This window comes from Artibeus jamaicensis, unplaced genomic scaffold (assembly GCF_021234435.1).
Source record: "Artibeus jamaicensis isolate MK-2021 breed Jamaican fruit bat unplaced genomic scaffold, CSHL_Jam_final contig_415, whole genome shotgun sequence".
Lineage (NCBI taxonomy): Eukaryota > Metazoa > Chordata > Mammalia > Chiroptera > Phyllostomidae > Artibeus > Artibeus jamaicensis.
This window is the reverse complement of record NW_026521823.1, coordinates 5,277,104-5,421,282: the sequence shown is the minus strand read 5'-3', so window position 1 is coordinate 5,421,282 and position 144,179 is coordinate 5,277,104. Positions and strand designations below refer to the sequence as shown.

Below are 144,179 nucleotides of genomic sequence, written 5' to 3'. Positions count from 1 at the left end.
CAGCAATTTCACATTTCAGATTGAACATTCTGTTTAAGAATTATCCTCTTGACACTAGACTAGAGAGGAAACTAGGTAGAGAGCGTCTCCAAGGAACAGTTCTTTTTTAACATGAGACAAGCCAGAGACAATATATTATATGTGGATCTTTGTATTCGTACAAACTCTGTTCTACAAATGTAATTCTACCTGATGTGCCCCAAGATAAAAAATCAAGCAAACAAAACAAACACACACACATATGTACACAACCAATACATAAATACATAAAACAAAAATAAGAGCAAAAAGAGCCAAAGGACAACATATAATGAAATCCTTTATAATATGATCATTTTGGATGTTTTTTGTTTTCACTTACACCCTGGTGTTCTATTCAACTCTCCAGATAATTAAATAAGGTTTTTAAGTTCTTCTTTTGTAAAATATAGGTTCTGTTTCTATTGCTTCCATTTGTGTCTGTCTCCTGGGGCAGAGAGACAGAGAGCAGGACACAGATTTTCACTTTTATTTTCCTTGTCCCAAAGAAAGTGTATAACACATGAAAAGTGTAAGGTAAAAGCTCTGTTTGTATATTAACATTAAACAGTGATCTTCCATTAATTTATTGCAAATGTGTTGAAGTTTATATTATATAATTATGTAATATATGCATTTATATTTTGTATTTTTAAATGTTATTAGTGTAGTTGATAATTACTCACACATAGAAGATTGACCACATAAGGAATTATGAAACTAATATTTCTATGAGCACACACACCCAGATAAACAGCTACTGGTGTATTTGGAGCTTCAGTCACAAGTAAGTGGGTTGCCATTCCTTATGCCCATGCTTCCTGGCCTATATGTGATTGACTGAAAGGGAAACAGGCTTTCCCTAATTTTATTGTCATCTGTGACATCCTAATTGTTAAAGCAAAAAATTTGATAAATTCAATATTCTGCTTCTGATTTTTTGCCATTTTTTGCAATTTCATTGACTCAGTAATATAACCAAATAAAATAAAAGTCAGTGCTTATATAGCTACAACCTTAACCTACAAAATTGGAGAACTGTTATGCCAACAAATGTTCTTGGCTGATTTTCATTGAGCTGGTAATATGTGTCACTATGACAGTGTACCCCTTATTATACTGGCTTCTGTTCTTTGCTTATTACTGTAGGACCCTGACTTTCTGTCAAATTCTTCATATGATTTCCAGGATTCAACAGAGGCTTAAATTTTCTCATAAGAAAGTACATTAACCTCTCACTCACTCATGGAGTGCTCTCTCTGATTAGTACAAATGTATCCACATAGTTTCATTCTTCAGTTATTATGGTGAAGAGGGGAAACACGTGTGTGTGTGCTGGCCTCAACTTTCTCAGATCTTACTGAAGAATCAAACTCTGGGCTCAGAGACACTCTGAGTGTGAGATACACAGTGCTGTATTTACAATCACAGCCTTTGATGAGTGAATTATTTTCATTCAGCTAGCTTTTTGACATACTGCTGTCTCCTAGGAAGACTTTCCTTGCAGGTAATTGAAGAAGTTCTAGTCAACTTCTGGATGTCTGACTCCATAAATCTTCAAGACATGCATAGGCACTTTAGATTTGCATTGGTGGACACAGCTGGGATTGTCTACTACATATAGTTGAGGTGTTGGATTTACTAGATAAAAATTATGATCATTATTTTAAATAAATATATTGCAATGTATTCCTTTTCTCATATGTACGTTTTTCATTGGGAAATACAGTCTCTCTCCTGAGTGTAATCAGAACTGACTGGCTTCATCTTATGATTTTTACCTACACTTAGTTTTATTTTAGAATATCTCGCTTATATTTAATTAATGCTTCTCTTAACAGCATTTTATATAATATATAAGCATTTCAAATATCAACCCTTGCTAATAAACAAAAGAATGTCTGCACACATTTTAAATTAATTTAGATCATCACATAATAGCTTAATTTACACATAGGTAATATGTTGCTAACAGCAAGTGGATATATAATTAAAATATAATAGTATTGTTTGGGATTTAAACTTCATGATATTGTTAAGTTTTGCCAGTAATATGTCAGTAATAACATAGTGTATAAGGGTGTATAATAACTGGCATTTCAGGAAGTAAAAGCCAGATTTATAACATTTACCAGTTTCCATGGTATAAATGATCCCGCAGGAATTGATTTCAAGCTACCGATATGACGTCACTTAACACGCAGCTGGCAAGAAACGTACAAAATCAGCTCTCTCGCTAGGTGGTGCAAGGCTGTGCAACTCTGCTGCAAAGCACAATTGTTTATACATATATTGCAGTAAGTATTTGTGTAGTTTCCACTTCCAAACTAGTGGGTTTTAAAAAAATATTTTATGTATTCATTTTTAGAGAAAGGGGAAGGGAAGGAGAAAATGGGGGGGCATCAATGTGTGGTTGCCTGTCATGTGTCCACTACTGGGGACCTTGCACACAACCCAGGCATGTGCCCTGACTGGAAATTGAACTAGTAACTCTTTGCTTCACAGGCCCATGCTCAATCCTTTGAGCTACATCAGCCAGGGTGAAACTAGTGGGTTTTTTTTTAAGATTTTTAAATTTATTTTTAGAGAGAGGGGTAGGGAGAGAGAAAGAGAGGGAGAGAAACATCAAGTGGTTGCCTCTCATACACCTGCAGCTGGGCACCTGGTCCACAACCCAGGCATGTGACCTGACTGGAAATTGAACCAGGGACAGGACACTTGGGTTTGCAGGCCAGCACTCAATCACTGAGCTACACCAGCCAGGGCATAAACTAGTGTTGTTTTTTTTTTAAACTTGAAGTATAATTCAATATATTTTAAGGGCTAGTGTTATGTAATAGCCTTAAAATGTCAATCACTATGAGCCAGCAGTTACAGATAATAAGACTCCTGTATCCTGAATAGCAAAGATTAATATTTCTATGAGTATAATAAGCAAAAATAATGAGATGAAACCATGTAAGAACCCCATGGATGAGGTTATTCTTTAAAAGTCACCCCCAAGTATTTTCCTTAAGACAATTAAAAATGTCCTAGATTCAAATTACTTTTCTTAGAAGACAATTTAATATTCAACTCAGTTACCAGAGAGAAAAATTTAATTATGTTTAATAAAATCTTGAAAAGATCATAATTCATGAAACTCTGGCTTTGACTTTTGCAAAATATATTTATTTCAACTTTATTTTCAAGTGAAATTTTTCATATATTTCTGTTAGGTCAAAAATGAATGAGATAAAGCAACATACTAGAAAATATCACTTTGTATCCCTATCACACTCACTTCTTGCAATCAGTATGATAAGATATAATTGTTAAAGTATCAACAAAAGACATGTTGATATGCCACAATAATGTTGATACATAAATTTTGCGATAGGATCTTAATCTCCCAGTCTTAGAAAGGGTCTTTCATTTATTTCGCCTATTTATTTTGTTTTTTTAATTTACTTTTTTACTGATTATGCCATTACAATTGTTCTATTCCTTTCCTTCATTCCCCTACACCCTACCCCCTGTCCCCACCATTACCCCTCCTTTAGTTTATGACCATGTGTTGCAAGTTCTTTAGATTCTATATTTCCCATACTATTCTTGCCCCTCTCCATCTATTTTCTATCTACTGTCTATGCTATTTATTTTCCGTACCTTCTCCCCCCTTCTCCTCCTCCCACTCCCCTGTTGCTAACCCTCCTTGAGATCTTCATTTCTATGTTTCCACTCCTGATCTACCTGTCCTTTTAGTTTGCTTTTGTTTTAGGTGTGGTTGTTAATAACTGTGAGTTTGCTGTCCTTTCACTGTCCATGTTTTTTTAACTTCTTTTTCTTAGGTAAGTCCCTTTAACATTTCATATAATAAGGGCTTGGTGATGATGAACTCCTTGAATTTGATCTTATCTGAGAAGTACTTTATCTGTCCTTCCATTCTAAATGAAAGTTTTGCTGGATAGAGCAATCTTGGTTGTAGGTCTTTTGATTTCATGACTTGGAATACCTCTTTCCAGCCCCTTCTTGCCTGTAAGGTCTCTTTTGAGAAATCAGCTGATAGTCTGATGGGAACTCCTTTGTAGGTGACTGTCCTTTATCTCTTGCTGCTTCTAGGATTCTCTCCTTCATTTTAATCTTGGATAGTGTAATGATGATGTGCCTTGGTGTGTTTCTTCTTGGGTCCAACTTCTTTGGGACTCTCTGAGCTTCTTGGATTTCCTGGAAGTCTATTTCCTTTGCCAGATTGGAGAAATTCTCCTTTATTATTTGTTCAAATAAGTTTTCCACTGGTGGTTGTTCCTTTCCCCCTTCTGGTACCCCTTTAATTTGGATGTTGGAGCATTTAAAGATGTCCTGGAGGTTCCTAAGACTCTCCTCATTTTTTTTGAATTCTTGCTTCTTCACTCTTTTCTGTTTGGCCATTATTTGCTTTCTTCTGGTCCACTCCATTGATTTGAGTCCCAGTTTCCTTTTCATTGCTATTGGTTTCCTGTGCAATTCCATTCATTTCAATTAGTTTCACCTTCATATGTTTGTATAATTTGTGGCTATAATCAACCAGTTCTGTGAGGATCCTGATCACCAGTGTTTTAAACTGTGCATCTGAGAGTTTCGCTATTTCTTTATTGCTTAGATTTATAGGCTCTGGGGCTTTGAGATCTTCTTGAGCCATTTTTGTTCTGTTCGCGCACTTTAAGTATGAGGAGCGGAGCCTTGGACTCCCAGGTCTCTGGGTTGTAAGACTGTATGTGGGGGCGTGGTCAGAGAGGGGAAATGGCGACCCCCTCTGCTGTTTTGCACTGCTGGGTGAGGAGCAGAGCCCAAGGTGGTTCACCTGGGCTGGGCCACTTAGAGTCTCTGGGTTATGACGCTGGCGGGGTCAGAGTGGAAATGGCACTGCCCTCCTCTGCCGCTCGCAGTGGGGACCCCCTGGGTCCCGTCCAATTGCCCACTCTCTCGCTTCTCTATCCTCACACAAATGCATGACCACAGTCAACCCGCAGCCCAGGTCCCTCACTGTTTCCCCAAGGTCGCTGGCTGGGTCTCTCACTAGGTCCAACCCTGCACCTGGATTCCATGTGCCTGAGTTGTCTGACCGAGTTTTCCTGTGCAGCCCCACTCCGCCAGCTGCTGGTTTCATCCCTCTTACCAGTCAGGCTGAAGAATTTGTTGTTAACAGACTTCCGAAAAGTTCAATTTTCTGTGTTCTGGCTATGTTTTCTATTGCTAATATTTAGTTGTCTCTAAACTTGGTTGTGTGAGAATGCACAGCGTTTCCACCTATGCCTCCATCTTGGCGGAAGTCAAATAAATAAAATCTGAGCGGGGGAGGTAACAGAGGGGCTATTTCATTTTTTAAAAAGATTTTATTTATTTATCTTCAGAGAGGAAGGGAAGAAAAAAGGGAGAGAAATATCAATGTGTGGTTGCCTCTCATGTGTCCCCTGCTGTGAACTGGCCTGCAACCCAGGCATGTGCCCTGACTGGGAATCGAACCATGATCCTCTGGTTCACAGGCCCACACTCAATTTACTGAGCTACAGCAGCCAGGGCTTATTTCATATTTTAAAAAATCTAACAAAAATATCTTTAGTTTAAAACACATCATTTGACTGACGATTTTTATTCTTTGCGTAGTTCTGAATGTCATAGCTCTCACTACACATATGCAAAGACATAATAAACACGCATACCACATAGAAATTTATATTTTCATTTCTTATGTCTAGGGTAGCACACACACAGTGCACTAAAATAGGTGTTCATATGTTGCCTTTGCTTTGTTCTTCAGTTTATCCAATGGGGCAATATAGAACAATTTGGTCTTAATTTGAATCCTTCAAATACTAAAAACAGCTAAATGATATTATTTTCCCCTCACCTATCTAAACCCACTTTCTTCAGCTTTTAGTCACAAAAGAGAATTTTGTATTCTTTAATATCTTGATTACTGTCCTCTGAATGTTTTCAATTTTTGATATTATTTTTAATTATTTGTTTCCAGAACCGGAAATAATTCCCCAGAGGTTCTCTTGCCACAGGAGATTAGAAAAAGACTTATATGTTATATGTTATATGTTCGAGACAATTTCTAGCAATTCTGCTTAAGGAAACTAATGTATATTTTAAGGTCTTCAATGTATATTGAAGTCTAATGGTCTTCAATGTATATTTTAAGCCCTTATCACACAAAGACACACACAGACACACACAGCACATAAAAAGTTTATATTTGTATTTTTTATTTCTAGGTCAGTATGAACACCACACCCTTTTTCTTGTGGCAATTGGGACTTTTAAAAATAAAAATGCTCATAGAACATAACCAATGATAGTGAAGCTAGGTGCAACAAAATATTTTAAAAAACAAGAGTACAGTGTTTTTTTCCCTAGATCCCTCTGTTTTTTTTTCAATAATGCTCTCTCAAAAAGGGATCTTTCAAAATGCTTCCCAAAGAAGGCCAAGAATATTTTAAACTACTGCAACTATACTCAGCATTTTCATTATATATGAAAGTAAACAAATTGATGACTTCACCTCTCTTTAAACTGGCAATTTTATCACTGACTGCTTACTTCCATACAGGAAGCTCTTTTTAAATGGTTGTCTGTAATTTGGAAGAGATTACAAAACAGACCTACACAAAATACTGGTCATTGGTGTAACAGAATATAAATATATTTCAAAAGATCAGAATCATGTCTTCGTCCTCTTCTTTTTTCCCTTTTTCCACTTGGGTTGTACCGACGTATGATCAAAAAACAAGGTCCCTCTTTCCCACCTTTCTCCCTTGAGATTATTAACTCTACTATTACATGCCTGCTCTACTTTGTGTTCTACTCATCTTTCTCTATTTTGTATTCTATTTGGTCATGAATATCAATCTTTTACCTATCTAACTTTGACACTGTTGAAGTCATACAGGATACTATAATAATTCCCTTTGGTGTGGGTGTGAGTGTACATAAGAAAAAAACAATTTAAAACTAACTTCTTAGTAACGTTATATGGGAGATAATTCAAGTCGAAGAGCGTGTATAAAAGACCCACGGACAAAAACGATGACGGAGAGGATTGAATGGGGGGCGTGGGTAGGGCAGGAGAGAGTAATGGGGCAAAAATGAGAACAACTGTAATTGGACAACAATAAAAAATTTAAAAATAATATACGCTGAAGATATTAGGAAAAAATGAAAAAAGAACCTTTGAAGATAATGTTTGGAAACTTACTATATTCTTTTTTTATGTGAGGTTTTCTGTTTAATATATGAACAATATTAAGTGTGAGTTTTCCATTAGCTAAATCAATAATATGTATGCAAAATCAAAATAATAAGATTTACAAATTATTGCTAACAGTTTAAATTTGAAATAAAAATTTCAGTTGTTTTGATTACATTATTAATTTAGGATTTCCTGACTGAAAAAGTGACCCTCTGTCATTGACTATTACTTGAGCCTTAGAGAAAAAGTTCATCGAAAAAAACGTTTGTCTTCCACATGTTCTGCAAATGTGTACCTGCTTTCTGTCAGTACTCAGCCAATATCTAATTCAAATATGTCTGTATAATTTATACTGTACATTAAATCATACAAGAGGTGACGACAGTGTTATTTTGTTTACTACAGACACTCTATGTAAAGAGGAGAGTAAAAATGTAGTGATCAGAATATATTTGAAATTGAGCAACAATAAAATAATTTAAATTTAAAAAGAATATATTTTGATAAGTGTTTCTGACACAATTAAGTTATATTACGTTTTAAAATTTTTATTAGGAGTTTTTTCTTTATATTCTACTACTGTGTGTAACCAATTCTCTGCACAGACTCTGGATAGACATCCTTTGAAAACTATGAATTTCAAGAGGAAGCTTAAAGGCTTAAATTTTAAAAACACTCAGAGATATGGTGTGCTGATAATTATTCTTAAATCTCATGCCTGCATTTCTCCTGACTGTTTATTGCAGTTTTTACTCCTTGCCTGTCCATGCATTCTCCATTCTGTCTTCTCTACTGCCCTCTTCACTGCTATCCTGACATGTTGATTCCAAGAGTAAGTTTTGGTCCCTTCCTTTTCCAAATCCCTAGGTTGACATTTCTCACTGTGATCCACGTTAAGTGACCTATTGCTTATACCTTCTGCCACAACACCCATCTCTCCCTTTTGTCCATACACCAGCAATCTGCTCTGATTTAAGATGAACCTAAAGGGAGTATTTGAGAATGACTACAGAAAGGAGCAGGAAAATTACCCTGCCTATCCTGCTTGTGGGTGTAACACAGGGTCATAAATACTTGCCTTGCCAGTGTTTTCACTTTTTTCCATGTCTCAACTTTTGTACAAAATGTCATGATTGATTAAAAGCAATACAGACAAAGTGAGACCTTTAGGAAAAAGCATACATGAAAGTATTCTTACTAAAACTTTGAATTATTTCATGGGTAAATATTCAAAAAGTCATTAAAAGAATATCTAGAATGTAACTGAGTGTTTTGCCATATACAGGTTTGGGGCAAAAAGTAGGTTTATAGTTATGAGTATGTGAAACACAAAGTTTATTCTTATATTATTATTGCTTATTGTATTATTCTCCAGACAAACAATTTTATTTTATTTATTTATTTTTTAAGATGTTTATTATTTATTTATCTTTACAGGGGAAGAGAAGGAGAGAAACATCAATGTGTGGTTGCCTCTTGTGAGTCCCCTGCTGGGAACTGGCCTGCAACCCAGGCATGTGCCCTGACTGGGAATCGAACCATGATCCTCTGGTTCACTGGCCCACACTCAATCCACTGAGCTACACCAGCCAGGGCCAGATGAACAATTTTAAACCTACGTTGGCCCCACCCTCCACTGATGTTCTGGGATGTGATTCACTTTTTTAATAGATCTGAGACTAAAACAGCCTTTGGCTAAAAAAGAGAAAGTAAATTAAGTATAAATAATTGAATTTATAAACTGAAAAAAAGTCACTTCTCCCTTCTTTATTTGCAGGGGACCACTGGTAAAAATATGTACTAGAGATTTATCTTCTGCCTTAATTTTTTCCAACATGATCTTTTGGCCTCAGTTGTGTAATGTGTTAATTTTTACTAAGGCAATTCAATTGTTAGAATGTGCAATCTGGAGGTTTATTTGTTTTTCTTTCAACAGACTGAACAACCCTACATAGGCAATAGAATTACCTTTACCATCTCTTCACTAGTTTTCAAACTTAGAAAAATGTTTTAAGCCATAAATAGTACAATGTGGCAAAGAAATCAATGCAAAAAGTCAAATTAGTTCTAATATGTGCCAAAAATACCATATTCTTTTGAGCCAGCGCAACTGAAGCAGACTACAATAACCTGTTGGTGTTAGAAAAGTTCATGCCAAAAATGAATGATTTCCCTAGAGCCAATCAAAATGATGGAACATTGGTGCAAAATCACAGCTGAGCAGGTTTAGTCCTCTCTTCACTAACTACAGATGGCATGTAATTTAGGAATGCCCATTTGGTGAAATTTACCAGTTCCTCTAGAGATCACACATATGGGTTTGCATTTAAAAAGCAATTGTACCACCAATAGCTTTTTAAACAACAGATGTAAGTATTGACAGTAAAAGGATGTCCAAAAAGCAAAGTACGTCCACATAAGAGAAAAGAGGGCATGTGTTATGCTTTACAATACTTCAAGTGGCCTTTTAACTTTAAAAAAAGGACACAAAGTAATTATAAAATCAATGCATATAATGTTTGCCAACCCATAAATTAGATATGAGATTCTGTCTTCACACAATGTTACTTTCTGGCATATTACTCTTTTCTTCCCCTTTATGCATTGCAAACACACTCTTCAATTCCCCAAGAATACAGAAGTGCCGTAAGATGGGTTTGAGATCAGTGAGTGAACCTGAGCTCTCTGCTTTCCCTAGCACTTTTTGTTTTGTTTTGTTTTGTTTGTTTTTTACAGGAAATGCACAGTGGTTCTATGGTAACTCCATCATCATTTAAAAATTGATTTCACTGGCCTAAGCATACACAAAGAGGGTTATTTGTGTTTGCCGATGTGTGCACTAGTTAGTAAAGGATGTTAGTTATAAGTTGTGAGGCTTCCAATTGCCTGTCCTTTATTGCTTTCTTTAAAGAAGGAAATTAATTGTGTGAAATTGCCTTGCTAGTAAAGTGATTCCAGATTGAAATAGCAGCATTGACCTAATCTAGCAGTAAAACAGGCAATCACATTCTCAGTGAACACTCATAGAAATATTTGATTTCATGAGTGTGCCGGACCAAAGTTTCCCTGGAGAAACACACATGTAATTTCTATTCTTGTATTCAGAGAGAGTAGTTTTGTGGACTTCTCCTGTATAGTGCAGATTCTCTTTGTTTTTACTGAAGGATATGCCTTTGTACCTCACAGTACAATCACATATAGAAGGAAGCTCTACCACCAAGGTTAGATGTGGACATCGGGTTTTTGACACTGATTGTTTCTTGATTGAATAACATGTTGTTACCTTTTCTCATTTTCTGATGCAATAATGTACTGGAATACTAATAGCTATGCAAATGGTGACATTCACAGGAAGATTCCATTTTTTTCTGGCTTCTTACAACTAGCATCAGGTGAAAAATTGTGAGTGATTGGATTGCTTTTGTTTGAAGATGCAAAGATGGGCAAGATGCTATTCCAGGAAGCGAAAGAGAAAGAAATTGCTTGTATAAAGGGATGAACAGATTCAGACTAGTACTCAACTATTTATGATACCACTAAATGAGTGTAGTAAGAATGCAGAATACGGAATACCCATAAAGTAAATATTCAAATAAGAGAACTGTTGTTTTCATGCATCTTCTTCCATATTCAGCTTTATTTTGTACTGGATATTTACAAAGAAGCTACAGCATTGCTCAAGCTGTATTAAATTTGTGTATTAAATTAATTCAAGTGTTTTCTTATTTCACAGAACAGACTACTTTAGCAGTATAAATGCTTGTATATATTACATACATAACCATAAATGCAATTGATTATTGTATTGTACAGTGTGCTAACTGCTACTGTGCAGTTAGATAAAGGGCTCTGATTTTAGAAGTTTACAATGTGAGAAAACAAAGAAACTAAATAAGGATTTTGCTTTAGATGTAAAATTACCAATTGTTTGCATTAGATATGGAATAATTTATGAGTAATAGCTTACATACAAGAATGCACTTTAAAGCCTGTTTTGGAAGAAGAAAACATCTACAGAAAGTCAGACAAATTGATTATTCCAGGATACAAAAAGATGCCAAAGGTGAGACACAGAGATTAATTGCATGAACAGTTGAGGAGGAGACATGGTGAGAGTAGCTGTAATACCGTTGTTCCATTGTGCTCCATACACTGCAAGGTTTGGTGGAGCATTTGAAGATCTGATTTTTCCTATACTTTGATTATTCTGGGCTCTCTCTGTTGCTTAGAGGCAGGCTGTCAAAAAATACCCTAAAGTGAATACATCCATTTTTGTACTTTATACTTCAAAACTGGCATTTCAGGAATAGGCAGAACAAATATTTGCTACCAATCCCTTTTCTCTACCCTCCTCCCCCCACCACACACACACATTAGAAACACAGAGACTGTTTGGACATCATTTCAAACAGAGAGAATTGATGGGGAAAGTAAAATAATGTAGGTAGGTGCTGGTGTGTATCCATGAGAGACCCTGCACCCACCTACCATGGGGAATGGGTGACCGTGCCTCAGGAGAGCAGAGTATAAGGGAAGAATGTTACAGGGCAGCCTCGTGGAATCTGTCTGCTCCTTGATGGGACACAAAGAGAGTCCTCTCTTTTTTGTGTCCAAATATGTCCTTATTTTCTCATATCCTTTTAGCCAAGATAAGGAAACCATGAGGTGTTCAGCCATCTCCCACCAGGTCACATGAACACCTCAAAACCTAGCTGACTTTCTACAGGGAAGTTAGGAGGGTGCCATTGATCAAATTTATCCTTAAACAGCTAGGAAAATTCTCAGCCAATTGAATTTATGATATTAAGTATTTCATTGCCACATTAAATGGCTCATTAAAAGTTTTACTTAAACCCTGGCTGGTGTAGCTCAGTGAATTGAGCTCGGACCTCCTAACCAAAGGATTGCGGTTCAATTCCCAGTCAGGGCACACGCCTGGGTTGCAGGCCAGTTCCCAGCAGGGGACACACAGAGGCAACCATACACTGATATTTCTCTCCCTCTCTCCTTCCCTTCTCCTCTAAATATAAATAAATAAAATCTTTTTAAAAAGTCTTACTTAAGTTAGAGGAAGAAAACAAAGTTAGATTTTTGTATATCTAAGTGCGTGAATTGAGAATTTATGCTCCCTATATAAATTAATCAACAAACAGTATTTTGGAAAATAGCCATGATTTCTTTTTGAGATTTATTTGTGGAGATAAAACTGGTATACATAAGGCAATTAGTGAACAAAATCTCACTACACCATACTATGGAACACTATAATACTGTGTGAGATGTAGACCATTAGTACTGTGAACATTTGGAAAAGGTCACAGATGGAAGATATCACAGATGGCTTCTTGGTAGTTCTGGGGGGGAAATGGCTATATCCTGATTTTTTAAAATGTGTATTTGAAGATGGAAAGGGGACAGAAAAAGGATAGCAGAGGGAGTAAACTGTAATCAGCCTGAGGAAGAGTAGCATGCCTTCTATTGAACACTGTCTCAACACTCAGTCTAAGTCTGACATACAATAGACAATAAAATTGAATTATTGACTGATATTAAAATATGACCATTACACATTCTAAGTGCAATGGAGCAGCTCAAGGTTGCCCAAAATCTTCACTACTAGCATCTTGGACAAGATAATATTTGTGTGTAGGAAACTGTCTTGTGCATTATGGCAAACTTAGCATTATATCTAGCCTCCAACCACTAAGTGCAAGTAGCAATTAAATATCTCACTGAAGTCAGGATAACGCAGAATGACATTGCCAAATGGCCCTTGGGAGGCAAAACTGCCACCTCATTGAGAACTATTAAACTGGCCTGAATACAATTTAGAAAGGAAATGAGGAAGTGAAGTATGATAGGTAGAGTAGTTGAATACATTTTATGGATACAGGTTTACATGTTTTATTTAATGAGCCATGTCTTTATTTTCCTAAATGTGGCTCCATTTATTAAATTCATCGTCTGTCAGGTCATATTATTAAGTTCTTTATACTACACAATTAATTACACTTTGAGATAGGTATTACTATCTTTGTTTTGCAAACAATGAGATGCCAAAGTGAAACCGTTAAGATGTGAACCCAATCTCATCTGAATAAAAAGTCATTTTCAACATTAGGCTATATTGTTCTTCTGTAGTACTATAGTTTATGGTATAATAAGATTATTCAATAATATATTTACAGAGATATGTCCTGGCTGGTGTGACTCAGTGTATTGAACACCAGTCTGTGAACTAAAGGGTCACTTGTTTGATTTCTAGTCAAGACACATGCCTGGGTTGTGGGCCAGGGCCCCAGAAGAGGGTGTATGAAAGAAAACCACACACTGATGCTTCTCTCCCTCACTTTCTCCCTCCTATTCTCTAAAATTAAATAAATAAATATTTAATAATAATATATTTACACACATATGTATGCATATCTATGGAGAGATAGGTGATATATGGATGGATATATATGCACATATATACATCTATAGATAAACATAGTTCTTCCATGTTTTATGACAGAATACATTGATTACTTTGCAGATGAGTTTATCTAGAATGAGAGATGTATTTCAATTATTACCCGAGCCATATTAATCTTGCTTTATTCAATTTGAGTATAGTGTTGACTAACACTTCAATTAGTTCCAGTTTGCTTGATTTCACACCCCATAAAAGTTAATGCTGGCTGTGTCTACTCAGGCAAAATGGAGATGAAGTGATTATTGGAGTACCATAAGTCGCAAACACACATTCTGTTGTTGGAAAAAGGTATCCTGATAATCCTGAATTATTGATATTGGCTTTCTACCTTCAGTTCATAATATTAAAAGACAGAAAAATGTTAATTGGCCCTTGTGACTCTTACTTTGTATTATATTTATTTTAGCAAAAGAAAGGAGGGTAAAATTAAAGACTACTTTTGACCCTACTTTACAACTAATCTTCAAGTAACACAAGTCTAAAACTCCATTTAAAATGCAAAATAAAGTTGTGAGAACTAAAAATGTTTCGAAATCTTTCAAATTGTACACCGCTGTTCTACTCCCACTACTTAATTGAGCAAGATGGCTGCTGACCCCTTCAGTTACTTGAAAGAAAATACACTCAAGGTCCTCAGGCCTCCAAGGTCAGACAGGTTAGTCTTTTGTTGCAGAGTGACCATAATGTCTTTGTGTGTGTGTGTATATACATGACATGACAAAATTATTTTTCACATTAGAAAGTAGCAAAATGGTACTGGGAATTGCAGCTACCCAACTTGAGTTCAGTGGGCTCAGTTACGCTGTTCTTGAATTCCTTTACTTAATTCCCTAGCTTTGCTCATTCAAGCAGGAAATCCGATCAGGATCTGCTCAAACTCCCAAAATTTCCATCTTATTTATCATTCCTGATAACATTTGTCTATTAATCTAAACTGGCTATGATCATGGTAATGTTTTATCACCTCTTCTTCCATAGTGGTAGAGATATGGAGGGTTTTACCCTCATTATATTATGCCTTCAATTCAATGGTGGTTTTACCCTCATTATAAGTATATCTTTCAGCCAGCTATGGAAGTGCTGACCTTCAGCTTTACTCATCGATACAAATAAAGTAACAATAATTAAAAAACACGGCCCTGACTGGTGTAGCTCAGTGCATTGAGCACGGGCCTCCGAACCACACGATCTCGGTTTGATTCCTAGTCAGGGCACATGCCTGGGTTGCAGGCCAGTTCCCAGCAGGGAACTCATGAGAGGCAACCATACATTGATATTTCTCTCCTTCCCTTCCCCTCTAAAGATAAATAAATAAAATCTTTAAAAAAAAGGTAAGAATATTGTGAAGAATAAATAGCTGTGTAGTGACAAAATACTTAAAACAGTGCCTGGTATATAGTAAGCCTTTGATATTTTATATTATAATATTAGAGAAATAGAAGATGTGATTGTCCAAGCACTATGCTATGTATGTGAAACTAGTACAAAATGATATTGAATGTAAATGGTAATTTAAAAAAATTATTAAAAATCAAAATAACTCAAAGTAAATCTACGGCAGAGATATGTGAGGGCTAAAGAGGCAGAGAGCTAAAGGGCTGTGAGGAAAAACATTTTACATTATAAAATTACTAAGCTTCAAGCTATACAGTATTGCCTTTTCTCTCTATTTCAATAAATGTGTGTAAGCAAAACCATTTTATAAACTTTAAATGTTATTGAGACTCAAAAATGCCAATTATTTTTAATACCCTTTAAAGTGTTAACACCTAACATTCATTTTTTAAATAAACACTTTAGTGGCATAAAATACCTTTTTATATTCTCCCAAATGCTTGAAATGATGTATTTTTAGGTAAAGTGAATAATATATGTATTTTGAAACAAACAATTGGGCAAAATAGAACCAGAGACATGGAAATAAAAAACAAACAGACAGTGACCCAAGGGGAGGGTGGAGGGGGTAACAAGGAAAGAAGGGGAAGGGTCAATCAAGGACCCATGGGCAAGGACAACAGGTTTGGGGAGAATATTAAGTGTGGGAAGTGGAGGTGGGTAGGGCAGGGGAGAGGAATGGGAAAAAAATGAGAACCACTGTAACTGAACAATAATAACACAAATTAAAAAATAAACTGTTTTTTATTAACCAAGTTTCTTTTTTATTCAACTTGCAGTTTATCAAAAATCCATTTACAAAGCAAAAATTACAGTCTTTTTTATTTTTGTAGAAAATTTGCCATGGTTTTAATTTGTATTAAAAAAGGGGAAAACTTTCTAATTTATGAAATAAATACAAGAGATTTCATAGTACATAGAATTCAGGTACTAAGTAACTCCAACTCAATTCTTGATTATTGTTCAACCACCTTTTCTTCTCTTCCACAGCTTTTTCTCTGTCTACTCTTTCATTCTACTTTAAATTTAAAATAAATTTGAAACAGAAAAATTTAAATAACAGTGAATTAAATACACAGGTTTTTAGATTCAGTACTTAACATGTTTTCAATTTTTTACTGTTGTTCAAGTACAGTTGTCTCCATTTTTCCCCTATCACTCCACTCCACCCCACCCACCTCCACCTCCCACCCTCAGTCCTACCCTCCTTTGGCTTTGTCCATGTGTCCTTTATACATGTTACTGAAAAACTTTCCCCCTTTTCCCCCATTATCTTCTCCCTCCTCCCCTCTGGTTACTGTCAATTTGTTCTTAATTTCAATGTCTCTGGCTATATTTTGCTTTCTTGTTTGTTGTTTTGATTAGGTTCCACTTAACTATGTTTCTTTAAACTTTTAAAAATAAACTCTAGATATCTTAACATTTAACCCCCAATACACATTATATTCAAAACATAATTAAATTGAATTTAATTACACTCTCTCTAACCTCCTTGCGACAGAACAATTTCACTAATTTTTTGAAACCATATGTTGAATTTTATTATTATTGTTTTAATTGTATTTTCCAGGACCATTTACTCCCCCTTATACCCTGTTCAATACCCACCAACCCCCCAAAAAAACAAATCACCACATTCTTCTCCATAAGTCCTTTTTCTTTTTTGTTCAATATGTCCTCCCCTTAATCCCCACCTGTCCCAGCTGCCAACTTACGAGTCTGTCTCTGTTTTGCTTGTTAGTTCATTAGGTTCCACATACGAGTGAAATCACATGGTATTTGTCCTACTCTGAGTGGTTTATTTCACTTAGCATAACATTCTTCAGGTTCATCCATGCTGTCACAAAAGATAAAATTTTCTTATTTTTTATGGCCGAATAGTATTCCATGGTGTAAATATAGCAGAATGAATTCAGTAAAGTAGGAAGATACAAAGTTAAATCAGTTGCATTTTTGTATGCTAATAATGAACTATCAGAAAGAGAACTATTAAAATAATCCCATTCAAAATTGCTTCAAGAAGAGTAAAATACCTAGGAAAAAATTATCCAAAGATGTAAAAGACTTATACTTGGAAAATTATAAGACACTGAGAAAGAAAGTGAAGAAGATACAAATAAATGGAAGCACATATCACACTCATGGATAGGAAGAATTAACATCATTAATATGTCCATACTATCAAAAGCAATCTGTAGATTCAAAGCAAATCCTATCAAGATAGCAATGATAGATGTCTCAGAACTAGAAAAAATATTTCAAAAATTTATATGGGACCACCAAAGGTCCTGACTAACACCAACAATCTTCAGAAAAAGCAAAATTGGAAGAATCACACTGCTTAAATTCAGACTGTACTATAAGACCATAGTAATCAAAGCAACATATTTGGCATAAGAACAGACACGCAGATCAATAGAACAAAATAGAAAGCCCCCAAATAAACCCACACCTTTATAGTCAATTAATATTTGACAGAGTAAGCAAACAAATACAATGTTTATTCAATGAATGTTTATTCAATATGTGGTATTGGGAAAATTGGACAGATAGGTGCAGTAAAATGAAACTAGACTAACTTCTCATGCCACACAAGAATAAACTCAAAATTGATTAAAGACTGATAATTGATTAAATGTCAGACCTGAAGTCATAAAAATCCTAGGAGAATATATAGGCAGTAAAATTTCAGACATTGCTTATAGCAGTATTTGTTTCTGATATATCTCTTCAGGAAAGGGAAAAAATAAACAAATAAAACTGCATCAAACTAAGAAGTGTTTGCACAGCAAAGGAAATCATTGAGAAAATAAAAAGACAGCCCACTGAATGTGAGAACACATTCTCCACTACATCTGATAAGAGGTTAATATCCAAAATTTATAAAGAATTTATAAACTCAATACCAAAAAGACAAACAACCCAATTTAGAAAAATGGACAAAGGACCTGAAGAGATACTCCTCAAAAGAGGACATAAAGATGACCAATAGACATATGAAAAGTTAATTACCCCAAATAATCAGAGAAATGTAAATTAAAACCACAATGAGATGTCACCTCATACCAGTCAGAGTGGCCATCATCAGTAATTCAGCAAACAAGTACTGGTGGGGGTGTGGAGAAAGGGGAATCCTTTTGCATTTTTGTAGGGATTGCAGATTGATGCTGCCACTGTGAAAAGCAGCATGGAGTAACATCAAAAATTTTAAAATGGAACCGTCTTATGAACCAGTGATTTGATTTCTTGGAATTTTCTGAAGAAATTCAAAAGAATATAAGCACCCCTATAATTCATCACAGTGTTATTCACAATAGTCGAGATTTGAAAGCAGCCCAAGTGTCTGTCAGTAGATGAGTGGTTGAGGAATATCATATAGTAGAACATATGTTGGGCTTGTCTGATTGTTTACTTGTGACTTCATTGAATCTTAATTTTAGCTCTGGAATTTTTGATAAAGTTAATATTCATTTTTATATCTTGATTTAAATGAATTTTTGGTAAGACTATCTCACACATACTTCTGGGTCCTTCTTATGGTATGTATTAGGGGGCACATGATTAGTTGATGCTAAGTGTGATCACTCAGTTAAAGTTGTCACCATAAGATACCTACTGAGAAGACTTATTTTTTCTTTGCAAGTAACAAGTAACCTATGGGATGATATTTTTCATTGTATAAATATTATTTAAATATCTGTTTGAATACATTATTTCACTGCATATTTTAAAAATGTTTTTCCATTTCTACCACTTCTGTATTTGCTGATATTATTTTATAAGTAAGTTTATATTTCCCTGATACTCTATAGTAAACTTATTTTACTCATTGAAAAAAAATAGAATAAACATTTAATCCTTTTAGATTAAACACTAATTTTCAAAATTGATGAAAAGTTACAACTCCTATGATGATTATTTTTAACTTCCCATTGCATGTATGCCATATTTTATGCATATATAATACATTATATTTCAAGTATTATAGTTTGCATTATATTTATATTATATTATATATTTTATTTTTTATTTTTAAAATATTTTAGCCATCTCTGTATTAGAATTTTAAAATATATTTTATTAATTATGTTATTATAGCTTTCCCAATTTTTTCTCCCCTTTATCTCCCTCCAACTTGTAGCCTCCCACCCTGCAGCATCCTCTCCTCCTTTAGTTCATGTCCAAGGGTTGTACATTTAAGGTCTTTGCTTCTCCATTACTTATACTCTTTTTAACATCTTCCTGTCTATTTTGTACCTACCAATTATGTTTCTTATTCCCTGTTCCTTTTCCCCAAAATTTCCCTCTTCCCCTTCCCACTGATAACCCTCCATGGGATCCCCATTTCTATAATCCTATTCCTGTTCTAGTTGTTTGCTAAGTTTTAGTTTTTGTTTCTTAGGTTCAGTTGTTGATGGCTGTGAGTTTGTTATTTTACTGCTCATAGTTTTTTATCTTCTTCTATTTATTAGATAACTCACTTTAACATTTCATCTAATAAAGGCTTGGTAATGATGAACTCCTTTAACTTTACCTTATTTGGGAAGAATTTTATCTGCCCTTTCATTCTAAATGATAGCTTTGCTGGATAGAGTAGTCTTGGATATAAGTTGTTCCCTTTCATGACTTCAAATATACTTCTCCAGCCCTTTCTTGCCTGTAAGTTATCTTTTGAGAAATCAGCTGACAGTTTTATGGGAACTCCCTGGTAGGTACCTGTCTCCTTTGCTCTTACTGTTTTTTTATTTTTTTATTTTATTTAGTTATTTTTCAAGTACAGTTTTCTGTCTATTGCTCTTACTGTTTTTAAGATTCTTCTTTCTTTATCTTTAATCTCGGGTAATGTAATTATACTGTGCCTTGGTGTGTGCTTCCTTGGGTCCAACTTCTTTGGCATTCTCTGATTTTCCTAGAATTCATGGAACTCTATTTCCTTTGCCAGATTAGGAAGTTCTCCTTCATTATTTGTTCAAATAAGTTTTCAATTTATTGCTCTTCCTCTTTTCCTTCTGGCACCCCTATGATTAGGATATTGGAACATTTAAAGTTGTCCCCGAGGTTCTGAAGTCTCTCATTTTTTTGACATCTTTTTTTCTTTATTCTGTCCCATTTCAATGTTTATTTCTTCCTTTTGTTCCAAATCATTGATTTGAGTCCCAGTTTCCTTCATTTCACTGTTGATTCCCTGTTTATTTTCCTTATTTCACTTTTTATAGCCTTCATTTCTTATTTCATTTTGCGACTGAACTCAATCATTTCTGTGAGCATTCTGATTACCAGTGTTTTGAACTCTACACCTGATAGGTTGTCTATCTTTTTGTCACTTAATTCTTTTTCTGGAGTTTTGATCTGTTCTTTCATTTGGGCCATACTTTTTGTCTTGGTGGACTTGTTATATTATAAAGGGTGGGGTCTTAGATATTCGCCAGGGGGGGCAACCCTCTTGCTTGTGTTGTGGTGCTGTCTTTGGGGGAGGGGCCAGAGAGGAAACAATGATGCTTGCTCAGCTCTTGCCCTTCTTTTTGTTACTTCCTTGCTTTCCACAAGCAGATTGTGCTCTTTCAGGTTCTGATTATAAGATGGGTGCATTTGTATGCATTCTAGGACCCTGTGGGCCTCTCCAAAGGCCTGTGAGATTGGGAGTTTCTCCCACCTTCCCACAGATTTTACTGTGGGAAAATCCCACAACTCCCACAGATTTTACAGCCAGACATTTTTAGGTCTTTAGTTTCCCCACATTGAACCCCTGCCTTTCATGGTGTGTCATACCCCAGTTGTTCCTTTCCGCATATCCACGTGAGAATGTGGGAGCACACAATTCACCACCCCCCACCTCCTCCCAGAAGTCCACTGCCTGGATGCCCATCCCCACCCTTCCTACCAGTCTGGATGATTGTTTCTTTATCTCCTGGGTTGTTGGAGTTCCATGTAGTCTGATTTACCAGCACTTCTTAATGAGAAGTTGTTTTTTGTTTTTAAATTAGTTGTTATCCTTCTTTTGGTTGTACTAGGAAGCAAAGTATTTCTACCTGTGTTTCCATTAGCTGAAACTGTATCAGAATTTAGGATAACATCTATCCTGTAGTCTTACAGTTCTCCAGAAAATAAAATTTGTGACTTTTGCCTATCTATTATGTATCCTATCATCATATCTCCAATTTCTATGTCCAAAGATGCCCATGATATACCCCTTACCAAAATTTACTTGTTGCTTTGCTTTACTTTTGTATTTTGAGTTTATATAGAACTAGTAAAGTAGAAGATTGTATGTAAAAGTTGTTATCTTTTTCTACATCTTCAACTATTTCCTCCATACTGATGACTTTGTAAAATGGAAATCTCCTGAATCCCTATAAAGTCTATATCACCTCCATAATCAGTTTCTTTTCCTACATTATTTAGTTGCTAAAGTTGTCACCACAACCTTTCTAGTTACTGCATATTTCTTAAATTAAGTTGTTTTAAAGGTTCAAGTTTACTGGACAGATGTTTATAGAGGATTCATTTTGTTCTAGAGTCACTTTTCTAAGTACTTGGGATATAAGAGTGGAGAGAAGAAAAGAGAAGAAAATCCCTTGCCCTTTAAAAAGAAATGATTCTAGTAATGAGCTTTGTCAATAAGTATAAGCATTTTGTTAAAATGGTACTGGGGATAGGCCTCAGTTACAAGGTGAGAATAAAGCCAAGACTTTAAATAACTGAAGAACTTAGGTTGATATTTAGAAGAAAAAGTACAATGTGCCTGGAAACATGGTAAGAGGATAGCAAAGTAGCACTTAAGACAATAAAAGTGAAAAGCAAATACATCTAGTAAGTTCTTATGGGGTCTTTGGCCTTTTTTTCTGAGTAACACTTGGAGTTATTTGCAAGTTATGATTTCAAAGAATTACTTGGGGTTAATTTGAGAATAACCACTTAAAGGGGAAACCTAGGAGCAGAAAGACATGTTAGGAAATTACAAAGTAATTTGGGCTAGTTACAGTGGTGCCTTGATTGGCAGAGGTTTACTGGAAACCTTGTGGAATGGAAGGTTCATGCATACTTTGAAAAGAATGACAATAGGTTGCCTGACATATTGAATGAGTTTGAAAGAAAAAAGGAAAATTCAAGGAGGCCTCTATTGTTAGAGCCTGAGCAACTTAGAGGACAGAGTTGGGCATCAAGTTGGAATCAATGAAGATGCAGGAAGCTGTAAATGGATCATTTTGTTTGGTTTTGTTTCATTTTAGTCATGGAGATCAGAGTTTGAATTTTGGATATGTTGAATTTAAGATATTAACTGCACATTGCAAGTGTATATATGAAGAAAGCAGTTGGATATGTGGAATTAAAGTTCAGGAAGAGAAATCTGGGCTAAAGATGTAAATTTAGGAATCATTTGTGGATTTATTAAACCCATAATATCAGAAAAGACCACTAAAATACATATAGGTGGAGGATAGAAATGATCCAAAGACTGAATTCTGGGATTTTCCAAAATTAAGAATTTATGGAGAAAAGCAGAGGTCAGCAAATAATGCTAAAGGATCAATTATAGTCAGAAAGAAAACCAAGAAAGTCACAGAATACAAGTGAAGAAATACACTGATGAGAAAGGAGTAATCAACTACCTGAAAGCTGCTCATGGGCATAATTGACCATTATCTTCAACAACCCGAAAGTCATCCTTGGAATCAACAAAAAAAGCAATGTCATAGGAATGACAGAAGGGAGAAGAAGCCTAATGTGAATGGTCTTCAGTGAGAATGGGAGATTTGAAAACAGATTATGGAACAGTTGTTCAAGCAATTTCCTTGTAAATGGGAAAAATAGAGCAATAGTTGGTGGGGAGAATGAAATCAAGCAAAATGTATTTGAGTGTGTGTGGGTGTGTGTTTATATGCTTATAAATAACAACATAATTGTTTGCTAATTGCAATGCTCAATGAACAACCAACCACTGATAATTCAAAATAGTGACAATTGCCTGAAGTCCTCAGAAGATGAAAATTGGTGCAAAAATGAAAGAATTGTCTTCCATGGGAAAACAAAGGGATTATCTATGGTGACCTTGGAGTAGGCAGAATAGGTGGGTGCATGTTCTATTTTCTCTTTTGATTGTTCCAATTTTCTCATAAAATAAGAAGCAGCATTATTAGATTTGCAAAAGTGCTTTGATATCTATAGTAATCCGTTACTCATTATCATTTCTTATAAGGATAATGACTTTACCAATTTATTTGTTATTTGAACATGTAACACATATGTTCCAGATGGGCGGGCATTTTCAAAAGCCTCTCATGATCATCTTTGTTATGAAGTACAAACTCAGAGCACTCAAGGTCATCCAGTATAATACTATTTGAATATAACATTCTAGTTCATGCTTCCACATTCCATAATCTGTTCACTGGATATTCTTCCAATATCCAATTAATCTATAAAATATCCATCATACATAACTTTGCTCTTAGTGTCCCTTATTCTATAACTTTCTCATTTCTACTCATTTAATCTAGTGAATGTCTAGTTTGAATGGTATATCCTTCAAAACATGAAGGTGTTTCCCATCCTTTTGGGAAGAATTCTCTCAGACAAATGTAGCATATTAGTGAGAAGGCACATATTTCAAAACTGGGCCTTGGATAGAATCCTATGTGAATGTCTAGGCTTCATTTTTCTTATCCATTAGAAAAGAAATAGTGATAATAATATATACCAAAGTATTTTTAAAATTAAATGGATTACAATGTGTTCATTGGAACAAAGTATGTCTCTCTTTACCTTTCTTAGTACTTCTATGGTGACTTATTATACAGGGTGAGGCAAAAGTAGGTTTACATTGTTCACACAAAAACTAATAATTAATAAATAATATGAGATTAAACTGTCTTGCCCACTCACAATTGTAAATCTACTTTTGCCTCACCTTGTATTTTTAAAGATTTTCTTCTATTAGTCATATTTTTATTTTACACAGCATATTTCTTTACAACTCAATAATTGTTTTTCATCTTGTAGTAACTTAAATAGTAAAAAGGTGTCCTAATGATCAGCATTACCCTTATAAAGAAGTTAATATGAGCCAGACACTGTGTTATATGCACATTTTATGCTGAATATTATCACTTTTAGTTTCACAGTAGCCTAATGAAATAGGCATGATAATACAAATGAAAAAGTAACTCAGATAATTTAAATAAATTGACTAAATTTACCCAGTTTGTGAGAGTTTGGAGTAGATTGCCACATATATCCTTCTAATTTCAAAGCCTTAATAAATTATCTCTAATTATATATCTTATATTTGAATTAGAGAAACTTTTGGGTGAGAAAAAAATAAGTGAGTATTTTGGGACATATTACATAAACAATTTCAAATACATTCATTACTTGTTTGCTTCTAGCCCAAATGATTGGTGTAGTGAAATTTATATGTATATGTATATATATATATATATATATATATATATATATATATAATTATTTTGCTTAGAATAAAAAAATAATGCAACCTCAATATTTGAAAGCTAATTCTATACAAGAAAAACAAAATTTTAAATGTGTAGGGCAAAGAAAGAACAAGGTAACATCTAAAACTTTATCTCATACATGAGATACAAAGGCACCAAGCCAATAATAGCAAAAATTATAATTTTATAGCATATAAATATTTGTTAGAAACCCTCACTTGGTACACTTGTTTGGTATACATATCTTTCCCTAAAATGTTTCCTTAAGAATGACCAGATCTGTTTTTGAAACACTGCCATCCACATCCATCCGTATTGTCATTCCTGCCAATGTTTTTAGTTTTTGCTTTGTGCTGTTTTGCCTTTGGTCACCATGTAGACATTAAACAGATAATATATTTTACATATACCTATATATCACAAGCTATATATGACACATAAGACACAACTTCAGAAAAAGGATTTTAAATCAAAGAGTAATTGGGGAAGGCTTGCCATAGTCAGGACATTTGAACTCATTGCTAGTTACCATGTTTCTAAGCAAGATGAAGTAAGACCCCACAAAATTCAGATAATTAATACAATTACCACACGTGGAAAGCATGCCAAATTATTACTTCTTTTGAAGGAAACCACTTATTTCATTGGAAAAAATATTTGTCTTCTTGGAATAATTCTTTCACTCTAGTTTTAGCTCATTGCTTTGGCAGTTTATTAAAACTTCAACTGGGAATCATACAGATTAGTGTAAATATCTTGTTTTGCTTTAACACTAGATTTTTGTTAAAACAGAACAGTCTATTATATTCATCCATCATCATTTGTGAGGCTGCTGTAAGCCAAAAATAGTCAACACTTGTGGAATATATAGTAATTAAGAGTAACAGAAAATTGCATTTTAAGGGCTCATCAAGGTGAGAAAGAGACACTTCAGTGCCATTCCTTCCTTTCTTGATAGAAACCTTGCCAAAATAGAGAAATTTAAAGATTTGTTAAGCATTGCCTTATCTCATTGACCTTTCTTCATTTGGAAAATTATCACTTCACCTAAACTCATTTTTCTCATTTTGTGAAGATTCCCTGGACAGCACTCATTTGCTTTTTTCAACTGAATTGTGGATAAAAGCATAAACTCTATGTTCATGAAATCAAATGTAATTGCTAAAAGTGGATCATGTGTTTTGTTATGTTTCTATGGTACATTCCACTGAATCTCACAATTTAATGTTTATATTATGCAGAAAACAGTATGAGTAATAGGATGAAAAGAACAAAAATAATTTGAACTAAAATAATCTTAGAATAATAAAATGAGCAAAAACCTCTTAAAACAGTTTCTCTTTTAAGACTCATATGAGGGGTGACTGACAAAAAAGGGAATTTATTATTATAAATTATGTATTTATTTTTACATGTTTAAATGTCAGGCACTTTGAAAGTTCTTTCCATTTGATGCAATATACCTATTGAGATTTTTTTTCCACTGCTCAAAACAAATTTTGAACTTGTCGATTTTGATGCCTTTTAGTGCTTCTGCCATTTTTTGTTTCACCTCTTCCACATTAGAAAGGCGTTTCCCTTTGCAGACATTTTTCATCCGGGGAAACAAACAAACAAACGAAGGCACTCAGGGTAAGACCAGGTCAGTGGGGAGGGTGGGGTGAACAGGTATGCTGCTTTTGGTCAAAAACTGCTGAACACTCAGCGTGATGTGAGCAGGTGCACTCATAAATCACCCATCACGAAATGGGCAAATGTCCTGAAAGAGTCTTCAGAAAAATTCACTGGAGCCAAACACAGCCTCTCACAACACCACCAGTTGGTGCACCAATATAGAAGGGTTCCTAGAACACTCACCTAGAGGGGAAAGCCTGAACTACAAGATAAGCAGATAACTGGACTCTACAAGGTAAGTAGATAACTGGACTCTGAAAGATAAGTCCAGTTTTATGGATCCCCTAATATGTTCTCTGATACAGTTGTCCCCCATATCTGTGGTTTCACTTACTGTAGTTTCAGTTACCCACATTAAACTGCAGTCTAAACATATTAAATAAACAACTTAGGTTTTAAATTTTGAGCCATTCTGACTGACAAGATGATAATCTCATGGCCACCCCACTCAGTTCCAGCCAGCACATGAATCATACCCATGCTATATATGCTACCTACCCATTAGTCAGTTGGTAGCTTAGTTCCCTTGGTTTTCAGATCCAGTGTTTGTGTTCAATTAACCTTTATTTTATTTAATAATATCTCATTCACCTCACTTCCTTTCATCATGGAGGCATTTTATCATCTCACATCATCACAAGAAGGATGAATGCAGTGTAATGCAATACTTTGAAGAAAGAGTGAGAGCACATTTATATAACTGTTACTACAGTACATTGTTAGAAATTTATATTTCATTATTAGTTATTTCATTTTTAGTGGTTTATCTTATAACATGCCTAATTTATAAATTATACTTTATTATAGGTACATATGCTTAGAAAAAAACATAGCATATATAGGGTTCAGCACTTTCTGCAGATTTAGGCATCCACTGAGGGTCTTATGCCCACAGATAAGAGCAGACTACTAAATATTTTTGAGTATAAGAATATTTTCTAACAGAACTTTTGAAATGTAAATTTCATTTTTAAAATCATAGCAAATATAGTTGTTCAATTCAGTTGTATATAATGCTATACTTATTGCAGTGGGCTAATAACAGAGGCAGAATTAATATGTAAATAATGTTTTCATTCAAACAACATCAGGGTATGTGTTCTAATGACTGTTTACAATAAGTCAAAAAGGGATGAGGTAAAGAGATTCATGATATGAGATGCACAGTAGTTTAGCAATGCCAAACTTAAAACCACCTGCAGTCAGTCACTAAACAGAGCATTGGGCCATATTCATATTCATATTTCAAGTAGTAATTTATTTTCAATAAAACATAATCATTCATCATCTTAAATTAACTATGATTAAATGGATTTTTATTCAATTCGTATCCTGTTGGTATACAAATTATAATACTTTAAGTAACTATTAGTGTATGGAATTCACATCTATTTATTCTCATACACAATTAACTAACATAATGTAACAAATAACTTTTTAAAAGCAGGAATCTTTTAAATATGTTTTTCTTTAAGGAAGTAGAGATGATAAAGGAAATATAGAGAATATTTTCACAGCACCCTACTTGCCAAGAAATCATACGATGGGCAGATAAATTTTTTATAGCAAGTGATTACTTTAGTACAAAGTTTTCTATTAATATAATTTTTTCTAAACAAGTCATAATCTTTCAGGTATCCAGGTTTATATGTACTGTTTCCGTTTCCTAGAATTCTATTTTTTCTACCAATTTCTCCATTCTTGTAATTCACTATACAAAATTCTGCATAACCTTTAAAGTGGGTAGGTATTTACTTCCTATGACAACTCTTTTGATGAAGATGATTGGGAGAATCAACTTATACATGCCTGATCTTATATACAAAAATTAATTCTGCTTACATTTCTCAACACAGTCTGTAACTGCCCTAAACAAAAACTACCATTAGACAAATTGATCCCAAACACTAATATTATTAGGGTACACTATTTACCTCTGTTAATGATCTCCAGAGAAACATAACCAATAGGAGATAGATGAAATTAAAACAAAATTAGACATCATAGTCCTTTATATATACCTCAACCTAAAAATATTATGAAACCTACTTGTAAGGAAATAAATAATTATTCTCATGTTCAGTTTGATCCTTTAAAGAATATTATGTGTGAAAATTACTTTAAAACATGTTTCTTTATTTTTATACCACTGTTTTGCTAGTGTTCCTAACATGTGTAAAGTCTACTTTACCAGAAGATGTGGCATTGAATGTACCATCTATACCACAAACTGATATCCAAAATGTGGATACATTAAGCTCTCAGGGACTAAATTTTAAGTTGTGAACTGCGTGTGAGATTTAGCTTTTATTTCCTGAGATCTCTGAAATGAAACTAATGAGAATTGAACAGAATTTCCTGAGAAGAGCCAAAGTAGAGGAACTGAAATGGGATAAAGAAAAACAGCAAAAGAATCTGAGTTTCAGTAAAAGAGCATATGGGCTTTGCAGTCAGTGATTCATGTTGTCAAAGTAGTTGGTAGTGTCTAGTGGTGAGTATTTGAAGTGCAGTAATGTCGCAGGTCTGTTTGTGTCAGAGGTGAGCTGGAAGATCTGATATTGCTTTTTGACACAACCCTCACCCTCCCTCCTCTCAATATTCAAAAACGCCTAAATATTTTTTGGTTGGCAGAGATAAGAGAATATTTGGGAGAATACTGGTTTTCTTGAAGACTTTTCTTTTTAATTCTTGGGACTGGACTTAAAGGCGCATATACTTGGAGAGATATTTTTATTGATAATTTGGTCTTAAAAGAGATAATAAGAACTACTTATGGAGTAGAAGTATTCCTAAAAAATATGTGTTCTTAAATCTAAATTGTGTTTTAATATTCAGAATGTTCTTTTTTATATTTGATATACTTTTTAAAATACTATTGAAACTGCATCATTATATTACATTTTATGTTTGGGTTAACGAATCTTTAATTTAACTAACTTTTCAAGTTTATTTGCCCCAGTGTGGACTATTACCATGATTTCTTCTGTGGGGTCTTGAAAGTTCAAGTGCACTAGAAATACAAAAAAATTCTTATGGGAATTTTGTTCTTTCTAGATAAGATTACAAAAAATATTTTACTTTTCTTTGAAAAACATAATGGAGCAGATATTAGGTTTTAAGATTTGGGAAAAATCAGAAATCAAGTTGCTTTTTTTAGATTAGACGCTAATTTGAAAAAATAATGCTTACCTATGTAAATTTAACAACCCTATGCCATTATTTTATATAGGCATTTAAAGCTATATTAATGAGTTTTGAGAGTAGAGGAAACTAAACGTTTGCATTTTTTCCCTGAATTCCACCCCTTAGCATTTTTTTCTACTTATCTAAAACTACTTTTATTGACCTCCAGAAATACTAAGCTTTTGCTAGAGCTGTTTTTTTTAGAATTTAAAATAAATAACCATTCCTTTTTTCTTTTATTAAATTGCCTTTTTCTTAATCATGTTACCTTTCTTCCTTTCACTTCTAAGGAAGCCTTTTCAGGTTCTCCCATTTACCACCTCATTTGTTTATCATGCCCCTGAAATTTCCAGGTGCTAGATTTCATTAGCTGCATATGCTACAAAAGAATTAAGTCACATACAATGAAATGCTTAATGTGATATTTTAAGTAGAACACATTTATAAGTGATTTTTAACATAATCAGAAAAAAGGTCAGTTCATTATTTTAAACTTACTGTAGTTGCACTGGTGATACATAGTTTTCTAAAATTCCATTAAAACAATATTCTTTTATGCCTGTTGATTACACTTAAAAACATCTATAGCTTTAACAACTACCTGAATTACATAATAAGACAACTACATCATGTTGTAATGGCCGATGCATTTAATATTAGAAGAAAGTTGCCCACCATGAAAAAAATGGTTAGTTTGATATTAGGGCAAAATGCAACCCTTATTGCTTACAGTGTGATAAGGACTGTCAAGTAAATTTATGGTATGCAAGATGTAGAAGCTTTCAAGGACTGCTTTGGAGTCTGGCAGCACAGGCTATAGTGTGCTCCCTGTTTGTGTAAGAAACAAACAAAGTGGAATAGAGGGTGAGCTGCCTAGTAAGCAGTCCACACCGCAATTGATTAATTCGAAATATTTCATGTTCTGTATGCATCTTTTATCTAGAATGTTCTTTGGAGAGTTCTATATTTCTCGTTCAATTTTTATGTTTACTTTCAAGTTTCTCTGGTCCCACATTTCAAAGAGAGTCTATTGAAGGGAAAATTAGAGGCTGTGATTCAGAATTCAGCGAGTCTAGTCCCTGCAGAAACTTGGCAGAGGAAAGAATCAGTCCTTGGGATGCCAAATTTAGTGGCCCTGGGCCAGACGCTAATTTTGAATGCATGGCACACATCACTTTGTTTCTCGATTAAGCCCTGTCTGTGAATCCCATGCAAGCTCGGGAACAGATTTTATGCAACGCATGTATTAGCTTTCAGTGCATCATGGATTTAATTTTGGCTTTGAACATATGACAGAAATTACTCCCTTACATTATAAATTCCACTTCTAAAAAAATGAATAAGAAATGCTAATTTGTGTGTTTCTGTTCATGATTCCTTATTTGAATTTTGATATCATTTCTGGTCATTTCTGATGAAGGCACGTTCAAGAAGAAAAATAATTTTACATAAGTATAAAAATATAACAGAAATAGTACAGGATGATTTTCTCCCTTTACTTCTTGCTTCTCTAGTATATATTAGGTAGAAGTGCATTCATGAAGTTAGATTTGTTTATTAATCTAATTCAGAAGTCTTAGAAAATACTACTAAAATTATGAAGTAAAATAAAACTAAAGGCAATATATATAACTGGATTAAAAAGTTTTAATTATCAATATATTTACCTTAACTGAATCATCCTGTTGTGTTATCACCTGGGAATCTTACAAGAATGTTTTCCACCTTGGAAAGCCAAACCTTTCAGTGTATTTGAGTCTGCAGAAACATGACCCTTTCCATTATTGTTATTGTAGTCATTTGTGTGTATGCGTGTATACATGTGTATGTATAAATATATATAAAACTAATAATAATTTTTAAAAATGGGAGTTGGTATCATAAAGGTATAGAGAGGATTAATGTGCTATCTGAATGTACTGAACTTGAACTGTGCCAACTTGCTTTGTTTCCAGCCCAGATTAAAAAGACCAGGGTGATTCACATAGTGCTGGCTGGGTGAATTATAATAAACACACTATTCTTGTAAGTCTATTGTCTGAGAACTATATACAACAGTTTTCTATTCATACTAATAATTTTTTAAAAACTCAACCAATGTATGCGAAACTCTGATCTTTTATTCAGAGAAAAAGTCTACTAGTTAAATTTATGCTGAAGTTTTTTTCTCCACTGCATTTTATTTCCTCTCTGTATTCCTTTTTAGTGTTTTATGCAACTCTGAGTATTTATTCACCTTTGGATACTTAAAATGGAAAGGAGAGAAAAAGGCAAAAACCAAAAGAATCTTTTCAAATCATTGGCTCTTGTTCTAGCCAATCTTCTTCTGAGTTAAAAATAACACTGCTTTTTTTGGAATTAAAAAGGAAAAAGAGTTCAGTGTAAATTATATCATTATTTTACAACATGCTTGCATTTGGCCTAAAGGAAACACAAATTGAACAGAAGAGAGTTTTGAAACACGGTATGAAAAAATCTTGTTTTCATCCAACACTGGTATGACTTTGAGTGAATCTGATCTATATTGTGGTCATATATAATGGAGATGAAATTGGGAGACTTGGCATCTCTTAATTTATCTATTCTGCCAGTGTAATGCTAGCCACCTCCTGTTTTTATTATACCAATTTAATGCCAGCCATTTCCTGTTTTCATTAGACCATTGTCATGCTAGCCTCCTACTGTTCTCATTAGTGCAGGACTGTGTAATGGCAGCCACCTCATGTTTTCATTATTACAGAGCTGTGTGATGCCAGCTGCCACTTGTTTAACTTTATTGAGAAGCATTTGACCATGGACTACTTACTTCTACAAGCTAGTGGCAAAACAAGGTAAAGGCATCCAGAGTTCCGGTGAAATAGTGGTTAAGTGTTTAAGTGACTTAGTAGCTATTAAACCTGCAAGGGAGATAGTTGCTGGGTGATATCTGGAAAACTACGATAAACTGAAAAATCTCTTGAACTGTTTTGTTATCATTGTTATTTTGTTGTGTTTTGTTTTGGAATAATTTGTCTGACAAATGCCTTCATTGGGATTTTGAAATTATCTATTGTGGTTTGTGTGGATAGGTTCATATTACTGAGAAGAGTCCATTTCCAATAATGGATAGCATGCATTGAGAGTTTACTGTGTCCAAAATATGTCTAAGCTTTTTATTTGTTATCTCATTTATTCATTACAATTACCTTAGAAGTTAGTTACTCTTATTTACATATTACAGATGGAGAAACTGAAGTACATAGGAGTTACATAATGCAGAGCTGGCAAATGTCCTTCGTAAAGGGCCAGACAGTAAATATTTTCTGCTCTGTGGGCCATACAATTTTGTCCTAACTACTCAACTCTCCTATTGTACTGGAAAACAGCCATCAACAGCATGTAAATGAATTAGTGTGGCTGGCTTCCAGTAAATCTTTACTTCCAAAAATAGGCTGGGGGTTGGACTTGGCTTGCAGGCTGTAGCTGGCCCACTCCTGACATAGTCACAGAGCTAGAGAGTAGCGGTGGGGGGGGTTGTTGCTGTAACTGAACTGCTGTGCACCTGCACAGCCTCTGACTTTAACCACCATTCACGACTTCCTCTGTGTAACTCTGAAACTGGAAATGCTTCCAATTCCTTTTACTTGGAAACCTTTATTGTGCTGACATTAAAGCTTTCAAACAAACAAACAAAAAGACCCAACTTTGCTTAATTACGTGTTTTTGAAACTTCTTTGTTTTATTATTTACATTTTCAGTTTTGTCCCTGATGCTTTCATTTATGAAGCATCAAAATTATTTAGAATAATAACATAAATATGAAATTTATTATGGAAAAGAAGTCTTTTCTATGAAAAATAAACTTTCAAATATATTTTAACCTCTATTTTTATGTAAAGTTGTTATCAAATGAAAAATTTAAAATATCCAGCACTTTGTCACCCTCAGATTGCTGCATTATTATCTTTATTGAATAGTGTAATTAATAGATGTGTATAAGTTTGTGAAATGATTAAAATCTGTTGAGAATTGTAACCTGTCGGCGATCCCTAGGAAATAAAGCTCTACCCATCTGTTAGGAACTCTCCAAATAACCATAATGAGTCACCTTTAAAATGGCAGCCTCCACCCTAGGGTTTGAACCATTGAAGCAGGAAAAAAATGCATTATATATAATGATGCATGTGCTTCAACAAAAAAGGGAAAATATATCCCCAGATTTCATGCTTTCAATCACAGAAGCAGTTCAGAAAGCAACGCTTTGTTTTTTTATTAGGTTGTGATCTACATTGTGCACTGCTGTCTGAGGCCAATAAAAGTCAGGCACTCAGGAGTAATGCTGAGTTTGGTAAGGCCTTCTACTTCTGCATGTAACTTCTCACTTGTCTTTAAGATTTCTCAGGATGAATGTACCTCCACGATGAACTCAGTATGGCCTAGCATCACCTGTGAAAATTACTTTTATTGAACACAACACTAAAGACTTAGAAAGAGGCAGACGATTAAAACAGAAAACCAGTGCTAGTTGTGAGAGAATGAAGCCTCAGAGATTTTCATGCCCTCTCCAGGCCCCTGGGCTCCACGTGGCAGAGTGGTGATGGGTAGCTGGAAAGTCGCTTATATTCATCCTCTCCTTTAACTGTTTCTATTTTCTTAGTTTTGGTGTTTTGTCTAAAGTAGGGCAGGTGGAATCATAACATTTGCTGTAAAATGAAATGCAAATTCAACTATGCAAATAGACCATTAGAAAGTAAATTAGCTTGAACAGTAGTGGTATTTCAGCAATTATACCGCTTTTTAATATAGAGAAATTCAGCATGAATAAAACCCAGCAAGTCTCTGTATGTGCTGGGAGGTGACTGAGTCCCCACTCCAAGGCTCCGTCTGCACTTGTCTCTCTTGAAGGCTTCTCAAAGTGCCCCTGATCTGTCGCTACCACCACTGTCTACTCCAGTGTATAACAACAGCATTTCAGTTCATATTTAATCAAGGTGTACCAAATAAAATCTCAAATGTGAGTTGGCTATGGTAATTATTTATATTAATTAACTTGTCAATGTTCAGACTTTCAACTTTGCCACTGGAGTTCCTGTCACCCTTTTAACACATTACCATTATTATTTTTAACCCAGAGTCATTTCAAGTTCAAATTCATAAAATGTGCATTGGAACCACCCACTGTGCATTACAGATGGGTAAAACAGAATATGTGTCAAGAGAAATAAAACTTTCAAGAAACTGTTTGCACTCACCTTCCCCTCACCTCATTTAGAAAGTCAATGTGACATTTTTTTTATTTTGGTATTCCACATATTACTTTGAAAGAATTAAAATCAGTGCTTATACTAGGAAGAAGCCTGAGAGATCAATAGAGACATTCATTCTATAGCATCCGGGCATATTTGTTTTGTAATCACCTAGCTTCAGCTCAAATGTTGCCATTCTTTGATCTGCCACCTCTGCACAATCCTCAACTTTTCCGGTTGTGTCCCCTGTAGACCTCCAGTGTCATGGAAGAGACAAATTCCACATACATGTTAAGGACAAGTGATGTGAGGTGGGAGGATAAGTGGACTAGTCACTTGAGAGAGTCCCCGAGGCAGACTTTTTCCTGCCCTCTGCAGCCGGGGGATTCTGTTGCACCTGCCCTCCTTAGGGAATCAGCTTTAAACGGCTTTGGTAGAAGTGTAGCAGTAAACAGCCATTCTGAACAACACCTTTCTGTTTCATGCCATAGAGATTCTTTCAATATATGTGCTATTGGAACCCATTAGAGTCTGAGATAATGCTCTCAGCAGTAGGAAGACACTGGCTCTGTCAATTTCTGAGTAGACTGTATCCACAGTAAGTTGGAGGTATGTCCTTATGCTGAGTGATTTAGGAGTATTTTCTGGACTCCTCCCAACAGTCTGGACGAAAACATGTCAATTCATGCAGCATTCATTGCCCATTATCTCTAGCCCAGTGTCATTCACTCCTCTTTTTTAAAATTCATTGTTTCTAAGCAGATTTCTCACCCTCAGCATGACTGACATTTTTAACAGGATAAATCTTCAGGTGGGGATGGTAGGGGACTGTGTATTGCAAGATGTTTGGTAGCTCCCAAATGCCAGTAGCAACATAACAACCCCACCTCTTGACAGCAGAAATTGTCTCTAGCCACTGCTAAATATCCCTGGGGGTCAAAATTGCCCCCAGCTGGGAACCACTAATCAAAGCTCATTAGTTCCTATTTCAGTGCTCAAATAATCAATAATTATAAGACCCTCTACTGATATACATAGAACACCAGAGAAGCATTAAGACAGGACACAGGTATCAGCAGGCTGGAGATTTCTAGGACGGCGAACACAGATGAAGGACTCACACAGCAGATACCAGGCGATGTTTGGAGAATCTGGAGACGTTTAAAATTAAAACAAAACAAAACAAACAAACAAAAACACCTTTTCCAGGCATGAAAATCATCCATGCTCTTGATCTTCACTTTTTTCTTCTGTCTCTTTGCCTCACAGAGCTTCAAACATGATTACAGATTTCAAAGGAAGAATTATTTTGGGGAAGTTGAAAACATACACATAAATACTCTGCTGAGGGCTTGAAGCTGAGAACTGTGAGATTCAGCAAAGTTGGCACTGACTCTAGACACTTGGACCCAAACCAAGAACAAGGTGCTATTAGGCAGCATCTTATAAAGAATGGCTCACCAGGCAGCAGCAAGCTGTCTTAGTATTATTTTCCTGAATTCACATTCAGCTTGGCAAGTGTCTAGCAGAGCTCCCCCAGCTAGTGAGCCTAATTCAGGTGTCTTCTGCCTAGGAATAGGCCTTTGTGTGACATCTCAGCTCTGCATTCGGTACAGTTCTCACCTGGACCAATCCCACCATTTCAACCTTTCCTAACTTTCTCACCAGAAAATCTTCTGATTTATTTAAATTTTGTTGCACACACTGCTTTTCTCTTCTTCTCAGATGCATTTCCTGCACAACTCCACTGCCAAAATCCTGTCCCACCTTAAATGCTCAATTCAAATGCTGCCTTCCCTGAGAAGCTGTTGCTTATTCCCTCCACCACCTCTCCTTTCCTCAGCTGAAACAACTTTCTCTCTCTCTCCCTGCCTCCTCCCCTGGCTCCCTCTCTCCCCACGGTAACTTGCACTTCTTTCGCAATATCAACTACAAACTGGATTTGTGTAAATATCTTCATTTCCCAGAATGCCTTAAATTCTACAGAGACTGCATTTTGTTAATATCTGTGTGCACTATTTAAAAACACAATGTAAGCACCATAAATTAGTGTTGAATTGAATTGGGATTCACATTTTCAGGAAGGAAAACTGCCAGAGGAGCCACATTTAACCCATTCATTTATTTTCTCTCCTCCTCTGGATTAGGAACAAAGAGTAAATTTTAGTAGTTATCCAAAATGAAAGAAATCATAAAATATGCATAACAGTTGAGATTTAGAGGTGGTTGGGGAAGAATTGCAGATTAAGAAATCATAAGCACATAATCTCAGAAGTAAGGGTTTTCTTATCTTCAATCAAAGCCAAATATTTTACACGATAAAATATTAAAATGAGTATTTCTTAACAGATAGGAATTAATAATAAAGATGATTCACTTTCAACCTTTCGATGAAACAGCAAAACACTCTTGCATAAAGCCTTTAGCTAAGATCTGGCATCCTTACCTATTTACAACTGTGTGAGCACCTGTTATCTTTTATTATTCATTTTGTCCATTTTAACCTTGTATGTAGGTTACAGCTAAAAGATATTGTTAGTTTTTCTATAGGTTCATAAGAGCAGTTTGGACATTTTTTCGCTTGTGTAATTATTGAGTGAGACATCACTACCTCTGTAATTGATCTATAAACATGAAGACATTTGAAATTATATATAAACATGAACACAATACAGAAAGACAGATAAGGAAATACTATGTAATAGGTGATACTCAAAAAGGATTATGGAATAAAAATAAATAAGAGACTAGTCACATTCAAGAGACTAGATAAATATTATAATAGGTTTAATACTTTAAAAGGATGTAGACTAAAATCTGACTTTAAAAATAAAAAGTAAAATCAAAAGTTCAAAAACCTTATCTCTAGCCAAATTATTATATTGAAGATATAGTCTTTCAGTTGCAAAAGAGAAAATAATATTGCAATATGATTTAACTTGCTAAAAATATAATATTAAGATATTCCACGAATCAGTAGAACGAGTGTACAACATCTCACCTACTTGAATTTAGATTTCCAAAATATAAAATAGCTAATTATTGTGAAAAGAACATTAAAATTTATTTCTGGATCTCTTGAGAATAAAGTTGTTTTTTTGTCAATTGTAAAAAGAGATATTAAACAATGTATTATTAACAAGTTAACGTAAGGCAGAATCAGAACAACCTCATTAACTAGCCTGGAAATGACTTTAGTAACCATTGCAATCTTGTATTTTTATGCACTCTTTGAGAAAGTGGTTGACACAATATTTTATCCAATGAGACTGAGGCAGGTAATACATTTTTTAAATGTATTTTTTATTTCTGAGCCATATTATTACTGCTTAAATTCCCCCTCTCCTTAAGTTGGTGATACTGGCTCTTGAAATTATTTGACTCTCATACCTCTATGTATGCATATTAATTCAGATGCATGGATGTAATAGTTCAAAGTCTCCAAAAAATTTGCTCAATATTGCTAAAATTTATGTAATTATTTTCTAGGAAGCCCATTGGTAATCCTATTACTTTAGTATATGCACAATTTAATGATATAAAGGAATTCAATAAATTCTATATGATTGCTTTTAGGTAAGAATATATCAAGTTTATGCAAAAATAATGTTTCATAATATTCTTTTAGAATAGTTTGGAGAATATTATGCCAGTGTTGTAAAACACTTATAGATGGCAATTTAAGAAGTTGAGGGCAATATTTAAGAAAGCACAATCCTTATATATTTTTTAGTTTTTTAGAAACTGCAATCCCTATTCTCTGCTTTTAGAATTAGTTAATATTGCTATGAACTATTAACAGAGACAATCTAAATTCTGTGATATGATTGTCAACTTAAAATTTTTATTTATTTATTTTTAGAGAGAGGGAAAGGGAGGGAGAAAGACAGATATATCGATAAATTGACCCTCACACAACTCCCACGTGGGACCTGGCCCACAACTGAGGCATGTGCCCTGGCGGGGGGCTGAACCAACATACCTTCGGTTTGTTTGCAGGCTGACGCTCAGTCTTTTGAGACACACCAGCCAGGGCTGGTATTACTATCAGTTTAAAGGGGAAGGAATATAACTGGCATAAGAGAACTTTTCAGATGATAAATTTAAGATACTAGGCAAGCAGGGTATTAGACAGGAAAAGATTTGAAGAATTCACAAAATCTGAAATAGGAACTGGACTTTTAGTTCAAGCATGGTCTTAAGGTTTCCTAACTTATCACCCTTAAGTGCATTTGCCTTTTTTGAGCTTCCAAATCTGTAACTTTGTCCTGTCTTATAAGTTTGTGAAAATGTTCTGTAAATTGGAAAGATGTCTACAAACATAATTTATCAGGATTAATTTATGTTTGTGTAACTGGTCTTTTAGTTGGCTTGCCTGGTGATGAAAATTCTTAGGGAAGTAAGCAACAATTTTTATGTAAGTCAAGCTAAACAACAATATTTTCAACAAAATTTTAGAACCTGTATAAAGTTTATAAAAAGAGGGTTCTGGATTTAGTTCTGTTTGTTTTTTAACAATCTTGAGAAATATTATGAAATAATTGGATTGAGTAATATAACTTTAGGACACTAGACTTTTAAGTACAAACCATAATCAAAATTTAGTTTATTGAAATGCTACAAATAATTGAATGTGCATAAAAAGGAATGGAACAAATAAATTATTTTTTCTCAAAGTGAAGTGTTTCATTTGTAAGACAAAAGTAGAATAGCTATCTTGATCTAAAGGATGATATAAATCAGCATAATACACAATTTGTAAAAGTCCTCCTTAATTCATGTTTCTATGATACTCATTACCATTTAAAAATAGCTTGCAAAAATCTGAGTAATTTTTTACCACTTTTTCTAAAATACTAAAATGGCAGAGTAGTGAAAGAACTGCACTCTCTTTTAAGAATATTGAGAATTGACTCCCTAACGTACAATGGGTTGTCCAATATTAGTGTCTAAAATGAGCAGAAAGTGTTACAGTTCCTTGGTGAACCATGTGCATCCATCTCTGAAAGCACATGAGTTTAGGGAAGTTTGGTTAACTTGCTGATTTGTTTGTGGGTGCCGTACTGATGAACTTTAAAACTGGGTTCTCTTCATCTTTTACAAAGAATTGTCTATAATGATTGAATTAATTGTACTTGTATATTTAAGAAAAAAACACAATGGAAGGGTTTTTAATAGTTCATTGACATGGAGTAAGCATGTTAAACATGTTCCATTCATGACCAACTCCTGATTTGTGGCATGGCCAGGCAGGGTTCTTTACCTGAGCAACTCGGGCTCCCACAACCCTGTCAGAATGTGAATCGATGAATGGTTTGCTCTTGCCTTGCACTTGAATGTAGTGAATGACATGGTAAGCATGTGGATTTGGCTCTTCTTAAGAATAAAATTATTCACATTCTAAAAAAAGTAATAATGTTATGACAACATGAGGTCAATTCCTATTTTAGTGTGTATCACCTAGACACAAACTCTAAGTTATCCGAGGGTAAAATGTAATTTGGGTAGTTTTTTGTTCTTTAGGATCCTTGTGAAGCATGTGACACTTAAGTGCTGCTCAAAACAAATAAACGAGGAGAAGACTGAGCAGGTAAGCTATTTAGTCTATCCCAGCAACTCGAAAACACTTTACCCGATATGATTTATGCTTTCAGAAATAAAGTAAAATTAAAGGGAAAAATCTAAAAGAGCAAAATATTACATTGTTGCGTAACTTACAAGATGCCACTACTGAGAGTGAGGTTTGAGGAGTAACAGGAAAATGCAAACAATGAAATCCAACCGATAAACAATAACATTCATTAGAACTTCCCCATTTGTCTCTCTCACCAGCCTGTCGGCCACACCTCACCTCTATGTACTCTTTTCTCCTGGGCACAGCAGTCCAGGGCAAGGCTTACTATTTTAACTTGCCATGATAAGCATGCATTTATTTTAAAATGCCACTTATAAACATATACTTTTATAAGTCATGTAAGATTATGGAAGGGCTTATAAAATGACTTTTCTGAAGTCCTTTAGTATCTTTTTTTAACCAAATTATCTCCAGTTATAAATATTAAATGCCACGAATATCTTTAGGCTATGAATCTCTGGTAGTTATTTGACTAGCCAACTTATCTGGACTCTCTGAATGATTGTTAACCCATTTCTGTGAGAATCTAGTGACATTATATTTACATTTTTTAAAATCTTATTTAACTGACAAACACATAACTAGCAAAAACCATCATGATGCTACAGTTACTTTCCAAAACAATTATGAACAGGGTCTCTGTGGTACATCATGGGTAACACATTACTTGTGTGTTAATGAATTCAAGGGAATGCAATGCCACAATTAGTAATAGTTTTTTATTTGGAGTCCTCATTTTCCAGATAGGTCACATTAAACATAGCCATTAAACAATAGCATTGTGATAAATCCATACAATGTATGCTGCTTTTGTTGTTGTCCTTGTTCACCAATCACTTGGTGCAGCTAAGAACCTTACGTTGTGATGGAGCTGATGTATGGTAATAGCCAACCTGCAAAAACTGGGGCCGGGAAAATCAGACATTAATCAGGTCTCGTTCAATTATGTTTCAAAACAACACATCGTGATAGCCAAACTCTCATTGGAATTAATGTTCTGATAAATGCTGTCTGTTGTCAAAATAATGTAATTAGACAATAATGAGTGGCATATATTATGCCAGACCTCAGTTTACCTGTTGACCTCAGCAACTTTTACTCCATTAGGCAACAGATTTTAACCTGGTTCTAATAAAGCATACTGCTCTATTACTACATGGCATTATTTTTATGATGTCCTTTTTGCAGTCGAGCAGTGCCTAGATCTGTTAAAGGAAGCCATGTTTTACAAGATCTCAGCTAATTTAGGAAAACAAAACAAGTCAATTTCCCAACCAGGAACTCAATTAATTTATTAGAGTGATGAGCCAATCTTTGTATATTGCCTGCAATAAGGATAAGTATGTCAGGTTCAGAAATAATATGAAAGCACTGTTTGAAATTGCATGAAATGTCTCTTCAATGTTTACTTTGGTATAGGTATAACTAACACTGATTCTTACTGCTTTTCACTATGATGAAAAGATCTTTCATCATTAACATGTAATGAAAAGATAGTTTTGTTACTGATTTATTTTCAGTTCATCAGTAAACATTTTTTAGAACTTTGACTTTCTTTACAAAGATTTCTATAAATTCTTTTCTGTGCTTGACTTCAGTTATTTAAAGACCTAAAAGAAAAAGTATCAAATTATTCATTTTGAATGTGTGGCAGCTTTTTTAAGGGGTTTGTGAATGAAGGTTGTGAATTAAGACAATTTTTGCACATTCTGAATTATGCTTAAACCCCTTGAAACATCTCTTTTGATCATTTATCACCCCTTAGAGCACGTTGCTTCCAAAAAGGATGATTTTGGAATGTCATAAATTTCCATGGAAGCCAAGCAGCAGAGGTCTGTGATAAAGGCAGTTGCCAGCCAAATGAATAAAAACGAGATTCCCTCAATGCAACTATAAAAGCTTAGAGTTCTGACTGCTGAATTACCACCAACTTGTAAATAAATAATCACTACTAAATACAGATAATGTGTTAAACAGCTAACACTAGTAAATCACTGGTGACAGGGAGCCTAAAGGTACATCCCTCACACATTGGCACAACCAATTCTTAAAATCTTATAGTGTTTTAAAATCTTCAGACACATATACTAAATTGAACAACTGGTTACTCAAAGTTAAGAATGTTTTAAAAATAAACCCTACTCTCTTTGTTGATTTCACTTATATACTGCCTTAGATTGTACTAAGTGGCTATATGTCCAGTAAGAGAGAGGCAACACTTGGTAAAACTAAACAGAAATTGGTCCCCCATCAAATTTCTGCTAAATCAACCTATAGTCTCCTGGCAAAAAATAACATCATATAACAGAGACAACACATTTCAGATACATAAATTGTCCAAAATATAGAGAGTCAATTATGTTTCACTGTACAAGACCCCTTCTTTTCTAATTTAAACATTTAAGAATAATAAAAAAACAAGAGTAGAGCTTTGGAAAGGCTGTTACTAGGAACCAAATACAGTTCTTGAGAGAATAAGGCTGATGGGAGTTGTCCACTCTTCCTTTCAAAGCAGTTTTTCAAACGAGGTACAATCTAAAGTATTGACAGCATTCGACGGAAATATTTTCAGTTGAATTTGTTGATGTTTAAAATTGCAAAACTTAATTCAGTTCAATGTTTGTATTTGCTTTTGTTTTTGTTTTTAATATAAGGATTTTATGACATTTATGCTGTTTCTACACTGGCTGGGTGGCCAGAAAAGAAGGCACAGAATTCTCCACCAGTTTGCAAATAATGCATTTTCTGCTCCAGTGCACAAACAGCCTTTATTTAACTCAGCACCACATTTTCTAAGGTATGGGCTGGAAGCTGTTTATCACGAAGCTGTAAAATGCCAAAAAATTTTAACACTGAAGGAATATGTCAATCAAGGCATTTTCCCATCTGCTACTACTTCTGCAAGTGCTAATTTTGTTTTTCCCAATTCCTGAAATTTGAGGTTTCCTAGCCTCATATGGAAGTAAGGTTGAAACTTGCTATATGACACAAGAAAAACGTGCAACAAAATGAAGGAATAGAAGGTGTATTGTTCTCAAAGGTCACCAATAAAAAAGATGTAGCTTGGACTACTGCAAGACCTCTTGGGGACTTTCAGTAGAAGCATTTGATGATTGCTAGAAATACACCACAGATAGCAATAAGAAGAGCATTGAGAAAAATGAAAAACATCCTGTTAAGACCTAGACTTCTTGAAAAACACTACACAATGCAAGTAACTAGGGCTGGTACCACACATGCATTAAAGCATTTTTCATGGTTTTGAAATAAATGGGAACACACATATTAAACCACATAAGATACTTTTGAGAACCAATCAACAGCATGATATCTACATAGGCAGAAACTTTATGTTATTGAGAAAACATGAGAAGTTTCAGGTATTGGTACAAATGTAGTTCTTGAGATTTAGCATGACTTTAATAAAAGCTTCTACAAGGACTTGCACATAACCATGACTGACGGATGTATTTTTTTGACCTTTCAGATAGCTCCATCGGCTCACTCAAACACATTTTGAACAGATTATGTACTGTAGTACTTGGTAGACTATACATTAAACAAGAGACTTTGCTCTGAGGCACTGCTTCCCACACTCCATGTGGAAAAGGAAGCAGGAAAAAACAAAACTCATAGAGTTCGACAGCTACCGAGGCAACACTTGCCATTTACAATATAAGCCCAAATATTTTTGCAACACAACTATATATTAATTTAATAAAATACACAATATAGCTCTTAAACACTCAACAATTTGGCTCATATGCACTGAATCTGCAATAAATCAATAAAAATATGTCATTTGATGTAAACACATTGAATCTTCTTACATTTGCACATTTAAATGGTCATGTGATTTGTGTATGTCTAAGACATTTTCATTTTCCTGAGCTATTTTAGTGTCCACAAATGAATAAAACATATTAATCATATTAATTTTCTCTGAATGTTATTACTGAATGGTAATTATTTTTCAGAATCTTTGCAGATAAAATTAAAAACATATCCAGCATTATTTATATGTTTGTTGGACACTAAAATGCTGAAGAGGCATTTTTAAATCTTTAAATTTTCTTCTTTAATGAAGTGAATTAGCCTATGTGTGCGCAGGACAAAATGGACTATATTTTTTTACACTTAACTTTTTTACGACATGACATGTCTTACAAATGACCAAGTATTTTTTTAAATTTTCAACTAATGTTATGGAATGCTCTTTGTGTTTATATGTGTGGCAGGTAACTTTATACAGAAATGTTTACCACAAATATGTGTTAATGTTTGGTGTAGCTTGGACTACTGCAAGGTCTTTTCGGGATTTTCAGTAGAAACCTGTGATAACTGCTAGAAATCCACCACAGATCACAAATTATGACCCTGCTTTGATTGGGGTTTATAGGTAAACAGTTAAGTCAGCATAAATCACAGAGGACAGTCTCAGAGTGATCAGAAATATGTCAATTCTCACACCGCATACCTTCCTAACAGATTGTCAAAAGGTAACTTGCCTCCTCATCCTCCTTTTTCTTCTCTCCTTTTTTCTTCTCTGTTTCTCTTTACTCTTTGAGAATCATTAATTCTGTCCTAATGTAAGTTTGGTCAAAACAAAACCATTGTTATCTCTGAAAAAGAAATAGCAGTGAAAAGAACATACTTGTGTGGGCACTTCAGATGTTCACTCAAAGCCTTAAAGCAGCATTGGTCTCTCTTCATCCCCATAAACCAGGTTGTCACCAGGAGGGACCATTTTTAAATCAAAGAAGAGACAAGAAATTGCCAATGCTCCCCACCCTCACTTTCTCACAGCCACAGGGTCATTTCCCCGGCAGTCCTGCAAAAGCTTGTCAATTTCTCTCACAACTTCCTCTGCATCCACTGACTCTCTGCCCAGATCCCTGCTGGGGTGGTCAAGCTGCTCCAGAACAGCACCCATCTCGCTGGAATCCCGGCTGGCTCTGGAATGCACATCTGCGAAGACCCTTGCCATCTGATCGGAAGCCATGAAGGGGGGGTCTCTTGGTTGCTTACTGGGCGACACATACTGACTGTCAGTGGGCAAGTACTGGCTGCTTGCTTCGGCCAGGGCTCCTGGTTTTGCTTCACAACCATCCAGAGAGCCTTTTGTTGAGGTGCAAGGCTCCATGCATGCCTTGGTTGGACTGCTTGATGCTGAGGGGACCTCTTGGAGGAGAGGGCTCAGGGCACGTTTGGCTTTTAAATAAGGTTTAACATTGGCAATGAGAATAGTGTGCTCTCGCTTGTCTTTTCCGAATGTACAAAAAGTCTTTTTCCCAGTGGGATTCACAGTTTCGTAAGTCTCAGTCTCAACATTAGCTTCAACTGTGGGTACAAAGAGATTTGTGCGGTAATCTGCATTTTCAGCCTGATTGGCTGCAGGGAACTGTGGCATCCAACACCTGTCAGAATGACCAAGCACTCGGCATTCCTCTGTGCAATTAACACACTCTTCTGGTTCTGCAAAACAAAAGAGAAAACAGCAAATCCAATCATTAGGGTTGCTTTTACATTTCTACCAAGGCTGTGCTCAGCTCTCAGTGGACTTGCTTGACCTCTGGTCTCTTAATTAAAAAAGGAAAAGAAAACAATAATTAAAACATTTCAGGATGGTTGCATAAACCTGCTGGTTGAGACAATGGTTTTATTTAAGTCTATTCTCTAGATATTAACAAATTCCCATAGCCTGAGAAGAAGTAAAAAGTGGCCATTGGAGAATCATTCTCAGTGGAATAGAAGATCACTGTAAACTAATTTTCTGGGGATATTCAGCTAGTCTTTGTTCTGTATAACCCTTCTTGGAAATAGTGCACTTCAAAAAGGATTAGCAGGATTAATTTTTCAAGTCAAACAACAGGACAAAAACTGGATTGCAAACTTCTATAACGAGTCCTAAGCTTGCCTTAAAAATATTCTATCCCTATTTTGCTCGTAATTGTTATTTCTGTGACAGTCCTAAAATAAAAGGTTTCCTTTAAAAGTCTGCTTTTCCTACTGAAAGTAGCAAATAAAATTTTGTGTCAGAATGTGTTATGAAAAAGCTTGTCAAAAAGTGCACATTCCTATTTTATTAGATATGGGTATGTATCATGTCATCAGTTTTCTTTAGCATTTTTGTTTGTGGTATAAGTAGGTGGAAATGGATTTAGTCAAAATATATAGTTCAGAATGAATGACAAATCATGATCTCTATTTTAAATGATAATGCTTTTTGTGAGAATTTTTGCTTCTCTTTTTTGCCAATAGGCATTTAGTGACTCTAAATAAAGTATTCTTTAATGATCCCTATTTCAAAGATGCTGAATAAGAAAATATGAAAGAAAAATCTCTCATTGTGACAACAGCTGCATACTCCCATGACCCCAATATTTTAAAATATAACTTTAAACTACATCTTCCTAGTTCTCCTTTACATTTACAAATAGCCCTTTTAACGTCTAATGTTCCTTTTTAAGTCAGGGATTTTTTTTCCAGGAGAGGATATTTACGATTTACCTGTGTGTGATGGGAATAGAATTCCCTACACATTTAGAAACCCCTAGGATTGGATTTTCCCCTTCCCCTTGGGATGCGGGAAGATCCCTGCAAATTTACAGTGTCATGTGTAAGGAAAAAAAAAGTTCATGTAAAAGATATTTAAAATATGAAGCAGCAAATTTAGTAGCTTTGATAAATTTATACAGTTACTTTACAAAGTCATAAATAAAATGTGTTCATATTTAAAACACATAAATAAAACACATTCCCTCTCCAACAAAGAAAAAATAAATCTGATTTATCTCAGGAGGTTTTAGGATAAAATAATTTCCCAGGAGACTAATATTTTTTAGAAAGTTATCAAAATGGTGTCTTGACAGAACAAAAATATTACGGTATTTCATTTGCATGTATCACTCACACTTGTGAAATATTTAGAAAGTATTTAGGTAACTTGCCTATATTTCAGTTCTTTTCATGCTTTCAAAAGTATACTTACCTGTGAGTAAATAGACTGTATTAAATTTTATTATGTTATATAGGCAAGAATGCTGAAGTGTATCCAACAGAACTTTCACCCAAATATTCAAATGTTATCTGTCTTGAAAATTGTTAAACAAATGGACACAAACAGAAGCAGAAGAATCGAGGCACAAAAGATTTTCTAGGAAGCCTTCCTGTATAAACTTAACGTGAATTTTTAAAAATCCATGAAAGTTTAATATCTGGTATCTATTTTATTTACCTACTCTGAATAGGAATCATAAAAATGACCTCCATATCTGTGTTAGTAGGTGTTAGAAAAATGTATATCATTTCGCTCATCCAATTTTGTCCTTCAAAAATACAGAACACTTCAATATCTATTTCACTTGGTGATACTTTTGAATCTTTTAGAGCTGAAATTTTTTAAAAAATCATTTACAAATCATATGCTGTCTTTGAAACACACTGACATAGTTTTATATTCCAATCCTGACTGGCCTTCAATTTCAGCCATTTGGATAGCTTAGCACTGAATACATTCGATATGAATTTAAGAAGAAAGTAAAAGTGATAGAATAATGCAGATACATGAAAGTGCAAATCGACCTTGAATTTGAAACCATCAATATAAAATGATTGTTTGCACTTTACTGCTGAAAATCTGCAGCTTTTTACTTGACTCCTTTATGTTACATCCTAGGGAGCAAATTCTGAGTATTGATTATGATACATTATAAGCTGTTCACCTTGCGATTAGACTGTAATTTTGATGGCAGCAGTTCACAGACAGTGAAGAAAATCAAATGGACACTTAGGTACATGCAGCTGAAACTATGAGCATAAACTGAACAATAACTGCCAAGCATCAAATGAGAATTTATGAGAGTGAAATTATTTCTTAAGTAGCATATGCAAATGAATAAGTAGGTAGGTATATAAAGGAAACAAAGGTAGTATTTAATGAATGACAAGCCAGACATAAAAAATGGAAGAAAAAGAGGGAAGTAGGAAAGGTAAGTGAAGGGAAAGAGGAAAGAGTAAGCAGGAGTGGTTTAATAAAGGGAGTTGTATTAGGAGGATTTCTGTCATGTGTATCTTTTGTTATATATTTTCAAATCCCCTCAATAACCCATGTGTGTATAATAAAATATAATAGTGTGGAATGTTTGCTCAAGCCCTAGAGCTATAAAGCCCTAGATAAACTTCTGCACCTTAGAGAAAATGGATCCCAGAATAGATATGTTGAATTAAAAGCTATAATATTTTTTAAAAAGCAAATTATGGAGACCACCAAATTATGGAGATTATGATAAATTATTGTATCAGAAAACAAATATCTGTATCAGAAAATAGATTCAGAGACCCCAGACAGGAAAGTCAAAGTAAGATATAGTTGATCCAAGATTTATTTTTGCCTTCTAGACCAATCTGGGATTACAAGAAAATTATTTACCTTTATTTTTATTCTTTCCTTAATATAACATGATATAATGCTTCATCAAAATTCACCCTCTGCCAGAAAGATGAGATGGGATAGTCCAAATGGTATGCATATGGGAAACACTGAGAGATAAGCATGTTCAGATTACAAAGCGAATACCATTTTGAAGTCCAACAGCTAGAAAGTTGGATAGTTTTGCCCACAGAAAACGTTTATAGTGTTCAGATTTTTAAATGTATGATTCTGTGAAGGCTCATGCAACAATCAGATAAAATTAATACTTGTTCAGTGTTAAAAATCATTTTATATACACCTGTAGATCCATCCAACTATTACACCAGCTCCCAGAGGGAGGGACCTAAAAACAGTCATCCTAATTGGTTCAGTGTTGCATCTTAATTTATGATATTTTTTCAAATGATATAAAATCATTCAGATGACTACACTACTGCAGTTCAGTTGTACCACACACACACACACACACACACACACACACACATAGATCTTTATTTGTGTGTGTGTGATAAAATTGAGCTTTCTCCAGGATATAGTCCAGACAAAACTTAAAAACTCAAATACATAGCCAGTGCATTCCTCATAATTAGCTTTCAGCAACTGTTGTAAGTGAAGTACAGGTGAATCAATAAAAAACACAGGAAAATTCTATATTCATAATATAAAAAAACATAAATATATATATAAAATATGCAAAACTATATACATATAGCTTTTTACTTAAAATCTATGATTGGATCAATAACTATCTCTGATTTTAGAATTTTATACAATGCAAATTAATTTAGACATAAAGATATTTGAAATCTGCATATTTACATTGGATAACATATCTTAAAAGTTTCTCTTTTCTTTGAACATAGATGAAATAGTTTAATAAATTAATCTTAGAGATAGTAAGTAAGCAATTATTCTGTGCCAAATATATCTTCAAAAGAACTGTCATTGTGTATGTAAGGAAAAATATTTAAGCAACTTATCAAATTATCCTCTCTTAAATTAGATTTTAGCAATCATACCTAAAGGTTACCATAGTAAATGTTTATGGTGTGATTTTAATATGGTAATGCAGCTGTGTCATTAGGAATGCATGGCCATTTCAACAATGGTAATAGGTACTGTGGAGAGCAGTATGTGAAGCATGTGCAGTACAGCAATGACCCAGAGAAATAATTCAGACCCTCAGCATGCACAACACAGTGTGGCAGCCAACATGTTCTTATCTTAAGGGTAACAGCACCCTCTCCGAGCATGTGCAGGAGAATGACATATACCACATTGCCTAATAAAAGTTGTGCAAAATAACATGTGCCTGTCAGAATGGACAGAGATGGGTGCCTATCAAAGCTGCTGCATATAGCATGTGCCAAACAAGAGTGAAGGACACAACGTGTGCTTATCTAAATTAAGAAAATATATTTATAAGAAATGGTGCAAAATCAACATGATTTTGCAACAAAGGAAGCATAAAAGCAAAAGACATCAGACCATGGATGATGGTGCCCATCCCTTTGACTCTGCCTTGCAAGACACTGCCATCCAGCCCTGTTGCCTTCCAGACCTGGACTGGATCTGGACTCTTGGGACTGAGGTTTATTATGCCCCAATTATCTTGTGTGATATTGTTACTGTAGGGCTAAGGGTCTTACAGGCAGGCAGCCAGTAATTTCAGTTCCTAAAGTCCTAGTCAGAAGACCTTAGCAGGGATTATTCCCTAAGAATCTTGAAACACCAATTCAAAAGAGCATATACACCCCACTGTTCATAAAAGCACAATTTACAATACCCAAGTGCTGGAAGCAACATAAATGCCCAACAGTAAATGAGTAGATCAAAAAACTATGGTACATTTACACAATGGAATTCTATGCCGCAGAAAGAAAGAAGGAGCGCCTACCCTCTGCAACAGCATGGATGGAACTGGAGAGCATTATGCTAAGTGGAATAAGCCAGGCAGTGAAAGACAAATACCATATGATCTCACCTTTAAGTGGAACCTAATAAACAAAACAAAAAAGCAAACAACATATAACCAGAGACACTGAAATAAAGAACAAACTGAGAGTAACCAGAGGGGAGAGGGATAATGGGAGAAAACAAAGGAAGGTCCATCAAGGAACGTGTATAAAGGACACATGGACAAAGCCAAAGGGGGTAGGTTCTATGGTGGGAGGCAGGGATGAATGGGGTGGTGGGCTGTGATAGAGTGAAAATGGAGACAACCGTACTTAAACAACAGAAGATGAAGGAGGAGGAAGTGGAGGATGAGGAGAAGAAGAAGAAAACAAAAAAAGACCTGAGCAGTAATCAAAGGCTGGCTGATTATGTCATGAAATACATGCTTGTGACAGGTGCCAAAAATCACTATCCACAAGATTAAAATAGGAAGCCAAAACAATTTAAACCAACAGGGCTTAACAAAGATTAAGACAGTCTATACTGAATATAGTTATTTAGAGGAAAAGTCAGGGGGACAATCCTTGAGTGTTATGACTCCATGGTATTCATTGGAAAGGAATTACATCAAGAAACCAGCCTGTAAAATTTCTTAAGAGGAAATCTACCTCTTTTTCTAATGTCTCATTCTCTGGCCAGAATTTATCACAAATCAGAAGTTAAACTTATTTTCCCAGTCTAGCACATATTAAGCCACTCCACCTAAAGAGAGATACTTGGCAATTAATTTGTTATCACTTAGGGAAATATTAGAAAACATAAAAGGATTTCCTCCCCTCAGTTTCAAACTTGCTTGCTGCCTCAGATTGTACTTGAAAACATGCATAGTTTCTACCGTTAGAGTTTCAGGTATGCATTCAATTTAATTTTTTTATAATTAGGAAAGACCTGTGTGTTAGAAATGTGAAAACCAAAATCTTCAAGTCAGGGCATCCGTGAGCAAGTTCTAAAGTATCGTAGGCATGGGAGAAGAACATTTGAGAGTTTTCTCTTCTTATGTCTTAAGAAAATGAGTTTTATGTCTGCTTTGTAAGTAGCTTTAAACAGGAATGGTGCTCTTCTACTAGTGTTGTGGTTGCTACTGTTTTTAACAGCATTTTAAAATTAGAGTTGTTTCCAAGTAGGCAACTCTATAAATGGTAGTTCATTTTTTATTTGTTCTCATTTTTCTTCTTTTTTTCTAATTTACCCTTTTTTCACTAACATAAGATTTCATAACACCTAATTAGCTGTCTAGAAAAGCAGGGAGTAGAAAAACATCCCTATTTATGGCTGGCACAAGTGTTCTGGAGATTAACTCTACACTAGTATGCAAAGTAGGTCCCCATCACCGATTGTCTACCTGCAAACAATGATAAGACAAGGCTGTAGCCCGGCAGCTCATTTATACCACTTTTCTACTAAAAGGTTCTAATGACATAACAAGAGTTTGCTTTCACTATCCTTTTCTTCTTCAGCACCCACATATCTACACAACTTCACACATGTACACATACTTCTCTATGAGCACCACAAAGCATGATTTATTAAAATATATTCTAACATATGAGAGAAAATATCAATACTAAAATAGAAATTTTATCAGGACACAGTCTAACGAAACTCTAATAAATGTTTCAGTAAGGTGACAGAATTTGCAACATACTATAAAATGACACTTTCCTAACTTAAACAGTATTTTTTGTAATGTTGACTATTATTCACATACTGCTGTTTACCACCCTTTAAACTCTGCAACTTGTTGTAATAGGGTGAGTCTTTTCATATAGATTACACCTTAACAATTATATTCATTCAAATAATTTCCGTTTATGATTTCCATGTCCCATTTACTAGCATATTAGTTAAAAATAAACCTGATTTCACCCCATCTAAGAGGGGTAAACATTTTATTTTTAATATTATTTCTAGAGACAGTATTGAAAAGTTGTCTCAAAACTTTTTTTGCGTCAGAATAAAAAAGGAGTATTCTAATATTACAGTTTTATCACACATTTTTGTCTGCTAGTGTTCACATGACTTAATTTTAGCACAATTTTTAATAAGCTTGGTGTATGCCTTATGCAGGAAAGAAAAGGGCGGGTAAGGAAAAAAGTCTCATTTGCGAACCAATCACTTTTTTTGCTAAGTGGTGTCCCATCTATAGCATTGTATTTTCTGTGTTTCTTACTCATGCACAAGGATCTATGTTGTTTTTTACTAATCAAGAAACTGATACACAAATACACAGGTGGGGGATGAATTTTTGATTCTTTTATTTCTTAATGTGAGGGGGATTATGTATTCTGTTCCGATACGCTCATTTTATGAAGATGCCACATTCACTTGTTGGCACTGGTACACAGATGAAACACTAGATATTAATAATCCAGAGCTTAAATTATTTCCTAATAATTGGTCGCAAGGAATCAGAACTTAGAAACATACTAAACATAATAAATATATGACGAAGAAACATATTTTCAGGTGGATGCACTGCAAATGCAGCTTCCAGATTTTACCTCAGCGGCGAAATGTCATTCTACCTGCTTTTAATAGGTGAAGAGCACATTCTGAAGAGGAAGTTATAATGCTATCAAATAGTCAAACCATGTAACTTTGAAGTGCTAATTCTCGTGTGCACCCGCATTACACTATGCATCTAAATGTATTGCTGCACTGCATTCAGACCAGAGACCACTGGCCTGCATCATATTCAAGTGAATCCAATCGCAGCTGGGTATTTGGGGGATTGGCACATTTGCACCTAACTTGTCAGCAGAGATGCACAACACCTTCAGGGATAATTTCTTGTCCAGAACTCTTTGGAGCATCACAACCTGTCTACCTGAGTGAACTTTTTGGCATATATAGGTATTGACACCATATACAGGTAATGCTCTGAGATAAAGAAAATTTAAATGAAAACATATGTTAAGGAGTAAAAGCAAAATGATAAAAGAAAATGTGATGTGACAGCCCCAGGAATATTTAAAAAATGAGAATCTAAGCCATAGATTGGGAATCTATGGCACAAATACAATTATGTCCTATGGCACACTGCTCTGAGATTAACATTAAAAATTTAGCTGCCTGTCTCCCCCAGTCCCACACTGTGGTTGCCGCCATTACCTGGGGCAGCAACAGATGCTGGAAAGTGCAGGCCTAGGTAGATGGGGCCATCTCTCCCTTCACAGTTACCCCAAGGAGAACGGTCTCTCAACCTCAGTACTATCCTAATGGAACAAATATTTGTTTTGTTTCATTTTTGAGAAAAGGACAATGAAAGAGCCTTTCAAGGAAAAAACAGTATAGCTCAAATACTCCACCAGAGTAAAGACAGCTCAGATTCAATGGAGCATTAGATGTCCGTAGTTCAGCAGTTGGTTTAAAGAAGTTATATTCAGTCATTCATCAGGTAGTTTTCCAGGAAAGTCATCTTGAACAAAATATGGTAGAATAGGTGCTGTGTCAAGTTTTATTCAAATGTATATGTTCATGTTCGGTGTTTTCTAAGAATCAGCAACTCAACAAAGGTACTATGAGGATTTTTCTAAATGGAATAACTTGATTACATGTTACACATGTGTACATGTTAATATGAGGAGATGAAAATTAAATTAGTTATAAATAAATAACAAACCAAAAATGTTTGTAAACATTCAAATGATTATCTGAACACATGTGATTTTTTTAACTCAGAGCTGTCCTTCTAAATGTGCAGGGTAAAAAATTCAATATTAAATTTTATTTATATAAAATAATTTTTAAAACTGTTTGGGCAGCTGTTGTTGGGACATTCTGGTATCGTTGGGCTCACGGGCAAATTCAGGGGGCCAAGAGGTGCATGGCAGAGACAGTGGGGCCCTGGGGGTAGAAGCCTGGTAAAGGGGGGCACCCAGCACAGAAGATGAAGCAGAGGAGGAGGAAAAGTCAGCTGAGCTCTGAGGGAGGGGTGACACAGAGAGGTAGTGGGCAGTGAGGGGTGACTGTGGGACCCCTGCAGTGAGGGCTGTGTTAGTCATGGTAAATGAACCTGTGTCCATTCACCTTCGAATCCTCCAGTCACTGAGGTTATGACTGTTCACCAAAGAGTTTACACTTAGATTGGAAACTAGAAAGAAGTTTGAATACAGCACAGGGGGAATAACTAATGATACAATTACATCTCAACACAGATAAACCACAGAGAAAAGTATAGCCTGCAATGTTATGAAAGGCTTTGTATAAGAGGTGGTACTTGATCTGCATTTTAAAGGATGGTCCATTTCAACAGACAGTGGAGAACAAGAAGAGCGTGATCCAGGTGAAGGGATTAGAAAATAAAACCATCATCACACAGGAGTGTGCATTTCACAAGGAACTAAAAAAACAGTTTTGTACGTCAAAGGACATCATATGTGCAATGACAAAAAATAAAATGATAACATAGCGTATATTGGCCAGGATTTACAAGAGAATGCAATACCCCTAAATAAAGGACCGAATTTAATGTAGCACACAATGGAGAACTACTGCAGGTATTTGAGCAGTTTAGTGTATGTCTCTGAAAATTTTTGAAATACTTAGGTGCTTGATTGGAAAAGTAAGAGACAACATTTATGAACATATATAATTGGGATGAGCCACAGGGCAAGTAGTATTTAAATAAGTATTACTGCAAAGAGATATCTATATAGTTTTGGCTCCGAACAAGGATATCTCCAACAGAGCAAAATACACCCTGACATGATTCACTGGCTTAGTCGTTCTGACAAGAATGCCACTCATCGCTTGGATCTCATCAGACTCCTAAACTATGGAGTGTTTCCATGTATGTTTAGTCAACTGGTATTTTACAGCAACAGTATAAATCTTGCATTTTATATCTGCATTTGAAAAATGTATCTTCTTCCTACGTCTACTTTATCTCTCTTTCTTCTTCCTCTAATTTGCTATATTATTAACCAATCATAAGAATGCATATAGTTACATATCTGAAAGATCAAAGAATTCCTCCAAAAAGCCAGAAGAGGAAAAATCTTAAAGAAAAAAAAACATCCTTCTCAGAACATAGGGAAGATATAATAAATACTCTTGTAAGGCAAAGAGAATGGCCACAGACATCAACTAGGTATCAACTCCCAGAAACCTTTCAAAGTTGATTTTGGATATCAAGATGAATAAATAATTAAAGAAATTCTTGAAAATCTTCTTCAAAATAAGCATTTCTATTTTTGATGAAGATAATCCTGCAATTTTCCCACGGAATTATATTATAACACTGCTTCCTAACTCATTATTTTTTAGTCTACCTGCCTCTCACGGAGATATTTATACCCTGTAAGGATCAGGAACCTGATACAGCAGTGTGTCATTTCATTCTGCATTCCTTCAGGACACAGAATACACTCAATGTTCATTCTTCTGAACATTAACAAAATGCTAAAATTGATATAAAGTAACATTAAATTTAAAAAGTATCAAATACTATTGGCAATCTATAACAGAATAGGCTACTTCTTACAAATTACTAATTTCAAAACCACTCATGAGGTTATAATGTACATTAAGATATGTACATGTATGAATATAAATATTTTGCTGTGAGATATACAGTATTTAAAGTACCATCAGATCTGTCTTTTAAATACCATGTTTATATAAAAATCCAAATTTCTTTACTTATTATTGAGGGTACCATTTTAAATAAAATACATTCTGCCTAACATACATCCACCTGAAACATGGAGGTCAGAAGATTTCTCCTAGAAAACTTTTTAAACTAGAGATGATGACATTCTCATTAAAATCAAAGCCTATATTTAAATAATCACCTCTTTATAATTTTAAATTATGAAAAACCATGAGTATCTTGAAAAACCACACCTCACTGTCTACAGGCTTATTTCTTCTTTTCTTGATTATTTCTTTTGTCCCGTTTTGATTCTACTGCATTGTTGGGTAAAATGTGGCTGTTTCTCTCACTTTAGTTAGCTGCCTCTGTATCTTAGACTTTATCCGCCACCTATTATCAACATACGAATGAATGAATAAATCTTGTAACTTTACAGTAGTGAAAGGGTTAATGTGCCTTCCAAAGGAGCCTGATTTATATGCAGTGAGAAACCTATGCTCTGGCATGTGCAATAGTTAGTAAAAGCTGTTTGGTTTACAAGAACAAATTTAAAATTCTAGCAACTTCACACTGTGAATTTCAGACATAAGACTATTTAAATATGCTACTCTTCTTCATCTTTAGAGAGGATGTTTTCCTTATGCTTTTATTGCCTGTGTACGCTAACCCCATCTCTAATAAGAACACCATTTTTGATGACATGGATGAATACATCTAAAATTCAAGTCATCCTCCTAGCAAATTGATAATCCTGTAAGGAAAGGCAATGAAAACATGGTTATGAAGCCAAACTCTGTGTAAGAAGCAAACAAGACAGTCTTATTAGTGTTTTTCTCTCGTGCCTGCTATCTGATTTTTATTGGGATGTATATCTATTTAGCAGTTTAAATACTCTCATTTACCTTGTTTCTAACACTTTTTTTCAATTGTTAGAGACAAGTAGACAGAATCAGGTACTATTTTTTATATTCTCAGAAGCGAAATTAATCCAGATGCAACTAATCCTCTCCTGGTTATATTTAGTAATCAACACTTGCCAATAAGATTTGGGAATCCCAGAGGGTAGATTTTTAAAATAATTTTTAACACTTTTATATTTTAATGACATTCCAATGTCCAAAAAATAATTATTAAATTTATAGAACTGTGTTCTAGAAAAAGATCTAAAGCTTAAATTAAGTTACCTACATAGATGTACACGGCTCCAAAAGGGCAGATGGGTGTGTTGCTCAGATTAGCATTTCAAGTGTGTATATTTACAGAAAAACATATATATATATATATATATATATGTGTGTGTGTGTGTGTGTATATATATATATATATATATAAAGGTAATAAGAAAGATATTTTCTTTTTTTTACAGGACTTTTTTTAAAAGAGTTAATTAATTAATTTATTTACCTTTAGAGGGGAAGGGAAGGAGAGAGGGAGAGAAATATCAATGTATGGTTGCCTCTCATGTGTCCCCTGATGGAAACTGGCCTGCAACCCAGGCATGTGCCCTGACTGGGAATCGAACCACAATCCTTTGATTCACAGGCCCGTGCTTAATCCACTAAGCTACACCAGCCAGGGCAGATATTTTCTTTTAAGAGTTAAACGATTCTGAAATATATATGGAACTACGCCACTCCATGAGTAATTCCTACAAAAATTACTTACACTAAAATTTAAAACAAACCAAAGCTAAGTGTCCTCAATGTGTATGCATACACACACACACACACATTTTGCCCCAAAATAGCTCTTGTAAAATGAAGTTTTTCTGATAGAACTATTAAAATTTATACTGTTTCAAAGATAACTTTAGAATAAAATACAGGCAGTTCAAATATGAATGATTTGGCCCCAATTTTACTAAAACAATGCCTACCACCAAGCTGTTAATACCACTCCTACTATTACTATCACTATTATTATTATAGATAGTTTTAAAATATATAAAGAGTAGGAAAGGAAAGATAATGGGCATTTTAAATAAAGGCTGTTCTGGAAATTACTTCTCTAAAACCATCATGCTATTGCCTTTGGTGTGCTGTAAGTTTATTGAAAGCTGATATATTTTATCCTATTTGATTGGGTCATCCCAAGAATGAAAATTTAAGCAAAATCAATACACTCAATATCCATGTTCTAGAATAAATATACAGAAGTGTTTCTTGTAATGGGTTTTACTGGCAATGACAAACCATTTTTCTAGTAACTGCTTTAATAATTTGTAATCATTAAAATGCACTGAAGCAATGAAGACATTGGGAGAAGAGGTCAGAAAGAAGGAGGCCGGCCCTCTGGATCACCCCGCCTTGAAATCAAACCGAGGGTCAAAAAGCTATGGGATAAGGCCATCATTCAGTCAGAGCAAATACAGAAATGTGTTTTTAAAGGATATGAAAGCCTATCCATACATGATGTAGCATGAAGATCAAAAGGTGTCTATAGTGGGGTTTTAAATACTTTCTTACCTTCGAGAGTACTTCCTGTGATTTAATTGATAACCAGCCACTCCCAGAACAATGAGCAAAGAGTAAAAGTGAAGTGAATAATAATAACATAGAAATAATTATAAACATATAAATTTATTTCATCTTCAGATGTATAATCTAAATCTAATCTGGAGGAAATTCATTGTGATATCACAGGCAGAATTCACTGAGAGATTTTTTTTAACTCAGGCATGGCATATTTGAATACTTTCATTTAAAAATCTGTATGCTCAGTCTCATCAGGAAGTGGTACTTCATGCTACTAAATTTATTTTTGAGTAGCTGCTTAACAATTTCCATGGTCATTACTAAAAAAATGAAATCTGAACTATTCAGTTTGAGGTTTGAAGGCCTCTATAACTGATCCAAATAAATTTTCAGGCCATTTTATCTTATAAGAAAAAAACCTTAAATTCTAACAAGTGAAATTTGTACAATTTCTTTTACAACAAATCTCTTTGTAACCTTTAGGAAATGGCAGCAACTTTCGGATTGAACCCTGACATTCCTGTAGAATGTTGTAGGACTCAGGTCAGTTGGACAATGTGTCACCTGTTACTGGAGACACAGTTGGGGTCCAGATATCTGCCCAAAGGGGAAAACAATTTAAGTTTGAGAAAGTGCCACTCTAACCTTAAATTCTGGAAATTATTTTAATTTTTCAGGTCCAGATGAGTGTATGCTTTGATCTAAAATTTTCTGGTATTAAAATCCAAGGTATATCTAGAAATAGAAGTTAAGTATTTGATTTCACAAACTTCTAAGAAATATTTAATGTTTTTCATCAAATGTATAAATATACGTGATCACAAAAGAATATTAACTACCTAATTACCATTGCAATATAGTCATTTCGATTAGCATTATTGCATAATGAACATCATTTTAAATTTATAACTATTTAGAAAATAGAAACTTCCTATTTGGTATAGTTTTTATTGTTATAAATATTATAATTACCTGAATATAATGTTAATATAACATATTAACATTATAAAATTACCTGAAGATAATTTTATATAAAATTGCATATATAAGTGATATATTTGTAATCTTAAAATTAAGATTTATTTAAGTTCAGATTAAGCATTTATTTTAAAAGTACACACTCTAACATTTAACTCATTAAATTACTTATTACCATAAGCATAAGGGTTGTGTGTCTATATTAACCATTTGCTTGGGAGATAGTAATGATTTAAACAAAAATATATTATTCTGACTATTTAGTAATATGCACATGAAATAATTATATTACATAATGACTCCAGTACAATAATAATAAAAAATATGTGTACAGAAATAGAAAACCATTACATTGTGTAAGCACAGACATTTAAGTTCTAAAATCGAGAATTTTATTACAACATATTAATAAAAATATTTCTAAGCTTCACTATCTTGCTAGCTTGGAGAAAACATAAGTTTTGAAGTGATAAATTCCAATGTCAGATAACTATCAACAAAGAAACACAACTAAACACCAAGCATACATATCCTTATGCACAAACACTTTGTACACATGATAAAAACACACATTACTACACCTGATAGAAATGAATGGAAGGAGCCTTGCCTAAGGGCAAAATTCTTCGAGAACAATTTAGTAGATACAAAAATAAAAGCCTAAACCACCAACATCAGCTTCTGGTTTCCTGAAGTTCAGTCACAGCTCACAGAAAGCTTTGTGTTTCAAGTTAGTAGATGGTCATGGTCAAGCTCAGGTGTGTACATGCACAGACACATACATGCACCAGGAAGCAGACACATGTATGTGAGAAGAAATGGGCATCTGATCAACAGAAATTTCTAGAACACATAAAATAATGTAAATAAATTTATACTCTAAAAGCTAAAGGGCTTTATTGGTATAAATGTTATATTTGAAATTAGTTTATATAGAATTATAAAATAACTCCTTTCCCAAATGATTATAATTTAATGAAGGGGAACTTACAACTATTTAAAGGTAACAGGAATATTTCATATGGATGTGTGTGTGTGCATGCATGCATGTTAAACTTTCCACTTCACCTCTCAAAATCTTTAACAAGTATAATTCTCTTATCTCTACCATTATTTAATGCTTTTGCTTATATTTTCTCTTTAATTTCCATTCATTTCTATACAGAAAATAATTCAAGCTCTTCTCTTTATTCTGGCATGAGTAAAGCAACACAAATGATTGTAACAGTAATTGTCAGATTGCTAAAACACATGTGCAATTTTTAAGCTCAAACTGGTACAACAACCCAATGTACCAGTTTTCTCCACAAGTGCCTTTCTCTCATTTAGGAATTAAACTACTCAGAAACAAGCAAACAATAAAATCTCTCTAAAGCATTCAAACGACCCAAAGACTTGGATTATATTGTCTCCAGACATAGAAAAGTATGTGGTTAGCTAAAATTTCACCTGGAATATGTACTCATTCCTGCCTTTCATTAATCCATTCAGTTGTTTCAGATTTCAATGTGTTTCCCCAGTGTGTCTGAGTCATATACAGAGCATACATAGAGATTGAATATATTGGCAAAATTTACTGAATTTGGGGATTTTAATACTGAGGTTCACTAGCTATTACAACTTATATAATTTTTCCATCCTGCTCTTAGGAATCATTATTAAAGTGGGATATAAAGATTTTATAAAGTAATGTGTAAAGAAACCTTTATTAGAGTTCCACAAAAAATCTCTTATCTAATATGAAGGGTATTTGCCTGTACAAAAGAACATAAGAATTTGGGGCACCGGTTTCTCAGGCGAAACATAGTTCTTCAGAGTGAAGCAGGTTGCTTTACACCCACAAGTGACATCCAAATAAATACCCACTTCCCCTATACCAGCCCACTTTCCATTTCATCAATCTGTTTTTTTCCTTAACATTTCCTACACTATTTCTAAAGGGAAATTGCTATGAGCGGTATATTTTTTTATTAAATAATTGAGAGTTGGGCCATTTAAAACTCCTTTAAGTAAATATGAAAGGCCCTGATATAAATGAATATTTAGATTATCTTTTCAACCCCTAACTCTGCACAGGTTTTCCTGAAATATTAATAGTACCAAAGCAGATATAATAGAATAAATTACTTATGTGATATTTTCCTTTATAAAATAAAGTCTACACGTTCTGAATGGCTGCCTGCAGAGAGAGCCACTTTGTGTGCCCAGTCTTATGAGAGCCGTCATCTAACAAGTCACATTCAGATCACAGAGAAGAAAGCTAACACATGAAGAAATTGCTCACCTGGAGGAAGCAGATCAACAGACTGAAGTCTACTTGTGATGGTGTGTAAGGTGAGGATAGCAAAGGAAAGCAAAGTCGGGAATGCTTGAAAAATAAAATATTTTTGGTTAACAAATAGAAAAGCCAAGTGAGAAAAAAGGGCCAGTTGAATCATGAATCCTTTATTGTTTTCAATTTTTTAATTAAAATTCTTTGGATTGACTGATTCCTAAAAGATAAGGCCATTTGGTATTTCCCCAGACATATAAAATTTAGTCTCATTGAAAGAAAATTACTGTTCTGGAGTATTTCAGCTTAGATGAGACAGAAACAGTACAAAGTAACTATATCAATGCCTAGGTGGATGAAAAAAATACTGTTGTGATGGTGATGGATTCATTCATCCTAAAAAAATAAGAACATTTTCTGCCATGGTGGGTTGATGTAAAGAAACAGGCCACCAAAATTAAAGTTGTAAGCTGTCTATTCTTTAGAATCCCTGAAAAGCAAAGCTTTAATTTAAGAAAAAATATATATATACTACATCTTAATATTACTTACACAAATGTATATTGTCTGGAACCTAAAATAACAGGCTATTTATAATTCAATTGTTTATTCAATCATCTAGAAACCTTCAATTTTCAAAAGCACGTTGACTTTGGTAATGAGATATATATATATTTCTGTAACAATATATACTCTATTTTTTCTCAACATAAAGTATTTATGTAATATGAAATTAAGAAAACTTTTTGTTTTGCTTTTTATGAATGCCTCAGGTGTATTATAAATGTATAAAACTAATTAATTTCTTAGACTTAAATACTACAAATTGTTGCATTAATGTTATTGAGATGTGCAGTGAATACATGAAATCAACTGCTGCCTAAAAGTATTGCCAAAAAAAACCTGTCAGTGAGCAAAAGTAACTTTTATTTTAAATGGTCTCGCTTTCTTCCTTCCAACCTTTATCCACCATCTGTTGTTTGCCACTCCCACAGAATGTACTTCTGCAGATTTCCATGTAAAACAGGTTGAGTAGTTAGTAACAGGCAGCTGAAACATTTTTGACATTATTGGCATACAGATGTTTCTTTCACCCCCCACCACTTGTTGCTGAATTTGTGTGTGCTTCTCTCTCTTTTTAAAAAATATATTTTATTAATGATGCCATTACAGTTGTTCTATTTTCCCCCTTCATTCCCCTCCACCCTGCACACCCCCTCCCCCACCATTCTCCCCCCTTTAGTTTATGACCACATGTCTTAAGTTCTTTAGATTCTATATTTCCCCTACTATTCTTACCCTCCCCCCATCTATTTTCTATCTACTGTCTATGCTACTTATTTTCTGTAACTTCTCCCCCCTTTTCCTTCTCCCACTCCCCTGTTGCTAACCCTCCATGTGATCTTCATTTCTATGGTTCTGCTCCTGATCTAGCTGTCCTCTTAGTTTGCTTTTGTTTTAGGTGTGGTTCTTAATAACTGTGAGTTTGCTGTCCTTTCACTCTTCATTTTTTTATCTTTTTTTCTTATATAAGTCCCTTTAACATTTCATATAATAAGGGCTTGGTGATGATGAACTCCTTGAATTTGATCTTATTTTTAAAGTATATTCCCCACAACATATACAAACACCTAAAAATAAGTCTGCCTCATGCGCATGTTTAAATCACCTATTGAGAAATTTAACATAGTAAAGAGAGTAGAGACTATACTAGGTATTGTTTAGGGGAAGGGAAATAACTAATAGGTAAGTTACTTTGTTAGTATGCTCAGCCTAAAATTTTGAAGAGACAGTATAGTTCTTGCCACAGACATATGAAGAATAGTTTATTTTCTAAAACCTACATTTGTTATTTTTAACCAGACTCCTTTGCTTCATTTGCATTTGTCACAATTCTCTTAAATGTTCAGTCCTACCAGAAATCGAAAATCTTTTACCTACTGACCATTTTACATGTAAAAGGCACTTTACAGTCTTTTGATAATAATCCAAACTCAGTAATCAATATCTAAATAATTGAGATATATTGAAAATGTCATATATTTTAAATAATATAACTAGAGTCTCATAAGGGATTCAGAAAAACTTCTGAATTCAGAAGTTTTTTTTTTTTTTATTCAGAAAAACACATCCCATCTTCTTTATTCAGAAAAACACATCCCATCTGAATTGGAGCATGAAACAGCATAGATTGTGGATCGGGTTGGATGTTACCTCCCCAGATAGTCATGGCACCCTGTAACAAAATAACATGATCTTACTTGAAAATAGGGTCTTTGCAGATGTAATTACTTAAGATGAGGTCATATTAGATTAGAGTGGGCCCTGATCCAAACTCTCGTGTGCTTCTAAAAAGAGTAAACGGAGACAGAGTGACAGTCACCTAGGGAGAACAAGACAGGAAGGCAGAAGTAGAGACTGGAATGCCCCGTCAGACTGCTGGGTATAGACAAGGGAAACTTCTCCTCCGCAGCCATCGCTGAGCATGGTCTTTCTGATACCTTGATTTTGTACTTCTGTTCTTCAGAATGGGTAGAGAATAAATTCCTCTCCCAGGCTGCCCAGTTTATGGTTTTTAGGTTGGGCAGTCCTAGGAAAACAATACTGATTTTGGTACTGGGAAGTGAGATGTTACAGCAACGGATACCTAAAAATGTGGCTGTGACATTGGAACTGGGTAATGGGAATAAGCTAGGAAAGTTCGGAGATACATGATTTTAAAAGGCCTAGATTGCCTTGAGGAGACTATCAAGAAAAATATGGACATTAAAGGTGATTCAGATGCAATCTCAGAAAGAATTAGAGAAAAGTGTCCGTCATCTTAGAGAACACATTCATGGCTATATATTACCATGGACAGAATGTAAATAGAAATATGAACATTAAAGGTGCTTCTTGTGAAGCCTCAGACAGAAATGTTAATGGACACTGCAAGGCAATCCTTGTTATAAAGTGGCAGGAAACTTGGCCAAATTGATGGGTGGGAAAAGGACTTATCAGCAATGAACTTGAATATTTAACTGAAGAGATTTCCAAAGGGTAGTATGTGTGGCTGCGTTACTCTTTGTTGGTTGCAGTAAAGTGTGAGAGAAAACAAATTGAGGAATGAGCTTTTTAAGGAAAAAGGCAGCCGCACTTGATTTGGAAAATTTTCTGTCTATCCAGGAAGCATATTCTGGAAACAAGGACAAAGGTGTGGCTGGACAGTCATTTGCCACAATGAACAGGCATGCAACCCAGGGGTCCAGTTGGCCATCTTAGGAGAAGTCGGGATTAGAGATAAGGTTATTGAGAAACAGGATCTGTGGAGGATAGTCTCATCTAATAGTGTGGAGTCCCTCCAACTTACTGGGAATTTTTACTAGCAGAGACACTGCTAACATGGACTGATAGGGCAGAGATGGAATAAAATGAAAGAAAGATGACTTCAAGAGTACTGATGCAGGAGCCAGGAAAGCCAAGTTCACGTCCCTGAGGGTCAAGTCAGCTTAAAGACATAAAGGGCATTAAGACAAACAAGAAGTACTCTCGGACCTTGAAACCTAAGAAAATTTGCCCTCCTGCATTTCCAGCTTCCTTTAGACTAGCAAACCCCTTATTCCTTTTGTTTTCCCCCTTTCAAAATGAAAATTACCCATCCTACACCTGCCCCACTATTGTATTTTGTGAGCAGGTAATTTGCTTTCTACTTTGCTGTCTGTGGAAGAAGCAGAATGTTGCCCCAGGAGAGAGCCATACTCAGAGTCTCACCCACACCTTGCTTGGGTGGCAAAATTTGGGACTTTTTGAGTTAATATTTAGATGAGATTTGGGACTTATGAGTTCACGCTTAAAAGAGTTAAGACATTTGAATGATGTTGTGGGGGGATGAGCGGATTTTGTAAAATGGATGGATATGAATTTGAGGATCCAGAGGGTAGACTGAGTAGAATAATACTCCCTCAAAATCCGTGTGCTCCTAGGAAATCAGGATATGATCCTATTTGAAAATAATGTTTCTGCAGATATAATTGCATAAGATGAAGTCACTTAAGTTAACATTAGTGTGCATCCTAACCCAATGACTGCTATCCTTATAAGAGGGAAAACAAGAGACACAGAGACAGTCCTATGGGAAAACCACGTGACAACAGAGGTTGAAATGGGAGTGTGTACGATTGCCAGCAACCACCAGAAGTTAGGAAGAGGCAAGGAAGGATCCACTCTAGAGCTGTGGGAGGGTGCGGCCCTGCTGACGCCATGATTTTGGACTTTTAGTTTTCATAACTGTGAGAGAATACATTTCTGTTATTTTAAGCCACCCATTTGGTAGTGTTTTGTTATAGCAGCTCTAGGAATCTAATACAGGCTGTCAAAATAGAAATTTCAAAACATAAAATACCCAGATGGCAAACCATTACTGTTATGAGTGAAAATGGGACAAACTGAAAAGTAGATTCTAGAAAAGTAAAATCAGATTAATGAGACTAAATTGATAAGCTTTCTTCTACATTGTGATTTATAAATAAACTAAATTTGGCATTAAATTGATGTTGCTGCTTACTAAGCATAAAACTGAACTTAAAATCACTCAGAAAAAGTGTGCATGTATTTGTAAGATGTTTCCAAATCTTATGAAATGCTTAGAAATAGACTATTTTCATATAATCACTACAAATTAATAGCTCTTTGTGCCTATTTTTAAGACAGTTGGCTTATCTTTTCAGCTTGTATTAGTTTTGATTTTTATGTCTATTGATCACATTTTAATTACCATTTGCATAGCAACCTTTCTTAAAATTTTCATAAATACTACTGGGCTATTAAACAAAATGTGCGACTACAGGAATGTGCACATATGTGAATGAACATATAAATTAACAATATAATAGTCTCTTATAAGAAGAAAGCATATCACCATATTTAAAAACATGACTTCAAATGCATACATGTTTTTAGCTAGAAACTTACTATAAATAGTATTGATAGATGATTGAAATACATGTACTCAGCATCATCTTGAGGCATATGTTTAATGTTAATATATTTATCCATTTTTGAGGGAAATAAATGTACAAACAATAAAATATTCTATTTTATATATTTACTGTGAGATATTTAACTGCACTTTTCATTTAAATGAAAAATAAAGCTGAAACATATTTCCCTTAAGAAATGTGACACTGAACTTCACTAAAATGTATTGTACGTAGACAATAGTTACATGCATGATTACAAAAGGCAATTCTTTTTACATTAATTTAGAACATACATATACATGTATTGTATTTGTTTTGGGCTTTATGTGCCAATATATTAATATTAAATCGTATTTTTGAAGGACACTTGTCTCATTGGGCTGCTGTAACAAACTACTATGGACTGAGTGGTTATAAACAACAGAAATGTATTTCTCACCATTGTGAAGACTGAGAAAATGTCCAGTATCAAGACACCTTCAGGTTCAGTGTCTAGAGAGGATGCACTTCCAGGTTCAAGCAGATTGTCTTTTCTCCGTGTCTGCACATGGTGAAAGGGAGCCACTTCCATAAGGGCACTAATCCCCTTCACTAGGTTTCTACTGCCCTGATATCATCACTTCCCAAAGGCCCGTCTCCTAATACCATCACATTGAGAACTACGTTTCATCATTTGAAATTTAGGGGGATACACACATTCCATTAATAAAACACTAGCCTTAATACAAACAGTTAATAAAATATTTTACTTAATAAAATAAAATAAATGATGTGAGTGGGAAGAAGACAAAAGATCAAGTTGCTCTAAAAAGAAATTGAGTCAAATCTTACAACTGGCCTGTATGTATACTTTTTTCTAAAAATTTCTATTTTAGAAAACAGAGTGGAGGAGAAACCAAGCTAGTTTCCTCCTTCCCACACACAAATATATAAATAAATTAATTTATTGATTTATTGATTTAGTTTATTGATGTTTTATGCGCCCTTTGCAAGTGGGAAGCCTAGGAATCAATCCACTCAAGTTACATAATATCTCTCAAAGTCATTGAATATAACAGTGTATAAAAACTGACAATATCTTATCCACAAATGCAAGAAAAATATCTGTCATTGTTTTGTTATACTGTTCACAGTAGACTCTGTCATGTTATTTCAGTTTCTTTAAATGAAAATAAATCAATGTATGCTGGATTGTAGCACTGCAAATAACTTTGTTTCAAATAATATCTTCTAAGGATAATGCCTACATCTTAGGTTTCCATGGGTCCTAGGTAGAGATTTGAATCACGGAGCCAGGTTTTACAACAGGAAACAGCTATTAAGTTAATGTATTCTTGATACTCGGCACTCAATCATTATGCTGATCCCCCCAAATGATGCAAAGTTAGATCCTAAAAACAGATTTATACTATCAGAACTATAATCAAAGGGAAAAATGCTCAATATGCCTGGGATTTTATACAGAATTTCTGCTGACTACTAGACTGCTTTAATGAGCAGATTTTGTAATCTGTAATGCTTACCAAAAAGTCATGAAGATAAAATAAGCCATGCAATCATCATTATCCTTGACGATGGCTACAGAGAAGAGGAAAATCATTTAATACATATTACTTTGATGTCAAAACTGGCAAAAGGACAGGCACAGGCTCGGTTATGACTAAATTTCTAGAGATTACAAACTTATACAGCTGAATTCTCACTCATTTTAGTCACCTGTTTTCTAAGACTATTAAAACATAAACTAATTCAGAAATAAATCCTATTTGAAAAAGCATTCTGTGAATTTTCCCAACTCAACAACAGTAACAATAATAGTAAAATAAAAAGATAAATCAATATCCTTATGACAGAGACTATTAGTGACAAACATCACTAACAGTCTATAAAATAACTCAAATATATATATTCCACAATAACAAATAAGTTATGCTCTGTAAGCTGATTCATTACTCTAACCTTGAAATTCAAAATGTATTTAATTACATTAAAAACCATAGTAATTCTGGCCAAGATGGAGGTGTAGGTAGGCACATTGTGCCTCCTTGCACAACCAAAAAAAAGACAACAACAAATTTAAAAACAAAAAACAACCAGAACTGCTAGAAAGTCAAACTGTATGGAGGTCCAACAACCAAAGAGTTAGAGAAGAAACATTCATACATACCAGTAGAAGGGGTGGAGATGGGCAGCCAGGCAGAGAGAATGCATTAGGGCAGTGGCTGGAGGACTGGGGTGAGTGAGGTGGCAGCTGACAGATGGGCAAGGTGGTGGCTGTTGGAGTGGGTGGTCCCAAAATCACATGCAGATAAACCAGGGAGGAACAACTGGGGAGCAAGGCAGGTGGTGCAACCAAGGGTTCCAGCTTTGGAAAACAAAGCCTCAAAACCTCTGACTGAAAAAATCCTGTGGGGGTTGAGGCAACAGGAGAAACTCCCAGATTCATAAGAGTTCTTTTGAAAGACCCACAGGGTCCTAGAATATACACAAACCCATCCAAATGAAATCAGTGCCAGAAGGGCCCAGTTTGCTTGTAGGTAGTGGAGGAAGTGACTGACAGCTAAGCAAGTGGCATTGTTCCCTCTTGGACCCCTCCACTACATACAGCCCTACAATGAAGCAACATGGGTCACACTTCCCTGGCAAATACTTTAGGCTCCAACTCTTACTATGTAACAGGTATGCCAAGACAAATAAAAATATGGCCCAAATGAAGGAACAAATAAAAACTCTAGAAAAAATACAATTAAGTGATGAAGAGATAGCCAACCTATCAGATGCACAGTTCAAAACACTGGTGATCAGGATGCTCACAGAAATGGTTGAGTATGGTGACAACATAGAGGAAAAAGTGAAGGTTATGAAAAGTGAAATAAAGAAAAATGTACAGGTAACAAACCGTGGAAGGGAGGAAACTGGACTCAAATCAATGGTTTGGACCAGAAGGAAGAAATAAGCACTGAACAAGAACAAAATGAAGAAACAAGAATTTAACCAAATGAGGAGAGTACTAAGAAACTCTGGGACAACTTTAAACGTTATAATATATGAATCATAGGGGTGCCAAAAAGAGAGGAAGAGCAAGACATTGAAAACTTTTTTAAAAGAAGAATGAAGGAGAACTTCCCATATCTAGCAAAGGAAATAGATTTCCAGGAAGTCCAGGAAGCTCAGAGAGTCCCAAAATGTTGGACTCAAGGAAGCACACACAGAGGCACATCATAAGTCCATTAACCAAGATGAAAGATAAGAAGATGATCTTAAAAGCAGCAAGAGAAAAGGAGACAGTTACCTACAAAGGAGTTCCCATAAGACTATCAGCTGATTTCTCAAAAGAAACCCTGTAGGCAAGAAGGGGCTGGAAAGAAATATTCAAAGTCATCAAAGGCAAGGACCTACATCCAAGATGACTCTATCAAGCAAAGCCATCATTTAGAATGGAAAGGCAGATAAAGTGCTTCCCAGATAAGGTCACTTTAAAGGAGTTCATCATCACTAAGGCCTTATTATAATAAGTGTTAAAGGGACTTAAGTAAGAAAAAGAAGACAATCAAATGCATGAACAGTAAAATGACAACAAACTCACAACTTTCAATAACTGAACCTATAACAAAAACAAAAACGAACTAAGCAAATAACTGGAATGGAACAGATTCACAGAAATGGAGATGACATGGAAGGTCATCAGCGGGGAAGGTGAAAGGGGACGATGGGGGGAAAAGGTACAGAGAATAAGAAGCATAAATGGTAGGTACAAAACAGACAGGGGAAGGCTGAAAATAGTATGGGAAATGGAGAAGCCGAGTAATGTTTATGTGAGACCTGTAGACATGAACTAAGGTGGGAGAAGACTGGTGGAAGGTGGGTACCGGGCACAGGGGACCAAAGGGGAGAAAAAAATGGGACAACTGTGACAGTATAATCAACGAAATATATTTTAAAAACATAGTAAAATAGATTCTTAGTTTAATTTACAAAAATAATTGCTACATTTAAAGGGACAATGACTATAGTATTAAAAATACTAACTCTGGCTTAAATTTTAAGTCTTCCCAAAAGAAAAAAATAAAGCAGTGGAAGTAGAGGAGGAACTAAGCTATTTTCCTCTGTCCCAGACAGAGAAATCGTTTATGAATATAAATGAAATAAGAGTTTGTTTCAATTCAATCTCCTTTGCTCTCCCACCTTTGTATTTCCTGCACTTAACAAACACTCTTTCTCCCATCCCTCAATTTATTTGACTTCCTTTATTTTTCCAATGGAAAATAATCATTTTGGCTTATTTCCTCCCTACATAAGTTCACTATGCTCCCAAATAATGTAAAGATTTTTCCTCCCTCAAAAAAACTTCCTTTTATTCCAAGTAGTTCTTAGACGGTGTATGTTATGCAAATGAGCATGAAGCAAGATGCTTAAATTATACCCAAATTTGTGTGACTTAATAAACATAATTTTCTCAAAATTTAGAGAAAAGTACAGCACCTTTTTTGAATTGCTTAATAAACTTCTTGTCCAAAGTGTCTTCACAAAATGGGAATATTTACAAAATGACTTAACCATTCATTTGTGAATTTCTAATAAAAATAAGCTGGTGGTATAAAAATACAAGGCGAAATAAACAAACACCATGTTCACCTGCACACACACATGCATAGACACTTCTGCAAAGAAAGAGAAATGCCAGTGTCACATGGAAGCCTGCCAGCGTCCCTCAACTCACCTGCTTCTAATAGCTCTTTCCTTTGCCTGCTCTGGAAGGCACAATCCGCAGTCAGGGTTCAAAATGTGTCAAAGGCAATGAGGAAGGGAGACTCTTCCTCTATGCATGTGCATCATTTATGAGTCAGACACTGCCTGTCTCGCTATGTGCAGCTGCACCTTACGCTGTCAGAGAGCACGTCGGAGGCAATGAAAGAGCAGTCACACCATTTTTTGACTTTAGCTCCCTGCTCTGTTTGGGCAGCTGAAAATTTCAACCTCTAAAACTGGATTCCTACAAATATCAATAATGTTGAGCAGTTAGAATAATCAAGACATGCAGAGGGTGATTTCAGCAAATCCAGTAGCTGAATCTAAACCTTCACTACATGTGTTCTGGGTCAAATTACTTAGCTTCTATATCTTTCATAACTCATTTTTGAAATGAGGTTATCCTAATGTGGTGATTGCTGGGGCAGGGGAGCTATGAGGGGACTAAATGGTAATGGAATAAATATAAAATATTAAAATTAAAATAAATAAAATGAGGATATCCTAATAGAACTGTTGTGGGGATTAAATGAGCACATGCATGTAAAACACTTAGAACAGTTAGTGAAAAGCACCAGTAAATGCCACCATTAGGTCTAGTGCTAGGGCAGAAATGGTAAGTCAAGGAAGTACAATATAGTCGGGACACAAACTGAGTTTGTGTACATTGCTTCTTGCAACTGAAAGTCATTCATTTTGGGACTCTATGTTAGTATCACACACCAAAACACAGTTAGTGCTCTGGCTCCTTTTAGTATGCCCAGTATAACATTTCTCATGCCACACTTCAGTGGAGTAACATTCATAAGCTTTTGGGGGTGGTATTAATTTGGAGTTTAGATTAAAAGATATAGATAGATAGAGACACACACACACATATATATATATATAGAGAGAGAGAGAGGGAGATATACACGTAATCTTTGTGTAGTTTGATTCTCAAAAGAGATATAATTATGTGTGGTAATTTATATTTTAGGGATGAGAGAAAAATTTAAAGATCATGCAATACAAAGTCTTTATTTTTCAGGTAAGATAACTGAGGTCCAGAATAGTGACAAAGCAAAAACTCTATATTCTTTCCCTGCACATCATTTTTATAATGAATGAAATCAGAATTCCAGAGCTGTTTATAATGTATATCTAAGTTTCTCTTTCAGGAAAGTGTGTTCAAGATACACACACAAAAATAGACAAGACAAATTTTCCTAAAGAATAAAAATTACTAAATAAAAAATTATTTAAATAATAACTTCTCTGTTAAGACAAATATTATTATAAAAGAGAGGGAAATTATGGGTATTTCTAGCAGTTGTTAAAAGACTTGTAAGTATGCATTTACTATCCTCTTCCAGTAGGGACCCTTTAATAGAAAACCTGAGTAATATCAGAAAGGTGAGGAGATTTGACTTGAGCCACACACAAATCAGAAATAGATTAGGGTTAGAATGCATTATCATGACACCATACAAGTTCCTTTGCACCCTCCATTTCTACAAAGTATGTACCAAAAATCCAGGAGACAAAGAATATAGGTAACAAGATGATAAGGTATATGACAGACTGAAAAGTGATGCTAGCCTTTGTCTTTCTTTGATTTTTTAAAAATAAATCGAATTCAATTTTTCGCATTTTTCCCATCAGATTTTAATTCTAGAAGAGAATAATAAAAAAGTATTTATGTTTTTTTTAGACTGGGCTTCATGCATAATTTACTTGCAGTTTAATGATATTCAAAGAAATGGTGACACAAAAAAAGTCCATGTTATTTAAGTCTAAATTGAACATTGTGGAGAGAACCCTGTTTGCAGAATCCTTGGCCTGAACTTTTCTTAGAGGTCCAGGTTTCCACATATATGACTCACTACTCACATAGTAATGATATATTTATTTTACATTTTTGTAAAAGGATTTGGGCAACACCAACATAACACCAAGCAATGGAAAGCAAGTATTCACACAGATTCTCAGTCCATCCCTTAAATCAAGTACATCCATCTAAGCTTTTTTTTACTTGCAACTATTATTTATATGTGGATACAATCTTTGTGCAGTTTAAGTCACAAAGGACATATAATTACATGTGATAATTTGTATTTTAGGGATGAGAGAAAATTTAAAGATAATGCAATACAAAGTCTTTATTTTTCAGGTAAGATAACTGAGGTCCAGCATAGTGCTAAAGCAAAAACTATTATCCTTAACCAGGTACAGTTCTTTTCCCACACTATATGTATCTACATATTTTTCTTCTTAGGTTATTTTGGTTTTGCTATATTCACCAATGGCAGGATGATCACATATGCATTGTCCAAACAAGGGTATTACTGAAAATGACAGAGGTCACTATTAATAATTATGCCTGGACAACATGTATAGGAAGCTAGTAAAGAACAACACATGAAAATAAAAGAAGGATGAAAGATATTATGTCCAAAATGAATATACAAGTATGCAAAGAGATAATGTGAATTAATCATACAAAATAGAAAGGAGAAACAATGTGTAAATTTAATGAAGGATTCTGGTGGTGCTCACTTGAGTAATCAAAGAATGACACATCAATAATTAAAATTAGAAAGCTAAGAGAATAGTTTGCTTAATATTCAGAAGATTAATAGAAAGGAACTTTCACCCTCTTTTTAATTTGGAGATGAAAAAACAGAGATATGAATTATTTCTCTCTCTCACACACATACATATTTTAAGAACACAAATCAATGAAACATAACTAAATATGTCTTCTAATACCTCTCTTGACACAACGTAAATGCCTACAAGGGAGTGCACACATTATAATATTGCAAGCCCAAGCCATTCAGATTAGCATGGCTAGTAATTATCTAGGACGCTAAAGGATCCCAGCAAAAGTTAATCTAATAAATCTGCCATTATCTCTAATACTTCAAATCTGTGCCTTGAGCTAAACAGTTGTCAAAATGGAGCCCTGTTTACTCAGAACTGAATGTGAGGGGGAGAAAAAAGATGTCAAAACTTTTCTAATTTTGTTCCTTTAAATTGTTGATATAAATGATTAACTGATATGTTCTGATCTTCCACAGGAAATGATTAACAGGTATTTCCTGATTTTGCTTCAAGGTGCTGAGATCACTTTTTTTCCTCCTAAGTATACACTACCTCTGTGAATATGAAGAGGACCACACACTCGAGTTCTCCAGCTCTGAAAGCCAACTTTGGCCTTGGTAAAGGCCGTTCTGCAGAGCCATGGTCTGTATTGTTTCATCTCTGTGATCCGAGTAAAAGCTGACTTAGATTCAGAATAAGAGATAATATGTTGGAATGTTTTTGAAGGGGTCACATTATTCAATGATTTCTGTAAAATACTAATAAGTAAATTTATTTTACTAGATAATGATCCAACTTAGTAATTTAAATTGTGAAAAACACAATATGATTTTTTGCCACTTTTAGTCCCATGAGCAGAAAAAAATTGCCCAAATTATATTATCCACCTGTGTCTCTCAGGAAGATTAGAAAAATGCAGTATGATCTTTATAAACCATAGAAGACAACTGTCTGAGCCCTGATTTTCCTTCAGAATTGTGACTCTGTGCACATACATGCTCTACACCCTCAATTTCTCTATCAGGTCAACAAGAGAAATTTATTCCCATTGTGATCTCCCAGTAACAGTACTTAAAACAGGCATTTAAATGCAGGACCTTATGTTATTAAAAAACTAAATAAAACAAAGCACTTTCTCTTTCTATATTTATCCCTCTATATATTTTCCACATTTACAAATAAAAATGCAAACAATTCAATCAATTCAAAACATTTTATAGGCCTATGATACTGCAAAATACAGGGTCAAGGTAAATTCTTGAAATCTCTTTGTACTCTGGTACAGCAAAACATGCATTTTACTTTTTATCAAGATTACGGATGCTCATTGTTATTTACTTCAGACATTCCATTGCTATCACTGGGTTATCCACGGGAAACATTGAAGAGTATCTGGAATGTTAAACTGTATTTTAACATATTAGAGAGAACTGTGGGAATTTGAAGTAGAATTATAATCTATTTGATTTCACATAGTAAAAATTACATAAATTCATTTAATATGAAGTGCATCACACTTGGAGTTTTTGTTCTGTTTTGTTTCTGACCTCCTTTCAAACTTCCTCTGTGGCCTTAAAAATAAATAATTTTTGTTTGAGCTGTAGGATGAGGATGCTAAACATATAACTTCTGTGTTTTGCACCATTGATAGTATTCTATGATCTTTAAAATAAAAGGTTTAAGAATGTCTGACTTTGTATGCTACATACAGACTATGTAGCAACAGTCATTCTTATCCAAGCAGTACGATTTGGTAACAGGTGATTCATAGACCACTGTGGGTGGAAATGTGGCATGATAAAATCTAATAGCAGGTAGCATTAAAACAAAGGTATTCATGTTGGCTATGAGAAACTGTTGACTTCTTAACACAATTTTCCCTATTTTGCTTTCTTGGCAAGACCTCTGTGTTCTTTTTTCCTATGAGTTGTATATAGTAGATGTAAAACACATTAACATAAATCTAAAAAGATGGTTTAAAAAACTAATATCTCTTCAGACAAAAAAGAAAGTCATAGATTTCTAGTATGAAATGCTCATGAGGAAATTTACTAAATCACTGTTATACAACATGGCTAATATGCATAAAAATCACTTTAATTTATGAATAAGTAAGAACTGCTCTGCATAGCCATGAAGGGCTAAAAAGAGTAAAAAGCTAGCCTGAATTCACGGAGTTTTCAGCTAATGGAAACAAGCACAAGCAGCTCAGTGGAGAGAGGGGAATATGATAATTTAAGCAGGTGCTAAAATGAATGGAAGATTATTTATATGAAAACCCCTATAGTAAAAAGCAAGTGGTGTCTCTAAAAAAGTTAGCTTTCAACAGTCAATAAATGCTTATGTAAATAAATAAAGAATAAAAGGCAAAAAAGAAAAAGAAAACCCAACAAATGATTCCACTCGATGCAAGTATTTCCTAATGATTTCTTCAGGTCTACTTCATAAATCTGAAAAATTTTAGAATTATTTAAAACAAATTAAGTGGGCAATTATCACCTTGTTGAGTGTCAATCAACAGTATATGTGGAAGGAATTTAAGTAGATGAAATCACTGCCAAACTGCATATTTAACTTCTCTCTTCTATTCTCAACAAAGATAAAAATTTAAGCAGTTTCACTGCCATTTGGGAAGCAAAAATGATTTTTTTCCTCATTGTGAATTTTAATTTATAATTATTTTCTAATCTTTAATGTTAATACTCAAAATGTATAATTCTCATAATGAGTTTGAATAAAAGAACCACTAATTTCCCTTATCCAGTATAAATGATAAAAATAAATTCCAATCTCACTATTAATGCCTTGATATAGGAAATATAATTTGCTGAATATAGTTCAAGATAGATTGTCTAAAATTATCTTTAAAGCCTTTAAAAACAGCCCAATAATTTTCTTCAATTATTTGTTTGAAAATTTGTAGATGTCTTATTTTTCTTTGTTAAAATAATCTATTTAAAATACCATTGACATTTTCTACTGATATTACCTTTTAATAAATGTTTCTATTAATTTAATGTGGTTTTGTTTCTTAAAATGTTAAAACTAAAAATTATTAGTTTACATAAAGTAAATATCCACATTTTGGAAATTTATAAAATAAAAAATATTTGGCTGTTTACCACTAAAATTTCAAATAATTTTATATCACACTCAATATTATGTTTGTATTATACTCAAGGTAGTATTTTTGTAAAATGTCACCTGTTGAAAGTTAAAAGTAACTGGTTTTCAAAATCAAAATAATAAAGTATAAAAATATCAACCATATATTTCTACTTCTTGTTCAGAACAACTTCTATAATAATATCATATATAGAGAATTATTATATCTTGAAAATATCATAGATGTATAGAGTTACAGAGTTAATACACTTTGTTCACATATATCAATACCCTTGAATTTCATCTCTAAAGAATATGAGATTTACATAAAAATTGTTAGCAGTCCCAGATTCCAAGAGGATCCTAAAGTCCAGGGTTAAAGTGAGAAGTGGTAAGAATAAACCAGAATCTAATGTTCTGCTTTATTGTCTCTTTCTACATGGAAAAAAGCACCATGGTCAGACTTAAAATGCAAGAATAATTGCTGAGCAGTAATCTATTTTTGTATAATATGGGAATAATATCTATATTACAGGGGTTTTATTTAATCTTTGAGGACATTGATCATAAACGTCAAGAGTTGGACACAAAGTAGAAACACAGTAAACAGCAGAGAGGTCTTCAATCATTTCAGCCCATGAGATTTAAGTTTGGTCCAGTTTCTCTCTATTCAAAATTAACTTCACTTCCAAAAAGCTTAGGTTTGGTGGGGGGCTGATGACAATAAGGAGACTATGATTTAAAAATAAATAAAATCTTTAAAAACACAAAGGTAAATATGAGTTGGTTTTCACTGAAATAAGTAAAATTTCCCCCGAAAACATACTTTACCTTTAGAAACCAAGTTCCCCTTCCTCCCTCCTTCCTTCTTCCTTCTTTTCTAATTTGTAATCACAAATCTATGTTGTATGTTTTGATGAGAAAGCCTTGTTTCTGGCAGTGTCTCAAAACCAAGGCACTAAGATATTGCTGAATAAGAGACAATCAATTACAAGCAAACTAAATGTTTGTGTCCCACCTTTTTGAGAAATAATTTTTAACATGTAAATTTTCAACACTTGGAGACATTGTTTTATGCCAGATACCCTATAATAAAGAGTAGGCAACTCAACCTTCTCCTCTTCTTCAAACACCTAATTTTAATTTATTTAATAAAGAAAAACAGTTGATTTCATTTCTGGTAGGCTGTGGGAAATTTTTTCTCAAAATTATATTAAATTGGACAATAAGACATTCACTCTCTGGAACAAAAGTGTGTCCTACTTAGCAGGTACACTGAGCAGCAATCAAGCAGTTAATAAAATACAAAACACTAAAATCTATATAGCACAAAAGGCCAATATCTTTCTACTCCTCACCAGGGAATTATAGGAACATCCTGACCCAGCTCCTTGAACACGTAGGGGTTGCCATCCCGATTCAGAAACTTGATTAATATACTCCAGACTGATGCATCTGGCAGTGGCCTACATAGGATCTCTCTGTGGACCAGGGAAAAGAATAAGACTATGAAAATGGAACAAATATACCCCTTTAGACTACAAATTTTTTTCAGCAAAACTAAACAAAACAAAGGTTACAAATTTTAAAATAATCAAATGCTGGTCTCAAGGGAAGAGTCTTCACTTCAGGATATAATTTATTTTAGAGAATGAAACTACTATCAAGTAGTTTTACTAAATAATAAATCAGCTCAAACTTCATTTTGAAGGTAAGATTTTCTTCTCATTTCTGAATTAGCTAATCAAGGCTTCCTAACACTTTTTCCTAATACTATAATGCGCACTTTTCACAGGAAAATTCCTGCATGTAAGAGGAAGACTAAACATTTTCACCAAATCATTTTCATATTTATTACTTAATTTTTAAAATTGCTCTTCATGATAAGTATGCAAGGCATTGCCAACATAATTTTACAGATAAAATGGCAGCGATTATAATGAAGCTACTGCATTCTGCCCCAAAACTACTGCAGAGATAACCCTTCTCCAACGGACATTTTTAACAACAGTTTATCTGAGAAAACAGAGCATAAACACGGGTGGGTTTACCTACTTCTAGCTTTCACATCCTCATAACTAAGTCAAGAATCAACTTTTGCCATGTCAAATGAGGATTTATTTCATTTTGCTTCTACCTTGATCCAGAAAGAAAATATAAAACTTGGCTGTGAAATACACGAGGTGTTGCCATCAATTATCTGGACCTCCCTGCTATGCCATGCTTTCTGTAGACTGCCTTGAAAAAAATAAACTCTAAACTTCTCTGAATGTGTAATATGATCTCTAAAATTTATGTTTCTATGGTTTATGAATTGGAAGTATTTTTAAGAATTATTTAGACTTTAATCAGTCTCTGAAGACATGGCTTAAATTGTTATGAACAATGTAAGATATAAAACTAAAAACGTATTAGTTTTTTCTGACAATATGTGTGCCCTCCAAAGACAATAAGATCATAAAATATGAGAAGATAATGTAAAAAAGACTCATACAATTAAGAAAACTATTAGGCTGGAGAGAAGTACTATGTAATATTTTTCCTTCTTATAAAAGATACTTCTGTATAACTGAACATTAAAATATAAAGCAATGTTGAATTACTGTATCCCTCACCACAACACATGAAACATAAGCTCCGAATAATTTTAAATAATTCGATATCATTTACCATTTTCAAATATAATATATAGGACACATCCACTCTCACCTATCTGCAATTCCTCTAATAAATATGCTGAAATTCAAAAAAATATTAATGATGCAAAAATGGGAGTAGTTATGAATCTCAGACTTGAATATTATTTGAGAAAATGTATTTTGTGTCCTAACTCCCTGATATACCTATAAAAGTAAGCAAACATATCGGTTTATTTTATTTTTACTTCAAATACTCTTTCAACTCACAATGAACTATCACACTGAGATTAAAAAACTGTTGATCTGCATTCAAGTGTTCACCTTTACTACTTCCTACCTCACTTTTAGTGCTGCTTCCTTGGTATTTGAAAATTGTGGGAAAATCTTAACACTTACAACTGGCACATCACTTGAAAGTCAAGAACTATTACACCCAAGCCAAGCTGGGTCATGGATATCTTTTCAACTATGAAAAATTGAGAAATTCTAATGTCTTTATTTCTTTAATTGAAGAAGTACTTAAAGTTCTTAAAATTTTATTTATAAGATAAATGGACATTTAAAATTTTGATTATAAAAGAAGTTCAAATGAATATAAAATAAAACATTGTGTCATATAAATATTACATTTATATATGTTTATATATTTCATTTTAATTAAAATGAAAGTTTTAAAAATCATATTTACTTTTATAAGCTGAGCTGGAAAAATTAAATAAGCACTTTTGTTCTTCCTTTGAAAAAGACAGCATGGAAAGAAACTAAAGAGAAAAGAGAAAGAAAGTAAACAATCTAGAATAAGTGAATGTTACATACAATCTGTGTTTTTTCCCTTTTGTTTTGATTGTATTAGTTCATATAGCATTGTGTTATTTCCATATATGATTGCCAAATATCTGCTTTGTTAACCTCATTACAAGAAGTGAAAATTAAAAGTAATTTAATTTAGATATAATTAACTGTTGATGAACCAAGAAACCAACTAAAGTAACATTTAATTAGTATATAAAAATGAAAACTGTCAGTATACTTCCTGGGCTTGGATAAGAAGTGAAGAATCATTTATTTTCCAAAAAATTGCAGTTATTTTAGAAATAAATATAGAACTATTATTCAAAGCATGAAAATGCTAAATATCAAGATCTGGATTCCAGGAAATAGAGAATGAAAAAAATGATAAGAGAAAATTTAATCAGTCTGCACCATGAAACACTGTCAGGTTGAAATTATCTTCCTGAATTTTATAAGTATTTTAACTTCTTGTTCTCACTGGTATTTCTTAAACCGTAAATCACCTTAAATTGGTTTACTTCTACTAAAATTTAATAAGTTCTAGTATACATTCAAAATAGAAAGACACAGTTTGATGTGTATTCAAGTATAGGTTTTCCAGTAATTCAAAACAAATGACCTTTATTAATTGACATAGTATTAAGAGGTGCATTGTTTTAGACAAAGGAAAACATGTAAAAGCAATATACTTTCACTTTGGCAGCAGCTAAAATTCTTCTAGTTAGGCTATTTTATGTATGAATTAAATTTTAAATAATTTTGTTTATCATGGATTTCATTTCCAGCAACCCATTTCTACTTCTAAAGGCACAAGAGATGTTTAAAGCTAAAACACTTAACTGACGTGTATACATACTATATAATTCAGAAAAAATAGTTTCCATTTTTCAAAATTAAAATGTGTTTCAAGCTGCAACATTAAAAATTTAATTGGGGAGGGGCCCAGGAGAACAATATTAATTTTATTTCTCACTTCTTATCTATCGTACTTATATGCATATTTCGGTTTCCTTGAGAAGACATTGTTTATTTGATTTAAAAAATCCCTGTAGTAGGCTGACTGTAAGTTTAAATTTGCCCAGAAAATCTGTCCCAGAATAAGTATTGAAAGTGTTTTTACCCTAAAAATAAGTTGCTTTGGAAAATAAATCATTTGCTGTCACTAAGTGCTACTAAAATGGTTATGAGTTAAAGAGTTAATGAAGCTCATTTCAAATTCCACAAAGTGTTTCATATTCTTTCTATAAATATATTTTCACTTAATAGAATATTGGCTTCATAATTAAATGTTTCTACATATTTTTTACAGTATTCAACTTTGGAAATGCTTTTGATTAATTAATTGATATTTGCCAAATAATTATTAATTTATTGTACTTTCAATGAGCAAGGGCAAATAAAAATAAAAGAGTATTGCAGACATTTTTCAGAAAAATGTAATTTTTAAGATAAATGCTTGTAACTTAAATGCCTGCAAAATGATTCTGCCAAAATGTTGATGCTGCATTTAGAAATCACGAGGGATACCATTTTCAAAGGTTATATAGTTATACTGTCAAATGAAGGGCATACAATATAGCTCGAGTAATGTAATTAGTGAACCTGCTGTGTGGTTAGATTATTCTGAAACTGCACGTGGCACAGATACAGACTAAACAATTTGCACACTATGTATCACCACATAAATGATACTATGAAGGATTTGTATTCTGGCTCATGCATTGAATTATTTTTTTCTATCCATGAGAATTCTCAGTGATATTCAGACAACATATTTTTTATTACAGCTACATACTAAATAGACTATTTCACCCACTAAAAACTCATGATTTTGCTCATTTTCACCTTTTTGATTCAGTTTCAGTTGCATAATTTGATAAAACATGGTATATTCCTTTGCAAATATGATTGTAATAATTTTAGGTTTTCTAAACTGCTTAATCTAAAACTGAACTCCTTTACTTCATTAAATGATCTCTTTACTTTCTGATTTGATAAAGAACTTTAAACACAATTCCCTAAGCTCTATTACATTAAACATAGTAATTCCTAAAACTAATTTGTGAAACAGTTTTGCCCAAAGAATGCCAACAATGTAATAAAAACCCAGCATGAATATGGTTTGGGTGCTGCTCTAAAGATAAAAATAATTTTTATATATGATTTCTAAAACCTAATTAAATATAAAATATAAAAAAAACTAATTATATTTTATTCTTAACAATACTTCCTCTATACATTCATTGATTTTGCATGCAAAAATTTGAGGAACCTACTATAAGCCTGTTAATTTTATTTTAAATTCTTATGGGGTTTTAGTTTTTATCAAGAGCTTTGAAAAACATTTGTATTCTGTTGAAACAATAATTTTACCCCAAGGATCACTTCTTGTGATTATTGATTTTGATTTTTTTTTTTTAATTTTTTTTTTTTTATTCTTCCATATCCTTCTAAATAAATAATAAGAGATATTAGTATAAAGCCATCTTTAATAGTACATTATTTTTAAGAGTAATCAGAATAGCCATTTATAAAAACAATTACAAAATGTGCCTACATGTATATTGTATATGTTTTCCAAAATAGAAACATGCTTCAATAAAGAATTGCTCAGACCGAGTTTGAATATTGAGTTGGATAAATAAATAGTTGGATAATAAAATAGTTGTTATAGAAATGAACAAATTATTTATTTGGGATGAACCCAATTATGATATATATATGTGTGTGTATATATATATGTGTGTGTGTATATGTGTGTGTGTATATATATACGTATACATATATATACGTATATATATACACACACACACACAAATACCTTCAAGACAACAATCGAGAAGAATTCAAACATGTTTACAAAGCTTATCTCTGTGCCAGTGTGATTATAAGCTATAATTCCCACAAGGTTTGGTGTTATACTGTATGAGAATCCTAGATGATTCTTTCACAGGCATCTTTAGCAAGATAATTAACCAGGACTTGGTATATGGCCTTATACTATATACCACCTTCTCTCCTTTTGATCTGACACCTTCTTCTCTCTCAAACTCACCTCCTCTGCTCCAGCCATGCTGGATTTTGTGCTTTTATTTCATATGGCAGACAAGCAAGGACTGCACTCTGAGAAAGAATCTACTCAGAACTCTGTCCCATAGATAGCTCGCTCCCTGGCTATACTTTCTCAGTACCTTCATATGTTACCTCGAATGCCATATTCTCCATGAAGACTCCTGTCTACACTTTCGGCAATGTAGCAGGCTGAGTGTAAATACTTATTTAAAATGTTAAGTGAATGAACCATATTGCTCAGAAATGATTTTAATTATTAACGTATCATCATCATTCTTACCAATAGTAACAGTTAGATTGCCGTAATTCTGAAATAATGCAAATAAATTTTCTCTTTAATGAATTCTTAGATTTTGGTATTACCTATAAAGAATTAATCAAATTTTTTACTGAAAAAAAAACTGGTAGAATTTGAGTAGATGCTTCAAACTTAGTCTTACAATGGGAAAACTTCAGTTTACACAGAATATATATAAATATATATATACACACACATATATATGTATATACACATTATGTATATATACACACATATATGTATACACACAGAGCATGACTAAAGTGGTAAGAAATATTGGAGCTAATGAGGTTTGGTCCTTCTGTTCATACATAAGGCATTTAAGAGCCAGGAGGTTATATAACTGGTACTACTATTGAGCCACTACTAGACCCACACCAAGGGAGCTGTTCCACACAAAGTTTCAGCTCTCTCTCTCTCAAGTCACTACTGACATTTTGTGGGTCACTTTTAAATTTGATAATCCAACCACTTATCCTTTCTGAAGTTATATAAGTGATTTATTTTCACTTGAAAATGTAGGACATAAAGTTATTTTTAATAAGGTAGAAATATAAATTGAATAAAATAGAAGTGACCACCCAAAATTTTATTTTTAAATGAATTGGGGATTGTAGCAATGTGCCATTTTTAGATGTCTATTATCACCATTAAATAATATTTTGAATATATATTAGAGATTACTAATTAAATGATAGTCTGGCAGCTGGAAATTTTCCTACTTTACTCCTATTTTAAGAGGATATGGCTCACAATGTGCTTCAAAGAAAGATTATATTTAAATTTAAATTTATTTATATTTAAATAAGAACATGGTAATCATAAGAAAAAGAATTGGGAGAGATACTATAGTGACATTCTAGGCTCAAAAAACCCAAGCATTTCTTATTCACTGGTCAAGAGGTTTCAAATTATTTAACCCTGAGACATTTCTGGAGGATAGGATTAAAGTTTCATTTCACCTTGGAAACACAAATGTATCTTCTTTTACCCTAATTTAACACCACAAGAAACTGTGGTTTCATCCAGTTTATTACATTGTAAATCTCTTTTCTAAATCATCCAGACTTTGTTTCTCCAATAGACTTCATATCCAGTAAACTTCCAAAATTATTAATTATTTATTAGTGTTAAACCATTAACTTTTCATTCACACTAGCCATCACTTGAACTCTGGTCTTTATCACTTCATATGAAAGTTTATTGAATCAGACTGGTTTCCTCGATGCTACCTTTCTCTTCCTACAATTTATCTGTACAGTCATAGAAAAGTTTCCCTACATGGATGCACTAATTATGTTATACTCCTGTCCACACATTTTTAATGGTTTCCTACTGATCATTAAAAATGCTGAAATTCTTAGATTAACATCTAACGTTGTGTATAATTTGGTCTCCTCAGTTTGTTTTCTGCTGAAGTTGACATTTTTTTATTGTTGTTCAAGTACAGTTGTCTCCATTTGCCCCCACCACTCCCACTCCCACCAGCCTTCTCCACCTCCCACCGTCAGTCCTACACCCCTTGGGCTTTGTCTATGTGTCCTTTATAGATGTTCCTTGACAACTCTCTCCTTTCCCCCGTTATCCCCTTCCACCTCCCCTCCGGTTACTGTCAGTTTGGTTCTTAATTTTACTGTCTCTGGTTATACTTTGCTTGCTTATTTGTTTTGTCGATTAATTCCACTTGTAGATGAGATCATATGGTATTTGTCTTTCATTGCCTGGCTTAGTTCACTTAGCATAATGCTCTGCAGATCCATCCAAGCTATCACAAAGGGTAGTTAATAATTTTTAAATAAACTTTAAAAAAATTTTAAATAGTTTTTTTATTTACAGGGAAATTGAGAACAAACTACAGATCAGTCCATGTATCTTACACCCAGTTGGCTCTGTTGTTAATATCTCACAATCATAGAGTATATTTGCCACAATTAATGGACCAATATTAATACATTATTATTAACTGAAGTCCAGGGTTTTTTTTCAGATTTCCTTAGTTTATATCTTATGTTTTTTGTTCAGGATTCCATGTAGAATATCATTCATTCCTTAATATTTTTAACTAAATAGAGATTAAAATCCCATCCTATGACTTCAACAGCTGCAAACAAGGTAAAATTTTACCTGGTCTGATTTTTAAAGTTCATTCATGTATTCATTGATTTTTCACATGGTAGATTTAAAGTCTGGTTTTCAGACTGGTAGGCTTCACTAACAAAAAGTCAAATTATATTTTTGTAAATTTCTATAGTAATGGATCATAAATAGACTTAATTGTGGCATCCACTTTGCAACACACACAAATATCGAATCATTAGGTTGTACATCTGAAACTAGTATAATGTTATACTTAATCATAATTCAATAAAAAAGTAAAGTTAGATATTGACCTAAGAGCTCTGAGCAACACAAATTTCAGCTGGGGTAAATTTACAAGCGATCAGAACTTAGGTCTGTGTCATGCATAAATTCATCCCTTACTTCTTTCTGCAGTCAGTGTCTGGCACAAATAAACATTGAATTATTTATTTATTTATTTATTCTTTCTTTCTTTCTTTTTTAAGATTTTATTTATTTGTCTTTAGAGGGGAAGAAGAGAGGGAGAGAAACATCAATGTATGGTTGCCTCTAGTGCATCCCCTGCAGGGACATTGAATCATTTAATGCAAACTATATTTGTATACCACTTTGAAACATCAATAATGCTTTCTATATCAGTATAATTATTACTGAATAGATATTTTACCTTGTCAATATGTTTAATTGATATTTCACATTGAAAGCACAAATATAATTATAAAAGGATACTAATAGCATGAAGGGAACAACTTTTAGCCTCCATCAAATAAATTAGAAATAAATTATAGATAGCATACTAATTACTATCTAACATATCTATCCATCTCTGGATATTTTAATAAGGATTTATATGGAAACACACTATTGACTCTATTTGAATTTCATATGTCTTTGAATCAAAACAAAATAGAAATCTGACTTCTTTTTAAAGCAATTAATGATGCAGATAGGACCTCCCAGATAGAATTAATGACTGTGCCATATTATTAAAATGAATTTGAGTATTGCACTGGCATCACAGGAAAACCAGTAGGTACATCTAAAGAAAATAATGTATCACTGAGACATGGATGGTATCAACAAATATATCCAGAGTGTTCAAATAAACTGATAACATTAAATAATAAATATATTGAAATAAATGTACATATTTCTATTTGTAACACCATAGTTCTTAAAAACAATTAGGCAATACATAACTTCTACCAATAAAATCACATTATTCATAATCTACAAAAAATAATAACTTCCTTTATGGCTTTTTAAAAATCTGTTTCTACCCTGGCTTGTGTGGCTCTGTGGACTGACTGATAGCCTGCAGACCAAAGGGTCACCAGTTCAATTCCCAGTCAGGACACATACATGCCTGGGTTATGGGTCAGGTCCTAGTTGAGGGAATGCAAGAGGCAACCACATGCTGATGTTTCTTTACCTCTAAAAATGAAAACATAAAATCTTTAAAAAATAAATAAGTAATAAAAATGTGTTTCATTCTTTTCAATATTCAAGAAAATTTAAATGATGGTTAATAAAATACTGTATGCGAACACAGAATTATTTAGTTGTTTATGGGTTTTGAATACTCATGCTAATAAATCTATGCGAAATGCATTATTACATATTATATACAGATTCGGTAATTTTAAGAACAAGTCTCTAGTAAAATGGTATAATTTTCAGGCACAATCAGGATACATTTGAAAAGTTAATGACATCCTGGTGCCTGTAAGTTAAGTGTAATTTAAAAAATAAAAGCGCTTTTAGTAAAAGAAAACTACTTGAAAAAAATTAAAAAATAATAATAAAAGGCCTCTTTTCATTTAACATTTGAAGATAAATATAGGTTTACAAAAACTCATGTGTTTTCATGCATATATGTGTGGATATGAAGCAGAAAATAAGTTTAGTAATCAAAATATAAAAGTCAGTTATAGCTCATAAAAAACACGTCTCATAGATGTATTTCATAACCTCTAGAGTTTTATGTAGCTTAGTTTCTTTTTTATCTCAATCTTTTATAGAAGAGAAGAGGGACCCAAAACAGCAATGGCATCCTCAGCAAAATACAGGAAAATAAACTGGAAAATTTTACCTTCTAGGGAGTTGTTTTTTTAGTCTTTATTATTTTAAATGTACATTCTTCTGAAATTATAAACTTAAAGGATCTCACATCATAGGTAAACTTATCTTTATTTTTATAAACTTAGAAACTATTTAATACATGAGTACTTTCCTGCTATTATTTTAGTTAATATTATATATTATCTATTTTGACAAAATTTCCATTTTCACCAAACCTCTAACATTTTATTTTACTTTTTCTGTTTTTTTGTTTATTGTTTTTAAATTTATTTAATTATTGTTCAAGTACACTTTTCTGTTTTTCACTCCCATCCCAGCCCACCCCCCAGTGCTCCCCACCTCCCTCCCATTTCCACGCCCCTTAGTTTTTGTCCATGTGTCCTTTATGCTGTTCCTGTAAATCCCTCCCTCTTTTCCCCCTGAAATTCCCTCCTCTCTCCCCTCTGGTTACTGTCCCCCTGTTCTCTATTTCAGTGTCTAAACCTCTACCACCTTAGATGAACTTACTTAATTTGATGGTTTTTTAGAATAAGTATATATGTGGCAAAGCATATCAGTAGTTCACAAATAAGCCAACACTACTGTCTGAATATTCAAATCTAATTGTTTTTGTTGTGCACATGGCTTCTGAGTCCAGTGATACCAAAGACCACTTCTGAGCCCTGTGGGATTCCCACCTGTCATATGTAAGGTTCTATATTGCACTTAACTGCAAGATGTTTTAATTTTATTCTTTTGTCTTGTGTTTCATAATAGCAACTTGCTTTACTATCTTCTTGATCATGTCAGTTTATCCATTTGCCCTAAATTCTGTATATACTTCATTGTCTGGTATTTGTAATAGACACTCAAAAGGTAGCACAAAATTATTCATCTTTCCCTCAATATTATAGCATATTTTGAATGTCTGCAGTCACGTATTTCAAGTGCAGATATCGCATATTTCAAATAGACAGTACTCACTTTTTGCATTGTCCCTTTTCCTTTCACCCAATCCTATTGCACCAGGTGTTTACTCTGCACTTCACTTTAACTAGCCAATACTATTCAAGACCCCTGTAATATCGATGAGACTTGATAGAAATTTTCATTATTAAAAAAATGGTGACTCTTTATCAAGATGTTAAGGTCTTCATTCTCCAAATATAGTCACTAAATATGTGACTGTCAGAATGCTTATTGTTTCTCATGTAACTATTGCCACTGTGAAACAATGAAAACATCCATGAAATTAGCATCAGCTACCCCAGGCTAAAATTTTGGATCGGCTACATAGAAGCTCGAAGACCTCACTCAGATTGCTAATTTCCTCTATTCCAAATGAAAATGGCAATGCCTATCTTGTAAAATTATTCAAAATTATGTATGTAAATGAGATAATTTAAGGAAATGTGCATATTTCAGCACTCTGAAGTTATTAAATGTTTGTTGGATCTATTTTTAACTGTAACAGAGCTGGTTTCCCCATAGGTTAATGTAATACCATGTTCTTTACTAGCTCAAGATAGTTTAACATTTACTCAGTAACTTCATGTTCTCTAGTATCTTCTTAATCTGTGGTTTTAATCTCTAATAACCAATTTTTCAACTAAACATTGAGGATACATTGGAAAATAAAAGAAGTATCTCCTTTGCACGTGCAGTATGTAGACTAACGAGGGAGGCAAGCTAGTAGAAAAGAGGTCTCAGCACTAGAAACTCCTTCTTGAGAAAGAAAAAAACAAACTGAAAGAAGACTTCCACAGCTGGTGTGTAGTGAGCTAACAGGAGGGGGACACAAGAGGATGGTGTATAGACAGGCCATAATTAGACATCCAGATATTTTTCATGTACTCTGTGGTTTTAAATGGAGAAAAATGATTCAATTTTTATTGCAAACAAGACCACAAAAGAAGAAGGTGACCACCTACCTGGGAGAGTGTTGTTAGGAGAAAGAGAGAAAGCATCTAGGGTCGGTGTATACACTGGAGGTAAGTGAACTAAAGAAATGTCATGAAGGGAAGGAAGTAGAACAAATGTAATAGCATAATCAATAAAATAAAAAATATATTAAAAAAAGAAATGTCAAGTAGAATTGGCTGATAGTAACACATGGATTTATTGACACATGCTTGGATGAGGAAAAAGAAAAAGAGGAGTTTCTGTGTTTATAACTGGAGGGATCACGTAGATGTCAACACCATTTACTGAAAGGAGCAGGGTGAGGAGGGCTTGGGAGAGTGGAGAGAAAATGCTGACAGGTTTGAGGTGGAGAAAAAAATAAGTGGAATTTACTGACATTTTTCACCATTTTTATTGTGCAATAAATTTGATCGATACTGAAAAATTGGGAAATACATTACAGACCACAGTGTCTTGCAAATTAAATTAGAATAGTTTATCTGACTTAAATATTTCTGAGTGGTCTGTCACAGTTCTAAAAGTGGGCTAGGTAGAGGTGGGCAAAGGGGGAGAGATGGGTACATCTGTAATAGTGCCAGTGATAAAATAAAAAATAAAAATAAATAAAAGTAATGCTAATGCCAGAGCTTAATAATACAGTATTTTAAAAAACAAAATTAATTTATGTGTTGTTTATGAAGCAAAAGTATTATTTGTCAAACTTAAGAGGCAATGATTGGGGAGAATAGAAAGTATAATTAAAATTGTCTTGCTATAACCTATTTTTATTAATAAGCCAGATAGGGTGACTTTTCAAGTATATATAAAATTAAATATTTTCCAAATAGTATCAATGTGTTAACATGGGAAGTTTTGTGTTTTATGTTCATTTTAATAAGACGGGTTAAGATTAACTGAAGACTGTAGGAAGGAACACAAGTTATTCCATGTAAAGGCAACTAGTCTATATAAAGACCAAAAAACAATAGTCTACTAGCTGCTGCTTCAGAGCAAGTCAAAATAATAATAGTAACTAATCAGATGACTATACGTGGTTCTGAAAAACCCCTCATAACTCTATACACTTAAGAATAAAGAATCATATTCAACTTTACTTTAAACAGTGAGATATCCTATTTTTAAACTTAGAAATACTGGTATAACTGTCTTGCAGACTCTCTGTTTGAGACCCTAGATAAGCAAAAGTCACTAGAGTGGAAAGAGCACAGACATAGCACCATACAGAAAACTGCTGCGCTGCCAAGGGCATCACCTGTGGGCAAGTTACTTCAGTTCTCTGATGCGTAGGTTTTTCATCTATTAATGGAAGGAAAAGTCATCTCATCAGCTTGCTATGAGGACAAATTTGTTTAAAAGTGCTTGGTGCAGTGATTGACTTATAATAGATGTTTACTAAATGCTATTTTTTTAATTCCCTATTACTACTACTTGATCTTTTGTAATCTGATTGAATAAGTACACGGCTTGTTATATATTTGTAATCTTTCAAGAGTTTCATTAGGATTTATATTTAAGGTGGAGTTGACAGCTCTGCTATAAAATAAAAATGAAAGAAAAAATCAACAGCAATCATTATTGACAAATATAAATAGAAAGTACTTTGAATAGAGTAATCATTCTTTTGAATTATGTTTATTATTCAGAATAATTTTAGTAAAAACTATTAGGCAAAGCAATTAAATTGCATAATATCATGATACATAAAAATTAGGAAGTATTAAACATGCCTCTGCACTTTTGAAACTTAATGAATGATCCATTTGGTCATTGGACTCCTCTGATCTATTATTAATTGGTCATTTTAGAACAAAACTCTGATGAACTCCAATTACAATAACATTTTATTTTTTAAGGACTGTATTTATTTATTTTTAGAGACAGGGGAATAGAGAGAGAAAGAGAGGAGGAAAAACACCAATGCGGGGTGGCCTCTCGCATGCCCCCTTCTGGGGACAAGGCCCACAATCCAGGCATGTGCTCTGACTGGGAATCAAACTGGCAACCATTTGGTTCACAGGCTGGTGATCAATCCACTGAGCCACAACAGCCAGGCCATAAAATAACATTTTTAATTGCCAATCGGATCTTATCCAAACTCCTTAGTATGTCATTAAAGGTCTTTCTAATCTGACCCATTCATTTGGTCCCCTTTCTCTCTACTTTAAATCTACACCAATATTACAACAAAAAATATTTCTATTTACTTGCTTTTCCTGGATTATACTCTGACTGCCTCATCTCTAACACTTTGATCATGCTACGTATCCCAGTTTCACATACTCAATTCACACTATCATATAGCCCTAGTCTACCTCCAAGGCCCTATAAAAAAGCACATTTAATTTGTGAAGTAATATCTTATTTATCTCTTCAGAATTAATTTTACTTATACATCTAGTATTTAACTAATGTAGTTACGGCTAGATGGACAGAGAAGTGATATCCTCAAAGATAAATACCTTTAAGGCAGAGTGTCATCTACATGAGTTCTGAAGCAATACTTATTGAATGAACTTATTTATGTATTAATTAATGATAATGAGATCTGCCCCTGAACAATAGTCTCAATATAACTCCATGAGTTAAAAAATTATCAGATATATTTACTTAAGATTCACTCTATTGTCTATTGTTTTCTTATAATGTAGAGTAATAGTCATGTATACCATAAAGTCATTCTACATGTCTTAAATTTTTCTAAAGTTTTATTGCCATCTTCTCTTAAATACCCTAAAAAATGTTAGTTTGTAGGAGTCAAGGATCAGATGTCTACATTAATGGTCTTACTCAATAAACAGTAATTATAATTAGGCAGGAAATGACTCAGCACAAAAAATAATATAATTTCATCCCTCAATATGAATTCTCAAAACCTCAAAAAACTCCAGTTCAGACAAATCAATTTTCATGAAATATGTATTTTGTTTCAAAAATATAACTGGTATCAGATGCAGCAGTGCATTTGTTATCAGTCTGAAAATCCTAAAAGTAATACTCAAAATTATTTTATGAACTGATTAAAATATTTAAATGTTCTCAAATTATTCTGGCTTCCCAAAGTAAATATTTATCATATTAAAATTATTAAAGGGATAATAGACAATTTTTTAAAATATTTTGTCTGAGCCAAGAGGCCAACTGCACATTTCTAATCTTATAGGAAACTATAAAATTACTTCTCCTTGTGGCAGATATATTTTTCATTATATTGCCAGTTGAATCATCATCAGTACAACTGATTGTTGAGAATTTAAATGAGCAAAACCCCAAAGTACAAATTAAGTACAAATCTATAATTACTTGTCCATATTTTGAAATCCCAAACAATTCCGATCTGGCAATTATTTTGTTACCAATTTGTTAATGAAAACTGACTTGAACTGACATGGGCTCTTTATGGTTTCCTTTGTTCCATTTAGTATGAATATTTAGTTTTTCACCACAAAATCATTAATATGTTTGATTGTGAGTACTGCCACACATCCCAGTGCTAATGTTACAAAATATGTGGCACAGGCATCACATCACTTTTGTATGATTTGGAAAATTCGTAACTCTGGAAAACTTCTGGTTCTAAGAATTATAGGCCTATACATCAAAATATAACTTGATATAAGTTATGGAATTGAAATGTACTGGAAGAGTTAATTTTAATATGTTAAATGTTTGGATTGATGTATTACAAGTTATTATTTCTTGTGCTTTAACAATTATAAGTATGAAATAATAGCTATGTATGTTTATGACAAACATTCATCTTCTACCTCCTGACTTTTCCTTCAACTGCCAAAGCATAATTTCCAGCTGTCTCTTATGATACTCATTTAAACTCTCTTCTTTTTCTTCCCAAATATTCTCCCTTGGTGACCTCATCCTGTCTTTATCCCTTTCATAAACCAAACTCAGTTATCCAAGTCATAATTCTAAGATTCATTATCACATAATTTTAAACTACCTCACTGCATTCGGGAAGTTCTCTCAAAGATCTGGTCAACTGACTTTGTTTTGTTTTGTTTTTCATTTCTCTCAGTTTATTTGGATGGTAGTTTTTTTGTTGTTTTTTTTTTTAGTAAGCAAATCCAGTATGCAAATAAGCATTAGTCATTTATAGAACATGCCAAAAGTTCAAACATATATATTGATTTAATATGTGTGGTATATATGTACTACATAAAAACTGAAAGGCATTAAATAATTCAAGTGATGATCCATTCACTTGGGTATCAAATGATTTCCTTTAGAAACCCTTACTTCCAAAATTAATTCTAAATGACTACCAAGCAACATATTAAAATCATAAAAATAATAGCATATAGTAAAAGAAATTTGCAATCTTTCAGTTGGTTCCATTCTTATTTCTTCTTTACTGGTCAGGGTTTCATTTTGTCTTATCCTGGGTTACTTCTTTAGCTTTCTAATTGTATCCTTGTCTCCCCAGGGAGTGGCATAAAAATCATCTCTTTAAAATGAAACTTTGAACTGTTACTTCTTGAACATACAATGGCTCCCTCTCAGTCAGTCCATCACTGGGCTTCTCATACCCTTGTCAGTCTCATACCCACCAACACTAGCTTCACACATCCCTATCCATCTGTACCTAATAGTAACTCACCATACGGTGCTTATTGCATCTCTGTTTCTGAGAGTGCTCTGTTTTCCTCCCTTTCCCAATGTCACTCTGCCAAATGATCTAAACATTTTCTAAAGGGTCAGCTCAAGTGCCTCCTTTATAGGAATTTTCTTCAATTTCTCCAATTCTGGTCTGAGTGTTCATTCTCATGACACCATTAATATATGAGGCATATCTCTCATTGCACCAACTTCATTCCTTATATGTCCAGTTCTCTGAATACAGTGTGAGCTCCTTGAGGACCCAGTCACCACCTTATCTCAGCTCTTTATCCCAAGAATAGTTGTTTATTTTAAAAATCAATGATTGAATAAAGGAACTCATGAAAAGCTCTCAGAGCACCACCATTCCTTAATGCACCAAGAAATGATCAGGGACCTGCAGCTAGGAGAATTGCAAGTATTGTGCCCAGAGTGAAGAACAAATATATACATATATATACCCTTGTGCTTGGTGACAAATAGTATAGCAGTGTCAATGTCTGCACTTGAAAACAAGACATTTTACTGACCTGTGGGAGCTTTTATTCAATACATATAAAGGATGTGACCATATTAAATATTTATTTAAAATATACGAGAGAGTCACGTTCTCAAGTATTATTGCTGACATCCTCAGACTAGTAAGAAAGTAAAATGTGATGAAAACCAGAAGTGCCTGTACTACCTCAATTACCAATTTAAAGACTCCATCGAAATTACTTAATCTGTTTGTTTTGTTACCTATGATCTAGGGGATATATATTTCAAAATTTCTTTTTACCCTAATGTTTTCTAATATGATTTCCAAAAAAAACAGAGAGTCTGAAATATTAGAATGTGCTATTAGATTAAAATAATGGAAAGCTTCCGGGAGAAACATAATTTTCTTTGAGTTCTTTTTTTTTCTTTGAGTTCTTAATGGACAGATGAGCTAATAATCACTCTAGATTTTCATAGTTTGCAAACATGCTTCTAGATTCATAAAAGTGTACATAATGTTAACATAGTAGCATTTAATTTATAACATTAAATATATATGGATATAGATATACACATATACATGGTCATTATAAAAATGCACAAAAAGGAAAATACTCTGATCGTGTGAAGTATTTGAGAGATTACAATAATGCTAAGTCTAGGGAAGGTGTCTCTGTCCCCAAGAATGAGTAAAAATGGGTTTCAAAAGTTTGGCGAAAACTGTCCCATCATTTCCTAATTGGAATATTTTAGCAAAAATTATTGCTGTGCTTACTGAAAGCAAGAGGAATCTCAAAATTACATGAGTCTATAGTAAATCATGCAACACTTGTTAGGAAGGTTTTACGATGAGCAACAAATGTGAGGGTGATAAAATCTCTATTTTCATGATACCAGCTGCTGGATTCTAGAAGCAGATGTTTGCACAGGAGAAAAAGAGATATCATTGAAAGTTTTAAAGTTAGTTGAACTATGGGACAGTTGCAATGTTTGGTAAGCAAAAATTAACTGAAGCTGCTCACAGTTTGTGGGCCATTTTATCCAGTAAAATGAAAAATCAGATGAATTCTGAAAGCCCTAAAAGATAGAACAGTAGGTAAAAAAAATGGACATTAAAGTGCTTTTAGATAAATTCAGCCCACCAAAAACTTACAGGACCTGAAAATAATAGAAAATCTTGGCAAATAATATAGTCTTGTAAATGCCACATATGTGAATCATAAAGCATTAATGGCTTTTAAAATTCATAAGTGATCTTTCTGAAATTAAATATTGAACAGTTCCTTTCTACCCCCATATATATGGCAATGATTTTCCATTTCCTTCCCAAGGCATATTTAGTATTAATAATTATAGCAACATTTCTTTTAAAAATTATTTTCAGAGGTTGCCAGATGGCTGCTGCTGAGAGGATGGACATTGTCATTACCTTAATGTTCTTTCTTATGTGGAGGTGAATTTGCTGTTGCCTGTTATGAGAAGTTCTAGAAAAAGACACTGCTTGATTGAAAGGGCCATAACTACAGTAACCATGATGGAGAGTAGAAGACATAGCAAAAGCTTTAAAATAGAAAACTACTATCCTAAGTCACTTCTAGGGGAAATTGAAAAATAGGTCAAATTTGTGTTCAGTGTCTTAATCCTCTGTCCAAAGAGTTTCTCCCCAACCCTCAATAGGCGGTTCTCCTCTTAATGCAGTGGAAAAGAGCTCAGGGAAATTTAAAGGACTGGAACTCAGAACCTCGTGGAACTCTGCAATCATGTAATAAATACTGCAGTCATTTAAACTAACCCAATCATCTTTCGAATGTAAAATGCCTATGCAAAATTTAAACACTGACTTAAAAGAAAAAAAAATTCATTAGCTTTAGTTTTTATAGTTTTCTAGATTGTCCTCTGGGAAGACAGAAGGCAACCCTTAAGAATGTAATTTAGTTTTAAGATGGAAATTCGTTGGAGCAAACCTGGCTCATTTGGAATTTCTAGTATTCTTAACTTTCTATTTATTTTATTTTTATTAGATTTTAATCATGGATTCCATTGTGAAAATTTGGAATCTGGAATGAAATTTAAGAAGTCAAATTGTCTAACATTAAAGAGAGAATAATAAAGAGGCACAGAATTAAATAGGGGGAGTAATTATATAGCAATTAAATAAAACGATTAAAAAAAGAAATTGAACGGAGCAACACCTCAGGATCAGTAGAGTCCTGGAAACCCGTCACGGAGGCGACTGGCCGCTGCCTACCGAACACAGCAGTTAGATAATGATGGTGGCTTTTTTTTTAAAGATTGTATTTATTTATCTTTAGAGGGGAAGGGAAGGAGAGAAGGAGAGAAATAACAATGCATGGTTGCCTTCCTGGGTCCCCTACGGAGAACCGGCCTGCAACCCAGGCATGTGCCCTGACTGGGAATCGAACCGCCATCGTGTGGTTCGCAGGCCCAGGCTCAATCCACTGAGCTACACCAGCCAGGCCTGATTGTGACTTTTTCACGGCAATCCCCGTCATGGGTTATTAACAGTTATAATGTACAATGATATTCCACTAAATTCAAACTTCAAGAGTTTGGGTTCATTCAATTATAAAGATATTAAGTAAATTGATTATCCCTGAAAATTGATAACTACCACTTGGTACCAATAAGGAGCTCAGAGAAATCATCAGTCAGCATTTACATAAATGGAACACTTTTATTTGGGAATCAATAGGAACTACTGAATTTTAGGGAAAGCTCATTAAATTTTTTGAAAGAAAAAAACGGTTATTGCTAGTAATCAAAACAACTTAGAAGCATTTAGTGGCTAGAAAATCAAAGACTAGAAGTGGCTATAAGTCAAAGATTGAAAAATATCCTGAGGCATAAGAAGTAAATTAACTTAAAAATGTTTGTTTTATTGTTTATAACACTGTATGTTATATTTATAACACTTATGAAACAACAGTGTTACATATAACACTATTTTTTAGTCCTTGTTATAAATTGTTCATTCTAAAATACAAATTCAGAAAAATAAGATCATATATATGTATATGTCAATTCTCTGTGTCATTTTCTGAGAAACAATGCTTATTACATAAAAATATAAATATTTGTATTCCTAACTATGTAATATCCTACTATGGTAGCATACAAATTTCAAAACATTTGGATTGTTTTATCCATGTACCTATAATATTTAGTGAAGGGAGTATGGAGAAAAATCTGATTGAGATAAAGGCACAAAAATGCAATAAAATAGAAAGAAAATAAGTACATTCTTTGAGAGTCTTTCTTAATCACACTAAAACACTAAAATAACCTCTTTCTATTAAAGGATTTGTTAACATATAATCCTTAAAGCTATGTTCAGCTGGTGTGCAATACATCACACCTTCAATTAAATACTGAACCCTTTAAACTATTTTTTATTAAAATAATGGGCAACACATTCTTGTGCTGTATATTTTTGTGCTGTAAAAGGATTAAACTGATGATAGCAAAAATAAATATCAAGAACAGAACAAATAAAAAAATTAACTGCACAAAAGAAGAAAAACCTAATATTTGAGCTAATAAAATAAAAGCTCATAAAGGCTTAGTTATAGGCACAGGTAAACCATCATTAGCATAAAAAGTTCCACTGAAAATGTGAATATTTTAAAATTTATTTTAATTTCTAAGTTAAATAAATATTTTAATTTAGAAATAGAATATTATTTATCTTTAGATTATTTAAATAGAAACACAAGCCAACTAAACTCATATGAAAGTGTAAAATACAATATGCTGATTTATTTAAAGCTGTTAAAACACTGATACAAATTTTTTTGCCTTTTTTAAATTGTTCTTCAAGTACAGTTTCTCCATTTTCCCACCATCACTTTCTCCTGCCCCACTCACCCCCACCTACTACCCTTAATCCTTCTCCTCTTTGGCTTTAAGAAAAAGAACTGATAAATAGGTTTCTTTTTGTTTAGGTTTTAGTTACTTTCCCTATTATGAAATCTACTTTTGTTCTTTTATATATTGAAAGCATTTAATAGATATTTATTAAATAAGTGCACTAATGAATCAAATTAATTTTCAATGAACGAATATGTTAGCTCATCCTCCAAATTCATGTTTTAAAGAGTCAGATTCCTATTTATAGATTATCTAAGTGTGGCTTTCCAATTCATAATAATTGCCCCATTTTTATTAATAAGCATATGTGGAAACTTTTACAGGAGACCTTTCTACTGTCATTCTTACACTAGCAATATGTATGTATAATATTAAATAAAATATATTCCAAGTATATATCGTTTTAACAGCAACCTTTTTAAAATATTACTTTTTGATTTCAAAACATTTTATCAGATTTCAGTATCAATTATATTTTCAAATATAAATAAGACAACTTTCTTTTTCTATAGGAGTCCTTTTCATGTCCATTAAATACACTGTTCAGTTAATGGATGAAAAGGAATTAAAGTATTAATGTGAGCAGCAGTGTACTCATTATTGGTTTTGATTAACAAAGTTTCTCATGAAGATATGCAAACTCTATTTTATCCAGCTTTACAAATAGGATCAAAATTATCTGTTTAATTCCTTCATTATACACATAGCTAGATCTATCTTATGCTGTGAATTCACATGCTAAAATTTTAACAAACCATTATTTAAAATGTATCTTTCTCTCTGCTGTATAGAATTCCATTGTGTATATGGTACCTCAATTTTTTGATCCATTCATTTACTATGGGCACCTAGGTTGCTTCCAACTCTTGGCTATTGTAAATTGTGCTGCTATGAACATTGTGGTGCATAGGTTCTTTGAAATTGATGTTTTAGGAAGGAGCTACTACCCTTTGCAACAACATGGATGGAACTGGAAAGCATTATGCTGAGTGAAATAGGCCAGGTGTTGAAAGACAAATACCATATGATCTCACCTTTAACTGGAAGCTAAACAACAAAACAAACAAGCAAGCAGAATAAAAACAAAGACAATGAAATAGAGAACAAGGGGACAGTGACCAGAGGGGAGAAGGAAGGGAATTTAACGGGAAAAAAGGGGAGGGATTTGGAGGAACAAATCTGAAGGACACAGGGATGAGAACTAAGGGGGGTGGAAATGGGAGGGAGGTAGGGAACATGGGGTGGGGGGGCTGGGATGGGAGAAATAGACAAAAAACTGTACTTGAAAAATAGCTAAATAAAATTATTTTAAAAAAAACAATAAATAAAACTTAAAAAATTCATACCAGAAAAAAATAAAATAAAATAAAACATATCTAAAAGACTCATGTAATACTTCAGAGTCATAATCCATCAAGACCACTGAAGTTACTATAACTAATCATTACATATGCAGGAACCGCAGGTATTAGGGAAATATTTAAATATTTTTTGTTAAAAAATAATTTAAAAGCCAATACTGCATTGTTACAAACAAAATTGTGGTGGTAAAAAGTCAAAAAAAGTTATCTATCTGGCACTTACTACTTAGAAAAGAAAGCTTTGGGGAGGTCAAGTTTAAGGTAAATCCAGCATAATTATATTCAGTAAACAAATATATATATATATAATTTTCATTTTTGTATTGAATATATGTTTGCGTATTAAAATTTCAACATGATTAGAAAAGTTAATAAGGATTATACCCACTATTTGCTAAGGCAGCAGTTCCTAACCTCTTTGACACCAGTGGGTGAGGGGAGGAGGCAGAGCTCAGGCTCTGGCTAATGCCAGCGACCTCGCCCACCGCTCACCTTTTTTGTGGCCCAGTTCCTGACAGGCCATGGGCCAGTACCAGTCTTCTGTCAGCCCAGGGTCCTGGGACCCCTGTTCTAGGTATATGTGGTAAGACAGAGTGCACTACAAACAAAAATTGACTTTCTACCAATCATCAATTAGTAAATGAATTAGCAGCTTTGCTCACATAGTAGAAATCTAGTTTCTCATTAGAAAACTGAAATTATGAATATTAAATATTTAAATACTGTGACTATTTTGAAAACTAATATTAATATACATTTGCAATTCTGAAATACAGTTTATAAAACAATTATTTTTATTTATTATAACTAGAGATTAAAAAAGGACTACTCAAGTCTAATTCCTACACATAAAAGTAGTTTAATTCTCTTTATGTAAACCATTAGCAAATATTCCATTGTGTTTGAAACAATACAAACATCAAAATTAATAAAAAGGCACACCAAATGAATAAATTGAAGGTAGACTTTTAGAATATATATACTTATAAAGAAGTATTTCTTTTTTATCTTTGAGTAAAAAGTTCATGCTTATTTGATATCCTTGCAGACTTTGATGTAAATCAAAAATTAAAAAGTCAAAACTCTGGTTTAGCTGTTATTTTACTATTAAAAACTACTTAAAAACTAACATACACACTAAAAAATACCAGCACACTAAGAGCTAGAGCATTCTAATAAAGGTTTCATTTCACTTAAAAGTGTTGAATGTACAATTTTAATCAGATAAACTAATATATTAAAATGTGCAAATCCAGCTAATATGTGCCATATTTTCCTTGTTAATAAAATGCAAAATAGAAAAAGTTAGGAAGCATTTACAAAGGTAACCTACTCAATTTAATCAAATTCTCTTTTAAGACAAACAAGCAATCAGAAAAAAAAACAACAACCAAAGACACTGAAATAGAGAACAAGGGGACAGTGACCAGAGGGGAGAGGGAAGGGAAGTTAAGGGGAAAAAGGGGGAGGAACTCAGAGGAACAAATAGGAAGGACACAGGGATGAGAACTAAGGGGGGTGGAAATGGGAGGGAGGTGGGGAGCAAGGGGCGGGGAAGGCTGGGATGGGAGAAATAGACAAAAAAACTGTACTTGAAAAATAACTAAATAGAATTAATTAAAAAAAGAAGATTAAAGAATATTATCCATGGTCTCCCTTATTCTGTTGTTACTGAGGTACTCGAATAGTTGTTTTTTGTTTGGGACAAACTTTGAGATTTGCTGTTTCTTTTGATACAATATTAATGGTCCATTCCACCTTAATATACCATAACTCTAGAACTAACAGGTTTATAATAATTGCTTAAGCTTTACACTTGCTAAGCATTGGAAGGCTTCACTCACCTTGTTCAAGTGGTTGGCTTTTAGTTGAAGTGGTTTTCATCTTGAGCGCCTCCCTAACAGACATGTCACAGCAGGAGCCTTTGTTAGTGTCTTGGTCACTGTCAGCCTGATCACTGTCCCCGTGCCCACTGTCTCTCAAGCTGGCTCTTTCTGGGTCCTTAAACGTGGAGCTACTGAAATACATACAAAGAAAAAGAAGAGAAAGTGTTGTCTCTACAAGTTGGACTCTGAAGTGTTGTCTCTTGCAAAGCAATTTTGACATGAATGCAAATGGGGAAGCTGAGAAAGTTATTTAATAGGCCTTACCTTTGAACAAACTGCTGCCTGCTGCCCATGTAATTGGGCTCTGCGGGAAAATTGTCTGTCTGTGAAAGAGAAGGAAAAAAATACGTATAGTTGTACACTGGACAAATCTCCTGCAGAGCAACAAGATTTCCTAGTGGAAAAATGATTAATAATTCAAAAATTCCCTTTAATCTTCAGATTTGTACATTTTAATTAAATTGGAAATTGCTGACATGTAATTATGTACTCAGAACAATTAAATGATTCCGGTCCACAAATTACCTGTTAAAGTAAACAATGAGCCTGTCATAACTGGCATTCTCAGTTAGCACCAGAATGGATAGCACTGTGTTGTTTCATTATTCAGATATTAAGATTGAATATTTGTGGGAGGAGTAGAAAAATGACCTAATTTCTTCATATTAAAAGTATGAATTATTTAATAATATCCATTTTTAACATAATTACATAATCCGCTGGGAATCTATGCCTCCCTTGATGTAATATCATTTTAAAGTCATCCACTCCTCAATGAAGAAATTCAGGCCTTTTCTTTCAAATTACCAGAGAGGAAGTAGAACAGTATATGGGAGGGATACACACAATACCATATACAGATGATGTATTAGAGAATTGTATGCCTGAAACCTATATAATTTTATTAAATAATGTCCCCCCAAAATTCAATAAAATTAAAAAATACATAAACATGGCACATATAATTCATTCTCATCTACATCCTTACTATAGAAATTAAATGCAAACAACACCAGGAAAAATGTTACTTCCTGGTTATTAAAACAAAGTAAAAAAAAGCAAGAGATAAAATGTTACTTAAAACATGGAGAGTAAAGACATTGAGAAACCAGGCTTGTTTTCGTGGTTGTTTTTACTGCTTCCAAACTGACATGGAGATCTGCCAAAAAGAACTGAATTCTCCTTGTATCATAGAACAGAGTCTTTTGGGAGAAAGAGACTAGATCTTTCATAAATCTCCCTATACTGTACATTCATATGCATTACTTCTTCTTGCAGCTGACTCCAGGACAAAGGTTCTCTTGTTTTCTGCATCACTTCGTATCACACCATTATGCTCTGAAGCAGCTATGGGTTCCTACAAGATCATCCAGCATGCAAGTATCAGTAGCACATGAGCATGCAATTCATGAAGCAGAGGGCCAAAGGTAAGGCTTAATATAGCGCAATGTGTGTTTTCTGTATAAATAAGGTTAATTTAAACTAACAGTACTCTTTTTCCCCATATAATAATTTAAATTATTTGGTTTTTTTTAACTGTTACTGGAAAAAAAACAAGAAACATGTTAAGAACAACAGCTTAAAGCATTAAGTTTCAATGTCTATTAAAGTTTTGAGACTGAAACATTCATGAATATTTTCATTCATTATCTTCTGTTGTTTTTCAAATGAATTTTATCAAAATAAATGTAAAGGTAAGGGTAAAGAAGGTAATTTGGTTCTCACACCTAATCTGCTTTCACTAGTAGTTGGTAGCAGATATTTTTCATTAACATGCTTTACTTTTGTCGACATCCTGTGAAGCACCTTATTTTTTTTAATGACAAACTATCAGTTTTAAGGATAACTTGAAGACTTAATAAAAATAGTAATGAAAATCACCACCAGGGGCAAAAAGTTTTGCAAAAGTGTTTTTCCAATATTTAAAACTATAAATACTTAGAAACTCCACCTTTTAATTTAACAAAATCTAGTTCATCTTTTGAATTGGGCAAAAATATGGATGCAAACTAATGCCGACGTCAGTTAAAAGCTAAGGAGAATGTCTTACATTTCAGAAAAAGAGAATGCTGGGTATTTTGGAGACAGTAAAATGTAACCTGAAAGTGGAAACTCTAGTTAGAATATATAAGTGCAATTATAATAAGTAATCTTGTGATTTTAATGGATTTAATTAGGTGAAGCCTCTTAAGAAGTAGATCTATACTCAGTCTGACTCAGAGAGACACATTTGGGAAACTTTTCTTTCCCTGTGCTAATCAGGATAGTATCTAAAAATGTTTTCAAGTTATTAAAGTTCTAAGGAGTTTTAATAAAATAAGAGATTTAAACTACAAAATAAAGTATGTCTTCTCATTGATCAAAGAGCTGTTTTTAAATATATTCATGTGAAAAAGCATGTGTGTATGCATGTTTTCATGTATGTATCTGTGTCTCATGAACACTGGGAAATGGTATTGCTACCAAATAGTCTTTTGATGGAAACACAGAAACGGAGGAAGTTAGAAAAGTGACTTTTAAGGGAAAGAAAGAGAAGAAAAATAACAGCAGTGAGAAAGGCAAGAAAAAAATAGAGGAAGAACAAAAAGGGAAAAACAAAACTATAAATGAGAAAGAATTAGAGAGGGAGTTAAAACAAAAAAGATGGGTTTATTATTGTAAAATTTCACTAAGTACAATTTTAAAAGTTTGTAACTTGATCCGTAGTAAAGTATCAGAGGTCTACTAATAATGCCAGTATCCATCCATTAAAATAGCTAGAAACAGATACATAGAGCACACCTGCATATCCCAGAGGACAGGGGAATGGGAGGGACTGGAAAAGATTAGTAGCCTTTGGGACTGTATATGCATATATGCATAGCCCATGGACACACACAACTATCTGGTAAAGGCCAGTGGGGGTGGGGAGTGGGGGGCATCTGTGACAGTGTCAACAATGTCTGTGACCGTGTCAACAATAAAAATAAATAGGTAGGAATGTGAGAGATTGTGTGTGTGTTTATAATTATCATAAGGAAATAGCCATTTGGCCTTAACAAACATAACTAATTCACTCTAAAAAAACCCATACTGGTTTTATTAGAGAAAATAACATTTTCATTATCCAGGCTCCAGGGGTGTCAGAAAACTCATTTAAAGTAATCTGAATAGAAAATAACAATATTTGCATAGAAAAATGGAAAATAAGGAAAAAATAGATATGTGTATCAATATACAACATCGTTTAGAAGTAAAATGGCTTTCAGATATTTTTCAACACTGTACTCTAAAAACTGTGTTCTACCTAGTACCTTTATAAATTATCTTTTTTTATAATAAATTTTATTTAGTTACTTTTCAAGTACATTTTTTATCTGTTTCTCCCATCCCACAAACCTGTCTCCCCCCTCCCTCCAATTTCCCCTCCCCCAGTCCTCATCCCTGTGTCTTTCATACTTGTTCCTCAAAATCCCTCTTTTAAGTCTAGAAAAAAAAACAAATTTAAAGTAACACACTTGTAGCTTTTTGTCAGCAGAGTAACTGAATGTGAATATTTATAACTCCTGAAAACTTCATCTTCTTCCATACAAACTAATCTCTAAGATATTTCCCCTTCATATTCAATTTGAACAGTCTCAACTATTATTTTTAAAAACATATAGTTTATTATAAAAATATGGACCTTGAATTGGGTAATTACAGAATAGATCTGAAGTAGACATTTTAGATACATGTTTACCCTATTTCAAAGTCAGGAATACATTAAAAGGACAGAAGTTTGAGTTTTTTTGTGATTATTTGCTCACAATAGAAAAGATTTGAACTTATAAAACAGTATGCTCTCCTATTTTGACTTTGCCTGTTGCTTATTTTCTTTGATAAAAATAATAATAATTTAGATGATTTTACTCTTTTTATACAAAAAACACAAAGAAATAAAAAAGTTTCCAAGTAAACCCACAAAGTACATATGAATAATTTCTTTAATTATTTCCCTTTATGTTTTTCCTAATAGTACTCAGTAAATTGATAAATTATATTCCAAATCAGAATTTTAATCAGCAGTGGTCATAGTCAAGTGTCATCTATAATTTGTTCATCCTTTTAGAAATATAAAAACACATCATGATTTTCTAAATGAGTGTGTCTGAGAAAGTGGAAAGGGATCCACTACTGAAACTGAGTCCAGCGGCTGACATTGGGAAGGCTCTTCATTTGTGGTTGTGGATGAATTTGATATAGTCACTTACATGCACCTAAAGAAGTTGTGAAAATGGATGGTAAAAGGAGTCAAAATAGTGTTTTTAAACTATTAATGTATTTCAGTTAGAAATTTTAAATATGTATCTAACGTTTGACAAATTCATCATTTATTTAAATGATCAAATTCTCAGCCTTAAAATAAAACTTTTTCAATTGTATAAAGGGCATCTGCCAAAAAAAAAGGTATAACTAATGTAATACTAGTGAAAGACTGAAGAATTTTACAACTTCTATTAATCATTGTACTAAAAGTCTTGTACTAAAAGTACTAAAAAAAATAGAGGACACACATTAGAAATGAAGAAAAAAATTACACACAATGTTATTGTACCCACAAATAACATTATGTAGATAGAAAATAGGAAGGAATCAAAACAAAGAAAATTTCTTAGAACTAATAACTAAGTTAAACAAAGTTGCCATATTCAAAGTCTCAAGCAAAAATTAATTATATTTTTGTATTCTAGCTATAAACTGGTCAGGATCAAAATTTCAAAAGCAATACATACATAATAATTCCATGAAGATCAAATACTTAGCAAATAAGTACTTAGAAAAAAACAAGTATAGAATCTGTATGTTGAACATTACAAAATCTGATTAAATAAATCAAAAAAGTCGACATAATGGAGAGATATATCATGTTTATTATCAAAGACACAACATAGTAAAGAGGTCAATGATCCTCAAGTAATCTATACATGTAGCATAATTCCATTCAAATTCCCAGCACAATTTCCTGTAGCTACTGACAAGGATTTAAATTGTGTATGGAAAAGTAAAAGAATTGTAATAGCCAAAATAATTTTTAAAAAGAAGAATAAAGTTGAAGGAGTTACATTAATGTATTTTAGGGGGCAACTTAAAAATACATTTTATTTAAAAAAAGACTCAGCCCTGGCTAGTGTAGCTCAGTGGATTGAGCACGGGCCTGTGAAGCAAAGGGTTGCCGGTTCAATTCCTAGTCAGGGCACGTGCCTGGGTTGCGAGCCGGATCCCCAGTAGGGGACACATGAGAGGCAACCACACACTGATGTTTCTCTCCCACTCTTTCTCCTGTCCCCTCTCTCAAATAAATGCAATATTTTTAAAAGACCCAAGTTAACCTGGCAATTTTCTATTGACCTTGAAGAAATGGAAATTATGTTCAAACAAAAATTTCTACATGGATATTTACAGAAAATCTCTTTGCAAAAAATCAGATCAGCCCAGATATCTTCTAACAGGTGAATAGAGTATGGTACATACATACAGTGGAGAACTATTTAGCAATTAAAAATGAATTATTGAACAACTTAGATGAATCTCAAAAGGATAATGTTGAGTAAAAAAGCCAGTCTCAAAAATTGAATGCTGTAAAATTCTACTTATAAGAAAGCAAAATAAAAACAAATTCACTGAAATAGAGAACAGGGGGACAGCGACCAGAGGGGAGAGAGGAGGGAATTTAAGGGGAAAAATGGGAGGGATTTAGAGGAACAAGAATAAAGGACACAGGGACAATAACTAAGGGGGTGGAAATGGGAGGGAAGTGGGGTGCATGGGGGAGGGGTGGGCTGGGATGGGAGAAATAAACAGAAAACTGTACTTGAAAAATAACTAACTAAAAAAAAGGACTTCTCAAAAAAAAGAAAGAAAAAAAGTAAAACAAACTACTAAAACAGAACAGATTAGTGGTTTCAAGGGGTTAAATTTGACTTACAATGGGAGTTTCTGGGTGAAAGAACTGTGTAGCAATCTGGTTATGATAGTAGTTGCATGGTGCCATCCATGAATAAAAATACCTAGAACTCTGTACTCAAAAAAGGTTAATTTTATTGAATTCATTAAATATTCTCAATAAGAAGTGTTTCCAATGATATCTTTTAAAATTATAGTAAGCCAACTTTTAAAACCTATCTAGAAATCCCATTTTCATTTGGGTAGACTACAAATGGATTAAAGATACAAAGATCTATTTAGCCACAGCAGCAAACAGCAAACCCAAGTAAGAGCCCTGAAAGACAGGCACCTTAAATATAAATTATTTAGGTCAACGTTCATTTATTTCAAGGATGTTTTTCTTATGTGCAGTTCCCATTTACCCAACCACAAAGTAAATATTTTAAATAAAGATTTTAGAATGCATTTTTTGCAAAGGAGTAGCTTTTTATTTCAGTGCAAGAAACAAATGTGGCTACATCATGAACTGTGAGCCATCCTGAAAAATGGTGAGTTTTTAAATTGTGAAATACCTTGTAAAACTGAGTCTGCATCTGCAAGTGAATAGCATAATTTTATAAAGCCTCTAAAGACACTTACTATGAAATGATTAGTATTACAATTTGCCAAAGTGTTTACAAAATAGTGTCAACATAATTTTATAACTTTGAGGTGAAATTAGGATAATACTATCTAAGAATGTGTAGGGTTATATTTTATATTAGATAATACAGGACAACTTCTTAGTTGTGTAATACCATCCCTGATATAAGTTTATAATGTTCTGAAAATCCTATATGCAGCACACTAATGATTGTGAAATCAAGTAAATTTTAAAACAATACTTGGATTTCCTGAAAATATGATAATTGTGGGATAAAAAATATAAAGATGACGTAATTTTCAATACTTTCCAATGAACTTCTATGAAAAACTATTAGAACAATAATCTCCAAGTATATTCTTGCAAAAGGAAGAGAAAATAATGTAAGAATTAGGAAACTAGATTTTATGGTTAGTTTCCACCATCATAAATACTACAGAAGTAAATGTTGCTGGATTCAAACTTTAATCTGTGCAATCCCTGTGTGATAAATATATACACAGCACCTTAGTGTTATTTTGCCAGTATTATCTTATATTTCCCATAATAGAGTTACAGGATAGTTGGGAAATTCAACATGGAGAGAAAAATTTTGGCATTTCCAGAATGATAGGTATGAAAACCTAGGAGGCAGTAGCTTTATGAACTGCTGGCATTCTTGACGTCCATTGCCTTTCTGTATCAGTTTCTTCACATAAGAGGACATCTTTGGGACAGAAGCCATGTGGATACATTCATCTCACAAAATACATTTATTTTGAATGATAAGCAATATTTTAAAATCCAGCATTTAATAATGTAAAATTCACAGTGTCTGAGATATTATACAATCAGGTGTTACAAGGCATATAATAAACCAGGAAAAAAGTAACCTTCACCTAAGAGAAAACCCATCAATAAAAACAGACTTGGGATTGAAAAAGATGATGGAAATAACCAAGAAGCATCTCAAAAAATCTATTAGAAATGTTAAAAAAAATATGGCCAGGACTGTAAAACTATGTGCCTGAGAACAAATGCCTCCTTAAATTTTGAGCCCTAAGTACCTCTCTTATGTCTTAAGTCAGGCCTGAAGGAGAAAAGTAAAAAATGTAAAATGACCCAAATAAAACTTGTAATATAAAAGAAAAAAACAATAGAATTGACATCAGATTAGACCCTGAGAAAGAAAAGATGCAGCATTTGTCAGAAGGTTTTAGAGACATTTTCCTCAATATTCTATAAAATATTAAATATATTTTATATGTTTATTTGTATAAGATTTATATAGTATTTGTCTTAATATTATCTTTATGAATTTGCAGTACACTACTAAAGAGTAAAAACGAGAATGCCAAATACAAAACGATCTCCCAAAGGTTGAAAAAGAAAGTTTTAATTATAGAGATATTGATCTAGAATAAGAATTATTAAGACAAAATATTCATTTGACTCTGACATCATCATTAGGAGACCAACTTACCTCTCACAAACTAATTTGGGGTTAAATGTGTAGTTATGGTTTTAAATCATATGATTTCAGGTTGAGTTATACTTAGATAATGAGTATTTTCCTAATCCAGAAGTAGGGGGGAATTAAATTTTGAAAATTCCTCTGAATTAGGAAAGCCAGACTGATTGCATATATCACTGCTTTTGGGTTGAAAATGAAACAAAAGTTGAACTTTTCCGTTAATTCAGAGGCACTGCTCTTCACATTGATAACGAGCATTCGTTTTGTAGCAGACTAAACACAAGGGAGTATTAAGAGGTGAATAATTCACTGTAAGCCTTTTCATACTGACATTGCTTCTGATAGCTTTGCCTTCAACAGAATATATGGTGTGGTTCTTTCTACAATGCTGAAGTAGGCAACAGTATTTTAAGCCACCACTTATAAAGTTATCTGACAGCACCTATGGATTTGGAATTTTAAAAGTGCATGAGGTATGGCAATAACTGTATTTATCACTGATTTTCAAAATAATACATTTTATAGAAGTACAGTGTGGTTGACATTTGTGTTGTGTTACTAAAGACACAATAGAAAAGCATGAAAAATTCATACCATATTTGTCAAAAACAAGAAGCGTTTTAAATGTAAAATGGAAGGACAACAATGCCATATTTTTAAGCAAGAATTTTGTCTACTGCTCAATTAGAATGACTTAAATCTTTCCTTCTTTTCTATTTATAAACAATGTTATTTTATTTTTTATATTTTATTTCTTTATTTTTATAGAGAGAGGAAGGGAAGGAGAAAGGATGGGACAGAAACATCAATGTGTGGTTGCTTTTCATGTGTTCCCTACTGGGGACCTGGCCTGCAACCCAGGCATGTGTCTTGACTGGGAATCGAACCGTGATACTCTGGTTCGCAGGCCCACGATCAATCCACTCAGCTACACCAGCCAGGCCTGTTATTTTATTTTTAATCATTACCTGAGGATATGTTTTTGATGAGAGAGAGAGAGAGAGAAAGACAGACAGACAGACATCCATGTGAGAGAGAAACATTGATCAGTTGCCTCCAGAACTTGCCCCTACTGGGTATCTTGCATCCTGGCGATGTGCCCTGACCCAGAATTGAACCTGCAACTTTTTGGCCTACCAGATGACACTCCAACCAACTGAGCCACTCAACCAGGGCTCTTGTTTTCTTTATTTTTATTGTATTTATTGGGGTGACAATGGTTTAAAAAACATACAGGTTTTGAGTGTACAACTCTGTAACACATCATCTGCATATTGCTTTGTGTGCTCACCACACAAATCCAAGTCTCTTACCATCACCATTTATTCTCCCCATGACCTCTTTCCTTCCCTGTTTCCCTCTGACAATCACAATACTGTTTTGTGTCCTTTTTTGGGGCTTAATCCTTTCACTTTTTCCACCCAGTCCCCAAAGCCCCCTCCCCTCTGACAGCTGCCAATCTGTTCTCTGTATCTATAAGTGTGGTTCTATTTTGTTAGTTCATTTTGTTCATTAGATTTCACATGTAGGTGAAATATGTTATTGGTCTTTATCTGACTTCCTTATTTCACTAAGCATAATGCACTTAAGGTCCATCCATGCTTTAATAAAAGGTAAATTTTCCTTCTTTTTACTGCAGAGTAGTATTCCATTGTGTAAATATACCACGGCTTTTTTATCCACTCATCTACTGATGGGCACTTAGGCTGCTTCAAAATTGTGGGTATTGTAAATAACACTGCAATGAACATAAGGCTGTATGTATTATTTTAAATTAATATTTTGGTTTTCTTTGGATATATTCCCAAAAGTGGAATCACTGGGTCACTAGGCACTGTCATTTTTAATTTTTTGAGGAAACTCCATAATGTTTTCCACAGTGGTTGCAGCCATCTATATTCCCCAAAACGGTGGACTAGGATTCCCTTTTCTCCATATCCTCACCCACAGTTGTTGCTTGTTGGTTTATAGATGATAGCCATTCTGACAGGTGTGAGGTGATATCTCATTATGACTTTATTTCCATTTCTCTGATGATTGCATTTCTCTGTTGATCCTGTTTTCATACACACACACACACACACACACACACATGTTGGCCATTTGCATGATCTAGATGTCTATTAAAATTGCTTATGAATATGGACTTTTTAAATAAATGACACTAACTTAAATAATAATTTTTATACCAGAATTAGATTCTGTAATTGATGAATTAAAGAAAATCATTTTTGAGAACAAGAAAATTAACATAAAAGGTAAGATGGATGCTATTTCTTATCTATAAATTACACAAAATAAAGAATGCTGCACCTTCTCTGTATTTTTGCTGAAGCTTGGAGTGCAGAGGCCACAGTGGTGCCACTGAATGCTAAATGTGCTTTCTCATTGGCAATGGCAGAGCATTATACCATGAGCTGATGTCTTCCGGTAAATATTCAAATATATAACCTGGTTGGTAATTTCAAATTCTCTGATGAATTCATTCTCTTCAGTGAGGTCAACCTCTCCATCTTAACCCTGTCCAATAATCAGTCCTCTTTTTCTTCCAGTGGTGGGAGTGTGGTGGAGGAGTTTGGAGCTCTTTCATCAGCTGGTTTTGTACTTTCCCTCAGCCTTAGGAGACCTTTCTTCCTATTGCATTTTTTGATATCTCCATGAAAAATACTAAAGGATTTTTCAACTGGAGGAAATACCTAAAACTCAGTTCTCTGTAATCGGGCCTCCAAAACTAAAAAAAATTAAAGATTATAAGTAGGCAATAAAAATTCATTACAAGTCTGAACTTCTAGAATTCTCGACATATGAAAAGCAAGAGAGAAAATGGAGGGAGACAACTTGGTGACAAATTATTTTACTTATTCTCATGATGAATGCTAAATCTTCTGTAAAATATGTTTTTAAGTATTTTTAAAATTTTTGGAACTTATTAGAAAATTTTTACAAATTGAGTATTTAAATTCCAACTAATTTTAGCCTAATTTATTTAGCTAATACAGACATGCTTTGAAACTATATTGCATGAATCTAAACATATAAATTGTGTTATTGTGTCCCTTCTGTGCAAGGAAATTTGGAAGATGCTGTCCTATGTTAGGATCTTCAAAACAGTACTATTAATATTTATTATTCATTCTTCTCATAGCTTTAGTTGACACAGTAGTGTTACTGTCTACATTTTTTAAACAAACTCCAGCTAACAGACTCTTACAGAGTTGCCCGTGATATGCCTGATTCACTGTAGAACAATACTTGCCAAATACTGACAGGCCCATTAGTTGCTATACAGCTTCTATGAGAAACAGAGAAAAATAATGATCCATTCTCATAAAGTATCCAGCAATGGAATATGAAAATAGAGACATTTATTGAAGAAGATGCAAAATATAAGAAATATTGTACATAAGATATTAATGCCTCAGTCCCCTTCAAAGTAGACACTTTGGGACTTCACACAGTTCTCCCAATTCCCATCAGATCTTTCATTATATTTTCCTGAATTTCATCAATAGTCTGAAATCTCTTCTCTTTCAATGGTGATTTTAGTTTTGGGAAAAGCCAGGAGTTGCAGGGTGCCAAATTTGAGCTGTAGGAGGACCGAGTCACCTGGGTGATTTGGTGTTTCACAAAAAAACTCTGCACAAGAATGTGATGCATAAGCAGGTGTGTTGTAGTGATGGAACTGCCAATCTCCAGTTGTCCATAGCTGCGGCCGTCTGAATCATCCAAATAGTTTCCATCAAAGAATGTTCAAGCTTAACACAAAAGTTGGTGCAGATTCATTGCTCTGCTTGCTCAGTCATTTTGAAGGCAACAACCACACAGTAAACATGTTCACTCAACAACATCTATTGCCCCCACTGACTAGTACAGTGAAGGCATCACTTTCATCCAGGCACATTCTAATCCACTCTCTTGGGCTGCCAGGTTACATCAATGTCACACAAACAGTTCTCGTTATATTAACAATGGCTGGAATTTTCTGGACAGATCAAAATATCATATATTACTCTGATAACTAGATATTTCCTTTGGTCAATAACATAAAAAAGGTAATAAAGTTCACTTATCATCAAATATCCTAATGCATGAAGTAGGCCTAACTGTATGATCACTTACCATCATTATTGTCAAATAAATTGTCAAAACTGGCACTTCAGAACAAACACTTACCTATCAAAGTGCAAAACAAATTAGGTTATGTTAATTACTATGTAACATTCTCAAATAACTAATTAAAAAGGTGAACCAACCTGTATGTCTGTTATCCATTTTATCAGTTTTTTAACAATACACTAAAACTAAAAACGTTATGAACACAATGATTTGTTAAACACAATTCACCAGTCTTCTCTTCAAAATATTAAATTGTTAATTGAAATATAAAGTCTATTATTACATAACAGATACATTTTACAAATGAAATTAAAACTGATCAATAAGGTCAGTTTCTTGTCTGATTGTACATCAGTCTTTCAAGCCATTACCTGTATAATAAGTTCATACCAATTCCTTATAGCAGAAACAAAACAGAAGGAATTCAATGTGAAATTGAATGATGCTATACCTTTTTAATTGTTTTCTTCCTCTAACTCTTGGTAGGCACAAACAATTTTTAAGTCTTTATAATTATGAGCAACATTTTAGCCAACAAGATAAACAACCAATATAGTTTACAATAATTAGCAAATACTTTGGGGGAATTTTGAAGTCCCCAATATTTTGCATGGGTTTCAAGACAATTTACTATTTGTTTTTTAAAATTATGTAAAAATCTTAATGTCCAATATAATTTAACTTTTGAATTTGAATTTCTGATTTGAAAACAAAACAGTACTTTGAGAGTACAATTATGAAAAATTAGGAGATAATGTGCAAGAAATTTGGAAGATATTCTCAGAACTGACTAATACAAAGGAAAAGTATTCCTACGTTTAAGGGGAAAATTAATTATTAATCAAATCTATGAGTATTAGATTACCAGAATATTTATCATTTTCTCTCTGAAATATAAGTATCACATATAAAATGTATGATTCAATGAAAATGGCCTATTTTTAGGTTGGTGTTCATACCTGAAATTAAGATAAAGCCAAAGTGTCTTTACTAATGTTAACATATTTTAAATTAAACATTAGCACAAAGTGAAATAAAATATATTTTAAGTCATTATCACAGTGTCACTTAATACCTAATTTCAGCATCTCCTGCTCTTCCTTTGCTTGAAGAGTTTAATTCTAAGAATTTTTCTCTTCTTATAAAAGAATCAGTTTTACCTAGACAATCAATTCACAAGGCAAAAAGTCTGTTTTCTTTCCTCCCTAGTTTTGACACTTTGATTTTTTTAGAAAATGTTTACAATTTACATGGTACAGTTTTACAATAACACAAACAGGAAAAATAGAGATATTGTTAAGATTTAGTAATGCATTACAAAAGTGGCTGCAGAACTCTGGTCTGTTACCCACTGTCTGCTTTTGAAAATAAAGTTTTATTGCAACTCAGCCATGTGCTTTCATTTACATGTTGTTTATGGCTCCTTTTATGCTTCAATGGCATTATGAGTAGTTGTGACAAAGAGGATATGGGCCACAAACCCTAATACATAATAGTTATTATCTGCACCTTGCTAGAAAAAGTACAAGCTCCTGGCTTAGGTAGATGATGTGTCAGTTCCTAACTGTATATTAAAATTTGTACTGTATTCACTGCTGTAGATAAAATACTGATGGATCATTTTAATATATATGTTATGCTTAATTAGGTCATCATTTAGGGAAAACATGAGTCACTTTCATCCTCTGTAGGGAACAAACTTCCTCCACAGAATATGCATTTGAAAGGTGCCTGACTGAAAAACTGTTCATATTTTTTTTCAGTGGATTTCAGTGTTCGGTGATTTGTACTATGTTTTTATTCAATTCCAAACTACTTAAAACTGGAAATACTACCATCATGGGAACACATGAAAACAAAATGCATTTAGACACATGAAACTTCCTGAAGTACATTACAAGTTTCTTCAGAGTCTAATTAGAATGGAAATAACCCAGTTTTTTTACAGAGGAAAAAATTCTTCATTTCTTGGTACTTTGTCTCCTGATCTTCCTTAGATATTTCACATGGTGACCTTGTCATTATATTTAAGCTCTTCCAAAAATATTATTTCCTTTCACCTCAGCAGCTGGAGCCATCATAATTATTTCTATTTTATGGATGGGAAAACTAAGGCCAGTAGAATTCATAAAAGACTAGCTGGAGGTCGCAGTATGAGTACATAATGTGAACAAGTTCCTTTTGACTCAAAATCTTGTACTCTTTCAAATAAAAAACCTACAAGTACTATATGATTCACTTTGCTTTCATGTGTGCTGTAATTTTCTTTCTACTCTATTCTATTTATCACTGTCTGATGTATTTTAAAGATTTATTTTTTTTCATTATGATTGCTAATCAATGCTCCCTACAGAGTTCTAATACTAGGTCATAACCCCTTGAATGGCTTTGTTCCTTTAACTGTTCCTTTCTTAATTAGATTAAACACAAACAGAAAAAATGAGGTCTACTGGATAATTTTGGTTAGAGTAAAAGAATCAAATCTAGTTCTATGATCAAATATGAGAATCTTGGTTGCTTCTGCAAACCTTCAAAATTTAGAAATATTTTTACTGTATAGAATCAAGCTATAGAACCTGTTTGAAGTTCCCCAGTTGAAAGACCTTGTAGAAATGTGTCGTACATGGGTCCCCACAGAGTTTTTGATGCTTAGTATGCAGAGGCCTTAAAGAATTCTCCTCTGAATGGTCTAGGAACCATTACATTGTGGTACTTCATAGCAGCAATTATTCATGCAATGAGGTATTCTCATACTCCATAAATACCACAATAGAAATGCATGTCAAACATGATATCCCAACTGATGTAGAAGCAAAATGCCTAGAGTTAGATGACATTAGTTCCCCATTCCTATTCCTAAATAGCTACAAATACCCAGATAACATTCTGTGATGCAATCTTATCACATAAAAAAGCATAAATGAAATAAGATGCTATCATATGTCTGTAACTTTCTAGTATTTGTTGTTCTACAATAATTATTTTGTAGAAAATTCTCAAGGCTTCCTTGCTTGAAAAGAATGTTGCTTAAGGAATACTTCTTAACATCTTTCCACTTGAGTTTACTTTGGTAATTTAAAAAGTTTACAAGATCTGGCAACCACTGTTTCTAGATTAAAAATTGACCCCTTTAAAAAAATGTCTAACATTAAAACAAAAATGGCTAATACTGGTTCAAAGAGGTCAAAACAAAAATTTCCAATAATATAAATTAGCATTCCAGTAAAATTACTGTTTTATAATCATAAGTACTCTGGAATAGCATTGTATTCTTATAAAATTACTAATATTTATGCCAAATGAAATATTGTTTTTACAGAGAATATGTTTGCATATCTGTATCCTAAAGTTTAACTGCTCCAGAGTGTTTTATGCATTTTGCTGTTAACAAAATAATAATATGTTAATATTTATTCAGCATATAATATTCATCCTACTCTTTACATGCATAATTATATACCAACTTTAATTCTTATGACAGCGTTATGAGTAGCAAATATTGTACTTGATAAGAAACCAGAAAAAAAAGAGTAAAGGAAATTGCTCTGGACTGAAAAGATAGTTTTTTTAAAAACAAAGATTGTGGGTATAGAATCTTAGGGCAAAGAATTTGTCAATCATAGAGTAATTGATTGAATGAATTATAATATATCTATTAATTGACCCAGAATCCCACCATTGTTAATACAATATAAAATTAAAGCATTGATATGAGAAAATGATTATGACAAAGACATATAACTTTAAGCATAAAGCAGCTTAATATATTTAGCACATACCACTCTTTGTACAAAAAAAATACTTAGTTTGTGTATGTGAGAGTGCACATATACACACAAGGGGATGGAAAATATATGAGCTCACAATTCTTTATTCAAAACCCTTGCATCCAGACATGTTCTGCATAACTTATATTTGAGAATGACATTTTGTTGTATATGTGAAGTACTACCAATTCCAGCAGGGACTAACTGGTTGGAACAACATCTCGAATTAAACATATTAATATTTCTTGCCCTGGCTGGTGTAGCACAGTGGATTGAGCACGGGCCTGCAAACCACAGGATCGCGGTTCGATTCCCAGTCAGGGCACATGCCTGGGTTGCAGGCCGGTTTCCTGTAGGCCAGTTCCCAGCAGGGGACGCACAAAAGGCAACCATATGTTGATGTTTCTCTCCCTCTCTCCTTCCCCCCTTCCCCTCTAAAGATAAATAAATAAAATCTAAAAAAATATTTCTTCAGTAAAAAAAGTTAATATTAATAAGTAGAATAAATCAAGATTTGAAATAGCCAAAAATCAGTTCGGGTCTGAAATCTTTGGATTTTGTAATTAGAGAAGCTATGGATCTTAAACAACTGAAAAGGTTAGCAATAGCTACCTCAGACTATTAAATTATAAGCAATTATAAACTTTAAGTGCAACATTTTCTATTTTAAATTTACAAGTATGTAATGAGTTCATACTACATACCAGGTACTGTTTTAGGTATGATTTTTGCACTTTAAGAATTCCTCTTTAAAATAGGAAAATACCTAATCACTTATTTTTTAAAAAAGAATCTTATAGACATATATAATAAAAGAAACTTGAAATTCTTTTAATGCAGAAACTTGGATTTTTGAGTATCAGGGTTTTGTACTAGTTGTTATTTTCCCCAAGAGTAAAGTCTCTTCTAGGCAAACTATTGACTTGCTAAAAATCAAACAAGAAAGGAGTATCTGGCTCTGCAGTAAAATGTAGCCAATCCATCCCCAGAGGCTGACTACAAATTCTCAGTTCATTGATGGAATGGTTGAAATCCAAAAGGCACTAGACTAGCAGTGCCTGAATCTCAACAACACAGGTCTAGAGGCACAGTCTCAGTGAAATGATTTCATCTTTAGAATATCTATCATGGAACAAAAAAATTCAAGGCTAAAAAATCTCATATATTTATTCCTCAATTGTTCTTGAAGGAATTTTCTTTATAAATTACCTAATTCTATATTTTATAAGAAATACTGTCTTTTTATTGTAGTGTTAGACCCATTTCTGTATGAATGTAAAACTCAAAATAGGTAAATTTCCTCCAAAACAAATGAGAAGCAGAATTGTTCTGTTCACTGATAGCCTGCTTTCTCCTTCCTTCTTTTTGAAACAGGGAACCAAGCTGTCAAATATAGTTGGAAAAATAGGGTTTTTTCTCTCTGTGAAAGGACATGAGTTTATTCAAGCAGAGTCAGGTAGTTTATAAAAACTACACACTTAATATAAAAATGACAAAGTATAAAACTCTCCCTTATATCTAATTCAGATTGAAGGATTCCAATACCCTTTGCTTGAGAAGACAGAACATCACAAATATGAAACGGTGCATCTAGTAGTACAGCGTATAAATAGCTCATGCTGAAAACATAACAATAAGCTCTCCATCTATTATTGCAGAACCAATAAATAAGGAAAATGAAAATCATGACACATTATTACATTATTCTGCATTGCCTCTATTCATTAAAAAGGAGATGAGTGAATTTAAAATAATTTTACATGTCAAATGATAGTAAGCCTTGAAATTGAGATGATACTGAAAGGAATACCTGTAAAGTATAGATACATGGTCTGATGTGGATTATATCAAGATTATGTAAAAGTACGAAGAATCTGATAAATAAGTATGTCATACCAAAATAGTAGTAGTATAGTATCCAAACATTTACATCATTCACCTGTGCTATGTTGTTTTGCTATTATGAAGTCAATAAAAAACACATTAAAAGGCTTTAGAAAAAAACTCTTCTTGTCAATTAGACCTTAGATAGATTCTACCTTTTCAGTTTCCCTGTTGATTTAATATAACTAGATTACATTAACAGCACTGGCTTGTAAATAAGGAAGCTCTGAATCCTATTAATGAAGATATGCTGCCAAAATAATCAGCTTCATACTTAACAAGTTTCCAAGTATTTGGAAAAGCTGTGAAATAGGATTATAAGGTTAAGCTGTGTACATCTGGCTTGTCACTACATAAATATTTCAGAAACTTGATCTCACAGGCTGAAGAAACACCTGTCTAATCATGACTCTTTTCCAAGTTACATGAACTTCAGTGAGCAGAGCAAAGCACAAATGCTGACAAGAAATCATGTCAATTTACATAACGTACTTCCTTTAGGTATGTAATTTTATCATACATCACCTTTCTGAGTGAAGATGTAAGAAATATTTTCAAAATATTCTGTGGTATCATACTGGAGGGAATAAAAATTTTTGAAACTAGGATAAACACCTGAAATACTAAATACTGCTTTTCTGCTGTGTCATGGTATGTAATTTTAATGCAATTGGGTGTTGTAAGTATCAGGTAGTGTGATATGGACCCAGAAAATAATTAAAGCGAAGCAGGAGTCATAGCATAAAATAACAGCAAAAAGTTAAACAGTCCTTCTACTTAATGGAAACCTTAATGAAGTTGAACATTAGTTACTTTAACCAGATCTAGGATTAAATAACTACACAGATTCTTTGTCGAATACACAACAGCCCATTAAGCCTGATTTCATTTTTTCAAATTTTGCTCAAAAGGTAATCAGGTTAAAAGTGTACTGAATATGGCTCTTATTACATTAACTTCAACTGTCTAACTTGAAAACATACATTTTGAAACTGTGGTCCAAAATGGCAGCTAAAGGTCAATGAATCAAAGTATAATTTCCAATTATACTTCCTGGGAGAAAAGATGGGTGTAATGAAATCTGATGATTGAATTTTAAATGCTCTCATGCACTTTTTATCTATTTCTCAACATGTTGATTCTACCTTCATGCTGTAACAACATGCGTTTATTACAATTAACCAACCAAAGTGATATCTCCATTGTCCAATTATTTATATCATGTTACCCGGGAATATTGAACCAGAGCTCCTTTCCTTCTCCCATCCCTAGTGCCTTTCCATCACCATTGCACATACCCACCAAACAAACCCAAACTACAATATCATTAAATAGAATATGTGCCATTTGAGATTTGATTATTCCAGTAAAATAATGAGGGAAAAAACAAGGCTCAAGTTCCCTGAGGCTCAATGGGAAATTGCAAATAAAATTAATTTTAAGGAATTTGTTGGCTAAGTTTATAAATTTCTTTACATTATGTTACGAACTGATATGTTCGTTTATTTATCTGTTCTATATAGGCATAAAATATAAAGATTTATCAAGAAGAAAAAAAGCAGTCTGTCTTTAGGAGTGGTAGATGGAGGGTGTTATCTCTACTGTATCTCAATAGAGCACACTCTTGCCCCCCCAAAAAAAGAGGACATCACATGGAGAGATTTATCTTAAAGTTTTTTCACAAAATAAAAACATTTACTTATTTAAAAATATATTTTAGATATATATTTTTATTCAATTGAATTTTATATATATTCAACTTCACATAAGAGGAAATCCAAGCAGTTTTTATTTTAACTAATAAACAAAATTGTTTCTTGCATTTAAATATTGCTTAACATAATACTATTCAATTCAACCCATCTCAAATCTAACCCATCCGTAAGCCCACTGCATATTATTGATATAAGAATATCGGGTCTGAGTGTACACATGGGTTAATTATCAATCTGGGGGTGACACCATCATGCATCAATATATATATATATATATTTTTTAAATGTTCGATTTAGATGTAAATATGCCAGGTTCTTAAAGAAGGTATACTGCAAAAAATATTTTCTAAATAAATAACACAGAAAAGAGACCAGATGGCAAGGATAAAAGGAGAGAATTAGAAGCGGTCAGTATACAACACAATAATTCCTTTTCATTTGCTTCATTCAAATTATGTGTTTTATGATTCTTTTCAAATATTTTAATAACCTTTTGAAGTTCTTAAACAAATATTACATGTTTTAGATTATATGATTTTGTGTGAAGACTAACATAAATTCATGAAAAACTGGTATATTTTCAATTATTAATATTTTTAGCAACACTATTAGGAAGTAACATTTCTAATAAATGTCTAAGCTGTTTTCTTCAAAATAGTGATTTCAATTGTTGTGTCACAAGAATTTTTAAAACATGCAATACCTGACTATTTAGTCAGGGGCACTAACCTCTTTTTCCTTTAGATTGTCAAATAAAAACATGACAACTGCCAACATGACAATAGCCTGTCCTGAAACATAAATATACACTAGGTCATATAATAGATTTGCATCTTACTGGTCATGTCTCATCATAAGGTTGCATCTGATTGTCTAGTTCCTAGTACCAGAAATTCTTCTGTACAAGTATAGGACCTGATTTTTTCAAAAGTCACTTTGGAAAAAAAGAGTTGGTAATTACTACTATTATTTCTTTATAAAAAATCAAAATTTTGCTTATTTTTTGTCAGATGGGCAAAAAACTTTTTTGGGGTGTGCCACAGAATTTTAGCAATTAGTTTGTGTGCCATGACATAAAAAATACTGAAAATTGCTGCTTCAAGAGAAAACATGTGCAACAGTTCAAAAAATCACATTCAGAGAAATGAGTAAAATTCCGACAGATTATGGCTGTCTGAAAAGAATGTTAAAGGGACTTACCTAAGAAAAAGAAGATAAAAAAATGAACAGTGAAAGGACAGCAAACTCACAGTTATTAAGAACCACACCTAAAACAATAGCAGACTAAGAGGACAGCTAGATAAGGAGCATAGAAATGAAGATCATATGGAAGGTTAGCAACAGGGGAGTGGGAGAAGGAGAAGGGGGGGAGAAGGTACAGAAAATAAGTAGCATAGGCCTTAGATAGAAAATAGATAGGGGGAGGGTAAGAATAGAAGGGGAAATATAGAATCTAAAGAACTTGAGACGTGGTCATAAACTAAAGGGGGGGAATGGTGGGGGAAGGGTGTGCAAGGTGGAGGGGAATGAAGGGAGGGATAGAACAACTGTAATGGCATAATTAATAAAATATATTAAGAAATATCTATTCCCTGTCAGCAGGCCTTCAGCAGGGACATGAGACCACGCCCAGGACAGGCATTCCACCTGGAGGGAGGAAGGCCCAGTGCTGACGGGCCTTCGATCCCCAAATGGCAAACATTCCAGGGTGAATTCACAGATGGACTTGCACCACAATGTTTAGATAATTGTGGATATAAATTTCCCCATTGACAACTTACTATTTATGGGCTAATCTTATAAAATAATTAACACTGTTAGTTTAATCTTTTAGACAGTCGCTTGTTTTTTTTTAATGTTAATATATAATGAACCCTAAACTCTTAAATTTATATTTATATGTTCCTTTATATTATATTTTCCTTCATTTTATATCCCAGCTACACTGGCAAGTGGGGAAAATTAAATTTTAATATAACTTGAAAGCTTATTCGGGTTGAAGCCTTTATTCTATCAACCCCTTTTATTACTTGTCATAAATTTTGCAATTAAATTTAAAAATTCAGATATATAGTAATTAAGTCCTAGAATAGCTTAAAAGTAGTAAATTATTTTAATTAAGGGCTTCTACATTATTTCACTTTTATAAATCGAATTAATGATTATGGGTTGAACAATTCTGAAGGTAGTAGATGTATTTTAAATAATAATACTAAAATGGGTGATGTACTGTTTATATGAATGCTTAGCTTACATTTCCTCAATATGTGCCTGACAATTTTATACCACATACACAAGATGGATTATAAACTTTTGAGAAGTTTGTAACTTGGATTATTATTATTACATACATGTGATAATTATCTATGGTGATTTTCCTCTCCCATTATCAGATGACAAATAATTATATCATAAACCACATGTTAACAAATATAAATACAACATCCGAATTATAGGGGTACCAGAAGGGGGAAAGGCACAGCCACCAGTGGAAAACTTATTTGAACAAATAATAAAGGAGAATTTCCCCAATCTGGCAAAGGAAATAGTCTTCCAGGAAATCCAGGAAGCTCAGAGAGTACCAAAGAGGTTGGACCCAAGAAGGAACACACCAAGGCACATCATCATTACATTAGCCAAGATTAAAATGAAGGAGAGAATCCTTGAAGCAGCAAGAGCTAAGGGGACAGTCACCTACAAAGGAGTCCCCATCAGACTGTCAGCCGATTTCTCAAAAGAGACCTTCCAGGCAAGAAGGGGCTGGAAAGAGGTATTCCAAGTCATGAAATCCAAAGACCTACAACCAAGATTGCTCTATCCAGCAAAACTTTCATTTAGAATGGAAGGACAGATAAAGTGCTTCTCAGATAAGATCAAATTCAAAGAGTTCATCATCACCAAGCCCTTATTATATGAAATGTTAAAGGGACTTATCTAAGAAAAAGAAGTTAAAAAAACATGAACAGTGAAAGGACAACAAACTCACAGTTATTAACAACCACACCTAAAATGAAAGCAAACTAAAAGGACAGCTAGATCAGGAGTGGAAACATAGAAATGAAGATCTCGAGGAGGGTTAGCAACAGGGGAGTGGGAGGAGGAGAAGGGGGGAGAAGGTACAGAAAATAAGTAGCATAGACAGTAGATAGAAAATAGATGGGGGGCAAGAATAGCATGGGAAATATAGAATCTAAAGGACTTGAGACACATGGTCATAAACTAAAGGGGGGGTAATGGTGGGGATGGGGGGTAGGGTGGAGGGGAATGAAAGGGGGAATAGAACAACTGTAACAGCATAATCAATAAAAAAATTTAAAAAAACAAATATAAATAAATATAATCCCAAAGTGATCATTTATGATTTATATGTATTTCATTCCATTAAAATTTATATAGAAAATAAGCACATAAGTTATAGAAAGTCTTCATAAGAATCTTAAACAAATATTTCAAGAGTATCACATTAGTTTTTATTAAGAAAACTAACTAGAGCTAGGTGATCCTTAAAACCTTAACAGCCATAAAACTTGAATTACACAGTTTCTATAATTTATAAAACTTACCAAGGAATAGGACAAAAGACAAAAGATATGCCCTTCCCAATGTTATGTTATTTTGATATACTCTACATACATTTATATATTTATACATATATATGTATGTGTATATATTTAACAAATTCTGTGAAAGCTGATTCTCATAATTATGAACTTTTATCACATGTTTTTTTCATGAACTTATAACACAATCAATAGAATTATATGGGAACTTTCATTATAGCTATTTAAATGGTAGCAACTATGAATAACAATTCTCTAAATATGTCATCTTCAAATAAATGATTTACCAGCATATAATTATTTCATCATTTTTATGTTTATAATACCTCAGACCTTTGATTTAGCAGTTTCTAAGTTTGAAGTCTAAGTTCTGGCACATATTTGATCAGTAGTCATAGGAAATTATAGAGAATTCATATTTTTGAAGTGCCTACTATGTGTTACAATCCATGATATGTTTTCTCAACTATAGTAACAAGATGAATGTGACCCCTGTCCTCAAGTGTTCTGCTACCTAAACTGCTTTGTGACAAATTAACTTTACCAATAGTTACAACACTGATCCAGATATTTAAAACTGTTCAAACTTAATTACATTCATTATTTTGTGTGTAGATCAATTAGATCTTTATTAAAAATAAAGGTTATATGCCACAATGCACAGAAGGAATAAATGGAAGTTGGTAGCACATTAAATCTCCTGTTATCCAGTCACAATATATTTATTATGGCTCTTTAAAATTTTTATCCATTAGATAGCTTTAGAATCTAGCATAGAATGAAAATACATTCATTGATTTCTGCTGATTAGTTATTACTTTTAAGTTCAAAGAACTGTGCTTTTCTGTTTACCTTACAGTTTGAGTCCTCCTTTCTCAACACTGCCAAATGGTCTTGCTACAATTTACTTCAAACTTAACCAGACAATAGAGGAGCATGGTGGAAAACGTTATCCACTCCTTTTCTAAGACTTTATGTGTCAACTTTTTGCCTAAGGCAAATTATAATAGCTGACATGCGGATCTTTATTTCTAGAGATTTACTATGGAAACACTGACATAACCTTTAACCACAGCAAACAGAGTCACTCTAATAAGCAGGTGCCCCCAAATCTAAAAATGCAGAAGGAACAGAAAGATCCTGGCAGGAATTAATCTGCCATTTTCACACATCTGCCCAAGGGAGGTATTGTAATTGCAAAAATTTACTCTAAGACTGCTGAGACTCATAGTAATTATGTTTCTTTTTTTTTAATAGAAATAGCCACAGGTGGTAACAAATTGGGTTTTGAGATGGGGAACTGGGCATGCATTCTAACCTAAATTACTATGTAATTGTCTTGATTATAAAAAAATTTGTGGAACATCTATTGCTCAAACTGAGAAAAAAGAAAGTTTCCTTAAATATATTTCTTGTCTTTCAGTTTCTCTCCAATTAGGCATATTGCTTCATTCGCTGGTATTGGCACATCTTGTATTATGGCCACACTATAGAATAGGCTTTTTTTTCTGCCAATAACCCTTATAAATTCCTGTTTTGTTTTTTTTTTTGCTTAATACGATATTTCTCCTATTTCTTGCCTTATTAAAATCTAAGGATAAATAGCACCTTTCGTAGAAGGTCAGAACTTGGAAATTTAGCTAAAAATTACTACTATCCATGTATTTAGTATCCAATACTAAACCTGTGAGGTTATCGACTTTCTTTTTTTCAGTCTATTTGTTTTATTAAAATGTTATTTTACAAATTTATACATATATACATGTATGTATGCATGCTCTTAATAATTCTCTTTCATATTACAATTAGTCTCATGCATTAAGACCAACATATTTTCATTGTTTATAAAATCACACATCATGATAAGTAAGAGTTAATGTGTATCACCACACTTTTTTAAATCAGAAAATTCTGATTTAGTGAACCAAAACTAAAATAAGACACTGGGCATTGGTATAAAACAAAAAGAAAAAAATCCAATTCATTAATGTAACACAAAGTGATGTAAAAATTAAAATAATACTAATGATAAAGCAATCAAGTGTCTTACCTTGATGTGAAGGCAAGTTTTATGCAGTCTTTAATTTTATCTCAATGATAATGATAATGAAGATAAATCATTAATTTCTCTTTTATTATGCATGATTTACAAATCCTTTTATTTACATTCTTAATTCAGTAAGTTGATTTTGGATAAATTCTTTTAAAATAGATGCAAAGTTGAAAAAGCAAAATTAAAAGCAAGAATTTTGTGCCCAAGGAAATACCAATTACAATTCAGAAATATTTGGACAATATTCTGGGAAGTTATTTGCTGACAAAACTCTAAAAATCAAAGCAAATTATTTTAAAGATTGTTCAGAAAGCTATGACAATATTTATATAAATATGTCATTAAGCAATTATCAGGTTTGAGCTTGAAAATAATAATTTTCAAAGGTAATTCCCTTTTTCCCCAAATAGGAAATAACATTTTTTAGAAATATTTCCAAGATCTTAAGCATATTATTTTTCAAACATTCTAATTTCTTACTGTCATCTCATCTACTGAAATGGAGACATCAGTAAAAGCATATATCAGCCACTTTACACTGTGCTTAAATAATCCTTCATGATAATCATAGGTGAACTGTTGCTATAAATATCTGTTCTGAATATTCAATTGCTCTGGTGAAATAACAAAAATATCTATCAAATATTCAGTCATAAAGTAATCTCAGTGTCCTCTGATAAAACATGCTGTGTAAAATATAAAATGAACAGCTTTCAGCAATGCTATCAATATTGGAGTATGTCAAATAAAAAGGAAGATTATATCTTAAGGATAAAAACTATAGTTTTAGCTTTTAAAAGGGATGCATGTGTTCAAAGTGCAAATAAAGATTTTAGAATTTATCCAAGACATCAATAGTCTAAAACTAGGTTATAAAAATAAGAAGGATATTTGGAACCCCTGAGAGTTTCTGCCTATAATAAAATACCTGTTGCATTTCTACTTCATAAAAGTGAGCATTTGGAATTTAGGATATATATAGAAAATTTCATTTTAGTTTTATTGAATTGGAGGACATGAAAATTCCAGGTAAAGGTATAATCCTTTCATTCATTATTTGGCAGTGATTATTAAGGAGTCAGGTAGACACACTGTAAAGAATTATATCAATTGATGACCAATGCTTAAATTACATTTTTAAAAATAATCATTAAAAGAATCTTAAGAAAATATATCTAAAGCACCAAGCTGTCAGAAAGAAATTATTTAGTCACATTGTAAATTAAATATGTTATTTAAAATATGTATGATATTAAATAGTATTAGAACCGTTCTGCCTATGAAGTCATTATCTACATTATGTTTTAATATAATTTACAAGCATGGACCCAGTTCTCTTAAAAGTGGTATATGTCTACAAAACAGTTATGAATGTATAGCCTTAAAAACTTGAAATAGAGTTTTAATGCTCTTGCTTTCAAATTCCACAAAGGCTGCTTTTAGCTGATAAAGAGAGTAAACAAGAAATTGTCCTTTAAATGGTCTCTTTAATGTGTTCCACTAATTAAAAATCATTCCAAAACATTACAAGTTTAAAAAATAATAAATATTGCTCAGTTAGGGTATATTCCAGAACCAAATAGAAGCTTACAAAATTATACTTTAACTTGTTCACTTTTCATCTAATGTAAATATGGTTCAAGACTATATTATTAAATAGAAACACAAAGAAAATAATTCAGGTGTTTAAGTGTTTCAAAATGACTGATATAAATTGCATATCTAATGCCATCAAATTATTTTAATATATTCCATTTCTTTAATCAGAACAGTCTATTTATGTAGATTAGTTACATCGAAAGTCTCATTTAATTCAACCTGTATTTACCTTTGATCACAAAGCTTGTTAACTTAAATTGTCTTTTATTGTTATGATTCATTTTCCCATAATTATCTAGTTTAAATGCCTTATTTTTAATAAATATATGCAAACATGCCAATCATATTCAGCACAGTTATGCTAGATGCTCAATGAACTGTAAGAGCCGTTTCATTACAATAAAACCGCCTGGACTAGATCCATGGCACAGTCTACAAACACCAGTAATCAGAATGTCTCCAGGTCCAAAACAAACAGAAGTATGTCACATGTGTGTCAACAGATTCTCTCAAACACTGTCTGAAAGCAATTTTACATTCTATCATTCTATCATTCGAAGAACCTGGTGCATAAAAATGAAAGATGCCACCCAGACAGCCACAATTTGCATGTGTATTCTGTTCTCTTTTTTTCCACCTACCTTACAAATATTGAAATTATATTCTCAGTGGCAACGATACACTAGTAAGTTTATGCTTAGTCACTGCAGAAAATGTTGATATCATTAAGGACTTCTCTATTATAGATAATTTATTTCAGGAGTCCAAAGGATAGCAATATATCACTGTCAAAGCTAGTGGTGAAAGCTATGACTAACTGTAAAATACTGTGTGGCCATTAAAGGAAATGCTTGTCAGCGTCTCCTTTACTAAAATAGGTTGACAACAGATTAGTGTTGGTCTGATGAATTTTCAAATTATTTTGTGGATAGGTGCAAGAAGTCACACTATCTTCAAATTGATAGGCAAAATGAACTTTATGCTATTCTTTAACAAATACACAGGGTCTGGTTGAAGGAATTCAATACAAAAAAAAATAGTCTTCCCTTAACGACTTGACTAAAATATGACTTTAAGATAATGCACTGTGGGATTTATTAAACAGAGGCACTACTGAGGAGAATACATTCTGGAGCAATGACTAATATCGTAATTAGAAGGTACATTTGTAAGAATTTACCCACTATTGAGTGTATTGCAAGACTACTCAGCATTAGGGAGTTAAGTTTCACTTCCTAGCTGGCATGAGACCAATTCTAGTGGCTTCATCTTTCTCCTGTTGTTTCATCATCAGATCATCAGACTTACAGCATATATTCTCACAGTGCCTCCAGCCATCCTACCATCCTCCAAAAGAATCTTGCATAAGGTTTTGTTTCACTCAATCTGCATAAGTTTCATGGAAGGCTAGCTGTTCCTTACTTTCTTCTCTTCTCTAAAATGACCAGCTCTACTCTAAGGAACTTCAAACTGCATGAAGCTTTAAATGATTAAAATCAACAAGTTTTAACATATTTTCAAGACAAAATAAAGGTTTGATTTCACCCTTAAAAAGAGAACTGCCTTTTAAGTAATAAAGAATAAAAGTGGGCTAATATTTGTGCTTATGTATTTTCATATATTAGACTGAAAATATGTACATATATATGTGTACATACATACTTTAAGTTTGTCAATAAGTTTTGTTGCTTGCATTTCCATAATTATAGGCAAAGTCTACCTTCACTGTAATAAATGCATGTAAGCATTTATTAAACTTAAAAACAAAATATTTTCTCAATTTACAACTTTTATAGATATATTTCTATTGCATAATATTACATAAGCAGGACTAACAGTTAAAATCTGACAATGGTAGTGAAACATAGTAAAGTATAAATGTTACATTAAAATTGTATTTAATAAATATCTGGAGAATTTTTAGAGTTTTGTGTCAAAATATGTATATTTCTTAGTCCTTTAATAGAGATGATAATTGAAATTATTTTGAGAGTAATTAATTTTAACTTCATAATTTATTTAATTTATTGAAACCTGTATCTATACATTGTAAAAAGATGAATAATGTATATTATAACATCAATTTTGTAAAGAAAAGTTTCTTGAAAATGTGACTTTTTTGCATGGCTTGGTCAATGTAGTCATGGGCAATAGGAAATATATAAAACATAAATTTTTTCCTTGACTAAAGAATATTCAACTGGTCAAGTAGGAATTGCAGGGCATGCATTTCCATGACCGTGAATTTTTTATGATTACGCGAAGCCTTAAATAACATGAAGATACCTAGAGTAATATTACAAAATCCTCCATGTAGACTTACAAATAATAGTTAATAAAATTATAGAACTCAAGAATGTAAGTAAAATTATGAAATTCACTCATAGAACTCAAGTAAAGTTATAGAACTCACAGAACCCAAGTTAAATTTAAATGTGTTTTACTTTTACATTTATAAATGAGTGATAAATTATCATCTCAGTGTAAGATTGGTAAGTATTACCTAGCTGGTATTTTGAAAATATTCTTAAAAACTAGAAACTAGTGTATGAGGACATTATTACCTTATGAGTAGCTATATTAACTAATATTAAAGCTGAGATTTTTCTGGTTTCTAGTTCATATAATTAAAAAGTACAGTTTTGTGTTTTCATTTATTGTATAATTGAGAAATGAACAGAAATGTGAAATGTGAAGCTCACATTTTCATGGACAAACACAAAACTAAGAGTAAAAATAATAATGTATTAAGAATGATGATAAATAATAATTTGCATTTTAAATTCTTCTGTAAAGAAAGTCAAAACACCTTAATGGCTGATCATCTCTTTAAGTAACTACATTTGTACTTTATGTGTACTACTTCTAATATACAGCAAGACAGAAAAAAAAAGTTCTACTATTATGTACCACATTAATTTAAAGTGGGAATTAATCTGATCTTTATTTTTTTTTAAGGACAAGCATACAAGGCACTCTTAGATGTGTAGTAAGAAACATTTTCTTTTTACCCAGTCAAACATAACACCTGAAAGTAGAGGTGTATATGAAGTTTATGGAAATGATTGGGTGTAACTAATCAAATGGTACTATTTTAGAATAACATTGCAGAAAAATATCCTCAAAATTATAAATGAAGAAAAAATGTTCACACACTTTGTGTTTGTTGCCGAAATTGCTAACATACTAGAAGGGAAGTTTTGAAAATCATGATCTAAGGAACTTAATTGAGTTCCTGTTTTTAAGATTCTCTTAGAGATTACAGACGTGGGAATAAAGGCATGCAATGCATATGTTCGTAATAAAGGTACAATTTTTCTTTCACTTTTTCATTCTAAAATACTGAGCTTACTGTCTATATTATAATACTTTAGCCTTCTATGTCTCAATTTTATTTCATACATTTACCATGTATTTAATTCTCTTTTGTTGAGGACACCATGCATGTATATCAAAAATTTTTCTAACATAAAGAATCTAAAGTCAACCCTAATGTGAATCTTTCAAAATTATACTGTAAAAACCATGTAAGAATGTAATCCTTTAAAAATTTATTTTAGTAGATCTTATTCTGCTTCCTCAATACATTTTCTTCTCTGAAAGTATATTAAAATGGCTTATAGTAGTACTACCAAAAAATCTGAAAACACAGATGTTCAAACAAAACTAGAAATACTCCCACTAGTAATAAGCCTCCAGCCTTCAACCTCTTCTCAGTGAAGCCCTGTTTGAAAACACCTGTTGAGAACTTTCTCTGAAACTTAAATAATTCTTGATAAACCAGGACTAGCAGTTACTTGTGTTACTTGTGACAATTAGTGATGATCTTTCCTTGATTTTAGATTCTAATATTAACATATGAAATAATGCATATGGAAATTGCTCTTATGAAAAATGCTTTTATAAATTTGTATAACAATCCATTTGTTTCACATACCACAAAATCTGTAGTCCTATTTTTCAAAATATTATATCTTTAAAATGCATAAAGTATTTAATTTCAATGATCTTTTATTCTGAGTCACACTACTGAGGATATTTTCATCATTAGTCCAGTATTCAAGGACTTCATAAACTGTCATTACTTCAGCTGAGAAACTCAAAATAAAATTTTTTAAAAATCTGAAATAAAATCTCTTTTCACAAAGCACTCTTTTTACATTAGCTTACATAATTGTTCAGCATCCACAGTCAATAAAAATACTGTTATGTCCAAGAACCTACAGATCGTAACCTTAAAATTTTGGGCCCTGCACTCCCCCAAAATCTTTTGATGCTTAGAAAAATCTTAATTTGAGCTGTAACAGGAGTCTTATGGATCCTGAAGCTTCTAAGTTTCATGTCACTGCTCTCTAACAGTGTATCTCAAGCAATTATGACACCTTTTATTTGATCAATAGAAATACACTGTACATCTTCAAACAGCACACAAGATGCTGGAAAATAAATTACACCAGATCTAGTGCCTGCTAGTCCAAGTGCACTCCGATGGATTAAAATTCTTCTTTCAGAAATACACATAAGGTGAATACTGTGTTTCCTCAGCAGGCTGTGTTAAATACACCCACTAATAAATGCACTAGAAACAAGATTAGGGAAACCTGAATACTTTAATTTAAACACATTATTTCAGCACAAATTATTTGTAGCACACTAGTTTTAAAAAAGAAAGAAAAAAGTCACTGTAGTCAATTTACTCTGTTCCCTATAACAGGTATTGAGAAAAATATGATACATTTAAAAGATAACTAAATTATTAGCAGTTTACAAAGCACCCCTTCTAGGACTGCAAAAGCTCAGTAGAAAAAAGAAATAGGTCATGTTTTAACAATTTATATTAAGGATATTTCCAGGCCAGAGCAAGAACAATATGAGAAATAGAGCCCGTTTGGAAAAAAAATTGAAGAAGTTGAAACAATTTTGTCTGTGTTTTTATGGTAAAAATTAAGATTCTAAAAGAAAAAGAATGACAAGGAAGCTAGTCCTTTTGTTTTCTGTTTAAACTATCTCCCTCTCTTCTTGTGTATGTAGTTGTGTGTATGTATGTGTGTGTTTTGCTTTAGCTCAAGTTTTACTGCTAATAAGCGCAATTGCCACTATCATCATCATCATTATCATCATCATCATCATCATCAACAACAACTATCCATCCATCAAGCAGTGACCAGCTTCAAGAACAGTATGATATAAATATGTTATGGGCACTCCATCCCTCAGAACCTTCTGGATAGTTCCATCCAAGACTGTTCCTCACTAATATGACCAAGGAATCAGGATTGCTGAGAATTCGACATCAGCAACTTCATTTTTACATGGACTCTAATAATTCAAATGATAGAATTTGAAGTACAAGATTAAGTAGTAACTCTCTGTGGTATCATTGGAATTGCCAATGGTAAAAATAAAAAAAAGGTGTGTAACATATGTGTGTTTGTAAAATACCTGTAAAGATCTATACATCTACATTTTAACATATCTCCCTGTAAAGAGATTATCATAAATACCAGTTTTATACAATCACAGAAAGACTTTCATAGAAACCACAATTTTTTTAAGAGAGGAATTTCTTGTTCAGTGTTATATAAATATCAAAAAAGCATGATTACTGGTATACAGTAAACACTGTAAAAAGTAGAATTTAATGTTACTACAATTTATACTTTAGTATTCAGTAGCAGCAAGTACAAGAGTCTGTTTTACAAGGATATTATACTATTGTAAGAAAATATGTTTTGCTAAGTTTTAGTCATTGTTACACTTATCTCAGAAAGTTTAAAGCTCTATTTTAATAATAAAAACACTCTTTAGTCAAATGTCATTAAAAGGTATGTGCCTTCCAAAGCATAAAATAATGAAATTATTTTCATTTGTCCCAAATTAATCCTCCTCTCAAAGTGTCACTTCTAGTAAAACTCAATTTTGAATTTCAAGTACTGTGCTTTCAGAGTAATTTGCAGTAACATGCATTTATAATAAGCAAAAATTAAGTTTATCTGTGACACAATTCAATAGTGGATAGAAGAAAATTGGCAGTGATTAGGAGAAACACAGTCACCTGCTGTTGTTAGAATCTATGTCCCTGCTGGGTCAGTTTTTTCCATATGTCAATAACTATGAATGATGCTATCTAATACATATCAAATATCACTGAGATACACAGAAAATACAGAGTATGCAAACTAAATGCATCCTGAATTTTTTTTTTGGCACATGTGCCTTTAGTGCAACTTTCCCTTCTGTGTTAAACAGCCCAAAATGAGTCTGTGACTCTCTTGTGAACTTTCTTCATTCCTCAAGGACACCCAGAAAACGGATCAGGAAAACCACAGGACAAAATCAATGTAAAGTTTTCATTGATAATTACTCATCATTACCCAGAGTCTACATGTATTCAAACTTTTTAAAGAGCTTCAAAGTATATTTCACATTTCCAAAGCATAAACAACTCAATGCATTATGCTGCAGTTTCAGCTAAATAATAAATAAGATTCATGTCCTTTAAAACATTTTTTTAAATATAAGACTGACTTGGGGGTGTGTGAAAACTTAGCTGAAATTGATTCGGACTCTGGAATTCTGGCAGGATGAGATTTTGTACTTCAAGTAGCTTCTTAATATTCGGGTACACATTTCTTTGCTTTGGCATCATATTTTTAAAGGAATTAAATTCACCTTAAAAGTGTATTAAGTTCTCTGGGAATCCTTTCATATAGAAAAAATGTAGACCATCAAACAAAAATAAAGTAAAATAAACTATGAATACTGAACACTGCTAACATTTTTAAACCTATAAAAATAAACTTTAAAAACACAACAAAAGTCAGATATTTACATCTTGTAGATTTTAGACCTTACACGAGAGAGGTTAAGTATAATGTACATGCAGTAGCAAATTGTAAACCATTTTCATTAAAAAAAAAAAAATCCCCTCTCATTGCTGCTGGCAATGTGGCTTGTCCTGTACCAAAGGTTTCAGGACAGCTCCCAAACCAGCAATAAAGTGAAGTCCCGGTTATGCTAAAAGTCTCCTACCTGAATTATGGACATCCGAGTGGCAGGGGTCTCGCTCGCATTAGTCCCTTGTCCAGTGAAGCTGGTGTGGCAGCCCGCGTGCCCCTGAGGAACAGTCAGGTTGTTGGAGGCTGGTTTAAGATACATCACCTCCGACCGGGGTGAGCTGAGGGGCAGACGGGTCTGGTAGTCAAAGTACATGGGGGAGGTGGCCAGGGAGGGGCTGCTCACCACGTTCATGACGTTCATGGCGTTCCTCTCCTCCACCTCGCTCTGCACCAGCATGATATCGTTTTTGTTGATCTTCTTCTTCTTGCCCTTGCCCCCGCCCAGCTGCGGGTGGCTGTACTCGGCAATGCGGCAGTTATAAGTGCGGATCTCCTTGTTCTCTCGCTTGCACTTGACGGCGATGGTGATCATGGCCGCTAGGAGGATGATAGAGATAGTGCTCAGAGTCACAATGAGCGGCAGTGACATGTCCCAGTGGTGCTGCTCCCCATTCACGCGGGGGACCCCCTCGGGCAAGGAGCCGCTCACCGAGCGGATGATGAGTTTGGCCACTGCGGACAGGGTAGGTTTGCCGTGGTCAGTCACCTTCACTACCAGCTCGACCACGGGAGTCACGTCCTCCCAGAAGGGATGCAGCGTGCGGATCTCGCCGCTGGACGGGTCGATTTCAAACAGGTGGTCGTCGTTACCGTCTACGATTTCGTAGGTGAGGCGCCCGCTCTCGCCGAAGTCGCTATCCAGGGCGCGCACGGTGCTCACCAGGTAACCCAGGCCGGCGTTTCGCGGGACCTGCAGCTCGGCGGTGTCGTTCTGCAGCGTGGGCAGCACGATCACCGGTGCGTTGTCGTTCACATCTAGTACTGTCACCCTCACAGTGGCGTTGCTCTCCAAGTGTGCGGGCGCCCCTGAGTCCTTAGCAAGTACCTTGAACTCAAAAGCCTTGGTCTGCTCGTAGTTAAAGGAACGCAGGGCGTAGATGGCCCCGTTGGTGGGGTTCACAGACACATAGGTGTAGATGGACACGTCGCCGATGTGCGAGGGCAGGATGGAGTAGGACACTGTGCCGTTTTGGCCCAGGTCGGGGTCCTGGGCGAGCACCGAGCCCAGGTACTCTCCTGGGATGTTATTCTCGTGCACCTGCAGCACGTAGAGTCCCTTGGTGAAACGAGGAGGGTTGTCGTTCTCGTCCAGAATCTTGACGGAAAACGACTTGGTGGAGTTGAGTGGAGGGGATCCCCCGTCCCGCGCCACAATGGTCACGTTGTACTCGTCTTGGGTTTCCCTGTCCAGAGGGCGGTCAGTCACCACCGTGTAGAAGTTGTCATAGTTCTCCTCAAGCTTGAAGGGCACAGAGCCTCCCGACCCGCCCAGGGCGCCGGCCCCGGCCGGCCCACCTCCTCCCAGGACCCGACACTGCAGTTGTCCGTTCTTGCCTGAGTCCCGGTCAGTGACCCGCACCAGGGCGATGACGGTGCCTGGCGGGGCGGCCTCGCTCAGCGCCCCCTGGCGCACAGAGACGAACCCGATGGACGGCGCATTGTCATTGCGGTCGATGAGTTTGACGGTGACTTTGCAGTGGGCTGGGATGGGATTGGGCCCCAGATCTCGGGCCTGCACGTCGATCTCCAGCATCCCATTTTCCTCGTAGTCCAGGTTGCCTTTGACGCGGATCAGGCCAGTCTTGGGGTCGATGGAGAACAGTTCCCGCACCCGGTCGGGCACGTAGCTGCTGAAGGAGTACAGCACTTCGCCATTGGGGCCCTCGTCGGCGTCCGTGGCATTCAGATCAATGACCACGGTGCCCAGCGGGGAGTTCTCGGGCACCTCCACCAGGTAGGAGGGAGCCTCAAAGACTGGGCTATTGTCATTGGAGTCGATCACCTTCACGTTGATTTGCACGGTGGCGGAGCGCGGCGGCTCGCCTCCATCCAGGGCGGTGAGCACGAGTGTGTGGTGGTTCTGCTGCTCGCGGTCCAGTGCCTTCTGGATAACCAGTTCTGGGAACTTGGTACCGTCGCCGCGGGACTTGACGTCCAGAGCGAAAAGACCGTGGTCGTCGCGAGTGAGCAGATAGGTGCGGAGCCCGTTCTCACCCGCGTCTGGGTCGTGAGCACTGGTGAGGGGGAATCGGGTGCCTGGGGCCGCATTCTCTGAAATGTCCATCTCAATTTGGTCCGAAGGAAAGGAGGGCGAATTGTCGTTGATGTCCTGGATCTCCACTTTGATCATGCAAATCTCCTTGTCATTGGCGAATACCTCGAGGGACAGCTGGCACTTGGCGGTGTGGCGGCACAGGGACTCACGGTCGATGCGCTGCTTGGTGTACAGGAGCCCGCTGTCGGCGTCCACGTCCAGCAGGTGTGGCGCAGAGTTCTCCAGCACCCGGTAGCTCCCGGACTTGCTTCGCCCGCCGCCGCCGCCGCGCTCCGAGGGCGGAAGCCCTGGCTGCAGTCGAGCATCCTTGCCGATGTTGCCGATCACCGTGCCGGCCCCCTGCTCCTCCGGCACGGAGTAGTTGAGGTTTTTCAGCGTCAGGGCAGGGGCCCAGAGTAGGAAACAGCAACAGATGGAAAGGTACATCCCAGACCGGTGGGATGGGAGAAGGAGCAGCTGGACTGGAGGGGCGAGCGACTGGGTGCGCGCCAGTGTGGAGCCCCCGCGCACCTTGCGAGGGCGACGTGAGCCACCAGTCGGTGGGTCCTTCCTCCTTCCGCTCCCCGGCTGCGGCACCCGGAGATCTCTCCTTATTCGCTAAGTTCCCGAACCTGTTGATCTACAGCATCCGCACTGGGCAAGAAGCAGCAGCGCGGCGGAGCCGCAGGGGCACGGAGCAAGGTGGAGGCTCCCTGCGGCTGGGGGCAAGCCCAGGGCTTTGTCTCTGCTGCCCGAACTTGGGGCGACTCAAACTTGAGTGAGGACGCCGTTGATAAGAAGTAAATCTAGACTGGTGATCATGAGGATAGAATCCGTAGGATACCCTCGCTCCCGCTAGGGCGCTGCAAATCCACTCCCTCCTGTAGCCTCCGGAATACACTTCGCCGTGGGTGGGGGAGGGAGCGGGGAGGTGTGTCTTCAGGCAGATCGGAAAGTGAAATCCTTACTTGTTTCTGGCCGCCTCCAGGGATGAAATTAACGGGGATGGGGAGCAGCGAAGAGAGTCAGATATATTTGAAGCTTCCCCGGAGCTCTGTGAAACGTCCGTTTGCTGGCTTCTCGGGCTGGTCTGTTTTCAGGCAGTGTTTTGCTGCATTTAGAGATCTAATCTTGCGTTTCTGGCTGAGGCAGCGGCGGCGGTGGACTAAATCTCCCAGTCAAAGCGGCCTCTCTCTCTCTCTCTGTCTCTCTCTGTCTCTCTCTCTCTCTCTCTCTCTCGCTCCCTGGCTCTCTGTGTTCCGAGCAGCCAGCCACAGGGAGGGGAGGAAATGCAGCTCAAAGAACTGGTGTCCCGATTTGTAGTTTCCTTCCTCCACCAAGCTCCTCCCTCTCGTTTTCCGAAAAGGCTTTCCCCTGAAGTCAAGAAAGCCACAGCCGGATCAGCGTTTGTGCAGTGTGAGTCTATCGGGAGGGGGAACGTGTACCGAGGTCTCTCAGCCTCTGTTGGGAGAACACACACTGATTTCTCTGCGAGAAGCCAGTAGCCGCCGCTACCATCCCATTCTCTACCCGCGAGCAAGGACTTCTCTCGCTGCAGTTTAATTCCAGCTTGCTTTGCTTCTCAGGCGAAAGGAAATCAACAGGCAACTCATGGTTGAATGTGCAGATTTGAAGGGGGTGGGGGAGGCGGAATGAGAAGGAAGGGGGAGCCACCTCCCAGTCCTCACACACACACTCTCCCTGTCTCTCGCTAGAAGGGAAACAGTCTCTGCATTCACAGGGCTGGGCTGTCAAGTGCCTCTCTTTTCTTCCCATTCACCATCTCCTTCCAATGGCCCTGTCTCCCAGTCCTCTTCATCTAGAAAGGAAAACCTTGGCCAGGAATAAAAGTGGTGGATATTTGAAGAGAATAAAGTGCAGTTTTTTTTTCCCTTCAATTTTTTTTTTAATAGTAGGAGGGGGTTGGAATAAAAAAAAAAAACACCTCAAGGTTTGGCGTGATGCATTCTGCAGTCTCGCTCTCACAGTCTCTGGACGACTCGGGAGGGCAGGGGGCGAGGAGCTGCAGCCGCGCGCGGGTCCAGCCAGGGGCGCCCACCCCGGGGAGCCGCCTCCGAGGGGATGTTAGGCACAGGTTTGTCTATACATATGTCGGGTTCTCGAGGCGCCTAGACCTACGGGAATGACACATCCAGAAATGCAGGTGTTCCGATCTGCCGGATGAGTCAGAGGCAGCAGAACGAATCGTATTCACTCTCTCCTCATGGTCCTCCCTTCACAGGCATTAGTTGCGGCTTCTTCCTAACGCTTTCTCTGACTCACTTCATGGAAAGGAAAGCCAGATTCTTGTTGTGGGGAAAAAAAAAAGGAAAAAAGCGAGAGAAAGGGAGGGAGGAAAGGAGAAAGGTGAAGCTGAATCCAGCAGCACTTTTACTCTACCTCTCTCTGCCGGGGTCCAAGGCTCGGAAAAAAATAAGGCGTCTGTTTTGCTAGGTGTATTTATTTATTTATTTTTGAAAAAGAAAATAAACCCTTTCCTTTTGGTTAAGCGTGAGGAACCCCCAAATCTTTCAAGAGTCTTTGGGGAGGCGGGAAATCAGGCTTCCAGTGAGTGTTCACAGCTTAGCCCCGCACCATAGTCACGATTTTCCTCCCAATGTTCTTTATTCACAAAGTCCAGCCCCGGTGTGCAGAGTTAATTGTGCAGTCCGTTGGGGAGGGTGTTTTTCTTTCCTCCTTTTCTGTCAGGGTGGTCTCTTTCAGTCTGGCGTCTGCCAGAATCAGCTCACATCCTGGGAGAGACGTGAGGATTTCAAAGCAAATACATCCATCTCCGCAGGCAAAGCATCGAAGAAAAAGAAAGGCGAAAATTCAACAGTTGGAGTAGCTTCCCCGCAGCCGCCCTCCGCTGCTGCTGCTGCTGCTACCACCGCAGCCGCCGAGCTCGTGGTCCCCGCTCTCTGCTCAGCGCCTCTTGCTGACTGACTCTATTCAGCTCACGCCGCGGCTTAAACATTGATACTGATTCCCTGCCAGCCAATCAGCGCGAAGAGGAAAGCCCTGCCTCCTCTCTCCGTGCCCAATGGAAGGTAGAGTGGAGACTGATGGAGGCGGAGCCAGGAGCCACGGCGCTTCAGAGTCATTGATTAGATCAGTTAGATGGGAGACCAGCGCAGCCGACTGAGCCCTTGTGCTCAGCTGCTGTTGCTGTGCCCAGGGCCTCGCTGTCGGGTCTCCGGAGTATTAGACTATGGGGGAGGGAGGTCTTAACCGTTATCCCCTGGAAATAAGAGAATAAAGGGGGAAAAAAAAGTTAGACAGTGATTTAATTTTGTCCGATGTACACAGGAACCGGAATCGCAGCTTGCTTGCAGAATAAGGTAGCTGTGATCTTCCTGGTGGATTTTTGGACACACACACACACACACACACACACACACACACACACACCATATACACACCCATACACACCAAGGGAAGCTTGGATCTCCGCTGCGGGTCTTCCAGTCCGAATGAGGTGCAGAGGGACGTGTATGTGTGCATGTGTGTGTGTATGAGGGTGTGCTGGGGCGGGGTGAGGCACTGTGATATGTATTTCAGTGAGTGTGTGAATTCGAGGGCACTCGTGCGCGCCAGCTTCTGCCCTCGCTGTTGCAAACACAATACGAGCAACAGCAATGAATATGTAACTTTCTTTCTCCTCAGAGAAAAAGCTGCAGTCCCGAGGCACCCATGCAAGGAAAGTCACTTGATTATGAAAGTGTTTCAGAAGAAAAGTAGAAGCCCAGTGAAAGAGAAACCCAGAGGCCGAGTCTCCCCAGAGGAGAAGTGCCTCTCCTTTAAGGAGAGATGCTCCCTGTCAATTCAAGCTTTATAGCTTGTTAAAACTCATATGTGGCTAGTAATATTTAGGGTTCTTAGTCCAGATTCAAGGTAAAGCCCACATGCATCCACCCACACGCAGTAGGTTTGGTATTTTGTTCACCTCAAGCTTGTTATTAAAGTTCCGTGGGGCAAGCTGAATTTTATCTCCTTCAGACCAAGTATGTGACGATAACAACATTTGCCAAAACCTTATGCATAGCAGCTGAACCATGAATATGAAGGCAGATCAATGGGAGATCTGTTAAGATTCATGTTTTGTAAATAACATCACCACCACTACCACCACACGCACACCATACACACACTCGAGGTTGGGGGGGGGAGGAGGGAGAGATGTTGTGAGTAAGGGTGTGTGGGGAGAGAGAGAGAGAGAGACTCCTGATTCACTGACTTCTTAAACTTCAGTACCTAATCTCAGATATTCTTTCATCCCAAATTATTGTAACAAACATGCACAAGTGAGGACTGCCTTTGCTGGTGATCCAGCTGTTCTTGGAAAGAGTTAAGAATGAAAAAAGAAACTGAAGCATTGAAGAAAAGGTGAGTGTTTTGATTGTTAGACTATTGATCTCAATTCATAAATACTAAACTTAAGTTGCCATTTATAAATTGTGAATGACTAAGATACAAGTCTGTAACATGAATCATTCAGGATTCAAAGAAAATCAAAAACAGACCAATTACAAGAAAGTTCTGATGATTATTGTTGGAATAATTTCTTAAACATTCAGGTTTTTAAAACTTATTTATTTCCCAGGGATTTAATGATATGATCTATGGTCTGAATTTGCAGTCAGATCTGGATGCAAAATCCACCACTCCCTTAAGAGAATATCTTTAACGGTTGAAAAATTTAAGGAGGGGCTCTTAACAACCACACCTTCAAATTCTAAACTGCACTTCCTCTAATAAGTAGTTTGGCATGCATATTCCTTTGCTCAGCAAGGGAACTAGAGCTTTTTAGAAATCTGGATTGGGATTGTTTTGTGGTTAGTGGGGGTTTCACTATGCTGCCTAATGAAATCTGATCTTTACATCTCTTTGGAGTTGGTAGTTCTGTCCCAGTATCTATACTTTGGAAGGTAGGGCTGTAAAGCTCTCAAAATCACCGCTAAGTTGTGATTGTCTACTCATTTATTAGTCATTACTATTTTGATAGGATAAATTTATGTTTTTTTTCATTGCATACTAATTTAAGGAAAATAATAAATTAGGCTCACTTGAAGTTTATGATAAGGCAAAAACAAGAGAATAAAAAAATCCAAGGAAAAGGTAGTATGGCTTATTGATTAACCCTAATTAGATGTGCTTTTATGCAGATAAGGGGAGAGACAAGGTATCTATGACTAGTGATAGAAAATGTATCCTCCTAGACACCAATTTGCCCAACCTCTCCAAAGTAATTATGTCACACTTCCCTCTAGTGTATGGAAAGAGAACTACCATGCCCATGGTGCATACCACAGGCTTCTGCGAAAGGGAGCCAAAGAGAACTATATTAAATAACATTATATTTTATAGACTTTTTAGAATTGAGTTATGTGGTTAAATACTAAAATGTACCCCAAATTATTTATTTTTGCCATTATGTCTCATCCTGATTGTATTTTTAAAAGAAAACCTGTCAACTGGTACTTCTAATTGTTTCCCTTTTAACCACACACAATTAAAAAAAATCATTCCTAATTTTTAACCATCTCATAAGTTCTGTCTTTTTTCAATAGATCTATATATTTTTCTGTTTACAGTGTAGTTATTGAGGGTTTTTTTTTAAGACTATGCTTAAATTATTGAACTCCTTTTTTTTCAAAAGAGAAATGATATAAATATGGCCAAACAGTTCAAAAAGCCTATTGATTTTTGTACTGAAGTAGGTAGGCTATGAACATATGAGATCTAGTGAAGGAATGTAGAAGAATGTAGTATTATTTATAACTAACAATATCTACAATCTCATGTTTTTCAAGAAGACACAGGTTTATAATCATGATTTATAATTATAAATGATAGTTTTA

At 34.3% G+C, this 144,179-nt stretch overlaps 1 protein-coding gene across 4 annotated transcripts; it reads right to left on the bottom strand.

Moving 5' to 3' along the window:
* Positions 1-41,001: 41,001 nt before the first annotated feature.
* PCDH17 (protocadherin 17) lies at positions 41,002-140,167 on the bottom strand. 4 transcript variants are annotated; one of them, XR_008391694.1, is made up of 5 exons: positions 136,198-140,166; positions 102,733-102,791; positions 102,427-102,599; positions 44,925-45,745; positions 41,002-41,172 (listed from the first exon to the last, which is right to left on the bottom strand). XR_008391694.1 is itself a non-coding variant. In XM_037147810.2 (5 exons), exons 1-5 carry the CDS (start codon positions 138,763-138,765, stop codon positions 45,063-45,065), a joined length of 3,357 nt encoding a protein of 1,118 aa, XP_037003705.2. In that variant the 5' UTR covers positions 138,766-140,166; the 3' UTR covers positions 41,002-45,062. The 4 variants fall into 4 exon arrangements, 3 of the variants coding, with proteins under 3 accessions (XP_037003705.2, XP_037003704.2, XP_037003703.2); XM_037147810.2 differs by having other exon boundaries at positions 41,002-45,745; positions 136,198-136,281; positions 136,408-140,166; XM_037147809.2 differs by having other exon boundaries at positions 41,002-45,745; positions 102,427-102,596; positions 136,198-140,167.
* Between the last annotated feature and the right edge of the window lie 4,012 nt (positions 140,168-144,179).

Coding starts and splice junctions, on each gene's coding strand:
- PCDH17 (XM_037147808.2), bottom strand. CDS start 138,765: ATGTACCTTTCCATCTGTTGCTGTTTCCTACTCTGGGCCCCTGCCCTG. Junction 102,792..136,197: donor CTCGGATGTCCATAATTCAG/GTAGGAGACTTT, acceptor TCTCTTTCACAG/ACAGACAATTTTCCCGCAGA. Junction 45,746..102,426: donor AAGCCAACCACTTGAACAAG/GTGAGTGAAGCC, acceptor TTTGTTTTGCAG/AACCAGAAGAGTGTGTTAAT.